The 120083-nt window shown below is 43.2% G+C and overlaps 3 protein-coding genes and 1 long non-coding RNA gene across 10 annotated transcripts in view; 2 read left to right on the top strand and 2 right to left on the bottom strand.

The window, feature by feature from the left end:
* Positions 1 to 9456: 9456 nt before the first annotated feature.
* On the top strand, positions 9457 to 82507 carry LOC112223155 (clathrin coat assembly protein AP180). 7 transcript variants are annotated; one of them, XM_042304438.1, is made up of 30 exons: positions 9457 to 9715; positions 10154 to 10384; positions 40586 to 40728; positions 45517 to 45592; positions 45829 to 45931; positions 49082 to 49175; positions 50033 to 50144; positions 50332 to 50438; positions 50551 to 50592; positions 63825 to 63886; positions 64351 to 64374; positions 65349 to 65361; positions 65525 to 65673; positions 65935 to 66011; positions 66593 to 66607; positions 67247 to 67435; positions 68324 to 68395; positions 69524 to 69757; positions 70813 to 70902; positions 71365 to 71445; positions 73983 to 74126; positions 76380 to 76454; positions 77388 to 77612; positions 78671 to 78868; positions 78968 to 78986; positions 79160 to 79253; positions 79841 to 79918; positions 80047 to 80160; positions 80532 to 80625; positions 80834 to 82507. In XM_042304438.1, the coding sequence occupies exons 2-29, from the start codon at positions 10255 to 10257 to the stop codon at positions 80610 to 80612; spliced, it is 2841 nt and encodes a 946-aa protein (XP_042160372.1). In that variant the 5' UTR covers positions 9457 to 9715; positions 10154 to 10254; the 3' UTR covers positions 80613 to 80625; positions 80834 to 82507. The 7 variants fall into 7 exon arrangements, with proteins under 7 accessions (XP_042160372.1, XP_042160373.1, XP_042160371.1 ...); XM_042304439.1 differs by having other exon boundaries at positions 9457 to 10384; positions 78686 to 78868; XM_042304437.1 differs by having other exon boundaries at positions 9457 to 10384.
* A 349-nt stretch (positions 82508 to 82856) lies between these two features.
* LOC112223156 (inactive serine protease 35) lies at positions 82857 to 88989 on the bottom strand. The gene is made up of 2 exons (XM_024386173.2): positions 88689 to 88989; positions 82857 to 85410 (listed from the first exon to the last, which is right to left on the bottom strand). Exon 2 carries the CDS (start codon positions 85389 to 85391, stop codon positions 84105 to 84107), a length of 1287 nt encoding a protein of 428 aa, XP_024241941.1. The 5' UTR covers positions 85392 to 85410; positions 88689 to 88989; the 3' UTR covers positions 82857 to 84104.
* Positions 88990 to 111460: 22471 nt separating this feature from the next.
* Positions 111461 to 113795, bottom strand: LOC121840572. Its single transcript, XR_006079697.1, has 3 exons — positions 113669 to 113795; positions 113006 to 113102; positions 111461 to 111647 (listed from the first exon to the last, which is right to left on the bottom strand). It is a non-coding gene; the product is annotated as an uncharacterized LOC121840572 (long non-coding RNA).
* LOC112223157 (NADP-dependent malic enzyme) overlaps positions 113058 to 120083 on the top strand; it is a 127701-nt gene continuing 120675 nt past the window's right edge. Inside the window, exon 1 of the mRNA XM_024386174.2 lies at positions 113058 to 113286. Coding sequence (XP_024241942.1) covers positions 113158 to 113286 — 129 coding nt within the window. The 5' untranslated portion in view covers positions 113058 to 113157. The remainder of the gene's footprint in view (positions 113287 to 120083) is intronic.

Raw genomic sequence — 120083 nt, 5'->3', positions numbered from 1 at the left:
ACATTTTCCTCCCAACTTTAAGATTTACTGTAATGACTGTCCATGTTGAGGCATTGGAAGTACATTAAAGGCCGAAACATTCTTGATTGGCAGAATATATTGTAAATATTTGTTTCATTTTATGTACACAGTTAAACATAACCATATACTAAAAGGGTCTTAATGTATGGACTCACAAATGCAATAGTCCTCCTCGTGGACAATCTTAGCCTGGTCCTGTGCTGCCTCTGAGGCCTGGCTGTTCTTTATATATATATATATATACAGTGCCTTTGAAAAGTATTCAGACCCCTTCACTTTTTCCACGTTTTGTTAGCTTACAGCCTTATTTTAAAATGGATTAAATAGGTTTTTTCCCTCATCAATCTACACACAATACCCCATAATGACAAGGCAAAAACTTTTTTATCTTTTTTTGTGCTAATTTATTAAAGATAACTGAAACATCACGTTTTCTTAACTATTCAGACCCTTTACTCAGTACTTTGTTAAATCACATTTGGCAGTGATTACAGGCTCGAGTCTTCTTGGGAATGACGCTACAAGCTTGGCACACCTGTATTCGGGGAGTTTCTCCCATTCTTCCTTCATGTCTGGGCTCTGGCTGGGCCACTCCAGGACATTCAGAGACTTGTCCTGAAGCCACTCCTGTGTTGTCTTGGCTGTGTGCTTAGGGTCATTGTCCTGTTGGAAGTTGAACCTTCACCCCAGTCTGAGTGCTCTGGAGGAGGTTTTCATCAAGGATCTCTGTACTTTGCTCTATTCATCTTTGCCTCGATCCTGACTAGTCTCCCAGTCCCTGCTGCTGAAAAACATCCCCGCAGCATGATGATACAACCACCATGCTTCAATCAATCAAGCAAATGTATTCATTAAGCCCTTTTTACTTCAGCCGATGTCACAAAGTGCTATACAGAAACCCAGCCTAAAACCCCAAACAGCAAGCAATGCAGATGTAGAAGCACTGTGGCAAGGAAAAACTCCCTAGAAAGGCAGTGTTGTGACGTTGGTACCATTAATGTGATTAACCATTTCTCAGCCGTGTAGTCACCGCTTCACGCTGTCTGGTCTGGTAGAGATGTTCTTTTTCTCTGTTTTGTACCTTTCAGCTCACGCTGTCATTCACGCTGGTCTAATATGTTAATTCTTCAGCAAGTCCTTTTAAGCACTCGCCTTGGAGGGCGGTTCCATCGCATTGCCACAATGTCTGTGCTCACGTTAGCGTGGTTACTGACTTGGCAAAAGTATTTTGATGTTACAGTATCAGCTCATTTAGAAGGCTAAAATCACATTTCATTTTCTCACAAATAGTTTCATATTTAATCATTTAAGTTCCACAGCATTTAGATGTAAATCTGATAACTGGGACGTATACATTTGTAGAGTTACCGTTATAATGATATCACAAAATAACAACTTATTTTACATGATTATTGTTTAGAGCCCCACAAACCATTTACCACATAATTTACGTTAGAAATATTATTTCTATGTCCAACCGTTTGATGTTACAGTACTGACATATCTCTGTTGTAACAAAGGGATTTTTAACTTCCATTTCTGCAGAGTGGGAGGGAGTTCCTGCAAGGTATTTATGACTGTCATAAAACTGGCCAACTCCCCCCTTCCTCTCTGGTGGGAGAGGGAACTCTCTCTGATCCTCACCCTGGAGGGAAAGTCATGACACCCCCCCCCCTCTGGTAGGTTCAATATTGTGATTGTCCTGCAAGTTGCAAACCAACATAAAAATGACCACTGGATGTCATGGTTGTGGATAATTGTTGCGGTCCCCCTCTGGTGGTTTACCCTGGTAGGCTTTCTGCCAACGGAGCAGTCCACCACCAGAATGAGCAGCGGATATCCGGATGGGGGTCGTCGTTCCGGACCCGTCGTCTGGTCGTTCAGGCTGGTAGATCTGGGCAGATGTTAACAATGCACACACACTCACAAAATATATAATCACATTTCTACAGAAATGAATGGCGTTGTGGCACTAACTGATAGTTGTATTGGGGACTTGTTTATGACTATCACTTCCTAAGTGTTACAGAAAATGAAGCGAAAAGGAATATAAGCACAAACAAAATATATACAAAATATAGTTATCATACCTTAATCATCAAATTGGACTGTATTCTATATACGTCCAAGGTCTTTGCAAAATGACCATGGCATTGTCTCTAATGTCATATCTCGGGTATTCCTAATTAGCGGTGTGTTGCTTCGGGCACTATCCTAAGTTGATAACTACATGATACATCTACAGCTGTAAGACACCAGCTTCGGGCAGTCTACAGGATGGACCTCTGTGGTGAAACTGGTGGGTACTGTAGCTGTAGAGTCAAAGGCCTCCGAGTAAATTTTCAACTTTACTGAGGCTGGTATTTTGCTCGAACCCTTAAGTTATCCGAGCATAAATCCTCATTAAATGTTCCGTTGTACGTGTGCGTTTATGCTTACATAAGCACGCATGCCAAGGGAAAGAAAACCAATTATCCTGACAGGCTGCAACCTGTTCAGAATGAGTCTGACGTCATCAGATCATTTTCATGTCAATGCCTGGAGGTCAGTAAGAATTGATGTCGACCTCAAGACATATGTTAAGGGGACCTGTAGTAGTTTTACTACATATTAATGTGTCTTACACCATTGTAGTGGTGATAGGTATGACGGCGTCTATTTCATATCTATGTTATCCACAGAGGAGCTACCCTCACGACGGAAGTATTCTATAAGCACTGAACAAGTCCTACGTGGTGTGATCATGGTTCATGACTTCTAATAACTTTCCTCCTGAATGGACAGTTGTATGTATTAGTGGCATGTGTGTTAACCATCAAAAGAGTGTTCTGGAGATTCCCTTACATGTGTTGCAATCTGAGTGACTACTAACTCCTCTGTCACTGTTATCAATAGCAATTTGACTTGTGAGGTCTCTAGCCTTCTTACTAATTGTGGCTGGACTGACTGTGCTGGCATTGGTACTGGTACTCAAGGGGACCAGTTATCCTACCGATTTATTCTGAAAAGTTATCCTACCGGAACACATGAGTAGAGCATTTTACTAGTTGCTGTGAAATCTCAGATTTGTTCTCACGTTATCCACATTGAGGGTTGTCCGCTCTCTGTTCTTATTGGGAAGTTTACAACCCCTCACCAGCCTGTTGAGGATCATCATGGATCTGGGCTAGTATTTCCCCCTTTGTGTCTCGGGACCCCCCACCAGCGGTTGGTGTTGGCACAAGCAAAAAGATCGAACCCTATGTACGTGTTGTCTGCGGCCGCATTGTTATTAGATTGGCTGTAACCTTTCAACCAAATCTCCTGGTGTGCTGTCGACAGATACCCCTTGTAGATGATTGCATTGCAGCTAGCTTTAGTGGAAGGCAGTGTGGTCAGTGGAGAAAGCACTGTGACCTGTGACCATACGTGAATGGTTATCCAATCCATTAGTGGGAGTAAGCGATACATCAAGTCTGCTCCGAGGAGCAGGGGTTCAGATTCGAGGCTGGCAACATACACAAGGTGAACAGGCGATACTTCCTGGAAGTGTAGTTTCAGCATGAGTCTCAATGTGAGAGGTGAGGTAGTCTGAGTGAAACCTCAAAGTGTAGTGTCGGATTGTTCCCTTTTTAACCAACATTTAGTTGGCTTCAAAGCCCTTTTGAGATCACTGAACATAGTTTGAGAGATGAGCGATATTGTTGAGCCCGAATCAATTAACACATGAGAGATTAAGCAGTCCTCCTGGACTGTTTCCAGGTATGGCCTGTTTGGAGTTGCGTTTAGTGGACATATTCCCCACAAAGTGGAGTGGTTGTTCGCAACGACGTGATGTGTCATTTCTGTTCAAGGTGAAAGCAGATTGACTTTTCGGGTTTGAGTTGACTTGGCTTTTGTGAAGCTTTTGACCTTTTTCTTCACAACCTTTGTATCAGAGTCTATAGACAAAGTTTATGGGCTTGTTTCTTGGTCGAGCGGACCCTCGATAGGTTCTCGAGTGAGAACGGGAGAAATTCGATTTTTAACGTCCTTGCTAAGGTTGTTAATTCCTGCAGACCTGGTGTCCGTCAATTCCACGTCTAGTCCTAGTGACTTAATTTTTTCCCTTTTCTCTATTTGTTCTCGCTTTAGTTATTCACGTAGTAGAACTTCTAGAGAACATTGGTCTACGTTTTGATCATCCTTGAACTCTTTGTTACTCTTGTGCTCTGACACTGTGTGAGTTGGGGTGCAGAAACATAGCGATCAGGTCGATTGTAGCTGTAGTCATTTCGATGACGACGTACTTTGCAGTTATTTCGAACTGTGGGTGTTGGTATCGTAGTTTTGTGGTAGATACTGTTGTTGTGGGTCATCTCTCAACGCTCCAATACCCGATAATGCACCCTCTAACTCGAGTGAGTGCCCCTGGTCAAACTTCAAAACCAAGATGTCAAGGCTCTTAGGGTCGCGTGCCTTTGATGATGCCTCAAAAGCTGTCCTGGCAAGCTGACTGAGTTGTAAGATAGGCATGCCAACGTGGACTGTAGGGCCCAAGTAGGTAATGAAGGTTGGAAACATGTTCGACAGAAACATTTGTTTGAATGGTAACAGCTCTTCCATTCCTGTTTCAGTGAGTAGGCCAAAGTAAGCTTGTGGGTGTTCATTCTGAGCTTGTTTGACAGTGTTGGCCAGTGAGCTGTCGTGTTTGCGAGGTGCGGAACCACCGAATTTCAATTTCAAAGCTGTGGCAAGTTTAGCATAGCTGTTTTGCACGTGTTGCTGTTGTAAACGACTGAACCTCGTCACGTGTCTATTCGACGTTGGCTTCAACAGATAATGCCTATCATCCTAGGCAAAGCCTCTCATCCAAATCGTCCTCTATGTCTGCTAGGAATGTCTCAGTGTCGTTTGGCTGACCTGGAATGGGTCAAAGTTGCAGAAGGTTTTGACGAGTTTGCAGGTAGAGGTCTTGAGTACGCAGCGAGAGATTCAGTGATGAGATCTCCTCCGCTTGCTTAAAAATCCATATTTCCATCTTCATCACCTGAGTTCTCTCATCATTCATTTGATCAGTGACTTCAATTAGTTCTGCTGATTTGTCATCCAACTTAGTCATTGTGTTCATTAACAGATCGTCTTAGGTTTGCAGCATTTGGACTAGAACATTATTGCTTCTGTCACGCCCTGGCCTTAGTATTCTGTGTTTTCTTTATTATGTTGGTTAGGCCAGGGTGTGACATGGGTGATTTATGTGTCTTGTTTTGTCTAGGGGTTTTGTAGTCTATGGGGTTGTGTTCAGTTGAGTTTTCTAGGTAAGTCTATGGTTGCCTGGAGTGGTTCTCAATCAGAGGCAGGTGTTTATCGTTATCTCTGATTGGGAACCATATTTAGGCAGCCATATTTTGGTGGGTGATTGTTCCTGTCTCTGTGTTTTGCACCAGTTAGGACTGTTTCAGTTTTTCCACGGTTTCTTATTTTGTAGAGTTTTCATCTTTCATTAAAGATGTTTATAAATAACCACGCTGCGTTTTGGTCCGCCGCTCCTTCCCAGGAAGAAAACCATTACAGCTTCGAGTAACGTTCATCAAAACTGCATGCATGTTATCAAATTGCGCGCTCCTGTTTATAGATAAGTTGACAGATTTATCTAGTTTAGCGTAGACGTCATCGCTTTTAGTTTTGTCTAAATCGAGCTGTTCCTGTAGAAAATGATTTTGTGGAAGAGTTTGTGCTCGTTCACCGTCATAAGTATTTGCAATTACTTTTAATTATTCAGTTTTCAAACGCAGTTCCTCAGCTAGCAGAACATTTTCACTTCCTGCTTTTGTCATTAGTTGCTTGGTTCTCTCCACCTGTCCCTTCATATCAGCCATTTCTTGCTCATGCTTCTGCTGAGCACTGCTGGATCGATGCCAATCTCTGATAGCGATACATAAGCGCTAAAGTGGAGAGAACCTTTACAATGCCTGCATCCGACGGTTGATTTTGCAAGCTTTTTTTGCCATTTCTGCTGTTATTCCACTAATGGCATAGTTAGGGTTTGTATCGTTGCTGACGATTAGGGCCTCCCCAGTGGCGCAGTGATCTGAGGCACTGCATCGCAGTGCTAGATGTGCCACTAGAGATTCTGTGTTTGAGTCCAGACTCTGTCGCAGCCGGCCGTGAACGGGAGGCCCATGGGGTGGCGCACAGCGTCGTCTGGGTTAGGGAGGGTTTGGCCGGCAGGGATATCCTTGTCTCATCGTGCACTAGCGACTCCTGTGGCGGGCCGGGTGCAGTGCACGCTGACACGGTTGCCAGGTGTACGTTATACCAATTATCCATTAATTATCATTATTACCTCATCAGTCTTATTCTTATTCACCTATGGAGAGTAGTTCATCAGAAGTCTCTGATTGTCCACCAGAGGTCACCATGTCCTTAGTAGTTGTAGTAGGTTGGTCTCGGAGTGTCTGTTAGAACGTATCTTCAAGAGGTGTACCACGCCATGTTCAGCGGGCCTTATTCGTCATACCCTAGAGATAACTATAGTGGTGAGAGGAAATTCTTCTTTGTCTCGTCTTCGGTCGAGTTTCCTAGGCTAACAGTGCATAAACAGCTGCAGACTGAATGTTCCTGTGTAGTTTTCTTATTCTTTGAGAGAGAGAGAGAGTTTCAGAGGGTCTTACAATTTTCTGGTATTGTAGTTTCAAACCATTTTGCCATATCCAGCTCATGCTGTACTTTGGCTGGTCTTTAGTTTGAAACCATTTCTCAGCTGTGTAGCCACCGCTTCACGCTGTCTGGTCTGGTAGAGATTTTCTTCTTCTCTGTTGAAAGTTTCAGAGTTTCTAATCACTTCGTACCTTTCAGCTCACGCTGTCGGTCATGCTGGTCTAATATGTTAATACTTCAGCAAGTCCTTTTAAGCACTCGCCTTTGAGGGCAGTTCCATACCATTGCCACAATGTCTGTGCTCATGTGGGTGTGGTTACTTTTGATGTTATAGTATTATCTCATTTAGAAGGCTAAAATCACATTTAATCTTCTCACAAAACGTTCCACAAAATTTGGATGTAAATCTGATAACTGGGACATATACATTTGTAGAGTTACCGTTATTTGGTTATACAATCCTCAATGATATCACAAAACAACAACTTATTTGACATGATTATTGTTTAGAGTCCCACGAACCATTTACCACATTATTTACGTTAGAAATATTGTTTCAATGTCCAACCTTTTGATGTTATAGTACTGCCAAATCTCTCTGTTGTAACAAAGGGATTTTTAACTTCCATTTCTGCAGAGTGGGAGAGAGTTCCTGCAAGGTATTTATGACCATCATAAAACTGGCCAACCCCCCTTCCTCTCTGGTGGGAGAGAGGGCTCTCTCTGATCCTCACCCAGTAGGGAAGGTCATGACAGCAGGATCCTAGGAAGAACATGCTTGACCGTTAGTATAAGGTTCTTACTGTGGAATGCACTGTTTTTTTTTATTTAGTTTTTTACCATTAATTTCTATTGGGCACAAAAATCTGAAACGCAAACCAAACAAACAGCAAATGCATCCAACAGGTTTGTTGAGTCACAAGCTTGATGTAATTATTCCGTGCTTGGAATATGGAACCAAATACTGAACTTTTGGCTACTTTAATCCACATATAAGTGAATTTTCCCAATACTTTTGGTCCTCTAAAATTGGGGGAATATGTTTAAAAAGGCCTGTAACTTCTTAATTGTTCCCCGATATGGATGAAAATACCCTCAAATTAAAGCTGACGGTCTGCACTTAAACCTAATAGTCTTTGTATCATTTAAAATCCAAAGTGCTGGAGTCCTTAGCAACAACAAAAACAACAAAAAATATTTCACTGTCCCAATACTTTGGAACTCATTGTATACTGTAGGTTTCATGCTTTACCTGCTTTCCACCTACTCCGGAAGCATGGAATGTACATTCTTTTCAAAATCTCGCTCCACTTGTTAAAACACATTCGTTCACAGTAGACTACAAACTTCTTATAAGCAAAATATGGACAAGTGAATCAATTCGACACCTGGTGGTGTCATAAAGATGATCTCATAATAGGCCTGCACCTGATCTTACAAGCAACCAGAGAAGACTAGGCCTAGACATTTAAGCTAAAAACAATTATAACTAGGCTATTATTAGTATTATTAGTCCTTATAGCCTACAATAAAATATATACACTACCGTTCAAAGGTTTGGGGTCACTTAGAAATATCTTTGTTTTTGAAAGAGAATGCTTTTTTTTGTCCATTAAAATAACATCAAATTGATCAGAAATACAGTGTAGACATTGTTAATGTTGTAAATGACTATTGTAGCTTCAAACGGCAGATTATTTATGGAATATCTACATAGGCGTACAGAGGCCCATTATCAGCAACCATCACTCCTGTGTTCCAATGGCACGTTGTGTTAGCTAATCCAAGTTTATCATTTTAAAAGGCTAATTGATCATTAGAAGAAAAAAAATGCAATTATGTTAGCACAGCTGAAAACTGTTGTTCTGATTAAAGAAGCAATAAAACTGGCCTTCTTTAGACTAGTTGATTATCTGGAGCTTGAGCATTTGTGGATTTGATTATAGGCTCAAAATGGCAAGAAATAAAGAACTTCTGAAACTCGTCAGTCTATTCTTGTTCTAAGAAATGACGGCTATACCATGCAAGAAATTGGCAAGAAACTGAAGATCTCGTGCAACACTGTGTACTACTCCCTTCACAGAACAGCGCAAACTGGCTCTAACCAGAATAGAAAGAGGAGTGAGAGGCCCCAGTGCACAACTGAACAAGAGGACAAGTACATTAGAGTGTCTAGTTTGAGAAACAGAAGCCTCACAAGTCCTCAACTGGCAGCTTCACTAAATAGTACCCGCAAAACACCAGTCTCAATGCCAACAGTGAAGATGCTGGTCTTCTTGGTGGAAGGTGTTTTTGGTGGAAACCAATTGAGGACAGCGCCATGATGCTGAAATGGTTAGAGATCCATAGACTGGGCAGCACTTGTGGACAGTGCCATGGTGCTAAAATGGTTCTAATATAAATATTTGAAGGTTTCTCTATCATCACCAATAGATGCCAAACATATAATTGTGAACAAGCCATTCTTCTCAGGGAATCCAGAGGAAAAGACAAACAGACTTCCAACGGGGATTACATATGAAAGCATAATAAGCAGCGTAATACAACACAATACAGTTGAGTCAGGGAGCTTTCCATACCCTTCTCCAGCACTGGATAGATCAGCTGTTAGTTACTCTGTATATCTGCCTATCAGTTGCATCGTTGGCTTCTGTAGTCCCCTTTAACCCTTTAAGAAATCGCCTCGCCATTGGGATGCAGCCCGCTGATGATATCGATGCTGCTACTAGCCTACTGGGTTCTTAAATGACGTGCCATCTGATTCAGACCAGGGGGAGGAGTGAGATAATAAATAAATAAATAAATAAATTAACAAACAAGGCAAATCCACCGAAACGCCACCATCCACCTCCTCAGTTTCAAGCATCGTTGGTGGTGAACGGTGGATCACTGGGAGGAAGAACGACACTGTTATTTAATGGCCCATAAATTGAGAGGCGAAATAGTTGGCTGAAAAACTGGGGTCCTTAGCGAGGAATATAGTCCTTCGCTGGAAGAGAGAAGGACGCGTTGTTGGTCGAGCATCATCCACAGCGAACCGTCATTTTATAAGGAGGAGACCATCCAAACCGTTACAGTAAGGACTTTAGAATAGAATAACCTACAAGTAATTGAACGGATATTTAATTGTAAAACATTTATTACTAATGTAGAATTATACAAATTAAACATTGCAAAAAATAAATACCCGTTTATAGACAATTACAACGAGAAGGTATCATAGAAAATAAATCGACCTCATCTCTCCCTTTGCCTTTTTGTATTGCATATTGAGGATAAATTGCACCTCTGTTAGCCTATTGGCCAATTTTATTTATCAAATCGAGTTCATATAGCATGGGCCAGGGCTGAGTAAGGCATAGGCTATCGGTAAATTGGACTCGAGAGGAAAGCACGACGCATTTGCCATTATCCATGTCAAGCATCCTTTTCAATTTGTCGTTTCATTCCCGATCTCAGAACATTTCCCCATATCTAGGCTGAGAGTATTTTTTTCCTATATCCACATCCCCAGTGGATTTTTAAGGGCAGTCTGGAATACCACGACTGGTTGTGCTTTGGGGGGGGGAACATTTTTGACGTTTGATTCGTGAGGTTTGACGCCACGGAGAGAAGATGTCGGGGCAGACGCTGACGGACCGCATTGCCGCGGCGCAATACAGCTTAACGGGATCGGAGGTTGCTCGAGCTGTTTGCAAAGCCACCACTCATGAGCAGACAGCACCCAAGAAAAAGCACCTGGAATGTAAGTATGGCCTCCCCTCCCCATTTCTACACACACCTAACAAGTACTGGTTCCCTGCCTGTGTTTGTGTGTGTGTGTGTGTGTTTCTGTGATTTAATAATATTATACCTATCAGTGGAGGCTGTTAAGGGGAGGACGCTCATAATGGAGCAAATGGAATGTCATCAAACTATGCGTTTCATGTATTTGATACTAGTCTACTCATTCCGCTCCAGCCATTACCACGAGCCCATCCTCCTCAATTAAGGTGCCATCAACCTATATTATATCAATATTATTACATCAATAGTAATGGTTCACCATCTTCATTTGCTTGTGTGAAATACATTTTTTCATCATGTAGACCTAAAACAAATGATGTTTTGCTTTAGCCAGACTATCCAGGCCCCTTGCCAGGCATCACCGATCAATAGTGATGCCTGCTGTGCTCATAAAAGGGGCAGTTAGACTGAAGTAGTCATCTCCGAGCCAGGACATTGAACAGAACAGAGCCATCAGCCGCCTACCTCCTGCATCCTTCCTTCCACCCTCATTTGAGAAATAAGTGATCTGATATGGTTGAAATGGTGGAAGCTATGGGATAGAACCATGAATTACACCTAGCCATTTTTGTTAGATCAGGGATTACCACAAAGAAGAAAGGAAGGAAGGAATGAAGGAAGGAAGGCAGGCTGTGTTTTTAAAGCATTGGATCAGGGCCTCTATCTGTCTGAATAATAGATTCCTGCACCAATGTTGCTAAATGCATAATGCAAAAGGTCAAAGGTCCTGTTGTCACTACTACTAACACAGGCTTGTACCTTAGGACCTGGCCAGTTTGAGGAGGTATAGGAGGTGGAGTGACACTGTCTGGCAGCTGTGTCTGGTATCAAATCCCCACTTTGTTAGATGGTGAGCAGATACAAGTTTTTTTTTCAGGTTTTGCCTTACAACGACAGGAAACCCGATGTGCTGAATTTACTTCTTAGTTTCAGAGTTGCATTTTACTAAATGTCTGAAACACCCAATATACAATGAGTGTACCAAACACTAGGAACATCTTCCTAATACTGAGTTGCACCTCCAACCTTTTGCCCTCAGAACAGCTTCAATTTGTCAGGGCATGGACTCTACAAAGCGTTGCACAGGGATACTGGCCCATGTTGACTCCAATTACTTCCCACAGTTGTGTCAAGTTGGCTGGATGTCCTTTGGGTGGTGGACCGTTCTTGATACACACAGGAAACTGTTGAGTGTGAAGCATCCGTCAGCATTGCAGTTTTTGACACAAACCGGTGCGCCCGGATCCTACTACCATATCCCGTTCAAAGGCGTTTAAATCTTTTGTCTTGCCCATTCACCCAATGGTGCACGATCCATGCTTCAATTGTCGCGAGGCTTATAAAATAATTATTTAACCTGTCTCCTCCCCTTCATCTACACTGATTGGGATCATATAGGGATCATATAGCTTTCACCTGGATTCATCTGGTCAGTCTATGTCATGGAACGAGCAGGTATTCTTAATGTTTTGTATACTAAGTGTATACCCCTGTATGCGATTATGTGTAAGCATTTGAAAGATTATACACTCCTACCTGAGAGAATCTTTGTCATGGGTGCCCATGTCAGGCACCAGATCAATTTAATCCAAAGGCCTCTGATTTGCATCAGGCCTACATTATCACTGATGGCAGGTGGCTTGTTTGCCTCACTTTCTCCCTAAGAACGATTGGTGATCATTCTGTGGCAATTAGGCCAAGAGAGTCTACTTGCCAGGGTGTTAGTCCAATACTGCGCCAGCTAGGTAACCTAAGGCTATAGTTTCTCCTTCTGTACATCATCAATATGAAAACCACGAGTGACCCTTGGCAAAACCTCACAGGGAAAAATCTATCTACCCAATCCACCCTCCTTGAGCCTGGGACTAAAGCATATTTATGTTCTCCCCTTAATCATGGGATTGGGGGATTGGAAAGCCCACCCCCGGCCAATCATGTGTCAGCAATCTTTTGACATCTTGGAAAGTGCAGACTCAGTGTCCTCTGCTCCTCATAGCCAGTCACTCTCGTTTAGTGCTCTGAGTATATGTAATGTCGCCCATTGACTAGCTCTAAGAGGCAATGCTCTCCACTCCAATACACAACAGGTTCACACACATATATATGCATGCACACACACACACACACACACACACACACACACACACACACACACACACACACACACACACACACACACACACACACACACACACACACACACACAAAATAGTACATATGGCAAATAGTCTCATAATTAAATCAAACATTGCTGTAGATATTACAAGTCTAATACAACTGCAATATAATCACAAGTATTCCCTTTTTAATGGGAGGGTAGGGGAGGGAAAGGGGGATGTTTATATGAGTTACAATCTGGGAGGGCTCTTGGAAAATGTCTTTTTTAAAAAAAAATTACGTTCTGTATTCTATGCCGATTATTGAATACTCATCTATTTACTTTGTATTTATTTTAAAATGGGATTGTACTCATTATTACTTTTGCAACAAAGTCTCTTCCAGATTTTTTAATGGTTAAGCTAACTGTGCTTTCTTGGAATTTACAGGGCATAAAAGAGAAAAAAAGCATACTAGTTGTTTTGATGTTATGAATAGGAAAGGAGTACATATTGCCATACTCCAGGAATCTCATATAATGAAGGATGATATAAGCACAATAGAAAACAACAACTTGAAGTTGGCTGCCTTTTCTTCTGTTAATAATAAAACAAAAGTGGTAATTGTTGTGTTTCGCCGTAATCTCAAGTTTCAATGATGAAGAAGGGAGGATTGCCTATGTGAAAGAAATATTTTCTGGCAAGTTTACAGTGCCAGTCAAAAGTTTGGACACACCTACTCATTCAAGGGTTTTTATTATTTTTTTTACTATTTTTACATTGTAGAATAATAGTGAAGACATCAACACTATGAAAAAACCCATATGGAATCATGTAGTAACCAAAAAAGTGATAAACAAACCTAAAAATATTTTAAATTTGAGATTCTTCAAAGTAGCACCCCTTTGCCTTGATGACAGCTTTGCATACTCTTGGCATACTCTCAACCAGCTTCATGAGGTAGTCACCTGGAATGCATTTCAATTAACAGGTGTGCCTTGTTAAAAGTTAATTTGTGGAATTTCTTTCCTTCGTAATGCGTTTGAACAAATCAGTTGTGTTGTGACAATGTAGGTATACAAAAGATATCCCTATTTGGTAAAAGACCAAGTCCATGTTATGGCAAGAACAGCTCAAAAAAGCAAAGAGAAATGACAGTCCTTCATTACTTTAAGACATGAAGGTCAGTCAATGTGGAATATTTCAAGAACTTTGAATGTTTCTTCAAGTGCTGTCGCAAAAACTATCAAGCACTCATGAGGATGGCCACAGGAAAGGAAGACCCACAGTTACCTCCACTGCGGCGGATAAGTTCATTAGAGTTAACTGCACCTCAGATTGCAGCCCAAATAAATGCTTCACAGAGTTCAAGCAACGGGCACATCTCAACATCAACTGTTCAGAGGAGGCTGTGTGAACCAGGCCTTCATGGTCGAATTGCTGCAAAGAAACTACTACTAAAGGACACAAATAAGAAGAAGTGACTTGTTTAGAGGGTGATGGAGTGCTGCATCAGATGACCTGGCCTCCACAATCACCCGACCTCAACCCAATTGAGATGGTTTGGGATGAGTTGGACCACAGAGTGACGGAAAAGCAGCCAAAAATTGCTCAGCATATGTGGGAACTCCTTCAAGACTGTTGGAAAAGCATTCCTCATGAAGCTGGTTGATAGAATGCCAAGAGTGTTCAAAGCTGTCATGAAGGCAAAGGGGTGCTACTTTGAAGAATGTAAAATATATTTTACATTTTTCAACACTTTTTTGGTTACAACATACGTGTTATTTCATAGTTTTGATGTCTTCACTATTATTCTTCCATGTAGAAAATAATAAAAATAAAGAAAATCCCTTGAATGAGTAGGTGTGTCCAAACTTTTGACTGGTACTGTATATATTTTTGTTTCTGCACATGCCCCCAATACTTACGATTATTAGTTTTTTTGTTTCTCTATCCAAAATTCTAACATCAGATTTCCATATGGTCTTAGGTGGTGACATGAATACAACCATAAACCCGACAATGTGTAAATCTTAACAAATCGGGTACTCAACCACTAGCCACTATAGCGTAGCAAAATATGGTTTCTGATGTTACACTGGTAGATATACAATATGGAGAGTGCATAATCCACACCTGAAAGAATATACTTTTTACTCTGCTAGGCACAGATCATTTTCAAGGATAGATTGATTCCATATTACTTTCATCACAGTTATTGCATCTAGTACAAAAGGTGGAAATTGTACACACTGTATGTCTATGTCTGATCATGACAGAAACTTATGCAAACCATAATTAGTGTTCCAAATTGTGCCACAAGTAATCTCACTCTCTTAAACAAATTGGATTTCTGTAGTCAATTCAGGTCTGATTTACATTAATTTATCCTCCTCAACAAAGAATTGGTGAATGATAATGAATTCCAGTGGGATGCCATTAAAGGGTTCATTAGAAACAATACAATAGCATTTGCTTCTGGTTTAAACAAGTCTCAACAGTCTCACTTTATCCTTGCTAACTCGTCCACAGCAGAATTTTTTTCCAGCCGAGAAGGAGAGAGAATTATTCATCATCAAATCGGAGTTAAATTCCTTACTCAGATTAAAGAGCAGAATTTCTCATTCATAAAGTCAGACAAACTGATTATGTGGCCGGTAATAGACCTAGCTTCCTCTTAGCTAGTAAATTACGCAATAATGATAGTCTTGATGACGTTGTTCCCATTCAGTCTGACGTGTTCTCTTTTTCACCATCAATCAATTTACAATTTAAAAATTGATATGAAAAAGATTACACTTCTGAAGTACAAAATACAGAAGAGAGCAAGAGACCCTTTTTCGAGGGCTTGAATCTAGCACAACTCTCCTCTGATGATTCACACTCTAAATGCACCTACAGTATAATGCTCATTGAACTGCATGATGCATTGAAAGACATGAACTGAGGTAAATCCCCTGGATGGGATGGCATCCCACCGGAATTCTATTTAACCTTTTGGTCTCAACTTGGCTTGATATGATTAGAAATGATACAAACATCTATTCAAATGTGCTTTTTAAATAGAGAGGTTAATAGTGCAATTATCTCTCTGTTACATAAAAAAGGTAAAGACCCAACTCTCTATTCAAGTCATAGGCCTCTCTCCCTCATTAACAGTGACGTGAAATTGTACGAAAAGGTTCTAGCCAAACGTCTTGAAACCATTTACCCAAACGAGTTAATCCTGATCAAACAGGTTTTTATCAAACATAGATTGTCTGACGCCAGTCTGAGACGTCTCATATGTATAATGCACATTACTCCTAATATACCATCCCCCTGTGCAGTCAGGCCTTTGTCCTTCTCTGGTATTCTATGTAAAGAATGGTATTTGGCTAAATATTTATAAATATGTATCGTAACCCCATTGCGATGGTCTTGTTGTGCAACCAATGCTCCTCACAGTTCGACATCAAACGGGGAACTCTTCAAGGCTGTCCAGCGTCTAGTCACCTATTTTCCCCATCACTGGAGCCTTTAGCTAAAACAATAGATCAATCCCAAGATTTAGAGCAAATATCATTTGAGGACACGGACCACCAAATCTTATTATATGCAGATGACATACAGTGCATTCGGAAAGTATTCAGACCCTTTGACTTTTTCGACACTTTGTTACATTACAGCCTTATTCTAAAATTGATTAAATTGTATTTTTTCCTCATCAATCTACACACAATACCCCATAATTGTAATGATGGGGCGGTGAGTCGGAAGCAGGTGCAGGTGAAACGTTTTAATAAAACAACAAAACCAAGTACATGACACTAACATACACAAGAACAATACCAACTGGTGAGTGAACCTGGGAGAGTGACATATAAAGGGGAGGAAATTATGAAGATAATGGAGTCCAGGTGTGAATCATAATGATTCACAGTTGCGCGTAATGATGAGTGCCAGCTGTGCATAATGATGAATCCCAGGACCAGTGGTTAGTACACTGGCGACGTCGTACACCGGAGGGGATGAGAGGAGCAGACGTGACAATAATGACAAAGCAAAAACAGGGTTTACATTTTTGGGTCAAAAAACTAAAAATATCACATTTACGTAAGCATTTAAACCCTTTACTCAGTACTTTGTTGAAGTCCCTTTGGATGTGATTACAGCCTTGAGTCTTCTTGCATATGACGCTACAAGCTTGGCACACCCGTATTTGGGGAGTTTCTCCCATTCTTCTCTGAAGATCCTCTCAAGCTCTGTCAGGTTGGATGGGGAGCTTCGCTGCACATCTATTTTCAGGTCTATCCAGAGATGTTAGATCGTGTTCAAGTCCGGGCTCTGGCTGGGCCACTCAATGACATTCAGAGACTTATCCGGAAGTCTTGGCTGTGTGCTTAGGGTCATTGTCCTGTTGGAAGGTGAACCCTTGCCCGAGTCTGAAGTCCTGAGCCCTCTGGAGCAGGTTTTCATCAAGGATCTCTCTGTACTTTGCTCTGTTCATCTTTCCCTCGATCCTGACTATTCTTCCAGTCCCTGCCACTGAAAAACATCCTCACAGCATGATGCTGCCACCACCATACTTCACCGTAGGGATGGTGCCAGGTTTCCTCCAGACGTGACGCTTGGCATTCAGGCCAAATAGTTCGATCTTGGTTTCATCAGACCAGAGAATCTTATTTCTCATGGTCTGAGAGTCCTTTAGGTGCCTTTTGGTAATCTCCAAGTGGGCTGTCATGTGCTCTTTTACTGAGGAGTGGCTTTTGTCTGGCCACTCTACCATAAATACCTGATTGGTGGAGTGCTGCAGAGATGGTTGTTTTTCTGGAAGGTTCTCTCATCTCTACAGAGTAACTACAATGGGGGAAAACAAGTATTTGACACACTGCCGATTTTGCAGGTTTTCCTACTTACAAAGCATGTAGAGGTCTGTAATTTTTATCATAGGTACACTTCAACTGTGAGAGACGGAATCTAAAACAAAAATCCAGAAAATCACATTGTATGATTTTTAAGTAATTCATTTGCATTTTATTGCATGACATAAGTATTTGATCACCTACCAACCAGTAAGAATTACGGCTCTCACAGACCTGTTAGTTTTTCTTTAAGAAACCCTCTTGACACATTTGATCAAGATAAATGTCTTTCTTGGTTGGAAATTGAGAAAAATATAGTGTCACCATTCACACTGAGAGATACTATTCTCTTCCTCATCTCCTAAATTGTGCCGTACTCAGTTAGGACCAATCATCTCCCACACAATATAGACCTGGCAACAAATCGAAGAACTGGGTAATTGGAAAGTCCAATGGCATACCCAAACACCAATATTTAGAAATAGCTCCCTACCTTTGGGAGGGAAAACTATTATTTTTAAACAACGGTCTGAACAAACAACTCATACATTTTCAGACATAATGAATGATGAAGGTGTATTATTCTTTCATGACCTAAAAAAAACATGTTTAATTTGGTGTGTCATTTTTTTTTTTACATTTGCATTTAAGAACTGCTATGTGCACTTATGAACACCATTCCATCCACTCACTGAGTTTTGGAACCTACATGCACATGATGTGGGACTGCCCCAGTATGAAGACCTTTTGGTCCCAGGTCGCCAAGTCTGTGTCGAGCATAGTTGGTGCTGCCTTTTCCCCATCTCTCCAGTATTTTATTGTTGAAGGTGACTCTTCACTGACTTTCACAGTACCCCAGAAACGAGTATGGTTGTCTGGACTGACTGCGGCAAAAATGACCAGATGTTAATGACCAGATGCAAGCCTCCACATAACCTCAGCATAACGCAATGGCTACAAAACTTCCTTGATGATTTTTCACTGCAGCTCTCCATAGCTCGTGTGAACAGCGCCAAGGAAACAACATTAGATAGTAGTCAAAAATGTAGAATTGTTTGAATTTATCATTTGTATTTTGAATGTCAGTATAGAATATTGATGGATACAGGCTGATTCTATTCATGTATGCCTTGGTCCCACAAACAATTTTTCAAACATAAGATGAGCTACCCATTATGTTTTGTTTTATGCATAGATATGTCCACAATATGAGCTCATGGGGAAGAGAGAGGGAGGGGGGTGAGGGGGAGGGAGCGAGGGGGAATAGAAAATGGTGACACCTACTAAGAAGGGGGAGGGGCGGGGGAGATGGGACAGACAGACTTTTAAAAATTATTTTTCATTTTTTTATATATGTACTTTTTTTTATATTATTGCAGGTCTGTGATCTGAACCCCTCACAAAAACATTATTAGATCTAACAACATTATGAATTTAATAACTTTTGCATCCAGCACATTTTCCTCTCAGACTTCAATAATTGAGAGAAAAAAAGGAAATATACAAGAAGTATGTTTTTGAGCAAAATGGGGATCCTACTGTTTTATTATTCATTTCTAACTAGTTGTGATGCTGTCCTTCCAAGTCTTGTTCATCAAGGCTTCCCCATCGGCTAGAGGAGGACTGGAAATTGTTATTCATTCAGAACATGTTCTTGCCTGATTGAGGTACACCGAAGCACACTTAATGTTGTTATCCATGTGTTATCTTGTGGTAAGGAATAGTTTGTCTGGATATAAGAGTGGTGCCATCTAAAAAGCTGAAAGGTCTCTCGTGTCTTTTTCATTTGAAGACTCTGTGTCCCCGGTATGTTTCTATGGTGATTTCGTGAGTGTGATATCGTCAAACACCAGGCCTGTAAGCTTTCCATGCTGACCCATAAGCGGGAATCATCCTTACCTCACCCACATTCATTCTCTCCCAGTAGAGAGTGAAATTATGCAGTGCTAGTAGTGTGCTGCAGTGAGGAGAGAGAGAGAGAGCCTCCAACCTCTCTCAGGTGTCCAACCCTCACTGGACAAGGGATTTCACTAGACATAATACAGCAGTAGTGTAATAGGACACCAGTGTAGTAGCTGAACTAGATCACTTGGGTCATGTTCAGTAGGGCACTCTGTAGCAAAACATTTTGTAAAGCAATATTTTGCATTTAAAATCTCCCTATTTCAAAAATGTTTCTCTCTTGAGAACATGACTCAGATCAGAAATGGGTCTTCCTCCTGCCAGACAACACAGTAGACTGTAATGGTCCGTTTATCAGTCAGGATTCCCCAGACCACACCTTCACACCTAGAAGATGGTGTAGCTTCACACCACAGCTTACATCGAAAGCCCTGAAAAGAGTAAGATGTCAGGTCAGCTCTCATCTTAGCAGGGGATTGGAGACACCTGTGTGAAAGATCCATGCGTTAATTATTTTAGAATTGTGATCATTACAGCTGAACAGCAAGGAGGTGCTTTAACATCTTTCAACACTCTTGATGGGGGCTCGACAGGGCCCGCTTGTGTCTTCAGTGCAGGCTCCAGCAATCTCAGAGCTGTTACACTGCTTATGTGTGAATGCTAAGTACGTTCTCCTGCCAAGTTCTCGTTGTGTGGAAGGGGATAGAGAACACAACTGTATAGGGACGCTATGGATTAAGAAGCCCAGCTTTGTGTGTCTATGCCACTCATGGCCCCCAGCTGCCTGGGCACAAGTCTTGGGAAACGTTTAACCTCTTCATGACTCTCACATCAACTTATTATTGTGGCCATGTTGGGATTCTGGCTTCTACCGTGCTTTTTGGTCCCTATGGTCAGAAAAACGGATTGTTTTCATACTGACTTCAAAGGTTAAGACCCCAGTAAGATGAGAAGAACAGCCTTAGCCTGAGCCCAGAGGGAGGTAGTGCACTGGCAGGATTTGGATAATAGCCAAATTAGATGGTTCAGAAGGAAGAGACCTGCTACCCTGCTGCTCATAAGGACCACCATCTTTATCCAATGCAATTTAAACAATATGGCTTCCATCCTCTTGCCCTGCTACAACAGCTGTTTGAGTGTAAATGAGTCATGATCAGGGCTGTGGACACACACGCATGCACGTACACACACACCAAAACACATACATAACAACACATATATATTCTATCATGACATCCGACAGGCATTTGCAGCAGAATACCCATCTCTCTCTGTGTGTGTGTGTGTGTGTGTGGTGTAAATTATCACCAGCACTGTTAATTATCACCTGCACTGCCTAAATCTAAATCAACTGTCATTCCAATTAACAGGTTTTATGTAGTAGTAGGGGTTGGAGGGCACAGGGGAGGAGGTGAGAGGTGGCAGCAGATATGTAACCCACCACCTGGATTTGGTCCCATTTTGCAAAATTGGAAATTGTGTTTTTTACATTGGATAAAATTAGTCAGAGATAGAAAATAGTATATCGTACACTGCAGTTGAGGAACAATGGGAAAGTTATTCTGCTTTGAAAGTTAATAAACTTGTAATGCCACTATTGAGAAAATGCCCTTAAATATTTTGGTACACCTACTGTTTTGGTACACCTACTGGAGAGTAGTGTACTAAGGTAGTGTACTAAACAACCAGATATTTGAAGACTAAAAGTAGTAGCAAAAAAGTAATAGTACAAATACATTTAATCTAGTCCTTGGCCTATATCCTAATCTAACTTTGGTGCAGGTCATCAAATCAAATCAAATTTATTTATATAGCCCTTCGTACATCAGCTGATATCTCAAAGTGCTGTACAGAAACCCAGCCTAAAACCCCAAACAGCAAGCAATGCAGGTGTAGAAGCACGGTGGCTAGGAAAAACTCCCTAGAAAGGGCAAAACCTAGGAAGAAACCTAGAGAGGAACCAGGCTATGTGGGGATGTTCAGTCCTCTTCTGGCTGTGCCGGGTGGAGATTATAACAGAACATGGCCAAGATGTTCAAATGTTCATAAATGACCAGTATGGTCAAATAATAATAATTACAGGCAGAACAGGCCAGGTGGACTGGGGACAGCAAGGAGTCATCATGCCAGGTAGTCCTGAGGCATGGTCCTAGGGCTCAGGTCCTCTGAGAGAGAGAAAGAAAGAGAGAAAGAGAGAATTAGAGGGAGCATACTTAAATTCACACAGGACACCGGATAGGACAGGAGAAGTACTCCAGATATAACAAACTGACCCTAGCCCCCCGACACAAACTACTGCAGCATAAATACTGGAGGCTGAGACAGGAGGGGTCAAGAAACACTGTGGCCCCATCCGATGATACCCCCGGACAGGGCCAAACAGGAAGGATATAACCCCACCCACTTTGCCAAAGCACAGCCCCCACACCACTAGAGGGATATCTTCAACCACCAACTTACCATCCTGAGACAAGGCCGAGTATAGCCCACAAACATCTCCGCCACGGCACAACCCAAGGGGGGGCGCCAACCCAGACAGGAAGATCACATCAGTGACTCAACCCACTCAAGTGACGCACCCCTCCTAGGCACGGCATGAAAGAGCACCAGTAAGCCATTGACTCAGCCTCTGTAATAGGGTTAGAGGCAGAGAATCCCAGTGGAAAGAGGGGAACTGGCCAGGCAGAGACAGCAAGGGCAGTTCGTTGCTCCAGAGCCTTTCCGTTCACCTTCACACTCCTGGGCCAGACTACACTCAATCATATGACCCACTGAAGAGATGAGTCTTCAGTAAAGACTTAAAGGTTGAGACCAAGTTTGCGTCTCTCACATGGGTAGGCAGACCATTCCATAAAAATGGAGCTCTATAGGAGAAAGCCCTGCCTCCAGCTGTTTGCTTAGAAATTCTAGGGACAATTAGGAGGCCTGCGTCTTGTGACTGTAGCGTACGTGTAGGTATGTACGGCAGGACCAAATCAGAGAGATAGGTAGGAGCAAGCCCATGTAATGCTTTGTAGGTTAGCAGTAAAACCTTGAAATCAGCCCTTGCCTTGACAGGAAGCCAGTGTAGGGAGGCTAGCACTGGAGTAATATGATCACATTTTTTGGTTCTATTCAGGATTCTAGCAGCCGTATTTAGACGACTGTACAACCATTAAGATTAATTGTCAGATTCAGCAGAAGATCTCTTTGTTTCTTGGGACCTAGAACAAGCATCTCTGTTTTGTCCGAGTTTAAAAGTAGAAAGTCCGCAGCCATCCACTTCCTTATGTCTGAAACACAGGCATCCAGAGAGGGCCATTTTGGGTCTTCACCATGTTTCATTTAAATGTACAGCTGTGTGTCATCCACATAGCAGTGAAAGTTAACATTATGTTTTGAATTACATCCCCAAGAGGTAAAATATATAGTGAAAACAATAGTGGTCCTAAAACAGAACCTTGAGGAACACCGAAATTTACAGTTCATTTGTCAGAGGACAACCCATTCACAGAGACAAACTGATATCTTTCCGACAGATAAGATCTAAACCAGGCCAGAACTTGTCCGTGTAGACCAATTTGGGTTTCCAATCTCTCCAAAAGAATGTGGTGATCGATGGTATCAAAAGCAGCACTAAGGTCTAGGAGCACAAGGACAGATGCAGAGCCTCGGTCTGATGCCATTAAAAGGTCATTTACCACCTTCATAAGTGCAGTCTCAGTGCTATGATGGGGTCTAAAACCAGACTGAGAAGCGTTTTGTATACATTGTTTGTCTTCAGGAAGGCAGTGAGTTGCTGTGCAACAGCTTTTTCTAACATTTTTGAGAGGAATGGGAGATTCGATATAGGCCGATAGTTTTAAAAATGTTTTATGGGTCAAGGTATGGCTTTTTCAAGAGATGCTTTATTACTGCCACTTTTAGTAAGTTTGGAACACACCCATCTGGTGGATAGGAGGGCCAAGCACAGGAAACATCTCTTTCAGTAGTTGGAATAGGTCCAGTATGCAGCTTGAAGGTTTAGAGGCCATGACTATTTTCATTAATGTGTCAAGAGATATAATATTTAAAAACTTCAGAGTCTCCCTTGATCCTAGGTCCTTGCAGCGTTGTGCAGTGTCAAGACAACTGAGCTTTGGATAAAAACGTTGTTCTTATTCTCCTCAATTAAGTTGGAAAAATAGGATGATCGAGCAGCAGTGAGGGCTCTTCGATACTGCATGGTACTGTCTTTCCAAACTAATCCTAAGACTTCCAGTTTGGTGTAGCACCATTTCCGTTCCAATTTCCGTTTCAGGGCTCAGGTATTTTCTGTATTCCAGGGAGCTAGTTTCTTATGACAAATGTTTTTCATTTTTAGGGGTGAGACTGCATCTAGGGTATTACGCAAGGTTAAATTCAGTTCCTCAGTTAGGTGGTTAACCGATTTTTGTACTCTTGACATTCTTGGGTAGCTTGGAGGGAGTCTGGAAGGGTATCTAGGAATATTTGGGGTGTCCGAGAATTTATAGCACAGCTTTTGATGATCCTTGGTTGGGGTCTGAGCAGATTATTTGTTTTTCGATTGCAGATGTAATAAAATGGTGGTTTGATAGTCCAGGATTATGAGGAAAAACATTAAGATCCACAATATTTATTCCATGGGACAAAACTAGATCCAGAGTATGACTGTGGCAGTGAGTAGGTCCGTAGACATGTTGGACAAAACCCACTGAGTCGATGATGGCTCCGAAAGCCTTTTGGAGTAGGTATGTGGACTTTTCCATGTGAATATTAAAGTCACCAACATGTTTTATATTATCTGCCATGACTACAAGGTCTGATAGGAATTCAGGGAACTCAGTGAGGAATGCTGTATACGGCCCAGGAGGCCAGTAAACAGTAGCTATAAAAAGTGATTGAGTAAGCTACATAGATTTCATGACTAGAAGCTCAAACGAAGAAAATAGTCGTTTTTTTTAATTGAAATTTGCTATTGTAAATGTTAGCAACACCACCTTTGCAGGATGCATGGGGGATATGGTCACCAGTGTAACCAAGAGGAGAGGCCTCATTTAACACAGTAAATTCATCAGGCTTAAGCCATGTTTCAGTCAGGCCAATCACATCAAGATTATGATCAGTGATTTGTTAATTGACTATAACTGCCTTGGAAGTGAGGGATCTAACATTAAGTAGCCCTATTTTGAGATGTGAGATATCACAATCTCTTTCAATAATGACAGGAATAGAGGAGGTCTTTATTCCAGTGAGATTGCTAGAGCGAACAGCTCCATGTTTAGCTCATTGTGGAGCTAGAGGAGTTAGAGCCCTGTCTATGTTCATAGATAAGATGAGAGATCCCTCCAGCTAAGATGGAGTCCATCACTCCTCAGCAGGCCAAGCTTGGTCCTGTTTGTGGGTGAGTCCTAGAAGAGGGCCAGTTATCTCCAAATTCTATCTTTTGGGAGGGGCAGAAAACAGTTTTCGACCAGCGATTGAGTTGTGAGACTCTGCTGTAGAGCTCATCACTCCCCCTAAGTGGGAGGGGGCCAGAGACAATTACTCAATGCCGACATATCTTTCTAGCTGATTTACAGGCTTACACTGTGTTGCACTTGGTGATCTCTGAATATTTCATCCTAACATCGTTGGTGCCGACGTGGATAACAATAACTCTGCAGTCTCTACACTCGCCAGTGTTAGCCTGAGCCAGCACCATCTTCAGATTAGTCTTAACGTCAGGGCAGCTATGTTGAAAGCAGTAGCAACACTTTAGCAGTTCTTCATGATATCTTTCAAATAAAGCCTTGATAAAAAGTGTTATCTACACATCCTGAGCAGCTCATGTTATAGACAGAAGCATGCTACATGGCAGACTAATCCGAACTCTCGGCATGTCCAGCCCATCCATTATCTCAGCCAATAATGTCTAGCTGGAAGGTTCCTTTATTTGTCCGTCTCTAAACCAACTAGGCTCGTTATTTAACTATTTTATTTGTATTTACAGATGGCATACAAGTTTGATATTAAGGCAATGTTCCATATTGATAAAAATGTTTTATCCTCAAATATCTCTCCTGTGAAATAATGACGTGCGACATACGCCTATCTTCTTGAAACGGGTCACATACCATATAAACAATGTGTTCCTCCCTGTCCCTTATTCAGTACAATCTAGGTCCTGTGTAGGGTCCTGAGTTTTTCCTGACCATGTGATCCAACCAGGACAAACTCCCTTGACTGTAGTTACAGTGTCAAGAAAAAAATATGTGAACCCTTTAGAATTACCTGTATTTCTGCATAAATTGGTCATAAAATGTGATTTGATCTTCTTCTAAGTTCCAACAATAGACAAACACAGTGTGCTTAACAAATAGCACACAAACAAATATATGCGTTATCATGTCTTTATTGAACACACCATTTAAACATTCACAGTGCAGGTTGGAGAAAGTATGTGAACCCTTCGATTTAATAACTGGTTGACCCTCCTTTGGCAGCAATAACCTCAACCAAACATTTTCTGTAGTTGCAGATCATACCTGCACAACGGTCAGGATATGTTTTGGACCATTCCTCAATACAAAGCTGTTTCAGCTCAGCAATATTCTTGGGATGTCTGGTGTGAACCGCTCTCTTGAGGTCATGCCACAGCATCTCAATCGGGTTGAGGTCAGGACTCTGACTGGGCCACTCCAGAAGGCGGATTTTCTTCTGTTGAAGCCATTCTGTTGTTGATTTACATCTGTGTTTTAGGTCGTCCTGTCCTGTTGCATTACCCAACTTCTGTTAAGCTTCAATAGATAGCCTTACATTCTCCTGCTAAATCTCTTGATAAACTTGGGAATTCATTATTTACGTCGATGATAGCATGCAGCAAAGCATCACCAAAACATAATGTTCCCTCCACCATACTTTACAGTTGGGATGAGGTTTTGATGTGTGCTGTGCCTCTTTTTCTCCACACATGGTGTTGTGTGTTACTTCCAAACAACTCAACTGTAGTTTAATCTGTCCACAGAATATTTTGCCAGTAGCGCTGTGGAACATCCAGGTGCTCAGGTGCTTCAGTGTTTTACGTATCGTAGACTTGTCAACAGAGATGTTATGTGTCAGAGATTTCTGTAAGTCTTTAGCTGACATTCTAGGATTCTTTTTAACCTCAATGGGCATTCTGCGCTGTGCTCTTGCAGTCATCTTTGCAAGACGGCCACTCCTAGGGAGAGTAGCAACAGTGCTGAACTTTCTCCATTGATAGACAATTTGTCTTACCGTGGACTGATGAACATCAAGGCTTTTAGAGATACTTTTGTAACCTTTTCCAGCTTTAGGCAAGTCAACAACTCTTAATCTTAGGTCTTCTGAGATCTCTTTTGTTCGAGGCATGGTTCACATCAGGCAATGCTTCTTGTAAATCGCAAACTCAAATTTTGTCTGTATTTTTTATAGGGCAGGGCAGTTCGAACCAACATCTCCAATCCCATCTCATTGATTCGACTCCAAGTTAGCTGACTCCTGACTCTAATGAGCTTTTGGAGAAATCAATAGCCTAGGGGTTCACATACTTTTTTCCAACCTACACTACAAATGTTTAAATGCTGTATTCCATATAGACAAGAAAAATACAATACTTTGTGTGAAATTAGTTTAAGCACACTGTGTTGGTCTATTGTTGTGACTTAGATGAAGATCAGATCCAATTGTATAACCAATTTATGCAGAAATCCAGGTAATTCCAAATGGTTCACGTACTTGTTCTTGCCTCTGTATGTGTAAGGAGCTGTATTTGTCACGGCTTTCTTCTGTTGAAGGAGAGGTGGACCAAAACGCAGCGTGGCTATTGTGATACATCTTTAATGAAGATGATAAATGAATAATATACAAAACAAGAAATGTGAAAAACTGAAAACAGCCCTATCTGGTGTAACAAACACAAAGACAGGAACAATCACCCACAAAACCCAACACCAAACAGGCTACCTAAATATGGTTCCCAATCAGAGACAATGACTAACACCTGCCTCTGATTGAGAACCATATCAGGCCAAACACAGAAACAGACAAACTAGACACACAACATAGAATGCCCACTCAGATCACACCCTGACCATACAAAACACAGAAACATACAAAGCAAACTATGGTCAGGGTGTGACAGTATTTATGTAGCACGTTGCTCCTGCATTGTAAGTCCTATCAATTCATTCATGGAGAGTGAAGATCTCTTTCAGAATAGATTGAGAGAAAACATGCATCTGTAGCGGCAGAGGGAGAGTTAAAAAGAGACAAGGTGGAGCAAGGAGAGACTAGATTGAGCAAGCTCACTTTGTGAGATGTATAGAGTGTTAGTATAGTGAGAAGAAATACGAGGGAGTGGTAGGGCTAAGTGGTGCAGCTACGCCCCCCAACTTCCTTGTGCTCTTTCCATTTTTCTCCATCTTCTCCTTGCTGCTTTGTTAGGCGCTCCCACCCCATCCTTACCCCACCCCTATTCATTCTCTCCCAGTAGAGAACCGGGAAATTAGTGTGCTGCAGTAAAAAGGGGATAGAAGAGGCATAGCGAGAGAAAGAGGAATATACAATTGAGATCTTCCTTTAATACTGTGATAAAATGACATGCCCCCTCTAGTCAAACTATTGTGCTATATCTACAGCTGCACCACTCGTGCTCCCGAGTGGCGCAACGGTCTAAGGCACTAGAGGTGTTGCTACAGACCCTGGTTTGATTCCAGGCGGCATCACAACAGGTCATGATTGGGAGTCCCATAGGGAAATGTACAATTGGCCCATTGTCGTTAGGGTTGGCTGGGGTAGGCCATCATTGTAAATAAGACTTAACTGACTTGCCTAGTCAAATAAAAAATACTAACACTGGTCACGCTATTGACCTGGTTTTATGGATATTAAGTCCTCTTATTGAAGGGGAACAGTGGGTTAACTGCCTTTTGCTCAGGGGGAGAACGACAGATTTTTACCTTGTCATTTCGGGGATTCGATCCAGCAACCTTTCGGTTATGTCTGGGGTGTAGCTCATAGCGATGCTCTAGGAGCTCTGTGGTTAGTTTATGCTCAGACTAGTCACATATTCAGTGCCTTGCAAAAGTATTCATCCCTGTCACGATCGTCGTCAAGGAAATGACCTGACCAAGGTGCAGCGTGGTAAGCGTACATTATTTTATTTGAAATGTCGCCAACAAAACAATAAACAACAAAGCGAACGTGAAGCTCTGTAAGGCTATACATGCCACTAACAAAGACAACCCACAAATAAGAAAAGGAAAAAAGGCTGCCTAAGTATGATTCCCAATCCGAGACAACGATAGACAGCTGTCCCTGATTGAGAATGATACCCGGCCAAAAACAAAGAACCAGAAAGCATAGACTTTCCCACCCGAGTCACACCTGGCCAAACAAACATACCCCCCCAAAGGTGCGGACTCCGGCCACAAACCTGACACTATAGGGGAGGGTCCGGGTGGGCATCTATCTTGGTGATGGCTCCGGTGCCCGACGCAGACCCCGCTCCACCTCTGGCTCCCCCCACTTTGGTGGCGCCTCTGGTGCGGGGACCCTCGTTGCTGACCCCGGACTGGGGACCCTCGCCGCAGGTCCTGGACTGGGTTCCCTCGCCACAGGCCCCAGACTGGGGACCCTCGCTGCAGGCCCCGGACTGGCCCGTGGAACAGGCCCCGGACTGGGCCGTGGAGCAAGCACAGGACTAGGGACCCTCGCTGCAGGCCCCGGACTGGGGACCCTCTCTGCAGGCCCCGGACTGGGGACCCTCGCTGCAGGCCCCGGACTGGCCCATGGAGCAGGCACAGGACTGGGGACCCTCGCTGCAGGCCCCGGACTGGGGACCTTCGCTGCAGGCCCCGGACTGGGGACCCTCGTTGCAGGCCCTGGACTGGGGACCCTCGCTGCAGGCCCCGGACTGGGAACCCTCGCTGCAGGCCCCGGACTGGGAACACTCGCTGCAGGCACCGGACTGGGGACCCTCTCTGCAGGCCCCGGACTGGGGACCTTCGCTGCAAGCCCCGGACTGGGGACCCTCGTTGCAGGCCCTGGACTGGGGACCCTCGCTGCAGGCCCCGGACTGGGAACCCTCGCTGCAGGCCCCGGACTGGGAACACTCGCTGCAGGCACCGGACTGGGGACCCTCTCTGCAGGCCCCGGACTGGAGACCCTTTCTGCAGGCCCCGGACTGGCCCGTGGAGCAGGCACAGGACTCACCAGGCTGGGGAGACATACTGGAGGCCTGGTTCTTGGAGCAGGCACATGACTCACCAGGCTGGGGAGACATACTGGAGGCCTGGTTCTTGGGGCAGGCACAGTACTTACCAGGCTGGGGATACATACTGGAGGCCTGGTCCGTGGAGCAGGCACAGGTCGAACCGGGCTGTGGGGGAGCACTGGAGATCTGGTGCTTAAAGCTGGCACCACTCATCCTGGCTGAATGCCCACTTTGGCCCGGCACGTGCGGAGCACAGGCACAGGACGCATTGGGCTGTGATAGTGCACCGGAGACACTGTGTGCAGAGCCGGCGCAGGATACCCTGGGCCGAAGAGGCGCACCGGAGACCAGGAGCAGCTGTGACCAGGATCTCCTCCCACATCCAGGATCCCTTTCCTTCCAGAATGTCTTCCTATGTCCACTCTGTCTGCTCCTCCTGGTCACGTCGCTTGGTCCGTTTGTGGTGGGTTGTTCTGTCACGATCAAGGAAGGTCAAGGAAATTACCTGACCAAGGTGCAGCGTGGTAAGTGTACATTCTTTTATTTTAAATGTCGCCAACAAAACAATAAACAACAAAACGAACGTGAAGCTCTGTAAGGCTATACATGCCACTAACAAAGACAACAACCCACAAATGAGAAAAGGAAAAAAGGCTAGCTGAATATGATTCCCAATCAGAGACAAAGATAGACAGCTGTCTCTGATTGAGATTCATACCCGGCCAAAAACAAAGAACCAGAAAGCATAGACTTTCCCACCCGAGTCACACCCTGATCAAACAAACATAGAGAATAAAAGGATCTCTACGGTCAGGGCGTGACAATCCCCATTGGTATTTTTCCTATTTTGTTGTATTCCAACCTGTAATTTAAATGGATTTCAATTTGGATTTCATGTAATGGACATACACAAAATAGTCCAAATTGGTGAAGTGAAATGAAAAAAAAAGACTTGTTTCAAAAAATTCCCCAAAATAATAAACGGAAAAGTGGTGCGTCCATATGTATTCACCCCCTTTGCTATGAAGACCCTAAATAAGATCTGGTGCAACCAATTATCTTCAGAAGTCACACAATTAGTTAAATAAAGTCCACTTGTTTGCAGTCTAAGTGTCACATGATCTCAGTATAAATACACCTGTTCCCGAAAGGCCCCAGAGTCTGCAACACCACTAAGCAAGGGGCACCGCCAGGCAAGTGGCACCATGAGGACCAAGGAGCTCTCCAAACAGGCCAGGGACAAAGTTGTGGAGAAGTACATATCAGGGTTGGGTTATAATAAAATATCTGGAACTTTGAACATCCAACGGAGCACCATTAAATCCATTATTAAAAAATTGAAAGAATATGGCACCACATCAAACCTGCCAAGAGAGAGCTGCCCACCAAAACTAATGAACTAGGCAAGGAGGGCATTAATCAGAGAGGCAACAAAGAGGCCAAAGATAACCCTGAATGAGCTGCATATGTTTTGGGAGACTCCCAAAACATATGGAAAAAGGTACTCTGGTCAGATGAGACTAAAATTGAGCTTTTTGGCCATCAAGGAAAACGCTATGTCTGGCGCAAACTCAATACCTCTCATCACCCCGAGAACACCATCCCCACAGTGAAACATGGTGGTGACAGCATCATGCTGTGGGGATGTTTTTCATCCGCAGGGACTGGGAAACAGGTCAGAATTGAAGGAATGATTAACTTCTTCGATATAGGGGGTGCTCTTTTAATTTTTGGATGATAAACATTCCCGTTTTAAACAAGATATTTTGTCACAAAAAGATGCTCGACTATGCATATAATTGACAGCATTGGAAAGAAAACACTCTGACGTTTCCAAAACGGCAAAGATATTGTCTGTGAGTGCCACAGAACTGATGTTACAGGCAAAACCCAGAACCCATAAAAAATCCAATCAGGAAGTGCCGCATTTTTTGAAACTGCCTCATTCCAATGACTCCTTATATGGCTGTGGAGGAGCTAGGAGTCAGCTTACGTTTTTCACGTTTTCCCCAAGGTGTCTGCAGCATTGTGACGTATTTGTAGGCATATCATTGGAAGATTGACCATAAGAGACTACATCTACCAGGTGGTCGCTTGGTGTCCTCCGTCGCAATTATTGCGTAATCTCCAGCTGCAGTATTTTTCCATTTGCCTTTGATGAGAAACCGACTGCCAGGAATGATTTTTCATCGAATAGAATTGTGAAAAACACCTTGAGGATTGATTCTAAACAACGTTTGCCATGTTTCTGTCGATATTATGGAGCTAATTTGGAAAAAAGTTTGGCGTTGTGTTGACTGCATTTTCGTTTTTTTTTCTTAGCCAAATGTGATGAACAAAACTGAGCTATTTCTCTTACACAAATAATATTTTGGGAAAAAATGAACATTTACTATCTAACTGAGAGTCTCGTCATTGAAAACATCCGAAGTTCTTCAAAGGTAAATGATTTTATTTGAATGCTTTTCTTGTTTTTGTGAAAATGTTGCCTGCTGTATGCTAGACTTAATGCTATGCTAGGCTATCAATACTCTTACACAAATGCTTGTGTAGCTTTGGTTAAAGCATATTTTGAAAATCTGAGATGACAGTGTTGTTAACAAAAGGCTAAGCTTGTGTTTCAATATATTTATTTCATTTAATTTGCGATTTTCATAAATAGGAAACGTTGCGTTATGGTAATGAGCTTGAGGCTATGATTACGCTCCCGGATACGGGATTGCTCGACGCTAGAGGTTAATGGCGCTAAATACTGGGAAATTCTTGAGGGAAGCCTGTTTCAGTCTTCCAGAGATTTGAGACTGGGACGGAGATTCACCTTCCAGCAGAACAATGACCATAATTATACTGCTAAAGCAACACTTGAGTGGTTTAAGGAGAAACATTTAAATATCTTGGAATGGCCTAGTCAAAGCCCAGACCTCAATCCAATTGAGAACCTGTGGTATTACTTAAAGATTGCTGTACATCAACGGAACACATCCATCTTGAAGGAGCTGGAGCAGTTTTGCCTTGAAAAATTGTCAAAAATCCCAGTGGCTAGATATGCCAAGCTTATTGAGACATACCCCAAGAGACTTGCAGCTGTAATTGCTGCAAAAGGTGGCTCGACAAAGTATTGAGTTAGGGTGGGTGAATAGTCATGCACGCTCAAGTTTTCAGTTTTTTGCATAATCAAAGTGGCAGGCATGTTGTGTAAATCAAATGATACAAACCCCCCCCCCCAAATAAATTTTAATTCCAGGATGTAAGGCAACAAAATAGGAAAAATTCCAACGGGGGTGAATACTTTCACAAGCCACTGTACGTATTCTCAGTCATTCTGAAATCCCATTGAAACATGATCTACTGCTCTACCACACATATAGACCAGTAGGCCTATGACAAATAGTTGTTTTGCTGCTTCTGTGACTGATCAGCGCTCAAACCCAGGATGTCTCCATGCCACAAGACTGTGTTAGCCTGCTGAGCTAAAAACTGTATTAGCCTGCTGAGCTAAAAACTGTATTAGCCTGCTGAGCTAAAAACTGTATTAGCCTGCTGAGCTAAAAACTGTATTAGTCTGCTGAGCTAAATACTATGTTTGCCCGCTGAGCTAAATACTATGTTTGCCCGCTGAGCTAAAGACTGTGTTAGCTTGCTCCGCTAAAAATTGTTAGGCCGCTGAGCTGAGCTAAAGACTGTGTCAGCCTGCTGAGCTAAAGACTGTGTTAGCCTGCTAAAGAACTGTGTTAGCCCGCTAAGCTAAAAGACGTTACAATTTTCTCTCCTGTATGAGGGCACAGCTCCTAGCCAACATCCAGGTGGGCCTCCCTTTCCTAACCTGCACACAGCAGTGATGGGTGGGCTGTGTCTCACTGTCTGTCTCGACACAAGCAGGGCTTCAATAATGCAGGGACGCTTGTGTTTCCTGTTTATTCACCCTGCAGCCTCACCACTTTGCTCCCTGGGGCACTGCTACAAGCACCCAGGAGGGAACCCGGGACAGGGCAGCCCCATGGGGATGGAGAAGGGGGAGGAAGAGACAGGACTGATTTAGACTCCCCCCGGGAGTGAAGGGATAGTAGGGCATGTAGGAAGTGGGAGTAGACAGAGTGTTGGGTGCTTAGGGAGAGAGAGTAGGCTGAGTGTAGGGTGCTTAGGGAGAGAGAGTAGACTGAGTGTAGGGTGCTTAGGGAGAGAGAGTAGACTGAGTGTAGGGTGCTTAGGGAGAGAGAGTAGACTGAGTGTAGGGTGCTTAGGGAGAGAGAGTAGACTGAGTGTAGGGTGCTTAGGGAGAGAGAGTAGACTGAGTGTAGGGTGCTTAGGGAGAGAGAGTAGGCTGAGTGTAGGGTGCTTAGGGAGAGAGAGTAGGCTGAGTGTAGGGTGCTTAGGGAGAGAGAGTAGACTGAGTGTAGGGTGCTTAGGGAGAGAGAGTAGACTGAGTGTAGGGTGCTTAGGGAGAGAGAGTAGACTGAGTGTAGGGTGCTTAGGGAGAGAGAGTAGACTGAGTGTAGGGTGCTTAGGGAGAGAGAGTAGGCTGAGTGTAGGGTGCTTAGGGAGAGAGAGTAGACTGAGTGTAGGGTGCTTAGGGAGAGAGAGTAGACTGAGTGTAGGGTGCTTAGGGAGAGAGAGTAGGCTGAGTGTAGGGTGCTTAGGGGAGAGAGAGTAGGCTGAGTGTAGGGTGCTTAGGGAGAGAGAGTAGACTGAGTGTAGGGTGCTTAGGGAGAGAGAGTAGGCTGAGTGTAGGGTGCTTAGGGAGAGAGAGTAGGCTGAGTGTAGGGTGCTTAGGGAGAGAGAGTAGACTGAGTGCAGGGTGCTTAGGGAGAGAGAGTAGGCTGAGTGCAGGGTGCTTAGGGAGAGAGAGTAGGCTGAGTGTAGGGTGCTTAGGGAGAGAGAGTAGGCTGAGTGTAGGGTGCTTAGGGAGAGAGAGTAGGCTGAGTGTAGGGTGCTTAGGGAGAGAGAGTTAGACTGAGTGTAGGGTGCTTGGGAGAGAGAGTAGACTGAGTGTAGGGTGCTTAGGGAGAGAGAGTAGACTGAGTGTAGGGTGCTTAGGGAGAGAGAGTAGACTGAGTGTAGGGTGCTTAGGGAGAGAGAGTAGGCTGAGTGTAGGGTGCTTAGGGAGAGAGAGTAGACTGAGTGCAGGGTGCTTAGGGAGTGAGAGTAGGCTGAGTGCAGGGTGCTTAGGGAAATGTAGACTGAGTGTAGGGTGCTTAGGGGATGAGAGTAGACTGAGTGTAGGGTGCTTAGGGAGAGAGAGTAGGCTGAGTGTAGGGTGCTTAGGGAGAGATCTAGACTGAGTGTAGGGTGCTTCTGGGAATTAGACTGTGTAGGGTGCTTAGGGAGAGAGAGTAGACTGAGTGTAGGGTGCTTAGGGGGAGAGAGAGTAGACTGAGTGTAGGGTGCTTAGGGAGAGAGAGTAGGCTGAGTGTAGGGTGCTTAGGAGAACAGTAGACTGAGTGCAGGGTGCTTAGGGAGAGAGAGTAGGCTGAGTGCAGGGTGCTTAGGGAGAACAGGACTGAGTGTAAAGGGTGCTTAGGGGTTTGATTAGACTGAGTGTAGGGTGCTTAGGGAGAGAGAGTAGGCTGAGTGTAGGGTGCTTAGGGAGAGGGAGTAGGCTGAGTGTAGGGTGCTTGAAATCCTTAGGCTGAGTGTAGGGTGCTTAGGGAGATTGATTGAGTTAGACTGAGTGCAGGGTGCTTAGGGAGAGAGAGTAGGCTGAGTGCAGGGTGCTTAGGGAGAGGTGTTAGGCTGAATGTATGGTCACTATGGTGCTTAGGGACTGAGGGTAGGGTAAGTGTCGGATAGTAGGATGTACAGGGAGCGAAAGAATGGAAATTGCGAATGAGATAAAGTATGTGATTCACAGTGGTACACACAAGGGATTAAAGTCAGAGTGCTCTGGAAGTGACAGTAACATTTATTCCTCAAATGTGTCTCTTTCCCCAATGTCCCTCTCCTCTCGCTGTCTGCTCTGGATTATGCTGGTTCTCTCTTGGCTGATATGCTTGCAATCATCTTGTCAGTGGGGTTTCTGGATAATTTGACCTGTTCTTGCTCGGGGATGAGGTCTATAAATAACATGGGCCTTTCATGGTCCGTTCATGTGCAGTGAAACATGATCTTAGGGTGCATGCCAGATACTAGAGCACTCACAGAAACAGGACCTTTTAAATGGTTTGCTTTAATGGTTTGATTTGCTGGTGTATCTGACACCAGTCAATATGGACATACTGAAGAGAGGGCACAGCATATATTGAAATCCTTATTTTCGAATCTATTTGTATCGCCCAATTGATTGCATGTTATACACTTGGTGATACACTTTGTCATGCACTGTATGTGGAATGGGGTAAATTGGGACGTGAGATATCAGGTAAACGTGTGATTCTGTGTAGTCTGGCACTACTATGTTATGTCTATAACTGTTGCAGTGAAAATATACCTGTAACATGTTCTGCAAAAGTATTTTACTGCAACCTTATGAGAGATTTCTAGTTGCCAAGGAAACAGTCTTGGCTCATCCCCATTTGCACTCTAAACCCGTTTATAAATAAAGACTCAATACATTTCCTGTGTGAGTTAGTGTGCACATGCATGTGTGGTATATTGGTGTGTGTGCATGTGCTTATGTGTGTGACTTTGTGTGTCCCTTTTGTGTCCTGTGGCACCAGTATCACTTTCAGCTATTGATGAATGAAATGGGCCTGTTCGATTCAGAGTTTGGCACAAGGACATATGGCAGGGTGTTGTGGTATCGTTTTCACTGGCAGTGACCCGACACGATATCGGTCAATAGAACACACACACATGCACGCACACCCACGCACACACACACACACACACACACATGCACAGTATGGCAGTGTGATGATGATGCTGTCAGTGTGAGCGGCAGTATGGCAGTGTGATGATGATGCTGTCAGTGTGAGCGGCAGTATGGCAGTGTGATGATGATGCTGTCAGTGTGAGCGGCAGTATGGCAGTGTGATGATGATGCTGTCAGTGTGAGCGGCAGTATGGCAGTGTGATGATGATGCTGTCAGTGTGGGCGTGGGTGTTCTCTGTCTTGTCATGCATAATAGCAGCAGAGTGTGTGTGTGATTGCAATTTTCCAGTCAGCATTGCGGCTATTCGACTGACACACTGAGCCCTGGTGTAAGCGATGGAGAATGGATGATGGAGGATGGATGATGGATGATGGATGCATTTGAGGTAGAGTAGTAGTATCTTTGACGCTGACAGGTTTCTCTGCCTACTCCTCCCCCTCATTGCCTTTGTTCACGTACAGCACGAGGATGAGATTATGTCAGACCCATGATGTTCCTCTTCTGCTCGCTCTACTGCACGATGACGCCTCAGGGGGTGGGGCTTTATGAATATGGCAGAAGGGCTGTGTGTAGTATGTGCACTGTGTTTGTGTATGTTTAGTAGTAGAGATGCATTTCCCTAAGCTTGTGTGAATGAATAACCTTGCCTAAATCCTGAAAGCGCATACATCTTAGCTCAGCGGGCTAACATTGCCTTACTGTGCAGACACCCTGTCTGCGCTAGTCAGCTAGTTACACATGTCTGTGTGTGTGATAATGTGTGTGCGTGTGTGGGGTGTGTATATCTTTGTGTGTGCGTGTATATTTGTGTGTGTGTGTGTGTGTGTGTGTGTGTGTGTGTGTGTGTGTGTGTGTGTGCGAGGTACATACTAACTGAACTAAATGTGTGTATCTGAGTATGTGTTGTCTCTCTGCTGCAGAATGACGGGGCCATTGAGTAGTGTCTGGTGCAGTGGGGAGATGGGGATGTGACTATTACCGTAATCACTGCCAAGGCTGCTGCTATTACTGCCACCACTTTCCCAACTGGCACTGCAATTACTGCTGCCACTGCTCTTCCTCTATGGCTCCCTTCGGATAACATACTGCTCTGGTTGCTTCTTCCAAGGCGAATAATCTCATTTGTGGCTTTTTATGATGTTATCTCGAGAGCTCAGTGCCCACCCAGTGAATAGATTATGTTTTAAATTTTAGGCAGTGAAATGGTCCCATCCCATAATGTGGCATTAGTAGGATTTCAAGAAAATACAAGATTCAAGTTTTCACTAACACCCTTGTCACATTGACTGCTCCTCCTAATTCCAATATGACTAGGCTTTTTCAAATAGTGGTACACACAAGGGATTAAAGCAATTATATTTGATCCATGACAGGAATCTTTATGATCCCTCCTCCTTCCTGTGTTGGCTCCAGTAGTGTCACAAGGTGGTGATTCACCCTGTCTGTCTCATGCAGGTACACTACATGGAAGTAGTCCCTAATAACTAGGGCAGTGTTACTGCTGCTATGACAACATTGTCTAAGTGAATGCATGACTGTGTGTGCATACTAATGTGTTTGTATTTGCATAGTTTGAGTAGCTACTGTACATCCCTTGTGGGTCTATGCAACACGTATGGGACTTTGTGAGTAGGGGATATTTGTGAAATTGCTGTGTGCATAATTACATACACACACACACTCACACACTCACACACACACACACACTCTCTCTCTCTCTCTCTCTCTCTCTCTCTCTCTCTCTCTCTCTCTCTCTCTCTCTCTCTCTCTCTATCTCTCTCTCTCTCCTCTCTATATCTCTCTCCCTCTCTATATCTCTCTCTCTCTCTCTCTCTCTCTCTCTCTCTCTCTCTCTCTCTCTCTCTCTCTCTCTATATCTCTCTCTCTCTCTCTATATCTCTCTCATCTCTCTCAGTATGAATTATTGAAAGAGCAGGAGGGAGAGCTGTGCTGAGACAGTGAGTCAGGGCTGCTGTTTGCCCGGCTGAGGTTCCTGCTGCTCAGCATCTCAATCAGAATAGCTCAGCCCTGAGTCACATTTCTCCTTTCTCTCTCTCTATGCTCTCTTCCTCCTCTTTCCTCCTCTCTTCATCTGCTCTCTCCATTCGCTCTCTATCTCTCTGCTTTCTCTCTCTGCTCCCTCTCTTTTGTTTCTCTCTCTCCCTTCTCTCTCTCTAAATTTAATTGAAATGATCTCTCTCTACCTTCCTCTCTCTCCTCTCATATCTGTAGATCTCTGGTAATGTATTATTGTGGCCACTCTGGCCGTTATGTGGATCCTGCTGACCATAGTTGATGTCTATGTGAGAAAAAAACAGACTTCGTCATAGTCTATCTCTGGACTTGTTGTGCTCTGATATGTTGCTCTGGGAACAGCACTTGTTACTTCCTGTGCCCAGATAATGCAGAGGAAGCAGCAGGATTGGTCTAACAAGGCAATGGGATTAGCCACAATGGGAGACCCTCTTTGTTTGTCATTCAACTTCATCCTATCCAACCTGCACAGTTGTGAGTCTTCATCTGTGGTGGTTTGGTGAATGCCAAGGCTCTCTTGCTCAGCGGGGAAACACAGATTTGAGGCACCCGGGTGACTCAGCTTTGAACCACAATCGGTCACTGGCTTGTTTTGGGTCTCTGTGAGGAATCGAGGTGAAGTCACCATTGGTTAGCCCCTAAGAATTGCCCCCGACGTTATGCGTAGCCTTTGGCCCAGAGGTATCCATGGGTTTCTGTTTGTGTGTATGTGTCTGTTTGTTGGTGTATAGATGATCTGAGTCGGTGTTTTAAGTTGGTCATTGTGTGTATGCCCATGTGTTTTCTATGTCTGTTTGTGTGCGGCTCAGTGTGTGTATGTTGAGAGAGAAGGAAAGAGTGAAAGAGAGAGGCATATAAAGAGAGAGAAACAGAGGAGGTGAGAAACAGGCTGCTGACTCATCAATCCCTCAGGGATGATCTTTCTCACTCTGTGTGTGTGTGTTTTATGTGTGTGTGTGTGTGTAGGTGTGTAGGTGTGTAGGTGCATGCGCGTGTGTGTGCCTGCGTGCTTCAGTATGTGTAATACCTACATATTCGTATGTGTGTGGGTTAACGTATGTTGGTATACACACGCAAGAGGCACCCTACCTCACAGGGAGGGGACGTCCACACCATTCATGATACCATGACGCTAAAAGGCTGAAGGGAGACATCACTGTAACATGTCTGTGACAGAACCCTGGCCTTCAGAGCATCCCTCTCCTCTGTATTCATCTCTCTATCACTGCCTCCCCCCTTCTCTCTACCACGCCTTCCGTCCCGCCGTCTCCCTGCCTCATTGTGCACTATATAAATATATCCAACCTTCCTGTCCATCTCAATTGTGCCTCTAAATCTTTATTGAGTGCAGGAAGATCTTGTTACAACAAATCAAAATGACAAAAGTGTTTTGGACGTGGGTGGGCAGTATTGGTAATTTCGGGTGTGTAAAGTCAGAAAGGGGAAATGCAGTACCAGTCTCTCAGCTTGCTCTGTCTGTTGGCAGAGTGACAGAGATATTTTGTACTGTGTGTGCCTCACTTCTTCTCCCATGCAGGACTTGATAGCTATGACCTATTTTCTGTTCTCAGAGCGAGTTCCTCCCTCTTTCTGAGCCGCAAACTCACCTGCAATATCTCATATATCAGGTGTTTATATCAGTCATTTACATGAGGAATGTAACCGAAAACTACCAAGCGCGACTGACGAATCCTTACTATCCTGCCACAGTAAATAGATTTTCTCTGAGCACATGTTGGCTGATTTGTGTTGGTGAGGGGGAGGCAGAACAGCTTGAAATTTCCCACCCTGTCTGTCTGCTCAGATGGCACCACCACTCTCTCTGGCTCTCTGTCTCTCTAGCTCTGCCCTGAGTGATGCCTTTCTCTCACACTTGTAGGGAAATTCCTCTCTCTTCTCCTCACTCTGTGCCTGTGTCAATGTGACCCGGGTGATTAAAGGAAACTATTGACAAAAGGATGCTCTGTCTGTCTGTCAGTTCAGGACCAATGTAAGTATTTCCAGGAAGCAGAAGATCTGGACTAAAGCAATACAGCCGGAGGGGAAATACATAGTCAAAATGACAGAGATTACACTCAATGTAAAGTACTTGGGAGAGTTTGTAACCTATTTGTAGCCTTTGTAACCTGTCTTGTAGTGTGTAACCTCTGATTGTTGCTGTTCGCTCAGACCGGATCGAGGTACGAATTGACCAAGCCTGATTATGTATGGGGATTGTACATTACATGTATGGGAAAAATGTAATTAAGCACTGTATTTCTCTTCATTATTCTCCCTCAGACCTGATTGAGGCCACCAAGGAGTCTAATGTGAACATCCCACAGATGGCGGACACGTTGTTTGAGAGGGCCACCAATGCCAGCTGGGTGGTGGTGTTCAAGGCCCTGATCACTACGCATCACATGATGGTCTCTGGCAATGAGGTGAGTGAAAGCCAGCATCACCACTACTGTTCCTATGGGAGGGACTGTATTTAAAAGGGCTGAGATGTGATTGTCTCTTTTTTTTAATATACTTTGGTTGTATTGGACATGCTGAGTTTTTAGTTGGCCAACCCTCCTCCTGGAGAGGTACTGGGTGTGTAGGCTTTAGCTCTTTCCCTGCTTTGACATGTCATATTCAAGTAATCAGCTACTCTTTAAGACTTTGATTAGCTGAATCGGGTGTGTTAAAGAAGGGCTGGAGCACAAACCTGCATACCCAGTAGCTTTCTCTGCTCTGGCGGGTTTAAGGTTAGATGATAAGCCTGTTTGTCTGGATACACTTCCTAATATTGAGTTGCTCCCATTTTGCCCTCAGAACAGCCTCAATTCATTGGGGGCATGGACTTTACAAGGTCTCTAAAGCATTCCACAGGGATGCTGGCCCATGTTGACTCCAATGATTCTCACAGTTGTGTCAAATTGGCTGATAGTCAATCTCTAGTCCAAATAGCTCATTCCATCTCATCTCACAGATGCTCAATTGGAATGAGATCTGGTGACGGGGGGCAGGCCAATGCAGTAAGCTGAATTCACTGTCTCAGTCGTGGAACCATTCCTGGATACTCCTAGCCTTGTGGCATTGGGCGTGAATTATCCCACTGAAAAATGTCATTTGCAGATCTCAAAAATCTCTAATTGAAGTGGATTTAACAGGTGACATCAATAAGGGATCATAGCTTTCACCTGGATTCACCTGGTCAGGCTATGTCATGGAAAGAGCAGGTGTTCAGTCAGCCTTTTAGATATTCAGTAATTCCATCCTTCATCCTGACTTCCATTGTTATGTCACTGGGGTCAATCAGGGGTAACACAGTCAGATAAGCAGATGTTCTGTTTACTGCCTGTTTAGCCTGTCTAGTCTGTCTATGGCCACACTGAGATAATGGATGGAGGGGAGAGAGAGAGAGAAAGAGAGAGAGAGAGTAGGAGAGAGAGAGAGAGTAGGAGAGAGAGAGTAGGAGAGAGAGAGAGAGAGAGAGAGAGAGAGACTAAACATCAGCTCCATAGCTAACTTCCACAAAGCTGTGAACGAAATTAAAATTCACACATAAAATTCAACATACCAATTAGGATCTGGCTAAAAAATACTTGAATCAGTCATAGAGCCCATTGCCCTTTATGGTTGAGAGGTCTGGGGTCCGCTCACCAACCAAGATTTCACAAAATGGGACACCAAATTGAGACTCTGCATGCAGAATTCTGCAAAAATATCCTCCAAGTACAACGTAGAATGCCAAATCATGTATGCAGAGCAGAATTAGGCCGATAGCCACTAATTATCCAAATCCAGAAAAGAGACGTTAAATTCTACAACCACCTAAAATGAAGCGATTCCCAAACCTTCCATAACAAAGCCATCACCTACAGAGAGATGAACCTGGAGAAGAGTCCCCTAAGCAAGCTGGTCCTGGGCCTCTGTTCACAAACACAAACACACCCCACAGAACCATTTCTACATTGTTACAACACTGTATATATACACTGCTCAAAAAAATAAAGGGAACACTTAAACAACACAATGTAACTCCAAGTCAATCACACTTCTGTGAAATCAAACTGTCCACTTAGGAAGTAACGCTGATTGACAATAAATTTCACATGCTGTTGTGCAAATGGAATAGACAACAGGTGGAAATTATAGGCATTTAGCAAGACACCCCCAATAAAGGAGTGGTTCTGCAGGTGGGGACCACAGACCACTTCTCAAGTTCCTATGCTTCCTGGCTGATGTTTTGGTCACTTTTGAATGCTGGCGGTGCTTTCACTCTAGTGGTAGCATGAGACGGAGTCTACAACCCACACAAGTGGCTCAGGTAGTCCAGCTCATCCAGGATGGCACATCAATGCGAGATGTGGCAAGAAGGTTTGCTGTTTCTGTCAGCGTAGTGTCCAGAGCATGGAGGCACTACCAGGAGACAGGCCAGTACATCAGAAGACGTGGAGGAGGCCGTAGGAGGGCAACAACCCAGCAGCAGGACCGCTACCTCCTCCTTTGTGCAAGGAGGAGCAGGAGGAGCACTGCCAGAGCCTTGCAAAATGACCTCCAGCAGGCCACAAATGTGCATGTCTGCTCAAACGGTCAGAAACAGACTCCATGAGGGTGGTATGAGGGCCCGACGTCCACAGGTGGGGGTTGTGCTTACAGCCCAACACCGTGCAGGACGTTTGGCATTTGCCAGAGAACACCAAGATTGGCAAATTCGCCACTGGCGCCCTGTGCTCTTCACAGATGAAAGCAGGTTCACACATGTGACAGACGTGACAGTCTGGAGATGCCGTGAAGAACGTTCTGCTGCCTGCAACATCCTCCAGCATGACCGGTTTGGCAGTGGGTCAGTCATGGTGTGGGGTGGCATTTCTTTGGGGGGCCGCACAGCCCTCCATGTGCTCGCCAGAGGTAGCCTGACTGCCATTAGGTACTGAGATGAGATCCTCAGACCCCTTGTGAGACCATATGCTGGTGCGGTTGGCCCTGGGTTCCTCCTAATGCAAGACAATGCTAGACCTCATGTCTGGAGTGTGTCAGCAGTTCCTGCAAGAGGAAGGCATTGATGCTATGGACTGGCCCGCCCGTTCCCCAGACCTGAATCCAATTGAGCACATCTGGGACATCATGTCTCGCTCCATCCACCAACGCCACGTTGCACCACAGACTGTCCAGGAGTTGGCGGATGCTTTAGTCCAGGTCTGGGAGGAGATCCCTCAGGAGACCATCCGCCACCTCATCAGGAGCATGCCCAGGCGTTGTAGGGAGGTCATACAGGCACGTGGAGGCCACACACACTACTGAGCCTCATTTTGACTTGTTTAAAAGGACATTACATCAATGTTGGAACAGCCTGTAGTGTGGTTTTCCACTTTAATTTTGAGTGTGACTCCAAATCCAGACCACCATGGGTTGATAAATTTGATTTCCATTGATCATTTTTGTGTGATTTTGTTGTCAGCACATTCAACTATGTAAAGAAAAAAGTATTTTTCTTTAATAAGAATATTTCGTTAATTCAGATCTAGGATGTGTTATTTTAGTCTTCCCTTTATTTTTTTGAGCAGTGTACATAATATGACATTTGTAATGTCTTTATTCTTTTGAAACTTCTGTATGTGTAATGTTTACTGTTAATTTTTATTGTTAATTTCACTTTTGTATATTATCTACCTCACTTGCTTTGGCAATGTTAACACGATTCCATACCAATAAAGCCCCTTGAATTGAATTGAATTGAATTGAGAGAGAGTGAGAGAGAGAGAGGCAGATGCAGGGAGATCACAAAGAGCTGTATCATGTCGAGCAGACACACTGTGATAATGAAATTAAACTCAGTGTCTGTGGATCAGAAATCAATGAGGAAGAGGACATGTGCACTTCTGTTGCCATTGGTGACACAGGGTTACTGGCTTTTTGAACAGGTCTCTTCATTCATATACCCTTCCCCCCACCATTATTAATCTCATCACAGTGTGTGTGTGTGTGTGTGTGTGTGTATATATGTATGTGCGTGCATCTGTGTGCATGTTTGTGTGTGTGGGTGTGTATTTGACTGGCCAGTGAATTTACAGACCCTTAGCATACATTTTCCCAGAGCTGTATGTGTAGAGACAGATGTGTGGGGTTTAGCTCAACGTCTGCAGTGTGCCTGTTGGTATGAGACTGTACACTGTCTGAAAGAGGGAGGAGGAGAAGGCGTGTACTACAGTATGTTTTACACCAGATAGGTGCAGTGAAATGTGTTGCTTTATAGGGTCAGACATAGTAGTACAGCACCCCCAGAGCAAATGAGGGTTAAGTGCCTTGATCAAGGGCACCTCAGCCGATTTTTCACATAGTCAGCTTGGGTATTTGAACCAGCAACCTTTCAGTTACTGGTCCAATGCTCTAATCGCTAGGCTACCTGCCGGTCCCAGAGAGGACCTCTCATTTATTTCACCTCATTAAATTGGGCTTAAGAGTGTAAATTAAGAGTGTAAATGAAAACCCAGGTGTGTGAAACGTGCACATATCATGTGTATAGGTGTGTGTGTCTGTGTGTGCAGAGTATGATTTTCTTGTCATGTTTCACAATTCCTCCATAGAAGCCTATTTCCCATTAATGTATTATTGTTTAGTGGGTGATACATCGTGTATTTGAGCTGAAGCATTCTCATTCTCACCCTCCCACTCAGGCGCTGTTTTCTCTGATGTTGGCTCTCTGTAATCAATTAAGCTGCAGCACGATCATATCAAGCTTTTCACATGAGTTCCAGTTCCTCCTCAACACAATTATGTGTTTATAATATGAAACAGCTCCTCTGAAATTTACATCGAATCCATTTCCTTTTGTGACTCATTCAATCCTTTGAAGGTAATTATCTTTTGAAGGCAGTTGTGTGTTTGTGTGCGAGTGTTTGTGTGTGTTTTAATATGTGTATGTGTTTTAATACCTGCCAAAATGTCTGGTTCTTTAGCATAACAGACTCAATCATTTGTATTGATCATGTCTCCTCTGACTGGTGAGTATTGTGTCTCTCTCTCTCTCTCTCTCTCTCTCCTCTCTCTCTCTCTCTCTCTCTCTCCCTCTCTCTCTCTCTCTCTCTCTCTCTCTCCCCATCTCTCTCTCTCTCTCTCCCCTTCTCTCTCTCTCTCTCTCTCTCTCTCTCTCTCTCTCTCCATCTCTCTCTCTCTCTCTCCATCTCTCTCTCTCTCTCTCTCTCTCTCTCTCTCTCTCTCTCTCTCTCTCTCTTCCTCAGAGGTTCCTCCAGTTCCTTGCCTCCAGGAACACCCTCTTCAACCTCAGTAACTTTCTGGACAAAACTGGCTCCCATGGTGAGTTAACACTTGCTCCGGCAGCCCCTTCCCTCAATGGGTTTACCAAACAACCAGCTCTGATGTCGAGTCAAGCTGTCACCCAGTGTGATCAGTGTAAAAACTGTGTCCATGGTAATTAATATGGGCTCCCATGGCCATGTAAACTGGTTTCTCGGGTGATGGAAATGGTACTCTGTGAGGTGTTGTTTCTATGGAGACGTGGAGGTGACATTGGCCTGTTGTTCCTCCCCCAGGCTACGACATGTCCACGTTTATCAGACGCTACAGCCGGTACCTCAACGAGAAGGCGTTCGCCTACAGACAGATGTCCTTCGACTTTGGCAGAGTGAAGAAGGGGTGTGTTGTCTCTCAATAACTCTGTCTATCCTCTCCATCAGTGCTGCTCTTCTCTTTATGGCTTTTTTAAAAGGACAATCAAGCTTCAAATAGAGCAAAACACACAGTCTAGCTGCAATATACAAGATATATTTTGACCCCTCACCCTCCCACCCCCTCAGAATCATATATACCGAACAAAAATTTAAAAACGCAAGATGTAAAGTGTTGGTCCCCTGTTTCATGAGGTGAAATAAAATATTCCAAGGAATGTTCCATATGCATAAAAAACATATTTCTCTCAAATTTTGTTCACAAATTTGTTTACATGCCTGTTAGTCAGCATTTCTCCTTTGCCAAATAATACATCCACCTGACAGTTGTGGCATATCAAGAAGCTGATTAAACAGGATGATCCTTACACAGGTGCACCATGTGCTGGGGACAATAAAAGGCCACTCTAAAATGTGCAGTTTTGTCACACAACACAATGCCACATATGTCTCAAGTTTTGAGGGAGTGTGCAATTGGCATGCTGACTGCAGGAATGTCCAACAGAGCTATCGCCAGAACTGAATGTTAATTCCTCTACCATAAGCCGCCTCCAACGTCGTTTTAGAGAATTCGACAGTACGTCAAACCCGCCTCACAACCACAAACCACGTGTAACCTGGCCAGTCCAGGACCCCCACATCCGGCTTCTTCACTTGCAGGATTGTCTGAGACCAGCCACCCAGACAGGATGAAACTGAGGAGTAGTTCTGTCTGTAATAAAACCCTTTTTGGGGGGAAAACTCATTCTGATTGGCTGGGCCTGGCTCCACAGTGGGTGGGCCTTGCTCCAAAGTGCCCTCCTAGGCCCACCCATGGCTGCGCTCCTGCCCAGTCACATGAAATCCATAGATTAGGGCCTAATGAATTTATTTCAATTGAGTGATTTCCTTAAATCAAATCAAATCAAATTTTATTGGTCACATACACATGAATAGCAGATGTTAATGCGAGTGTAGCGAAATGCTTGTGCTTCTTTCTAGTTCCGACCATGCAGTAAAATCTAACAAGTAATCTTACAAATTCACAACAACTACATTATACACACAAATACACACAAATGTAAAGGGATGAAAAATAATATGTACATGTAAATATATGGATGAGCAAAGTTTTCTTTTTGTAATCCGTGATTGACTGTAGACCCTGCCACATATGCCTCGTGTTTGAGCCGTTGAATTGCGACTCTACTTTGTCTCTGTACTGATGCTTTGCTTGTTTGATTGCCTTGCGGAGGGAATAGCTGCACTGTTTCTATTCGGTCGTGTTTCCAGTTGCCTTGTCATGACTAAAAGCGTTGGTTCGCGCTTTCAGATTCGCGCAAATGCTGCCATCAATCCACAGTTTCTGGTTAGGGAAGGTTTTAATGGTCACAGAGGGAACGACATCTCCAATGCACTTGCTAATAAACTCGCTCACCGAGTCAGCGTATACGTCAATGTTATTGTCTGAGGCTATCCGGAACATATCCCAGTCCACATGATCGAAGCAATCTTGAAGGGTGGAATCCGATTGGTCAGACTAATGTTGTATTGACCTGAGCACGGGCGTTTCCTGTTTTAGTTTCTACACGGCTGTGGCTATAATCAAAGAGAATTCTCTTGGAAGATAATGCGTTAGCATTTCATTGTAAGGAATTTTAGGTTGGGTGAACTGTAACTCAGTAAAATAGTTGCAAATGTTGCGTTTATATTTTTGTTCAGTATAAAAACATAGAAATAGATTTATATTCTATTTCTCATAGACAACACTTGGCAGAATCACAGCCACCTGACCTGTCTGTCAGTCTCAGGGGTCAGTAGGTGGGAGTGATTCATCTTAAAGCCAGTCTGTTTGGTCTGTTTCACAAGCGTTCCCAGAAGTATCGCGATGCTGTGCCTCTGGGTTTAGAAACTCTGTGATTGCACTGTGGGTGAGGGCAGAGTGAGTGGGCTGTCCATGCCTGTGCCTGTACAGAAACAGACAGATGAATATAGACTACACAGTCTGAATACAGACAGTGAGCTATTACTTAGGCTCCTGTCCAGACTGTTGCGTTTTGCTGGCAGAAACAAGGTCCCACAGCACAGTCTGTGCCAGCAATGCGACAAACAGACAGAACAGTCAGGTGTGCAGATAGAGCTCTGACCTAGTGTCTCATGTCATGTGTCTTACCTAAAGGAGCTAAGAAGCTGGATCCGTCTAAAGCTGTTGCTGTCTTAGTGTTGCATCACAAGGCCTTGGCAGATCTCTAGTGATAATATAATTACAAATGCCACTTATCAGAAGCCTTCAAAGCCACTAACAATACAGGGAGTGAGTCTTTAGTATGTGCATGTGATCCCTGCAAGAATTGAATAATATATGCCATTTAGCCAAGGCAATTTACGGTATATTCATGCATCCATCCATATGGGTGGTCCTGGGAATCAAACCCATAATCCTGGCGTTGCACGCACCATGCTCTACCAACTGAGCCATACAGGACCACAGGACACTCCCTTTGTTTTGCTAGCGCCTGTCTACAGTACTTGCTTATAGATTCAATGTCCCAGAGGTCTATATGTTATTTATCCCAATGTAGAGAGTATTAAGTTGTTTCCTCTCATCTCATATTGCTGGGAAAAGAAATGGCGGCACATTATTGTATGGATCTTACACCTATGTGTTCGTCAATAAACCTTCATTAGGGTTTAACTCATCATACTGTATCAAGAAAGATGTTTTGTATTGATCTGCTAATGGGAAATTTGACTACACCAGATAATACAAACAAGTACCAATACACCCAGCACAGAAACAACAATGAAAATATAGACAACGTTAAAAAAAAATCACATCATCAACACAAACAACTGGATTAAAAACTCTCCACAATATTTTTTTAATGGACCTCAAACCAACATTCAGGCTTTTCTCATACTCATACTGTACCATGTCGTTGCTCCTGTGTCCTCTGTCTGTCTGTCTGTCTGTCTGTCTGTCTGTCTGTCTGTCTGTCTGTCTGTCTGTCTGTCTGTCTGTCTGTCTGTCTGTCTGTCTGTCTGTCTGTCTGTCTGTCTGTCTGTCTGTCTGTCTGTCTGTCTGTCTGTCTGTCTGTCTGTCTGTCTGTCTGTCTGTCTGTCTGTCTGTCTGTCTCAGAGCTGAGGGGGTGATGAGGACGATGCCCGTAGAGAAGCTGTTGAAAGGAATGCCCACTCTGCAGAGCCAGATAGACGCCCTGCTGGAGTTTGATGTGAGTATGATGATGAGAAAGATTTTTGTATCTGTTAGTAAGGGCATTTTTGTTTTTGCCTTTTTTTTGTCACATTATATTTATTGTGATTGTTAGGCCACCTTCTGTTATGTCCCATGCCTAAACATTATCCTAAACCAGAGCTCTCCAACCCTGTTCCTGGAGAGCTGCCCTCCTGTAGGTTTTGGCTCCGACCCCAGTTGTAACTAACCTTGTTTCAGCTTATCAACCAGCTAATTATTAGAGTCAGGTGTGCTAGATTAGGGTTTGAGCGAAAACCTACAGAACGATAGCTCTCCAGGAACAGGGTTGGGGAGCGCTGACCTAAACTACCTGGCAACTCAACCCAGATAGTAGTGGTGTAAAGTACTTAAATAAAAATACTTCTAAATACTACTTTAGTAGTACTTTTACATTTACTCTTCTTATTTCCTAAAGAAAATAATATACTTTTTACTCCATACGTTTTCCCTGACACTCAAAAGTACATTTGGAATGCTTAGCAGCACAGGAAAATGGTCCAATTCATGCACTTATCAGGAGAACATCCCTGCTCATCCCTACTGTCTCTGATCTGGCAGACTCATTAAACACACATGCTTACTTTTTAAATTATGTTGGAGTGTAGTCCTGGCTATCCATACATTTAAAAAACAAGACAATGGTATATTTAAAACCAAATACTTTAAAACTATTACTCAAATATTTTTTACTGGGGGACTTTCACTTTTACTAGAGTCATTTCCTATTAAGGTTTCTTTGCTTTTACGCAAGTTTGACAATTGGGTACTTTATCCGCATATTAACTCAAATCTCCCATCCTCAGTGTGATCTAATCTCACCTTGTTTATCTATAGGTCCATCCCAATGAACTGACCAATGGGGTGATCAATGCGTGCTTCCTCCTGATGTTCAAAGACCTGATCAAGTTATATGCCTGCTACAATGACGGGATCATCAATGTATTAGGCAAGGCTCGACCGTTTTCTTCTACTTCCTGGGACAATAATCATGTCTTTTTATATTTGATGAATATTACAGGTTTAATTTTATTCAAGACATGGAAATAGATGTGGTCCTGTTCATTTGATGTAATAGTAATGTCTCAATGGTTCTTGTGTAACAATAAACATGTTCATCCCCTTTTTCCTCACAGAGAAATTTTTCCAGATGAAGAGAGGACAGTGCAAAGACGGGCTGGAGATCTACAAGAGATTCTTGACACGGATGACCAGGGTTTCTGAGGTCTTCAAAATTGCTGAGGTAAAAGACAAACCCAACAATACACTTTACTGTTTAAAAGTTCAATCCACAGCCAGTATGACAAGCATGGTATATGGAGGCTCAGCTGAAATGTCGACATCTTTTTTTACAGACCATAGGAATTGACAAAAATGATATCCCGGAGCTCACTCAGGTAAGTCCTGTTTGACCTTTTAAGCCTAATTTCCCAAATTTTCACTGGGATGATACACTTTCTCCTAATCTACTAACATTGTATTCACATTGTACTTACATTGTACCAGCATTGCATCTCAGTGTTATGGTTTTCTTTAACCTGGGGTAGCATGCGTTTTGGACATAGCCCACAACTTAGAAATCTCTTCTCTATCAGCATTGACCAATCAGAATATTGGTCCTTTTTTTGGACAAGCAGCCCTGACCAATCACAGTCATGTACAGAGTTGACAGGTCATTGTCTACCTGACCAATGGTGAGCTTTTCATAGAATTGGGGCGTATCCCTTTGATCCGTTCTGTCCTCCATGAGCTGTGCTTCCCCTGGGATTGACAGCCACTCTGCCCCCTCTCTTCTTACTTCCAGAGGTACAGCTTGATCTTACAGGCTGAGAGTGTGAGTAGTGTGTCGTACATACAGCTTGCCTTTGGGTCATGGCTAGAAGGGATGCAGCTTTTGTCAAATTGACGTCAAAAGTAGATTTTTGTTGTTGTTGCTAAACCTAACCCTAACCCTTTTCCTAACCTTAACCTAATTATCCTAGCCTGCTGCGTAAGTTCTCCTAACCTTCTACAAAAAGTCAAATCTGACAAAAGCTGAATGCCGTCTAGTCAAAACCTCGCTTTTGGGGAGCAAAGCAGCCTATAGGAAATTGAATAACAACACTGAACTCTCTTGAATCCATTGTACTGCAAATACAGCAGATACTCTTGGATGAAGTTGGATGTCAACAGCCTGATCTCATAGACTAGACATAACATAGTAAATGTAAATCCAGGACACCCAAAATATGTATCATATGTTACGTTTCGTATGATTAAATAAGGCAAAAATGAAAATACAGTGGTTGGTCGGTCGGGTACGTCGGTCAGGTGGGTGGGTGGATGTATAATGTGAATGTGTAGCAACCCAAAGGTTGCGCATTTGAATCTCATCACGGACAACTTTATAATGTTAGCTAATTAGCAACTTTGCAACTCATTACTACGTTTGAGCTACTTTGCAACTACATAGCATGTTAGCTAACCCTTCCGCTTTAACATAACTTTTAACCCTAACCCCTAACTTCTAGCCTAACTAACATTAGTAACCTAGCTAAAGTTAGCATTAGCCACTAGCCACCTAGCTAACATTAGCCACAACTAATTGGAGTTCGTAACATATCATCCATTTTGCAAATTTGTGACATATTGTACGAATTGCAATTCGTAACATATTCTACACATTTAAATTCGTATCATATACAAAATGTAATTTGTAACATATCATATATGAAATGGATGACAGACATCCATACATACCATATGAAACGTAACATACCATACTAATTGGAGTGTCCCGGATTTACATTTACTATGTTACGTCTAACTATGAGTCCAGGTTGATGTGATTGAGGAAACAGATTGGAGAGGTCGCAATACTTAGCTATTTCGCTAATAGCTGAAATCTGAGCAAACATTGGTTTTAGCTCAACAATTGTATCGTAATTCACCAGAATGTCACTATAGAGTTTCCATAATGTCAAAATGACCTGAGATGGTATTTGAAATCCCATGGGCAGTATAAATCCCTCAAGTAAGGAGAAGATGGCGCCGACGGAGATGGCAGCATCGCGACTAGCTCTTAGAAAACTTTGCAGTATTTTGTTTTTTGATGTACTATTTTTTACATTATTAGCACAGGAAATGTTTTGTGCCATGACATACAGCCGGGAACAACTATTGGATATTAGAGCGGGAGTACCTCACCAGAACTACCAGCATTACAACAAGGAATATGACTTCTCCGGAGCAGATCTTTTGTTCACTCTTCCCAGAGCAATTGAACTTATTCCAGAGGCCGAACCAAAACATCACCGGCGGAGGAGAGGCACTCGAGGCGGCCTGCTGGTTCGACATAGGAGGCTCGCACACCACCCACCGCTTTTGAGTATATTACTCGATAATTTTCCGTCTTTGGATAGCAAAGTTGATGAGCTTAGAGCAAGGATTTCTTTCCAGAGAGACGTCAGGGCCTGTAACATACTTTGTTTCACGGAAACATGGCTCACTCGGGATACTCTGTCAGAGTCGGTAAAGCCAGCAGGATTCTCAGTACATCGCGCAGACAGAAATAAATATCTCTCCTGAAAGCAGAAGGGCAGAGGGGTTTGTTTCATGATTAACAACTCATGGTGTAATTCTAGAAACATACAGGAACTCAAGTCATTTTGTTCACCCGACCTAGAATACCTTATATCTCCCAAGGGAATTCTCCTCCGCCATCGCCACAGCCGTTTACATCCCACATCAAGCCGAAATCTCGACAGCCCTCAAAAAACTTCACTGGACTTTAGGCAAACTGGAAGCCACATATCCTGAGGCTGCATTTATTGTAGCTGGGGATTTTAACAAAGCAAATCTGAGGAGTAGGCTGCCAAAGTTCTATCAACATATTGACTGTCCTGCTCGTGCTACTAAGACTCTCGACCATTGCTATTCAAACTTCCGGAATGCTTACAAGGCCCACCCCCGCTGCCCTTTTGGCAAATCTGACCACGACTCTATCTTGCTCCTCCCATCCTATAGGCAGAAACTCAAACAGGAAGTGCCCATGCTTCGTACTATTCAACGCTGGTCTGACTAATCGGAACCCCTGCCTTTTGATAATGTGGACTGGGATATGTTCCAGGTAGTTTGCAAAAATAATCTAGATGCATACACAGACACGGTGACTGAGTTCATAAGGAAGTGTATAGGAGATGTAGTACCCACTGTGACTATTAAAACTTACCCTAACAAGAAACCATGGATAGATGGTAGCATTCACGTGAAACTGAAACCATGGAAACCATGGAAAGACGACTGGTAATATGTCAGAATATAAACGGTGTAGTTATTTACTCCCCAAGACAATCAAACAAGCTAAACGTCAGTATAGAAATAAAGTGGAGTCAAAATTCAACAGCTCAGACACGAGCCGTATGTGGCAGGGACTACAGACAATCACGGACTACAAAAGGAAAACCAGCCACGTCGCTGAGAGCGACGTCTTGCTTCCTGACAGGCTAAACACATTCTTCACACGCTTTGAGGATAACACAGTGCCACCGACGCGGCCCACTACCAAGGACTGTGGGCTCTCCTTCTCCGTGGCCGACATGAGTAAAGCGTTTAAACGTGTTAACCCTCGCAAGGCTGAAGGCCCAGACGGCATCCCTAGCTGTGTTCTCAGAGCGTGCACAGACCAGCTGACTGGTGTGTTTACGGGCATATTCAATGTCTCCCTATCTCCCTATCTGTGCACACATGCTTCAAGATGGCCACCATTGTTCCTGTACCCAAGAAGGCAAAGGTAACTGAACTTAATGACTATCGCCCCGTAGCACTCACCTCTGTCATCATGAAGTGCTTTGAGAGACTAGTCAAGGATCATATCACCTCTACCTTACCTGCCACCGTAGACCCACTTCAATCTGCTTACCGCCCCAATAGATCCACAGATGATGCAATCGCCATCACTCTGCACACTGCCCTATCCCATTTGGACAAGAGGAATACCTATTGAAGAATACTGTTTATTGACTATAGCTCAGCATTCATCACCATAGTACCCTCCAAGCTTATCATTAAGCTCGAGGCCCTCTGTCTGAACCCCGCCCCGTGCAACTTTGTCCTGGACTTCCTGACGAGCCGCCCCCAGGTGGTGAAGATAGGAAACATCGCCTCCACTCTGCTGATCCTCAACACTGGGTCCCCACAAGGGTGCATGCTCAGCCCCCTCCTGTACTCCCTGTTCACCCATGACTATGTGCCCAAGCACACCTCCAACTCAATCATCAAGTTTGCAGACGACACAACAGTAGTAGGCTTGATTACCAGTGATGACGAGACAGCCTACGGGGAGGAGGTGAAGGCTCTGGGAGTGTGGTGGCTAGAAAACAACCTCTCACTCAATGTCAACAAAACAAAGGAGATGATCGTAGACGTCAGGCAACAGCAGAGGGTGCACCCCCCTATCTACATCAACGGGACTGCAGTGGAGAAGGTGGAAAGCTTAAAAGTTCCTTGGGGTACACATCACTGACAAGCTAAAATGGACCACCCAAACAGACAGTGTGGTGATGAAGGCGCAACGGAGCATCTTCAATCTCAGGCGGCTAAAGAAATTTGGCTTGACACCTAAAACCCTCACACATTTTTACAGATGCACAATTTAAAGCATCCTGTCGGGCTGTATCACCGCCTGGTGCGGCAACTGCACCGCCCGCAACCGCAAGGCTCTCCAGAGGGTAGTTCAGTCTGTCCAATGCATTACCGGGGGCAAACTACCCATCCTCCAGGACACCTACAGCACCTGATGTCACAGGAAGACCAAAAAGATAATCAAAAACATCAACCACCCAAGCCACTGCCTGTTCACCCTGCTATCATCCAGAAGGCGTGGTCAGTACAGGTGCATCAAAGCTGGGACCGAGAGACTGAAAAACAGCTTCTATCTCAAGGCCATCAGACTGTTAAACAGCCATCACTAGCACATTAGAGGCTGCTGCCTATATGCATAGACTAGGAATCACTGGCCACTTTAAGGAATGGACGCTTGTCACTTTAATAATATTTACATATCTGGCATTACTCATCTCATATGTATATACTGTTTTCTATACTATTCTACAGTATCTTAGTCACTTAATGTTTACATATCTGGCATTTCTCATCTCATATGTATATATTGTTTTCTATACTATTCTACGGTATCTCATTCACTTATTAATGTTTACATATCTTGCATTACTCATCTCATATGTATGTACTGTTTTCTATGCTATTCTACTGTATCTTAGTCCGTTCCGCTCTGACATCACTGGTCCATATGTATATAGTCTTAATTCATTCCTACTTAGATTTGTGTGTATTGGTATATGTTGCGTAATTTGATTGATATTTCTTGTTAGATATTACTGCACTGTCGGAGCTAGAAGAACAAGCATTTCGCTACACCCGCAATAACATCTGCTAATCACGTTTATGTGACCAATCAAATTTGATTTGATTCGTAGCTCACTATGTGTCCCAACCACTCCCTAACCCTTCCTTTTGGCCCTATAAAGCTTTAATGTTTGCATATCTGAAGCTCAACCCCCACACTGCTTTTACCTTTTCAGACCCGTCAGCTCTCCAAACATCGAAGGGGTTGAGGCCAAGGGGAAGGGGTACATTCTCCCTCATCAACATTATGTAAAAAAAATCACAGCCTTGGGCAGATGCAGATCTGCAGGGGGTTTGACCACACTAACATGCATGATTGGTTGGACTACTAGCCAACCCGAGAGGGTGGTGGGATTTGAAATGGGGGGTTGGGCTTACTGTCATGTCATGGTATTACTCTAAAGAGGAGCTGGTTAAAGCATGGTAATGATACATTGAATCATGACTGTGAGTTTGGGGGAGTTGTTGAGCATGGATTAGGGTTGAAAGAGCTGTGTGTGTGGTTGGATTAGCAGATTAACTAGCAGATTGACTGGTTAGCCTTATGTCACAGTTTGGACATTCTGGTTGCTCCTTATTGTGTAGAGAGATACCTGTCATATTCCTTGCACTATTACTATTACTAGTTGTTTATAAACTGTCAAATGAAATGACTGGCTCATAGAACAATCTATGTGTCTCCATGTATGTTTGTATGCATGTGGTGGAGAGGCAAACTAGAAAGCCTACATAGACTGTGTCTAGACTTGGCTCCTTCTTAGGCAGTAACCTTTAAGGCTCTTTCTTATGCAGTATCGTTTTAGGGATGCTGTCCTGGCCTAGAGGTGTGACCGATTAGACTCCAAGTGCCAGTGCTTAGGCAGCTGAGACAAGGGACGCTCCACAATAAGTTCTACTGAATTCTCTGTCCCATGAGTCACCATTTGGGCAGCTAAGCGACCTGGTGATTTAGCGGTAGCTATTCGAGATCGAATAAGAAAGCCATAGAATTAGTTGAGCGAAATGAAAACAAATCATGTCGTTTCACCGGATGTTATATATTTCTCTTATTACTTGGATTTACCTGAAATCCATAAGCGTGTGTATTGTATTATTCTCTGTTGTAAGGAAACAGCAGGCTCTTATCTATGACAGATAGACCGATATGTCAATTCCAGGTGGATCTTGATGATCCCACAGTGCTGTAGGGAATACAAAAGCATTGGAACGGCGTGAAGCAGGGAAATAACATATTTGCACCCGTCTACGATGTTTGTGGCTGTGCATTGTCTGTAATAGCATCTAAACAGATTTTGTTAGCGTCTAATCATCAGATCTCTTAACCCCTCTTTGGAGTGCATCATGACATATATACATGCACATTATACGCGTACTGTAGGCTGAACAGAATCTAGGAGATTCTAGGAGAAAACTGTTCCAATTCATATAGTCGTTATTTTCCTTTGATTGCTCAGTGAAGATGCTTAGAAAGTCATTACAGCGATATCACTGCCAACAGTGTAGAGCAGACCCTCCCTAAATGTACCTAAATGTTCCCTGAACAGCTTGAGACACCTGTTTAATACAAGGACCCCTGTGGGTCCGTACGTGGCCTGATTGGCCTCTGGAAGTGATGGAACTGTTACCCCTCTTCTGGAAGCTCTGTGACAGTCAATCACACACCTGGGTTGTTTTCAATAGGCACGAAATGAAAAAAAAACTGTCCAAAACTAAGTTAAATTGGGAGGTGTTATCTGAATGTGTCTGATGAGAAACGCTGGTTTTTCGTTGTTTTGCTACGGTGTGACCTAATAAAAATAGAGAGGTCAGAGTAGACACACTACTACTGGTACTTAGTTCTGAAATGGGCCGTTCCTCTTTCATATTGAAAAGGCCTCCGAGGCCTCTTTACATTTCAGGCACAATTACCTAGAATACCAAGACATTTATTGGGTTATCAGAGGAAGTAGACCAAGGTAAATGGGCAGGAAAACAATAGTGATTTACGAGGGAAGTGTGTGACATTTGGCTGGCCCATTTAGCTGTGACAGCGTACACGTGGCTTGCTAGATGCTAACTGCTTAGCCTATCAGGTGTACTGCCATCTGTGGCTGTGCAGCATGTTTTGCTATGATGTGTTTACAGTCTGTCTGTAAGTTTGAGAATGCAGTATAACTGCATTGATGGAAGCGTTGTTCTTTAACATACTCATGACTAGTTTACTACATTTAAGTTATGAATGGACTGAACTGCTTTGTGAAAGACATTTTGAAGTGGCACACAATTAGCATTGTTTTCCGATTGTAGGAATTGGAATTGCCCCATTGCCCCAATGTGATCATTGTATATGTCCCGTTAGTCCCGATGTGATAATTCTGTGTCCACTGTTAGGCCCAGTGTACCCTGTTAGCTCCAATGTGATAATTCTGTGTCCACTGTTAGGCCCAGTGTACCCTGTTAGCTCCAATGTGATAATTCTGTGTCCACTGTTAGGCCCAGTGTACCCTGTTAGCTCCAATGTGATAATTCTTTGTATATCCCCTGATAGCTCCAATGTGATAATTCCGTGTCCACTGTTAGGCCCAGTGTACCCTGTTAGCTCCAATGTAATAATTCTGTGTCCACTGTTAGACCCAGTGTACCCTGTTAGCTCCAATATGATAATTTTTTGTATATCCCCTGATAGCCCCAATGTGATAATTCTTTGTGTGTACCCTGTTAGCCCCAATGTGACCATTCTCTGTGTTCCCTGTTAGCCCTGGTGTGACCAATCTCTGTGTTCCCCTGTATCCCCAATGTGACTACTCTCTATGTTTCCTGTTAGCCCCAATGTGACCATTCTCTGTCTTCCCTATTAGCCCCAATGTGACCATTCTCTTTATTTCCTGTTAGCCCCAATGTGACCATTCTCTTTGTTCCCTGTTAGCCCCAATGTGACCATTCTCTTTATTCCCTGTTAGCCCCAATGTGACCATTCTCTTTGTTCCCTGTTAGCCCCAATGTGACCATTCTCTTTATTCCCTGTTAGCCCCAATGTGACCATTCTCTTTATTCCCTGTTAGCTCCAATGTGACCATTCTCTTTATTCCCTGTTAGCCCCAATGTGACCATTCTCTTTATTCCCTGTTAGCCCCAATGTGACCATTCTCTTTATTCCCTGTTAGCTCCAATGTGACCATTCTCTTTATTCCCTGTTAGCCCCAATGTGACCATTCTCTTTATTCCCTGTTAGCCCCAATGTGACCATTCTCTTTATTCCCTGTTAGCCCCAATGTGACCATTCTCTTTGTTCCCTGTTAGCCCCAATGTGACCATTCTCTTTATTCCCTATTAGATCTAATGTGACCATTCTCTTTATTCCCTGTTAGCCCCAATGTGACCATTCTCTTTATTCCCTGTTAGCCCCAATGTGACCATTCTCTTTAATCCCTGTTAGCCCCAATGTGACCATTCTCTTTATTCCCTATTAGCCCCAATGTGACCATTCTCTTTATTCCCTATTAGATCTAATGTGACCATTCTCTTTATTCCCTATTAGCCCCAATGTGACCATTCTCTTTATTCCCTATTAGATCTAATGTGACCATTCTCTTTATTCCCTATTAGCCCCAATGTGACCATTCTCTTTATTCCCTATTAGCCCCAATGTGACCATTCTCTTTAATCCCTGTTAGCCCCAATGTGACCATTCTCTTTATTCCCTGTTAGCCCCAATGTGACCATTCTCTTTATTCCCTGTTAGCCCCAATGTGACCATTCTCTTTATTCCCTGTTAGCCCCAATGTGACCATTCTCTTTGTTCCCTGTTAGCTCCAATGTGACCATTCTCTTTATTCCCTGTTAGCTCCAATGTGACCATTCTCTTTGTTCCCTGTTAGCCCCAGTGTGACCATTCTCTTTATTCCCTATTAGATCTAATGTGACCATTCTCTTTATTCCCTGTTAGCCCCAATGTGACCATTCCCTTTATTCCCTGTTAGCTCCAATGTGACCATTCTCTTTGTTCCCTGTTAGCCCCAGTGTGACCATTCTCTTTATTCCCTATTAGATCTAATGTGACCATTCTCTTTATTCCCTGTTAGCCCCAATGTGACCATTCCCTTTATTCCCTGTTAGCTCCAATGTGACCATTCTCTTTATTCCCTATTAGATCTAATGTGACCATTCTCTTTATTCCCTGTTAGCCCCAATGTGACCATTCTCTTTATTCCCTGTTAGCCCCAATGTGACCATTCTCTTTGTTCCCTGTTAGCCCCAATGTGACCATTCTCTTTATTCCCTATTAGATCTATGTGACCATTCTCTTTATTCCCTGTTAGCCCCAATGTGACCATTCTCTTTGTTCCCTGTTAGCCCCAATGTGACCATTCTCTTTAATCCCTGTTAGCCCCAATGTGACCATTCTCTTTGTTCCCTGTTAGCCCCAATGTGACCATTCTCTTTAATCCCTGTTAGCCCCAATGTGACCATTCTCTTTGTTCCCTGTTAGCCCCAATGTGACCATTCTCTTTATTCCCTATTAGATCTAATGTGACCATTCTCTTTATTCCCTGTTAGCCCCAATGTGACCATTCTCTTTATTCCCTGTTAGCCCCAATGTGACCATTCTCTTTATTCCCTGTTAGCTCCAATGTGACCATTCTCTTTATTCCCTGTTAGCCCCAATGTGACCATTCTCTTTATTCCCTGTTAGCCCCAATGTGACCATTCTCTTTGTTCCCTGTTAGCCCCAATGTGACCATTCTCTTTATTCCCTATTAGATCTATGTGACCATTCTCTTTATTCCCTATTAGCCCCAATGTGACCATTCTCTTTATTCCCTATTAGCCCCAATGTGACCATTCTCTTCATTCCATATTAGATCTAATGTGACCATTCTCTTTATTCCCTGTTAGCCCCAATGTGACCATTCTCTGTGTTCCCTATTAGATCTAATGTGACCATTCTCTTTATTCCCTGTTAGCTCCAGTGTGACCATTCTCTTTATTTCCTGTTAGCCCCAATGTGACCATTCTCTTTGTTCCTGTTAGCCCCAATGTGACCATTCTCTTTGTTCCCTGTTAGCCCCAATGTGACCATTCTCTTTGTTCCCTGTTAGCCCCAATGTGACCATTCTCTTTATTCCCTGTTAGCCCCAATGTGACCATTCTCTTTGTTCCCTGTTAGCCCCAATGTGACCATTCTCTTTATTCCCTGTTAGCTCCAATGTGACCATTCTCTTTATTCCCTGTTAGCTCAGTGTGACCATTCTCTTTATTTCCTGTTAGCTCCAATGTGACCATTCTCTTTATTCCCTGTTAGCTCCAATGTGACCATTCTCTTTATTCCCTGTTAGCTCCAATGTGACCATTCTCTTTATTCCCTGTTAGCTCCAGTGTGACCATTCTCTTTATTTCCTGTTAGCTCCAATGTGACCATTCTCTTTATTCCCTGTTAGCTCCAATGTGACCATTCTCTTTATTCCCTTTCCAGTGTGACCATTCTCTTTGTTCCCTGTTAGCCCCAATGTGACCATTCTCTTTATTCCTGTTAGCTCCAATGTGACCATTCTCTTTATTCCCTGTTAGCTCCAGTGTGACCATTTTTATTTCCTGTTAGCTCCAATGTGACCATTCTCTTTATTCCCTGTTAGCTCCAATGTGACCATTCTCTTTATTCCCTGTTAGCTCCAGTGTGACCATTCTCTTTATTCCCTGTTAGCTCCAATGTGACCATTCTCTTTATTCCCTGTTAGCTCAATGTGACCATTCTCTTTATTCCCTGTTAGCTCCAGTGTGACCATTCTCTTTATTTCCTGTTAGCTCCAATGTGACCATTCTCTTTATTCCCTGTTAGCTCCAATGTGACCATTCTCTTTATTCCCTGTTAGCTCCAGTGTGACCATTCTCTTTATTTCCTGTTAGCTCCAATGTGACCATTCTCTTTATTCCCTGTTAGCTCCAGTGTGACCATTCTCTTTATTTCCTGTTAGCTCCAGTGTGACCATTCTCTTTATTTCCTGTTAGCTCCAATGTGACCATTCTCTTTATTCCCTATTAGATCTAATGTGACCATTCTCTTTATTCCCTGTTAGCCCCAATGTGACCATTCTCTTTATTCCCTGTTAGCCCCAATGTGACCATTCTCTTTGTTTGTTAGCTCCAATGTGACCATTCTCTTTATTCCCTGTTAGCCCCAATGTGACCATTCTCTTTATTCCCTGTTAGCCCCAATGTGACCATTCTCTTTATTCCCTATTAGATCTAATGTGACCATTCTCTTTATTCCCTGTTAGCCCCAATGTGACCATTCTCTTTAATCCCTGTTAGCCCCAATGTGACCATTCTCTTTGTTCCCTGTTAGCCCCAATGTGACCATTCTCTTTATTCCCTATTAGATCTACTGTGACCATTCTCTTTATTCCCTGTTAGCCCCAATGTGACCATTCTCTTTGTTCCCTGTTAGCCCCAATGTGACCATTCTCTTTATTCCCTGTTAGCCCCAATGTGACCATTCTCTTTATTCCCTGTTAGCCCCAATGTGACCATTCTCTTTGTTCCCTGTTAGCCCCAATGTGACCATTCTCTTTATTCCATATTAGATCTAATGTGACCATTCTCTTTATTCCCTGTTAGCCCCAATGTGACCATTCTCTTTATTCCCTGTTAGCCCCAATGTGACCATTCTCTTTATCCCTGTTAGCTCCAATGTGACCATTCTCTTTATTCCCTGTTAGCCCCAATGTGACCATTCTCTTTATTCCCTGTTAGCCCCAATGTGACCATTCTCTTTATTTCCTGTTAGCTCCAATGTGACCATTCTCTTTATTCCCTATTAGATCTAATGTGACCTTTCTCTTTATTCCCTGTTAGCCCCAATGTGACCATTCTCTTTATTCCCTGTTAGCCCCAATGTGACCATTCTCTTTGTTCCCTGTTAGCCCCAGTGTGACTATTCTCTTTATACCCTATTAGATCTATGTGACCATTCTCTTTATTCCCTGTTAGCCCCAATGTGACCATTCTCTTTGTTCCCTGTTAGCCCCAATGTGACCATTCTCTTTATTCCCTGTTAGCCCCAATGTGACCATTCTCTTTATTCCCTATTAGATCTAATGTGGCCATTCTCTTTATTCCCTGTTAGCCCCAATGTGACCATTCTCTTTGTTCCCTGTTAGCCCCAATGTGACCATTCTCTTTATTCCCTATTAGATCTAATGTGACCATTCTCTTTATACCCTATTAGATCTATGTGACCATTCTCTTTATTCCCTGTTAGCCCCAATGTGACCATTCTCTTTGTTCCCTGTTAGCTCCAATGTGACCATTCTCTTTATTCCCTGTTAGCCCCAATGTGACCATTCTCTTTATTCCCTGTTAGCCCCAATGTGACCATTCTCTTTATTCCCTGTTAGCCCCAATGTGACCATTCTCTTTATTCCCTATTAGATCTATGTGACCATTCTCTGTGTTCCCTATTAGATCTAATGTGACCATTCTCTTTATTCCCTATTAGCCCCAATGTGACCATTCTCTGTGTTCCCTATTAGATCTAATGTGACCATTCTCTGTATTCCCTATTAGATCTAATGTGATCATTCTCTATATTCCCTGTTAGCCCCAATGTGACCATTCTCTGTCCCCTGTTGGGCCCAATGTGACCATTCTCTGTCCCCTGTTGGGCCCAATGTGACCATTCTCTGTCCCCTGTTGGGCCCAATGTGACCATTCTCTGTCCCCTTTTGGGCCCAATGTGACCATTCTCTGTCCCCTGTTGGGCCCAATGTGACCATTCTCTGTCAACCTGTTGGGCCCAATGTGAGCATTCTTTGTGTCAGACCTCCTCTGGCTCTTCTTCTCATCCCTCTATGTTTCCCTCCAGACCCTTTATCAAGTCAAGTGTCATCACCTGTCAAGAGCTCCCCTGATACTCTGTGTGCCCTGACATAAATCTTCCCTTGTGTCTTCATGTTTTACCGTTGAACATTTCCCCAGGGTCCTCCAGAGACCTGGAAAGTTACTGGGTGTGCAGGCTTTTGTTCCAGCCCAGCACCATCACACCAGTAGTACAAATAATCAACTAATCATGGTATTTTCCAATCTAAGCCTACTGGACTGGAATAAAAGCCGGCACCGCCAGTAGCTCTCTTGGTTCAAAGTTGGAGACTCCTGCTCATAACCTATGTGTCTATCCATGTACTGTACGGTATACCATAGCCCTGTGGCGCCTGTAGTAATATGTTGCCCATCTCTTCTCGTTCTCCAGGCCCCTGAGAGTCTCCTGCAGTCCCTGGAGACTCACCTAAACACTCTGGAGGGGAAGAAGCCGTAAGTACCAACCACACTCTCCATCAACCACCAGGGCTACTTGGGAGTGGGACTACTTTACTTCCTATTTACTTCACATTTGAGAATTCAGCAATCTCAGTACAGTACATATGCATGCACGGACATAGTTTGGGTTTAAAAAAGTCTGTGGAGTAAATAAATAAAGAACACACACCCTAAAGGTGAAACAGAAAATCATACTGGGGGTGGCAGGTAGCCTAACGGTTAAGAGCGGTTAAGAGCATTGAGCCAGTAACCGAAAGGTCTCTGGTTCAAATCCCTGAGCTGACTAGGTGTGAAATCTTAACCCTAATTGCTCCTGTAAGTCGCTCTGGATGAGTGCATATGTTAAATGCCTGAAATGGAAATGGTGGGTGGGGGGGCATCATCAGATCGGATGTATGGAAAGAAACTTAGCAGATGAAATCTTAGCAAATGCCAGTGATTGTCAATGTGTGTTACAGAGAGGATGTTCACAGAGACGATGTGTGAGTATTCTGCTGGATCTCCTACAGAATGAGTTGACGTGGAGGGCCGGGTCATTATTTGCTGTTGTCTTGTATTGAAGTGAATGAAAAAAATCCCTAATTGTTTCGTGACATTCACATGAGGATTCTATGGAATTGACATTTGAACCTCCAGTTTAAAGTCATGTTTCGCAGTGTTGTGAAGTTCAAATGGGATTCTATAGAATTTATGTGAATTTGGCATATTTGTGATTTTTCAGTGTCTCTCCTGAGTTTTTGCCTCTCTCTCAATATTAATATGAACTTTGACAGCTGACTCGGGACTTACCCAAGATTCACTTTTTTTTAAATATGACGTGAATCTGGTGTCTTAGCTCTTCATTGTTCATATTAACTTCATTGTCATGTTATTGGGATCCACTCAACTCCTCAACCCTTTTGATGCATGTCATTGCTAAACATGGGTTTTGTTATGTCTGGAAAATAAGAATGAAAAGCTTTGTGCAAGGAAGTGACTTAATTTTCTTTTATTCAGTGTTGCAAATCTAAACTCTACAGATGCAGGACACTCTTAGAAAAAAAGGCTTCCATAAGTGTACTTCGGCTGTCCCCATAGGAGAACCCTTTTTGGTTCCAGGTAGAACCCTTTTTGGGTTCCATTTAGAACACTCTGTGATAAGGGTTCTACATGGAACCCAAAAGGCTTCTACCTGGATCCAAAAGGGTTCTACCTGGAAGCAAAAAGGGTTCTTCAAAGGGTTCTCCGATGGGGACAGCCAAAGAACCGTTATTGATTCTAGATAGCTATTTCTTTCTAAGTGTGTATGTTTTCACAATGGAATTGCCTGGAAATGCCTGCTCTCTGCCACCCAAACAACAGCGCTGATTTAGCTGTCACTTTGACACAGCTCAATAACAGCCCTTGTGCTTCACCATGCATATCATCTGGTGATGCTATGATGGCTTTAACTCGTTCTTATTGTATCATTTTGCAGGTCACCAACCAAGGTGAGTCAGCTACCCCTTATTTGACTCTGTCTCTGCACCTCAACAAATCCTTTTGACAACTGCCGACAATTTGACAATCATTTGAAGTGTGTTCATTCTGTCTCTGTAACTGTGGTGCGTCGCCATGGTAACTGACTAACGAGGCTAACCGTCCATCTGACAGGAGTGTGAAGCAAATGGCTCCCCGGCCGCAGCCGCCACGCCTACAAAAGCTCAAGCGGCCCCTGCAGCTGCTGCTGCTCCTGTTGCTCCTGCCCGCCCTGGACCACCTGCCAGACCCACGGCGGCACCCACCTTCAAGGGCTCCAACAAGTAGGTGCTCATCTGCTGTGGGCTCTTAGATTGGCCACTTCAGGTTCCACTCTAGCTTTAACAATGTGCTATGTTGTACAATCTACAGTCTCCAATCTCCAGTTTGCATTAAACCTTTTTGTCGTTCTGTTTTTCCTTCTTCCTGTCTCTCCTTCGCCTCTCCCTTCATCTTCATTTTGTCTCTTGTCTCTTCCTCACTCTCTCTCTCTCTCTGTTACTCTCTTTCCATCTCCCCCTCTCTTTCTCGCACTCTATCTGCAGTGCTCTGCTAGACTTGGATCCATTGTCAGCCTCCCCATCAGCAGGTGGAGCAGCAGCCTCTATCTCGTCATGGGGAGGTAAGTCCTTTAATACATTTAATATCTGGTTTGCGTCCTTTATGGCACACAATATATATGTATATGTATGTGTACATGTATGTGTACATGTACTTGAGCGTTTCTCATTGCAGGCCCAGGACTTCCCTCCCTGTTTCAGTTAGTTTTCTTCCGTTTGGTGCCTAATCAATTTCACCCTGCTCTCTTTCATGCTTTCTACCTACATCCTCCTCTCCACCCTTTCTCAAGGGAAGGACTAATATTAGCAGATATTCAAACCTGGCCCCTCTGCAGATTGAAATCGCTTTAGGGGCCTCTTACTCATATAACATTTTTTCCTTGGAGTGTTTTCTTGGCAGTTGGAAAATCAGAAGTACAGTGTTCACGTGGTATGGTAGTCAGTTATTGACCCTGATTGGCATTTCTGTTTATATTCTCTGTATGTAATCCCTCACTCACGTCTCTCCTCTTTGCTCTCTCTCTCTCTCTCTCTCTCGCTCTCTCTCTCTCTCTCTCTCTCTCTCTCTCTCTCTCGCTCTCGCTCTCGCTCTCGCTCTCGCTCTCGCTCGATCCCTCGCTCTCTCTCTCATTGTCTTGTACAGATCTGCTTGGTGGCGGTGAGTACTGAGGAACATACTGTTCTTTACATTCTTTACACAGCTCCCATCCACCGCAGAGCATGAGAACTGCTAGGATTTACACCTGAAGTTATGATTAACATCTATCTGGAGGCTTTAGCCACATTCCAGGCTGACTGCATTGCCGACGCCTACTAGATCTCACAACATCTGGATAGGTGTTTAACATATCAACTAACCACATCATCAGCTAACCATATCATACGATTTAGCAATCTGATACCGACTGCGCAGTCAATGACGTTTGACACAACCATAAGTTGATGCAATGATGTACTGCAATGTAGTCGGCCTGGAACGTGACCATTGTACCTGTGGCTCACTGGGCTTTCAGTGCATGACTCCAGCTGTAGACCTAGGATCTGAGAGGATTAGCATATATAGGTAGCAGCCTTCTTCGTATTCTTGCTCTGTGATCTCTAACAATGCCTCTCAAGGTGTAACACACTCCTCTCCAAACACTTCTCTATTACCACTGTTCTCTTTGACATATCTTACACTTATCGTCTTTTTCTCAACACAATCTCTCTACTTATCTCTCCCTGTTATATTCCCCTGTTCCTCTATCCTGTCGTGATTGTGGATGGGCTTGGGTGGGGATGGATGGGGGGGTTGTAGGTTTAGATACCCCCCCTGATCCCACTAGCACCTCTGAGCCAGCCGCTGTTGCTGCTGCTGATGCTGCAGCTGGTCCAGCTTCCACGCCCACGGTGGCCCATATGGATGGCCCCGCCGCGCCCTCTGTGGCCCCCGTGGTGGTGCTGCCCGTGCCCGCCACTACCGCCTCAGACATGGATCTGTTCGGAGGTCAGTGGGGGTCAGCCTCATGGGAGGAATCATCATGGCAGACTACACAGCAGCTGTCTGCTTGTTTGGAGCAATCTCTGACATGTTCACATGTAGTTACACCACCTGGTTTTCACACTCTCACATTTACGAGTTTCAGTATACACTCTACATACACCTTAACAAAAATACTCTGTTCATGAAATTCTGTATTTGTGAAAAATTCTAGTTATTGACATCTAATAAGGACACTAATTTCCAAATGTTCCATCTCGCTAAATAATGATTAGCTTGACAGATTATTCATTATTTGGGCACTACATCAATCAATCAATTATTTATCTAAGACAGCAAGCAGGTGAGGAAGTTTTTGCTCTGCACTGTATGGAGAACAGTAGAAATTGTAGCCCATACTCGGCATATCTCCTCTTTTCGCTCACATATCTAATAGTAGATATACAGAATTAAATCCCCTATAAAAATTGTATAGCAAAGTGTGGCCCTCTTTTCCATGGAAAACAGCCTCTGTCAAAGAGAGATGTTGCTTTGCCCATCGCTGAGCATGGCATTTCCTGTCACACAGCACAAGCTTATGATAGCATCATGTTATCTCTTCACTTTCCCAGCGTGTACAAACATTGTGCACACTGAATGCAGCTTTATGCAGCTGGGAAAGTACAGGCCCCATTCATATGATACTAATAAGATCAGCAATTTCAGCAATACATCTTGTATTCTCTGTTTTCTTCTAATGCTGATCGCTCATCTTTCTGTTTCTCTCATTCTCTCTATTCTCCTGCTCTTTATTTACCTCCTCATCTCTGTTTCTCCTGCCTCCCCCTGTTTTTCTCTGGGTGTTGCATTGTGGTTTGTGTCCACTGTCCCCTCCTCTCATGTCCGGTACCCCAGACGCGTTTGCACCCTCCCCAGGTGACGGCCCACCCAGCAGGGCGCCTGCTGCTGATGCATGTGCCGGATCTGGTGGGTGATAACACTGCTCAGTGTGTGTGTGTGTGTGTGTGTGTGTGTGTGTGTGTGTGTGTGTGTGTGTGTGTGTGTGTGTGTGTGTGTGTGTGTGTGTGTGTGTGTGTGCACTCTTCCAACACACGTGTGTGTGTTTGTGCAAGAGTGTGTGTGTGTGTGTGTGTGTGTGAGATCCTGAAGCTTGGGTAACTCCAAGCTGCTTCCGCTACCATATGGGACAGTAGTAAATCATCTGAAACATTGCATTGGGGCCTACCGTCCTGACCCTAACCCCACTATTGGGGGCTCAAGCCTCGGCCCCCCTCTCTACCCCTCCGCCACTCAGCCCTGCTTCTCTCAGCTCGTAATATTCACCTGGTGATGAATACTCGAGTAAAACACAGTATAATTTTTGCCCAAATCCTACAATTGTTTATATTTCATATAAATGATGCCACTTAATAATCATACTAACTGACCATCTTTATTTACCCTGTTTTGTTTCTCTCTTTGGCCTGAATGTGTAAGTATTAATCGACTGCTGTGACTGTAGAAGTCCAAAAGTACAGTGTGTGTAATTCACACGGCTCCATTACCGTGTGTGTAGGGAGCTTTGGGCTTATGGCAACGAATAGTAGGACAGTTTTATGTTGAATTATGCACATTTTTCTACATTAACTTTATTCTGCGCCTTTATCATGTATTTGGAATCTATCTAGACAGAGCTTATCAGTGTGGAAGCAGATTCATGCCAAAACTGTATTAATTGTGTTTGTTTTGGTGTGATTCTGCTTCCATGTGTATGTACTAGTTCTAATATAACCACGAGACATCGTCCTCTGTGGCCTGTCTATGTAACTACAGTATTTACCAAAACCAGCTGTAGCCCATTCCCTTTAATGAGTCTGAGTGTGAGACAGTGAGTATTCGAACCTGGGGCTGTAGTATAAAGTTAATGGTGTCTTTTCTTTACTTCCCACTAACCCTCATTATGGAAGCTCCTCTAGACTCACAATAATATGTATTTTACAGTGTTTGTTGTTTTAACAAACTCTCAACTCCCCCTACTCTCTTCCCATCCTCCCTTTTCTGGTCATATCCCTTAAACCCCCTAACCCCCATCCTCCTTTCTCCCCCCTCCTGAAGACCCCTTCGCTCCATCGGAGGGGAGTGCGAACTTGGCTCCAGAGATGGACCTCTTTGCTATGAAGTTCGATAACACGCTGGCTGCCCCAGAAGCAGCCAGCCCCACCTCTAGCGCAGTGCCGATCATTGTCGCCCCCATCGAGCCCCCTGCTGCCGCCCCCGCTCCCTCCACTACCACCACTGAGTCTGCAGCCGCCCCCGCCCCTGCCGTCCCCACTCTCGACCTCTTTGGTGGTAAAGGGCACATTCTACTTTGCACACTGCATTGCTCTGCACTATGACAATGAGGATGATGGTGATGATAATGACGATGACACAGTAACTTCCCTACATTTTTGGAATTATGGCTATGTTTTTTTGTTGTCTGTTATTATTCGTTTGATTCGTTTGATTTAAGTCACAGGCATTGAGTGAATCACACATTTTGACCACCCCTGCAAATGAGAAAAGAAATGGATATGATGATGGGTACATTATATGGATCTATCAAATGATGGTTATTCTCTGCATCATTCCTGTGCAGACTAGGAGTAAATACACAGATCTCAAAACTGGATGCCTTCTAATGGTATACTACAACTATTGAAACTAACTGCACCACTTTACGATGTAAGATGTCATGAGCATGTATGACTATGAGCCCCTCATAATGTCTTCATTTCATAATGAGCAGTCAGTTTGAGTCACTTGAAATATGAGACAAAACATAGCTTGACATAGGGCTTATTATTACACATTATAAAGCCTCAGACATGCTTATAACAGGTTTTGAAGCATTATACTTGCAGGCTGTTACAAAACAAACATTTTCAGTTGTCAGTAAATCTCTGTTGTATTGGCTTCCAGAGGCATTGATTAAGTAACCTGTCAGCACCAGATATTGGCCTGTCAACTGTTTGCATTCATAGGGGTGGCTCAACGTTGTGATTTCAACCCAGTCACTCTAACTGCAGTGTGCCTGCATGACAACCTTTGCTTTCTTCACCTCCAACTTCTGACCAAGGTTGTAGATATCAACACCCTTCATTTGAGCCAATCTTCATTTTTATCTTTCACCTGATTTTAGTTCATATTTTCCTTTGTTTACAAATAAAGAGTTTGCCATTATTTTTTAAATAAAGAGTAATCAGTAACACTTTGTAACAACTTTCATGAATAAGCACTTATAAAGTGTTACGCTACTTTAATCCTTTAAAAATTGTTTTGTTGTTGTTGCTTTTCTCCCTTTCCCTCTTAACTCATGCTGCATAGATTGTAAACTGAATGTAACTGTGTGTCCTTGTTTATAGATTCTATGTTTGATTCTATTCCTGAGAAAAGCCCTACCGCAGAAAAAGCTGATGCTGCTGTTACTCCTAGCGTAGACCTATTTGGGGCAGGTACAGGATGTGGATTGCTTTCTTTTTTTGGAACCTCTTCTTCATCTCTTCTGTCCTTCCTCCTCAGCCATCTGTTTTACCACACGTCTTGGTTTGTCCCCATAGTGGTATGCGACTTGTGCATGCACCCAATCCAGGGTTGGGTCAATTTGAATTTGTACTCAGTCAATTCAGGAAGTGATTTGAATTTAACATTCAAAATTGGTCAATTGTTTGAAACAAGTAGCTTCTTCTTTTCTGTTTATTGAGAAGTAATAAAATGTATTTTCAATTAAATCGTAATTTCATTTTACTTCCTGTATTGACTGACTTCGAATTGATCCCAACCCTGGACCCACTGGCTTAATAACAGTAACTCCTACCACTGCTTTCACTCTCTCTGTTATGCTAATGCTCCTCTGTGCTCTTCTACTTCACTCTTCCTACTTCCTCAACCTTCTTCCTCGGGTGTTTCCCTGGAAGATCTCCCTACTATCTCTCGCGGGCCCTCTCCTTTGCCTCCCGAGGCCAATGCTGATGAAGACCTCTTGTCTGGTGTGACTGGTGAGTTACACTATCTGCTCACTCTTAGCTGACCTCAATTCATGATCACCTATGGGTGTACTTCCTGTATCTCCAACTCTGCCTGCATGACTACAGCATACAGTGGTACAAGTTATTTTCTGAAGTACAAGCACTTCCCTGTCAGCCTGTCAATCAATGTATCTCTTCAGGAAGTGACCGGAACTTTGTCTTTTTTGTGATCAGACGAAACAGAATAAATAAAATTGGCAAGTACATTTACTTGTACCAGGAATTTGACGTGGTGAAATGGTGCTGCCACAATAAACAGAATATACAGACAGAATATATAGACAAAGAATTTACACAAATCCACATACCATTATGTACAGTGTAAACGGCAAAAACCAAACAATTATGCGTAGTAAGGATGCATAAACATATTTACTGTAGATGTTGAAGTTGGAAGTTTACATACATTTTATCCAAAAATATTGAATCTCAGTTTTTCACTATTCCTGACATTTAATCCTAGTAAAAATTGCCAGTCTTAGTTCAGTTAGGATCACCACTTTATTTAAAAAATGTGATATGTCAGAATAATAGTAGAGAGAATGATTTATTTCAGCTTTTATTTCTTTCATCACATTCCCAGTGGGTCAGAAGTTTACATACACTCAATTAGAATTTGGTAGCATTGCCTTTAAATTGTTTAACTCGGGTCAAAAGTTTCAGGTAGCCTTCCACAAGCTTCCCACAATAAGTTGGGTGAATTTTGGCCCATTCCTCCAGACAGAGCTGGTATAACTGAGTCAGGTTTGTATGCCTCCTTGCTCGCACAAGCTTTTTCAGTTCTGCCCACACATTTTCTGAAAGACGAGGTCAGGTCTTTGTGATGGCCACTCCAATACCTTGATTTTGTTGTCCTTAAGCCATTTTGCCACAACTTTGGAAGTTTGCTTGGGGTGATTGTCCATTTGGAAGACCCATTTGCGGCCAAGCTTCAATATATCCACATCATTTTCCTACCTCATGATGCCATCTATTTTGTGAAGTAGCAAAGCACCCCCACAACATGATGCTGCCACCTCTGTGCTTCACAGTTAGGATGGTGTTCTTCAGCTTGCAATCCTCCCCCTTTTTCCTCCAAACATAATGATGGTCATTATGGCCAAACAGTTCTATTTTTGTTTCATCAGACCAGAGGACATTTCTTCAAAAATTACCACCTTTGTCCCCATGTGCAGTTGCAAACCGTAGTCTGGCTTTTTTATGGCGGTTTTGGAGCTGTGGCTTCTTCTTTGCTAAGCGGCCTTTCAGGTTATGTCGATATAGGACTCGTTTTGTTGTGGATATCAACACTTTTGTACCTGTTTCCTCCAGCATCTTCACAAGGTCCTTTGCTGTTGTTCTGGGATTGATTTGCACTTTTCACACCAAAGTACGTTCATCTCTAGGAGACAGAACGCGTCTCCTTCCTGAGCGGTATGACGGCTGCTTGGTCCCATGGTGTTTATACTTGCCTACTATTGTTTGTACAGATGAACGTGGTACGTTAAGGCGTTTGGAAATTGCTCCCAAGGATGAACCAGACTTGTGGACGTCTACAATTATTTTTCTGAGGTCTTGGCTGATTTCTTTTGATTTTCCCATGATGTCAAGCAAAGAGGCACTGAGTTTGAAGGTAGGCCTTGAAATACATCCACAGGTCCACCTCCAATTGATTCAAATGATGTCAATTAGCCTATCAGAAGCTTCTAAAGCCAGGACATCATTTTTTTGAATTTTCCAATCTGTTTAAAGGCACAACTTAGTGTATGTAAACTTCTGACCCACTGGAATTGTGATACAGTGAATTATAAGTGAAATAATCTGTCTGTAAACAATTGTTGGAAAAATTACTTGTGTCATGCACAAAGTAGATGTCCTAACTGACTTGCCAAAACTATAGTTTGTTCACAAGACATTTGTGGAGCGGTTGAAAAACAAGTTTTAATGACTCCAACCTAAGTGTATGTAAACTTCCAACTTCAACTGTATATATAGTACCACTCAAAAGTATGGACACACCTACTCATTCAAGTTTTATTTTTATTTTTACTATTTTCAACATTGTAGAATAATAGTGAAGACATTAAACTATGAAATAACACATATGGAATCATGTAGTAACCAAAAAAGTGTTTTATATATATATTTAAGATTCTTCAAAGTAGCCACCCTTTGCCTTGATGACAGCTTTGTACATTCTTGGCAAAGCATGCCATTCCATGAGCACAGCATTTATTTTTTAACTCAGAGCCCATTCAGTCCTCGGTGACAACAAAATCTATAATCAAAAGTCCATATTATTTCAATAATAGCTCAAATAAGCAAAGAGAAACGACAGTCCATCATGATTCCATATGTGTTATTTCCTAGTTTTGATGTCTTCACTATTATTCTACAATGTAGAAAATAGTAAAAAAAATAATTTAAAAAAACTTGAATGAGTAGGTGTGTCCATACTTTTGACTGCTACTCTACATAATGCAGTTTTTTCAAATTGTGGTGCAATACTCTCCTCTCTCATTCTGTAGATGCATTCTCTGCTATGGCTCCAGCACCAGCAGTGGCTCCAACTCCAGCTCAAGCCCCGGCACCAGCTCCAGCTCCTGCCCCTGCAACGGTCTCTCCTCCCAAACCTGAGCCCTCTGCACCTGCACCTGTCATTGATCTGCTGGGTGCGTACTGTACCACGAAATCCACCACTTCCTGTACACATTCATGGGTTGATTTGACTCATGCTGAGTAACCTCTGACCTTTTCCATACTCTGTTCATCTATTCGTCTTGTGTACTTTGTTTACAGTGATTTTTTATTGCCATTTCTCCATTGTTAAATATAGCTATTAGGTGTGAAGGATATTTGTATGTGGAGAGCTGTTCACGTGTAAGTATCTTCGTAGCCAGGATATTAGACCCCTGATAAGTCTTGATCTAGGAGAGAGGTAGTGTCAAATGTTTGGTGTAGCAGTATATCCCAGAAGTTTTCTTCTGCAACTGCTTTTGGATTATGTAGCCAACGTAGCATTGCTTGTTAGTTAGCTGTGAATGCGTTAGTAGCAGCCATCGTGTAGAGACGTCACCCGCCCTGAAACCTACAAATACTGTCGCCCGCACCAAGAAACACCTTTGGATTTTCTGGGTCAGTGGTATTATGGTTTCTTGAGTTGCGATGTTTTGATGTGCAGAGTGTTTTGAGTTCATACACAGGTTGGGATGGAAATTCTACCCTCTTGCAATTGCATGGTACTGTGTGTGTGTGTGTGTGCTTGCGCACATTACCAGCTACGTTACGTTACGTTACCAGCTAAAATATTGTAATCAGATTATCAATACTTTTGAAAAACTAAATGATTACTTCGAGGATGACTTTTAAATTCAGAAAGGATGTTTGCGGAAAAAAAATCTTTGACACTTCTCTGTTTGCTCAATGACATTCAAATCAGCATTGAAAAAAAGGCTCAAATTTAAATTTGTTCCACCTGAGTCTGACCACAAATCAGAGACCACTATGATGACATAGAAAATGTGTTGGATGGATTGCGGGAAAAGAGCAGGAACAGGTTTATGTAGGCTACAGTCCAAGCTGTCTTCAAGTGGTACGACTGCTGTCGGCATCCAAAGATTATCCAACTTGAATCAACGCTTGGAGGTAAGGATGACAGCAGTGGTGTAGTCTATGGGGATACGGATATCACTTATTATTGATGTCTACATAACGTTGTGAATCACACTGCTGCTCTCTCTTTTAGCTATTTGCGCGTTACAGATTGTGGTTGTTGTGGATGGCTGTTCCTAAATCTAAAGGTGTATTTGAACCCAATAACGGTTGAATTCAAGAAGTTTAAGCTGCCTATCAATCATTGTGTTTGAAACCAGTGGACATCCAGTGAAAAAATGCGATCTTCAACTAGCTGCATAGTGCGGATCCCAGCCTAGTGAATAAAAGTGGGGCTTTTATAGCTCAATCTCATTCATGCTGATGAAAAAAAATCCATAGGTCTAATGGACACATGCTCAAACTCACACACTTTTGAATAGACTTAAAGGGGTGATCTGTAGTTTCTACATCTATTTTTGGACATGAAATTATATAAACAGTACCAGTCAAGAGTTTGGACACACCTACTCATTCAAGGGTTTTTCTTTATTTGTACTATTTTCTACATTGTAGAATAATAGTGAAGACATCAAAACTATGAAATAACACATGTGGAATCATGTAGTAACCAAAAAGAAGGAGCCACCCTTTGCCTTGATGACAGCTTTGTACATTCTTGGCAAAGCATGCCATTCCATGAGCGCAGCATTTATATTTAACTCGAATCAATGAACCCAATCAGTCCTCCATGACAACAAAATCATAAAGAAAAGAATAGGGCTGGCTAATAAGTCCTTAGTTTTGAGGTTATGCTCTGGTAAAACAATTCATCTATACTTCCATATTTCCAAGTCCTATTCTTGAAGATCAAGGGGTATAACATTTATTGGAATGACTGGAATTCTGATAGACTTTGGTTTTTAATGTAAAGATATAATTTAATTGTATTATTATATGTAGTAGAATGCAATGGGTAAGAAGAAGCCCACATAACCAAACCATAAAGTAAAACATCCATATATTGTAACATCCCATATATGGCCAGCTATGTAATGCCTCTTAAGGGGAAAGTAATCTAAAAGTAACGGAATGTAATCAGATTACATTACTGAGTTTGGGTAATCCAAAAGTTGCGTTACTCATTACAATTTTGGACAGATAACTAGAAACAGATTACATTTAGAAAGTAACCTACCCAACCCTGGTTTACTGTACAGTGAGACTTGTCTCACTGCCTGTTTGTATCCTCCCCACTTCCTGGCTCATGGCTAACTAACTGTTCTTTACCCTCATGCTGCGTTCCCGATGGCTGGCTGGCTGTCACTCTATAGACACATTCAGTTGTCCTGCTCTGTTGGACGCTACGCCCGCTGCCCCCGGGGGACCAGGAGAGGATCTGTTGGGTGGTACGCACACACACACACACTTTAGCTTTAACCCAGTTGTAACACACCATAATCAATGTCCCGGTGAGCAGCTAATTAGTCAAATAAAGTGAGCTGGATTAGGGTTGTAGTAAAAGCTTGCAGGACTGTGGTTCTCCAGGAGAAGGGTTGTTATTAAAAGCTTGCAGGACTGTGGTTCTCCAGGAGAAGGGTTGTAGTAAAAGCTTGCAGGACTGTGGTTCTCCAGGAGAAGGGTTGTAGTAAAAGCTTGCAGGACTGTGGTTCTCCAGGAGAAGGGTTGTAGTAAAAGCTTGCAGGACTGTGGTTCTCCAGGAGAAGGGTTGTAGTAAAAGCTTGCAGGACTGTGGTTCTCCAGGAGAAGGGTTGTAGTAAAAGCTTGCAGGACTGTGGTTCTCCAGGAGAAGGGTTGTAGTAAAAGCTTGCAGGACTGTGGTTCTCCAGGAGAAGGGTTGTGCAGGACTGTGGTTCTCCAGGAGAAAAGCTTGCAGGACTGTGGTTCTCCAGGAGAAGGGTTGTAAGTAAAAGCTTGCAGGACTGTGGTTCTCCAGGAGAAGGGTTGTAGTAAAAGCTTGCAGGAGTGTGGTTCTCCAGGAGAAGGGTTGTAGTACAAGCTTGCAGGACTGTGGTTCTCCAGGAGAAGGGTTGTAGTAAAAGCTTGCAGGACTGTGGTTCTCCAGGAGAAGGGTTGTAGTAAAAGCTTGCAGGAGTGTGGTTCTCCAGGAGAAGGGTTGTAGTAAAAGCTTGCAGGAGTGTGGTTCTCCAGGAGAAGGGTTGGGAGCCCCTGCTCTAAGACATCTATCTGCCGTTTGTGATTCATACTGCATGTACAGTATGTTAATATTGAATACCATGACACAATGTAACTTAAATCAATGGAAACGAAAATCATTATCACCGTCTATAATACTCATTCAAATGGTTCCCCACTTCCAGGACTGATGTCTCCTAGCCTGGCTCCCACGGCAGCCCCTGCTCCTTTGGCCCCCGCTTTGGCCCCGGCCCTCGCCCCTACGCTGGCTCCTGTCTCAGCCCAGAATGACTTGCTGGAGTGTGGCTTCGACACCCTCGGCTCCCTACCCCCACTAATGCCCGCCACACCAGCAGCTGCAGACACAGTGCCGGCCGCAGCAGCACCCTCTGGTGGCTTTGATGCATCAGGTAGGGGACACAGTCTGCTCCATGAATATATCCTGAGGGAAGTGTGTGTGTGTGTGTTCTGCATGCATGACTGACGCTGCCACGCTCCACCGCCGCTGTCCTTATTATGTAACGCTGAGGGCTCAACGGTCACCACTGCTGACGGTTTAATTCCTTAACAGTGCCTCTCACTCTCACTCTCTCTTGTCTCACATGCGCACATGCCAATGCTTACTACTGTGCTCCCCATCCTATTTCAACTCCTTCTTTCACTATATGTTGGTCTCCCTCTACCTCCCTCCGTCCTCGCGTTCTCTGTGTTGTCTCTCCCTGTCACATACTGCCTTTCCACATTTCTCTCCTCACATCCTTTCTTTGTCCACCGCTTCAATCCCCTCCTCTTGCCCACTCTGCCCTTGTCTCTTTCTGCCACCCCCCCCCCTCTTTCTCTCTCTCTCTGTCACTGCTGGGTCATTGCTTGCTGCTACTGCGTAATTGGTGAGTTCACAAGACTTTCTCCCGCTAGTACTTTGCAGTATGTGCTGTTTTGAGACGTTCCCCATTTTAAAAAACTATTCCCTTTTTGCATGTTTCAATATGTTTGTCTCACATATGAGACAATGTCATGTATGTATTACTCCCATTTGTAACATTTGCCAGATTCTACCCTCAATTCAACATAGTGCTCTTTGAAGCTGCGCTGCTGGCACTGTGGTGGTCTAAAACCACATTGAAACACAGTTATAGACTTGAATGTTCAGATTCTGTGGTAGTGAAGGCCTTACAGTGGGTATATATTGATCTCTCGTGGACAGACTACGTAGACATAAAAGGTACCAAATTCCGCAAGATTTTTGTTCTGCATTAACCGAGATTAGGTGTATATTGTTTCTGCCCTGCTCGGTACATGCATTGCACACCAGAGTACTGCACTGAATGGCTATTGTTGTGGTGATGAATTGTATGGTGATGATTTCACATCTGCCCCTCTTTGTGAAGATTAGGGATTATATGGGTTTTCATCCATGCTGCATGTGACTAACATCTTACTCCCCTTATTTCTACCCTTTCCCTCTAAGTGTTTGGCGGATTAGGGGACATACTGATGCCAGCCATAACACCCCAGTCCACTGGGGGTAGTGTGGGCAGCACTGTCAGTGGTGGGGTCAGTACCAAGTTTACACCTGCGGTCGGGGTTGGCATGACAGGCGCCACAGCTATTAAACGGCCATCCATCGGGGGCGACTTGGACTCCTCCCTGGCAAACCTGGTTGGAGGCATGTATTGATCACACCTGGACAGTCTTGACGGTTCTGATTACTGTTTTTTTGTCAGTTTAATAATGAGTTCTGAAATGATGTTTTCTTCTCTTGCAGATCTGGGGATTCAGAAAAAGTATGTATGGAGTTTCTTTGTGTTCGTGCTTGCGCGTGTGTGTGCGTGTGCGTGTTCTCCTTTTCTTTGTGTGCTTCCTAAATAACAATCAAAGTCATGCGGTATCTGGTGTTTATTCCCAAACCTTCCAGCAAGGTTGATGACAACTTTGGTGTCATGTGTGTCTCATATAGGGACCACCAGTGGAATGAGAAGAAGCTGACAGGAGGATCTAACTGGACCCCCCAGGTAGCCCCTCCCAGCTGGGGCGCTCCTGGACCTATGATGGTAAAAGCCTCCAGAAGCATCCCAATATTAGCAAAGAACCGTTATTGGGACATTTATTATTGAAATCAAATCAACGTTTATTGGTCATGTGCACAGGATACAGGTTGTAAATTGTACAGTGAAATGTTTACTTGCAAACTCTCCTCAACAGTACAATACACATTTATATTTTAAAAAAGTTATAAAAATAGTAATGTTTGGAAATATACACAATAAGAATATACAGTGTAGACTATGAAATGTGCTAGAGTGAGTAGTGATATGGTTGAGCAGCTTAGATAAATGGTATATGGGTTTGTGCGTGTGTGTGCGTGCGTATGAGGTGTATGTGTGCGTGCGTACGTACGTGCGAGGTGTGTGTGTAAGGGTGGGTGAGTGAGTGAAAGTTTCTTAGGTGCAGCTGTGAAGAGAGTCAGTCTCCAGTGATGGACTGGGCAGTCTTCACCACACTCTGTAGAGCCTGGAGAGTGTAGCATTTTTGTATATTGGAAAAGGATTGGAAATTGGAAAAGGATTGTTCAGGAATGGAAATTATGTTCTATGTCATAGAGCTGTGAACTGTTTATGTCTTGACTTCCTGTTTCTAGGGTGGCCCCGCCCCTGGAGCCCCTGGTGCCCCTGGAGCCATCCCTCCGCCCATGGGAGCACATCCTGGCTTTGGCATGGTGAGATACTGGACTGGATGCCCAGAAACCAACATGGACAGCTAAACGTATAAATGAGCTCAGTGTTCTTATTCAAGACAGGACGTAGTTATTGGTCAATTCCATTAACCCCTTACATCTCTGTCCAGGCCTCAGCAGCTGGATCTGGAGTTCCCATGATGCCTCCCATGATGATGGGACAGCCAATGATGGGTCAACCCATGAGACCACCCCTGCCAGGAGCTGCAGCACCAGGGGCACTGGTAAACACACATGCATGCACACACACACACACACACAGACACACACACACACACAGTAGAGTGCACATAAGTATACAGAATCACCTGTTACTCCTTCAGTAATAAACGTATTTAAGGGGGAAATATACTCATATATTCTTCATTAGTCCACTTTTGATACAGTCCCATAAAATGATGCATGTCAACATTCATGTTTTCATGTGGTCTCCTGATGGCCAAAATCAAAGTGTGAAACATCATCATAAGACCTTTCCACAAAGTAAACACAGGCTTGCTATTAGGAAAGCTATCAGGCTTATATGAGCAAAATAAATATATTTTAAAGGCAATGTTTTTGAAGTGGTACTCAATTAGTTTTTTCTGTTTTCCAGCTGTCTTCAGGACCTGCTGCCACCCAGAGCAAAAAGCCCAAGGACCCACTGGCAGACCTCAACCTCAAGGACTTAATGTAATCCCCCAGCCCAGGTGTGTGTTCAGGACATTAAACTGTCATCCTGGTGTGATGCTTGTCTTGCCTGGTCTCAGATGTGTGGTTTTGACAACTTATGATCCTTGTCATGCCAATGACTATAGGAGTTGGTTATACAGCACAAAGAGATCTGGGACCAGGCTAATGCTAGCCATATGTCAGTGGTCAAACTTAGGGTATGTTTTTCTCCTTATTGTCTTCCAGCTCTTGTTTTTCTGGAGCTGGGCCCTCTGGCCGCCTGTCTTATTTCGGCGTTCTCTACAACCTGGGACACCAGAGACCCTCCTCAGCTACTCACCCATAGGAGACCCCCTTCCTCCACCCCATCCCAGCCCCCTGTGTAATGTTGTAGCACAAACTGTGAAAGTGACACCTTAGTGAGGAAAAAACAAGTGTGTGCTTAACTAGATGTAACCTTTTGTCTAAACAAAACCACACAAAACATATAAAAATTTAAAAAAGTCAATCAAAGCAAGCCAGAAACCCGAGCGGAAGCTGAAGGCGTATGTGCTGTATGTATTTAGATCCTTTTTTCCAGTAGTGTTGCCGTGTTGAGTTGAATGATGGATGCGTGTTTGTTCGATGCCCTCAACTCCACCTTCGGCCCTGCACTGGCCTTCTGATCACTCAAGAGGGGAGGGGTTTCCACCCTACCTCACCCTGATTGGATAAGAGGGGTAAGCAAAGCAGCCCTGTCATTTTTGGATGAAACGTGCAATGTGTCGTTTGCAGAAGTTCTTCTTCGGTGGTGTATATACATTACACTGGCAAATCTTTAAGGATTCTGTCTCTTCTCTGTATGTCTGTGGAAGAGCATATTGATGTGAATCTGATATCAAATTGTAAGAAGTCATGTGACCATTATCTTATTTCCCGTCATCTTTTGAACGTATTTAGAAACAAATATGAATATATGATTAATATGAATAAGCAACATGTACGGGCTCCTGAATCCTAAATGACCATCCAGTGATTTTTTTTATGATGTTCAGTATATTTATTCGTTTTTTTGTCAGCGCTTATTTTTCTATTTATTTATTTTTTAGATTTTGCGCATCGTGTCCAGCTTTATTTGTATTTTCTCTCTCTGTTGACATTGTTTGCGAATCTGCTATAGAACATTGTCGGATATTTTTTACCAACAGATCGTATCTTATTGCTTATTTACAGAGAAAATGTGTTTTCCTAATCCTATTCAAGATAAAGGTCAAAGAGTGCATATCAGGAGCCAGATGTTGCCAGTACCTCATATCTCAATATAGTTAGTCTACTTCCTGGTATCAGCGGCACTCTCCCTATGGACCTATCACTGTCCTCCTCATCAGTGGTCTGTTGTTTGATTTTCATAATTGCTCATACTTTATTATTATCATTATTACTATAACTAGACCACGGTTAGGTACTGGATATGTAGTGTTATTTTTGTATTTGAGAAGAAACAAACATCCTTGTCTCCCTATTCCCCCACCCCAGAATTTGTTACCTATTTCTGTTCCGTTTCCTCCCCCATTGTTAATGAATCAGTAATATTGTACATGGTAGCATGGGCAGAGAGGAGAGCCTGTGTCTACCCAGTCAAAAGAGGACACTGTTGAACAGTGTGGCTTCCATGTATATCTAGGCAGCTGTTTAGAACCAGTGAAACCAGTCCTGTGCTGTACAGCCCCAGATATAACAGATCATTTGTTGTGTCATTGCAAGACTGTTTCGACAATTGTTGTGGGAAAAAATATGGATTGAAAAATGGGAAAACATGCTTTTTTTCATTATTGAGTTACATTTTTTTTTAAATATCTTATTATTATTATTTACTATGCCCCTCCCCAGTGCATGTAAGCCCTTTGAGATGCAATAAACTCAATGATGGAAAGAATCGCCCATTAATGATCGCCAATCCTTTTCTCATGTTGATAGACCAGATCATGGACGCATTGCATTTTTAATCTGGTGCACTAATTGTCATGACATTGTAATGACATCAATAGGCCTAACTTGGGTTGTGTTCATTAGGGCGCACAACTGAAAACATTTTAAAATGTAAATGACTGTTTCTTATTGGACAGGTCCAAGTAGTCCCTCCATGTTTCAGTCTGTTTTCTTCCATTTGGTGCCTAATGATCATGACCCTGGCTACAGGCATAGATGTGTCATAGATACATACATATATACATACATACATACATACATACATACATCACTTCTCCTCGCGGTAAAGTAAACACACATACAAGTTGTAATCTTGGTTTAATTGTTGTTTTTTCAATCATGGTGAAATGTTATTCATTTAATGTATTTTGTCATCAATGGCAAACTCGTATAAATTGTGGCACATAATAAACAAGATTCATCAACATGAACCCTTTAGAATGATGATTGTTTTCATCAAATAACGTTATGGCATTTGTTATGGCATCACCACTACCCTTCAAATTACATGAATCTAATGGGAATATTGAAATAATGTTTTTAATCTGAAAGCTCTGTTCCATCAAACCCACTGTGTAGCCTCATATTAAATACATAGTTACAGTACTAGGCTATCAAAAATATTTTCCGATAGGTCTCCCCAAAGTGTACAATTTCATATGAATTAAATTAGCACCAAGTCTCTGAATAAGCACCATCATTTTTATGTGCATGGCAATGAAACCACATTTGAATGCACTGCTAGAGTAAAAAAAGAACGAACGGTAGGACTGAAAACAATCGTGTTTTATCCAGGATCCCTCTGGAACCTTTCACTATTTGGTCATAGAAACATACTCGTATAAGAAAAGGTCGTTTTACAAAAAGGGACAGTACAGAAAACTCAAAGAGCTAGATATACACTCTTTTAAACACCAGTATGTTGATTTAGAAAATATTTAGGAAAAAAGACAGTTATAACCTCTTTAATATACTCAAATGTTAATTTCTCCGAAAAAATGTAGCTTTTTTCTGGGTCGTTCACCAAAGCCAATGCAAACGTTCTTGTTCCTTTTGCTAGAAAAGGCAACACATTTGAAAATGTTAACGTCTCCGCGTTCATTAACCTGCCTGGAATATATGAAATAACAAGCATCGCTCCCCTGAAACAGCTGAATATACAACATTTTATCGAAATTGGTCAAACCTAAAAATCTGTCAAAATATTCCCATTAGCATAAACACAGACCTAGTAGGACCTGTCAATATATAATCATGATATTCATACATTTCTAGAAATTTTGCTTTTTAATAATTAAATAAATTAGACAAGGCAGAACAGCCATAGTTCTCTTTGATCTGTTGACGAGTTCCTGTAATCAACAACAGTGAGTCTGTATGGCCGCTTGTGTGTGATGAATGCTGTGATGAGGCAATCTGTGCCAGTTGCCAGTGGGAAGCACAGGAGGTAATATAGAAGAAGAACGAGGAGTGGCAGTCGGGAAGGTCCCTGGTTCGTTGGTGATGGAGGGAGGAGGGTGGAGGGGTGTTGTGGCATGTTGCGTGTCCCTCAGGCGTCCCGGCACTCGCTGGAGTCCCCATGGACCCAGTAACAGATCTGGGCATACTTGAGGGGCGTAATCCTCACCGCCACATTGTAATCCTGCTGCGCCCCATTGCCGTTGACATCCACCCACTGGTGGCCCGAGAACACCCCGATGATCTTCCTCTTCCATTTCTTCTTGCCGGGCTCTTTGAGGCGGATGTAGACCCCGGAGCCGCTGGAGCCGGGCTTGGCATCACAGTACTGATACAGCAGGTCTTTGGACTCCTCCGACACCGAGCAGAAGCGGTACACCAAGTTGCCGGGCCGGTCGTCGTCAAAGCCTGAGAAGTGGATTCTGCCGGCGGGCAGCTTCTTGACCGAAGGGATGACGCCCAGGTCCATGTGCTTGACCTTCTGGGCCTTCTTCAGCTCCAGCACGGCATAGTCGTAGTCAGCCGCCACACCGTCCGATGCCCCGCCTTTGAACCAGCCTTTAGGGACCTGGGTCTGCTTCACTCTGGTCCACCGGAAGGATGGCTTCTCGACCTCTACGCTGCGACCACTGCGGCTCTTTCTGTCTTTCCCTTTCCTTCCTTTCCTCTCATTCCCTCCATCTTTCTCTTCTTTCTCTTTTTCTTCCTTGTCTTCCTCTTTCCCCCTCTTGCCTTTACCCCGTCCTCTCTTCCCCTTCCCTCCTTTCCCACGCCGGGATTTCTCCTTGAGGACGCCCACGCGTAGCTTCTGTGCGCCGCTCACGTAGTCCTGTCCGTCGTGGATGCAGTGGGCGGCCGTTAGGACATGTTTGGGGGATAACAGGACACCAGAGCAGCCCGTGGAGATCTTGACGGAGGTGGAGAAGGGGTACTTAGTGGAGAACTGCTTGTCAGCGATGCTGAAGCGGGTGTCTGTGCCGTAGACCTCCCGTCTGCGGCGTGACTTGGAGGAAGAGGAGGAGTTCCCAGCAGGCCAAGCGTTGACCTCGTTGAGGCCCTGCACAGACACAGAGGTCAGGGTGCGCGTTCCGTTCTCGTACACCGTCTCATAGGACAGGAACTCCTCCAGGTCAGCCAGAGAGGGTTCGGGGAGGCGACGCTGGCACTCAATCCCACAGGTTCCATTCAGCTCTCCCTGAGGTTTGGCTGTGAAGCCGGGGCTGCTAAGGGCCACCGTCCTCCTGTTCCTCACCAGTGGCACCTTCCACTGCGGCCAGGTATACTCATCATCTCCTCCTGTGGCCTCATGGGCTTCCACAGCCACCACCACGGCCAGCAACGTCACTGAGAGCAAGAGACACAGGGGTACGGGGACCATTTCACAGATGGGCCTGGCTCTGGAGGGGAGAGGAGAGAAAGACACATTATTATAAGCGATGGTAGAGAACGCTGTGGTGCAAATACAGTGTGCTGTCAATGCTTTGTCAACATGCATGAAGGGCTTTTTAAATAGCTTCATATGTCTCTATTGAATAGAATAGACGGAAAGAGATCAACATTTGCTTGCTTACTCTACTCCCACATACAGACACAAGCAGTATAGGCAACCAAATCTGTGGGTTAGTAAAAACGTTCTACTAAAACACATTTTCATGTGGTTGTTACAGAAACCCCTGTTAGCAATTTACAGTTTGAGGCATCCATCTGTTGTTGGTCAAACTTTTCAGCTGGGATGGGATGGAATTTCATTTGGAGGGTATTTTTTTACAAGTCTAACTCTGAATAGAAACATAATCAGACAAAGATAAATTACTTCAAATCCCCCCCTTCCCCAAAATACATCCAGCACCAGCGTGCCACATCCACAGGAGGGCAATGTAACCCAGAAAATGAAAGTCTCACAGTTGCCAAATTCAGAGCACTGAGAAAAATAGCTGTCAAAAAAGTGGGCTGTGTCTGTGGCTAACAAAAGACACAAGAGCACTCCTTGTTTACGAGCACAGTTTTTTTTTCACAGACACAACCATCTTTAAAATGCTCATATCAACAAAAAGAAGGGGTAGCAGCATCTTAATATGGAAACGATTAAAATATAACCAACAGAATAACCAACGGTCTCTCAAGAAATCATAGCATTTCATTGAGTTAACATAGAAGCTGTGTGGTTGAGAGGAGATTTGAGAGCCTGAGGCTGAGTGGAGGCTGTGGCCAGTGAGGAAGAGAGGAGGAGGAGAGGACCATCCTGGGGGCTCTGACTGTACTGAGATGGTGGCTTGGAGCTTAGCCACATGGTTAGCTTTTAGCTGTCAGTAATGACCATATCTGGTTTCTCTCTGAGTCTATGCTGCTCTCTGCTTCATTCCACCCACAGTTTGAAGACGTAGGCCAACATGACATCACACAAGATGAGAGTTAGACTGTGGCCAAACTGGGCTGATAGCTGTGGAGGAAATTTTAATTCAGAGAATTTTATTCATTCAACAGACCATCACTTCACAACTGAGCAGAGAAATAGCCCTTTGTCAGCAGTTGCGTAGACGTAGCTCAACCGCAATTCTATACAGAGAATAGAACAGGGGAAGTGATTTGAGCTACCGTGCATTTCATAAAGGGGCCTAAGCAGTAGTGCTGTAGTGAAGTAGTGCAGTAGTACAAATCCAACAACCATTTCAAGCAATGTTGGGGTGGGATAGAGGTAAAGTGAGAAAAAAACTAACTGATTGGAGTACATTTTTTAATTTTACCTTTAATTAACTAGGCAAGTCAGTTAAGAACAAATTCTTATTTTCAATGACGGCCTAGGAACAGTGAGTTAACTTTCTTGTTCAGGGGCAGAACGACAGATTTGTACCTTGTCAGCTCGGGGATTTGAACTTGCAACCTTTCGGTTACAAGTCCAACACTCTGACCACTAGGCTACTCTGCCGCCCCGCCCCACATTCATCATTGCCTTAATAGACACCTGGCCTTAATAGCCTTTGGCATACTGGCTAACATCTGACCTTCCAGCTGGAGGCCGAGCCTGTGAGGGAGGGGCGAGCGTTGGTGGCCAGGTGTCTTCCTTGCATTCCCATTCAATCCCATTCAATCAGACGCTTAGGCAGTGTGAAAGTGTGAAAGTGAAAAGCCGCCAGGCGTTACACGGTGGATGGATGAAGAAGGCGGATGGTAGGAAATAATCCCATCAAAGGATGTGCTGTTGCATCACCAACCATAGGTTACAGGGGACCAGGCCAGTTTGGCATTATCCAACCACACCTCTCACAGGGGAGTTATCCTTCTTCCACCTCATGTGGCAAACCATATGCTCTGCCTGTTTCAGACAAGTGGTATGACTACTGTAAGGGCAAAGGTCACACATGACCTATCCCAGAATAGCATGTATAATGCCATGTTATATAATCTTAATGCAGTTCTGTCAATGGTAGGTCTTGACACCTGAGTATTCTGATTTATTGGCCTCAGTTTTTGTCTACAAATCAAATCGGTCAACTGTGGATGGGATAGCCATGTACACAACACCATACATCTTCAAACCAACCTTATCCCGAAATAAAACAAAGTAGAATATAAAACATGACATTAGAATGACTCAATGCATTAGAAATGGGATGTCAGGAATTTGACCCAGGTTTCTGGCCAACAAGACACGTTTTCCCAGACCAAGAAATAAGACAAATTCAACAGAAAAGTGAAATTACTGAGGATAGAGTGGAAACTGATACGTTGCCAGTATAATTTTCTGTTAAAGAAGGCCTGCATTTAACTGAGTGATTTTCCATTACAGTATAATCTCTAAAACTCCATCCCATACACCATTTTCCACTCCAGCCCGTGGTCGAAAGAATCCCGCGCACGGCCACCAAAAGATGGTGCTAGAATGCAATCTCTCTCGCGCGCTAATTTCATTTTTTTGTTCATAATTCGGATTTTTATGGGAAAATATAATCTAAAATGAAAGTGGAAAAATGTCGATACAAATAAAAATCACTGCAAGCAAGGGTGTCCTCTGGGTTCTAAAGTAGCACTAACTTCAGTAATTGTGATGCAAATATGTTTTTGCTAATAACTTTAGACTCGCACAACCTATCTTGCAAAGGGAACATGAGATCAACTATTGGTTTTCAATAAAGCCATGAGTTGTCGAATAATATAAAAATCCATAATAACCTCGCAAAATAGGTTTCTAATCTCAAGGTTAAATAAATGATGTGCATTATAAATAATTGTTTTATGTTACTATATATAAATATTTTATTTTTAAGAACTCTATGGGAAAAAAAATATATATATAAGATTGTAGCCTAAAAACGAAACAAGAATCAAATTAAATTAGTTAATTCATTAACCTAACACATTTTCATGTAAAAAACACAAACTGTCACGTATTCCATCCATATTGTTGTCTCAATGACTAATTAGATAGTAAAAAATACTTTAACGAATGACAAACAGATACAAATCGTCATCCAAAACAATATCAGCCTTGCCATGAATAGAATAAAATGAAAATTCCCATCAATATATCATTTTGCAAATATCACCATTACCAAACCAGACCACCAGAAATCAAGAAAATAGATCAAAAAAGGTATTATGAAAAGAATGAAGTGAGAGCCCCATTGTCCAAGAGGCTCCATCAACAAAATAAACAAACGGCTCTGGAACTCCATACCTGCTTTCATTCGATTGATTGATATGACAATTCCGCAAATCAGTTTTTTATTTCCAGAAAGAAACTGCTATAGCATCTAAGACGTCTTCTTATCAGTGGACGAAAGTCCCCTTCTCCTCATCGCATTTGCACCAAAGAGGCTGAGAGAAAGTCGCAGCAGCCAGAGCCCTCCGTGCGGGCTGCGCTTGATGCTGAGAGAGGGAGGAGGGAAGAAAGGTCTGAAAAATATTTTTTCACTTGCGACAAATCTGTTTACATAGGCCTACATGGGAGTGACCAGCCGGTTCGGCTAAAAAGGCTGGAATGATTGAATGAGTGAGTATTTGTCAGTCTATGCAACCCAACAGTCCTATGTGGTCGTCAATGGGATGGTGCGCTCATGAGATGCTGTTGCGCCCTATGAAATACATATTACATTTCAGTGTCATTTTGTACACTTTATTCAATGGAGCTTTCATTCGACGGGGGACTGGAATTAGTTCCAGGGAGCCCAGAATGGCCCTCGCAGACTGTTTTCATTGTCGCCCGTCTGAACTCACACATCTGCTGCACTTGTCTCTGTGCTCGATGAAGTGATAAACACACTGGCAGGGGGTCTCTGCCCTGTATGCACCCATGCGGTGACAGCGAGCACTATTCAGGAAAACATGCCTAGAATAGTGAAGCTAACTGTCAAACGGGATGTAAGAGCAAATTAATCGGTGCTCATTTCCAGTTTTATAGGGAGGATGTGCTTCACTTGGATCTGCCTGTCCACACATGCATCATGTGTAAAGATAAAGGGAACTACCCACACTAATCAGAGGAGGCTGGTTGGAGGAGCTATGTGAAGATAGGCTCATTGTAAAGACTGGAATGGAATAAATGGAAACATCAAACATATGGAAACCACATGTTTGACTCCATTCCATTCATTCCATTCCAGTCACTACAATGAGCCGTCCTCCTCTAACTCCTCCCACCAGCCTCCTCTGCCACAATTGACTGTCCATGTACTGTAAAAAAAAAAAAAAAAAAAAAAAAAGCCAACTTAACCAATTGCTTAATCAGCGTTATTCTGTGAGTTGGGTGGACTTCAAGGAGGACAAGAAATTGAGCTAAAGTGTGAACATTTGTTCACTCAACAAACTTTGCTCACAGTAATCTGAATGTATAAAAACTTGTTGAGTGGAATTACAAATTAATGTTTGGAAGAGAACACTGTAGGGGAGAGTGGGGTAAGCTGAGCCAAAGTGTTAGTTCAGCCACCCCTCGTTTCCAGGAAACAATATACAAAATGAATCATATGACCAAATATGGAGTCTGTGAAGGAAGAAAACACATGGAATAAGTGGCATGCAAGTTAGCTCCAAAAAAATACAGATTTTCACAAAGTCACAAACCTTTGCCCACGACTGCCTTGTGAAATACAAACTCGACACTATGTTTTAATGTTTAGAAACGTCAATAATCATCGCTTGTGATACGGCTTTCAAAACGTATGTCCCTTATCTTTTCATCAGCGATAAAGAAAAAAGATACACTTACTGTGGCAGTTTTGCACAGATCCACAAGGCTATGGGTGCCTCCATCTGACGAAACTACACTTCCGCTACACTTCCTGAGTTATGCTTACACACAGGTGTTCAGAGCATGTTAGATAGTTAATTAGCACAGCCTCTTGTCTTCAGTCGGTAACAAGCGATGTAACAGAGATATTGCCATGCGGTAACACTAACCCTATCAAGTTGTGTATCAATTTAACCTTTTGTTTTTTGAAAATGACTTCACGCTGATATCAAAGATAGGGTTCTTATGCTTCCAAAACTGTACTGCAAGCGATGCATGTTAATGTTCAGACCGAGCATCAGGATCCTAACAATTCTTCCCCTACAGAAAACACCTTCATCCAATTACTCTTATGTATAATGTAATGGAACTAAGAGTCATGATCAAGGGCTAGATGCTATCTGGAGGCATGGCTACTGAGCATGCAAGAGCAAGCTGGATAGGGCTGGAAAGTTCCAGAAACTATGCAATGGCAGCCTGCTAATAACAGTAGAATATAATGCTACATAAGTCATTGCTCTAGAATCTGATAGATTCAAATAATGCGGGTTGTTATTTCATGTGTATAACACAAAGGACTGCATGCTGTGTCCAGAGGTAGCAGAGGAAGTTCAGAGACTGTTCAGGGAATGCTCCTAACCACTGACAAGATGTGGTGGCTTTTCATGCACTTTTCAGCAGCCATGGCATCACCCAGGTAGGTGATATAATCTTGGCTATAGAGGACCAGTACCCGAGGAGGGGCTCCAATGAAGTGACTGACCATTCAGAAAGCAGGTGTGGTACATTGTTGAAGAGCTCCGGGCCCGTCTATTTTTAGACTGTCTTTGTTTCTCCTCGGCTGTCTCATCGATGCCCCCTCCACTGAAACTCCACTGAACCTCTACTACCTTTCCAGCTCAAACTGTTTCAACTTCATCCTGAAGCCGACTGAGACATTCAATCTCCATAATTTAAAATGGGCTCCCTTAGTGGTCTCAGTGCAAGGGGTGTCACATCCAGCCGTGATTGGGAGTCCCATAGGGTGGTGCATAATTGACCCAGCGTTGTCCAAGTTTGGCCGTGGTAGGCCGCCCTTGTAAGTAAGAATTTGTTCTTAACTGACTTGCCTCGTTAAATAAAAAATGTTTTTTCGTTGTTTTACATTTTAGGCATTTTGAGATTCTTTGAAAAGCACAATATAAGTTTAAAAATGGAGTAATTATTATTATATCTGTAACCCAATTATGCCTAGTATGTTAAGTCTATTACAGTATGTAGCCTAGGCCTACTATTTTATGTTGGTACATTTTAAGCAATTTATTTACATAGGACCACAACGGAAATATGTTTTCAAACTTTCTTGTGTCGTCCTCAATGATTTTAAATGTATTATCCATGTGTGGTAGTATTGCTTATTAAATGATCAAATAAACCCTAAAAGAAATGTCCTCTCACTGTCAACTTCATTTATTTTCAGCAAACTTAACATCTGTAAATATTTGTATGAACATAACAAGATTCAACAACTGAGACATAAACTGAACAAGTTCCACAGACATGTGACTAACAGAAATGGAACAATGTATCCCTGAACAAAGGAGGGGTCAAAATCAAAAGTAACAGGTAGTATCTGGTGTGGCCACCAGCTGCATTAAGTACTGCAGTGCATCTCCTCCTCATGGACTGCACCAGATTTGCCAATTCTTGCTGTGAGATATTACCCCACTCTTCCAACAGGGCACCTGCAAGTTCCCAGACATTTCTGGGGGGAATGGCCCTAGCCCTCACCCTCTGATCCAACAGGTTCCAGACGTGCTCAATGGGATTGAGATCCAGGCTCTTCGCTGGTCATGGCAGAACACTGACATTCCTGTCTTGCAGGAAATCATGCACAGAACGAGCAGTATGGCTGGTGGCATGGTCCACATGGGTACCACATGGGTACCACATGAGGGAGGAGGATGTCTTCCCTGTAACGCACAGCGTTGAGATCGACTGCAAAGACAACTAGCTCATTCCAATGATGCTGTAACACACCGCCCCAGACCATGACGGACCCTCCACCTCCAAATCGGTCCCGCTCCAGAGTATAAGCCTCAGTGTAACGCTCATTCCTTCGACGATAAACGCGAATCCGACCATCACCCCTGGTGAGACAAAACCGCGAATCGTCAGTGAAGAGCACTTTTGCCAGTCCTGTCTGGTCCAGCGACGGTGGGTGTAGGCAATGTTGTTGCTGGTGATGTCTAACTTACAACAGGCTTACAAGCCCTCAGTCCAGCCTCTCTCAGCCTATTGTGGACAGTTTGAGCACAGATGGAGGGATTGTGCATTCCTGGTGTAACCCGGGCAGTTGTTGTTGCCATCCTGTACCTTTTCCGCAGGTGTGATGTTCAGATGTACCGATCCTGTGCAGGTATGGTTACTCGTGGTCTGCCACTGCGAGGATAATCGACTGTATGGCCAGTCTCCCTGTAGCGCTGTCTTAGGCATCTCATAGTACGGACATTGCAATCTATTGCCCTGGCCACATCTGCAGTCCTCATGCCTCCTTGCAGCATGCCTAAGGCACATTCACGCAGATGAGCAGGGACCCTGGCATCTTTCTTTTGGTGTTTTTCAGAGTTAAGCTGAAAGGCCTCTTTAGTGTCCTAAGTTTTCATAACTGTGACTTTAATTGCCTACCATCTGTAAGCTGTTAGTATCTTAACGATCGTTCCACAGGTGCATGTTCATTAATTGTTTGTGGTTCATTGAACAAGCATGGGAAACAGTGTTTAAACTCTTTACAATGAAGATCTGTGAAGTTATTTTCATTTTTACGAATGATCTTTGACCAACAGGGTCCTGAAAAAGGGACGTTTCTTTTTTTGCTGACTTTATAAGCCATCACAATGTGACTTGCAAGCTTGATGTGGCCAGTAAATCAGGAGTTTCAGACCACTGCGTTAGGGTGTAACTGGGCCCTCAAAGAAAGGCCTTGTGATATATGTACTGTATTGTCATAAAGAGTAATCTTACACTGGGAAATATGCAAATAAGGTAGAATACATTCTCAAGTTGAATTGTATGTTCACTCAAGCAAATTCAAAGTGAACATACAATTCAACTTGAGAATGTTGATGGTTCAGCTACAGTTGAAGTTGGAAGTTTACATACACTTAGGTTGGAGTCATTAAAACTCATTTTTCAACCACTCCACAAATTTCTTGTTAACAAACTATAGTTTTGGCAAGTCGGTTAGGACATCTACTTTGTGCATGACACAAGTAATTTTTCCAACAATTGTTTACAGACAAATTAGTTCACTTATAATTCACTGTATCACAATTCCAGTGGGTCAGAAGTTTACATACACAAAGTTGACTGTGCCTTTAAACAGCGTGGAAAATTCCAGAAAACTATGTCATGGCTTAGAAGCTTCTGATTAATTGACATAATTAATTGACATAATTTGACATAATTTGAGTCAATTGGAGGTGTACCTGTGGATGTATTTCAAGGCCTACCTTCAAACTCAGTGCCTCTTTGCTTGACATCATGGAAAAATCTAAAGAAATCAGGCGAGACCTCAGAAAAATAACTGTAGACCTCCACAAGTCTAGTTCATCCTTGGGAGAAATTTCCAAATGCCTTAAGGTAACAAGTTCATCTGTACAAAAAATTGTGCGCAAGTATAAACACCTTGGGACCACGCAGCTGTCATACTGCTCAGGAAGGAGATGCGTTCTGTCTCCTATAGATGAACGTACTTTGATGCGAAAAGTACAAATCAATCTCAGAACAACAGCAAAGGACCTTGTGAAGATGCTGGAGGAAACATGTACAAAAATATCTATATCCACAGTAAAATGAGTCCTATATCGACATAACCTGAAAGACCGCTCAGCAAGGAAGAAGCCACAGCTCCAAAACCGCCATAAAAAAGCCAGACTACAGTTTGCAACTGCACATGGGGACAAAGATCGTGCTTTTTAAAATGTTTGTTTTTCTCCCCAATTTCGTGGTATCCAATTGTTTTGTACAGCGTCCTTAACCACTGCGCCACCCGGGCGTGCTTTTTGAAGAAATGTCCTCTGGTCTGATGAAACAAAAATAGAACTGTTTGGCCATAATGACCATCATTATGTTTGGAGGAAAAAGGGGGAGGATTGCAAGCTGAAGAACACCATCCTAACCGTATAAGCACGGGGGTGGCAGCATCATGTCGTGGGGGTGCTTTGCTGCAGGAGGGACTGGTACACTTCACAAAATAGATGGCATCATGAGGTAGGAAAATGATCTGGATATATTGAAGCAACATCTCAAGACATTAGTCAGGAAGTTAAAGCTTCGTCACAAATGGGTCTTCCAAATGGACAATGACCTCAAGCATACTTCCAAAGTTGTGGCAAAACGGCTTAAAGACAAAAAGTCAAGGTATTGGAGTGGCCATCACAAAGCCCTGACCTCAATCCTATAGAACATTTGTGGGCAGAACTGAAAGAGCGTGTGCGAGCAAGGAGGCATACAAACCTGACTCAGTTTCACCAGTTCTGTCAGGGGGAACTTATTGTGGGAAGCTTGTGGAAGGCTACCTGAAACGTTTGACCCAAGTTAAACAATTTAAAGGCAATGCTACCAAAATGTTGAGCAAACTCATAATCCTATTGCATCTGGTTGCCTCATAATTATACATTTAATCAACATGATTCGTTTTAGCAGTATTTCCAGTATAGTTCAATAGCCTTACAATAGTATTCCCTAAACCAATAGTTCAATAGCCTTTGGAAGAAAATGTGTTGATGGAAATAAATGTCCTGTATTTTCTTTTCAAGAATGTGTGTATCATAGTGGACTTGGACATTGTGATGATGAGCTAGCAACTAATTCCAGATTGAGAGAGTATGTGTTCAAAGTTGAGTGTTGGAATAGCTAAGCATGTCAGCACTTTGTCTATGGACCTGTGAGGTCAGGCCAGGGCCAGAGGCCGATGGGAACGCAGTGGCGATTGGCAAAGCCCCAAGGAGCCAAGAAAAGAGAAATGGAAAGAATATGTTCAATGGAGAGAAAAGGGAGGTACAATGATACATATTCGGACCATGCTGACTGAGTGGATAACAGGATGTCACTTGGAAACTGATCCACATGTAGTCACATTGTCACTTACCTTGAGTAGGCTTACACTCACTGATGCTCTGACAAACATTGTAGAGCACGTCAGCCCCTCCTCTGTGTGTGTGTGTGTGTGTGTGTGTGTGTGTGTGTGTGTGTGTGTGAGAGAGAGAGAGAGAGAGAGAGAGAGGTTGATAGGTGACAATGTTGCGAGAGAGTGCAATAGAGAGGGAGAGAGCGAGAGAGAAAGATTGCGCGACCGAGAGGCTGGAAGAGTTATATGGAGAAAGCGATAGCGAGAGAGGTTCAACTTTAGAGGCCCTGCTGATCAATGGCAGTCTGTGTTCGGTGTGAATTGTCGAGAGTGGCTAAATGGCCAAATAAAGCGTGTGGCAGCGAAGGCTGGGTCATTTCTGCCTACTGAGATGGTTTATTGGTGTGGTCTGCCTATGTAATAGACCGAAGTCATAGTTGGTGAGGATATTATTGTTTGAATCAAAGCAGTAAATCAGTACGCCGTACTTCACCTCTAAACTGAAAACAAATAAATATGCCTCCATGTCCCCTGCAGTTCATCTCTATACCCCCTGTACAGAAAGAGGACAGTTGGATGTTAGTGTCTTAGGTCTTAGTGATTTCTTATGTTGAAATGGACACTGGCTCCTTCGTCTAAAACATACACCATCAGATGTCAGAAGATCAGAAACGTTGTGCTGTCTAAACTCCCTAGAACGCCCTGGATCTTCTGAATGCAGAAGGAGGACTTCCTGCAAGGGTGTTCCGAGGCACAAAAGCTTGTCTATGCACCCTGCAGATCCTAAACATAACCAGAAATATCACTCACTCTTTTTCCATTTAGAGCCTCTCTCACACCACATTCTTGACCTTGGACTTTGGACTGAAAACAGAAAAGTTACTATGTTTCTTTATCTCACATTGAAATGGTTGCCATGACAGTCATAGGTTGTTATAGTGTATGGGTGGGGTAATATTCGGACTTCTTGTTACACATTCAGTCCTATAGGGACACCTATGGCCCTGACCAGTGAACCGGAGAACCTGAAAAGCAGACCCATTCCATCCACCTGATCTGTTTAGTATGGTTACACTCATTTGGATTACCTATGTGCTTGTATACATGAACATATGTCATGAGTGCTCACAGACACACACATACACACACACACACGCACGCACGCACACTTATGGGACAAAGGTCTCAAAGGTGAAAGGTCCCACTTAGATCAAACCAGAATTCAATTTTTCAAAACAAATAACCCGCAGCCCCAAACTGAAACATGTTGGCCAAAATGTACAAAATGCATTAAGACTCTAAACCTAACATGGTTAACAGTCTGTGTGTCTGTGCCATTTGTTGATACTATAATTATAGTATGCACCATAAAAGGCAAGTAAACATATTATCACAGCATGGGCTGTCCTCTTTTGTCCTAAAATGATTTTTTACCAAAGATGACCAATGCAGAAACAATTTCACTGAATATGAAAATCCAGAAACAAAGGCTTTATTTGACCTTTTTCCATTTGAACTCAGAGATGAACTATCCTTCCCATTCCTCTATGGGCCCCTCTGCCTCTGCCTCTGCCTCTCCTTTGTCCTTGTCCTTGTCCTTGCCCTTGTCCTTGCCCTCGGCCTCGGCCTCTCCTTTGTCCTTGCCCTCGGCCTCTTACTCGGTCCATTCTTACAAACAGCAACTCAGAGGTGACCTCTTTTATGCATGAATAAGGACTGATTGCTGATTGAACAATACGTTTTGTACATGTGCAGAAGAGGTTCACGTTCATGAGAGTAATTTATATCAGCTGTGACCAAATGTTTTCATTTTACTCAACTGTTTTGCATCTTTTGTAGAGAGTTGTGTTTGCTGTTTTGTAAAAATGTGCTTAGCATTTGCATTGTGTGTGAAAGATAACAGCGTTGTGCTGATTAGGTTATGATGGAGTGGACCCCAGTTTCATTAAAAGTGTCTTAGCAATCGAGAAAAAAACTGTAATTGTAAATATTTGAGTAAAAGTTTAGTATGCCAAGTTTTAAAGTAGAAACTGTAGCCATGTTGATGAAAGGCTGACAGAACACAGATTCACACGTGCTTATGAACTTATGCACGCACGGACCATAGGACTGATCTTGAACTCAATGTTACCTCTCTACCGAACACCCTATGAGACACCTTAAATGGTGCAAAAAACCACAGCCACTGGAAAGCAATTCAAATAATAGTTAATTATCATTCTAGACCTGAGAGCTGAAGAAATTAGATCCTGTCCAACTACCGTCCTTTTGAGAAACTGTTGACCACTGGGGCTGCATAGGTCATCCCCTGATATACAGTGCCTTGCGAAAGTATTCGGCCCCCTTGAACTTTGCGACCTTTTGCCACATTTCAGGCTTCAAACATAAAGATATAAAACTGTAGTTTTTTGTGAAGAATCAACAACAAGTGGGACACAATCATGAAGTGGAACGACATTTATTGGATATTTCAAACTTTAACAAATCAAAAACTGAAAAATTGGGCGTGCAAAATTATTCAGCCCCCTTAAGTTAATACTTTGTAGCGCCACCTTTTTCTGCGATTACAGCTGTAAGTCGCTTGGGGTATGTCTCTATCAGTTTTGCACATCGAGAGACTGACATTTTTCCCATTCCTCCTTGCAAAACAGCTCGAGCTCAGTGAGGTTGGATGGAGAGCATTTGTGAACAGCAGTTTTCAGTTCTTTCCACAGATTCTCGATTGGATTCAGGTCTGGACTTTGACTTGGCCATTCTAACACCTGGATATGTTTATGCAGTTCATCCAGAGTGATCATGGGCCTCTTGGCTGCATCTCTGATCAGTCTTCTCCTTGTATGAGCTGAAAGTTTAGAGGGACGGCCAGGTCTTGGTAGATTTGCAGTGGTCTGATACTCCTTCCATTTCAATATTATCGCTTGCACAGTGCTCCTTGGGATGTTTAAAGCTTGGGAAATCTTTTTGTATCCAAATCCGGCTTTAAACTTCTTCACAACAGTATCTCGGACCTGCCTGGTGTGTTCCTTGTTCTTCATGATGCTCTCTGCGCTTTTAACGGACCTCTGAGACTATCACAGTGCAGGTGCATTTATACGGAGACTTGATTACACACAGGTGGATTGTATTTATCATCATTAGTCATTTAGGTCAACATTGGATCATTCAGAGATCCTTACTGAACTTCTGGAGAGTGTTTGCTGCACTGAAAGTAAAGGGGCTGAATAATTTTGCACGCCCAATTTTTCAGTTTTTGATTTGTTAAAAAGGTTTGAAATATCCAATAAATGTCGTTCCACTTCATGATTGTGTCCCACTTGTTGTTGATTCTTCACAAAAAAATACAGTTTTATATCTTTATGTTTGAAGCCTGAAATGTGGCAAAAGGTCGCAAAGTTCAAGGGGGCCGAATACTTTTGCAAGGCACTGTAGTCTTTCATATCAAATGTTACTTGTCACATGCGCCGAATACAACAGGTGCTTAACCAACAATTCATCTTTAAGAAAATGCCCACAGAAAAGTAAGAGATAAGAATAACAAATAATCAAAGAGCAGCAGTAAATAACAATAGCGGAGCTATATACAGTGTGTAACGGGGTACAGAGTCCATTTGCGGGGGCACCGTTGTTGAGGTAATTGAGGTAATATGTACATGTAGGTAGAGTTCTTAAAGTGACTCTGCATAGATAATAACAGACAGTAGCAGCAGCATAGAAGTGTTATGGCTTGGGGGTAGAAGCTGTTTAGAAGACTCTTGTACCTAGACTTGGCGCTCCGGTACCGCTTGCCGTGTGGTAACAGAGAGAACAGTCTATGACTTGGATGGCTGGAGTCTTTTTAGTGGCCTTACAACGAACCGGGTTGTGACAAAAACTCACACTCATTCTTATGTTTGATAAATGTATCGTATAGTGTGTGTGTGGCAGGCTTACAATGATGGCATAAAACAACAGTTGAGAGTGCGCTGACCCTGGTGCTTGAGGGGGTTAGCAACTGGAGGTTGAATGTTTGAAGGGGTACGGGACTATAAAAAGTTTGGGAATCATCGATCTAGTGTATATATAAATAATTGTTTGTGCTTCACTTCAAACCTCAAATGAAATAAAATGTCATTGGTCGCATACAAATATTTAGCAGATGTTATTGCGGGTGTAGTGAAATGCTTGTGTTCCTAGCTCCAACAGTGCAGTAATATCTAACAATACACAACAATACACACAAATCTAAAACCTAAAATAATGGAATTAAGAAATATATAAATATTAGGACGAGCAATGTCGGAGTCCGGAGTATAAATATAAATATATTTATGATGGGATATTAGGGACAGTATATGGATAGAATAGTATACTGTATGTACAGCAATAGTTGAATAGGATAGGCCTTGCCTAGAATACAGTATATACATATGAAGTGTATATGTATATGAAGTGGGTAAAACAGTATGCAAACATTATCAAAGTGTCCAGAGTTCCATTATTAAAGTTACCAGTGTTCCATGTCTATGTATATAGGCAGCAGTCTCTAAGGTTCAGGGTTGATTGAGTAACTGGACGGTAGCTGGCTAGTGACAGTGACTAAAGTTCAGGGCAGTGTACTGGGCAGAGGCCAGCTAGCGGTAGCGGAGTGAACAGGCTGTAGCTCAGGAGGCTGAGGTCCCTGATGATCTTCTTGGACTTCCGGTGACATCGGGTGCTGTAGATGTCCTGGAGGGCAGGCAGTATGCTGGTGAATGAGACCACCCCTGATATTTCAACAAGTCATGAAGTTTACTGTAATTCACTCAAGTGTGAGTGTCAGTGGTGTGTTTGTGTCTGTTTGTGAATTTGTGAGTTTGTGTGTTTGTACAGTGCATTCGGAAAGTATTCTAACCCCTTCCCTTTTTCCACATTTTGTTACGTTACAGCCTTATTATAAAATGGATTCAATAAAAAATGTTCCTCATCAATCTATACCCAATATCCCATAATGTGAAAGCAAAAACAGGTTTTTTAGACATTTTTGCAAATTTCTTACAAATAAAAAACTGAATACCATATTTACATAAGTACACTTTATTATGAGACTTGAAATTGATTGGAGTCCACCTGTGGTAAATTCAATTGATTGGACTTCATTTGGAAAGGCCAGTCTATATAAAGGTCCCACAGTTGACAGCGCATGTCAGCGCATGTCAGAGAAAAAAAAACAACTATGAGGTCGAAGGAATTTTTAGTATAGCTCCGAGACAGGATTGTGTCGAGACAGATCTGGGGAAGCGTACCAAATCATTTCTGCAGTATTGAAGGTCCCCAAGAACACAGTGACCTCCATCATTCTTAAATGGAAGAAGTTTGGAACCACCAAGACACTTTCTAGAGCTAGCCACCCAGCCAATCTGAGTAATCGGGGGAGAAGGGCCTTGGTCAGGGAGGTGACCCACTTGGAGTTTTCCAAAAGACACCTAAAGGACTCTCAGACCATGATAAACAAGATTTTCTGTTTTCTTTGGCCTGAATGCCAAGTGTCAGGAGGAAACCTGGCACCATTCATACAGTGTAGCCTGGTGGTAGCAGCATCATGCTGTGGGGATGTTTTTTCAGCAGCAGGGACTGGGAGACTAGTTAGGATCGAGGGAAAGATGAATGGAGCAAAGTACAGAGAGATCCTTGATATAAACCTGCTCCAGAGCGCTTGGGACGAAGGTTCAGCGGGGTCGAAGGTTCACCTTCCGACAGGACAACGACCCTAAGCACACAGCCAAGACAACGCAGGAGTGGCTTCGGGACAAGTCTCTGAATGTCCTGATGTGGCCTAGCCAGAGCCCGGACTAGAACCCGATCGAATATCTCTGGAGAGACCTGAAAATAGCTGTGCAGCGACGCTCCCCATCCATGCTGAGAGCTTGAAAGGATCTTCAGTGTCACACCCTGATCTGTTTCACCTGTCCTCGTTATTGTCTCCACCCCCTCCAGGTGTCGCTTGTTTTCTCCAGTGTATTCATCCCTGTGATTCCTGTCTCTCTGTGCCAGTTCGTCTTGTATATTTCCAAGTCAACCAGCGGTTTTCCCATTCTGCTGCTTCTCCTGCTTTTTGCTATTCTCCTTTTTCTAGTCCTCCCGGTTTTGACCCTTGCCTGTTTCTGTACCCACCTGCCTGACTATTCTGCCTGCCTTGACCACGAGCCTGTCTGTCACTCTGTACCTCCTGGACTCTGTACCCACCTGCCTGACTATTCTGCCTGCCTTGACCACGAGCCTGTCTGTCACTCTGTACCTCCTGGACTCTGTACCCACCTTCCTGACCATTCTGCCTGCCTTGACCACGAGCCTGTCTGTCACTCTGTACCTCCTGGACTCTGTACCCACCTGCCTGACTATTCTGCCTGCCTTGACCACGAGCCTGTCTGTCACTGTGTACCCACCTGCCTGACCATTCTGCCTGCCTTGACCACGAGCCTGTCTGTCACTCTGTACCCACCTGCCTGACCATTCTGCCTGCCTTGACCACGAGCCTGTCTGTCACTCTGTACCCACCTGCTTTACCATTCTGCCTGCCTTGACCACGAGCCTGTCTGTCACTCTGTACCTCCTTGACTCTGTACCCACCTGCCTGACCATTCTGCCTGCCTTGACCACGAGCCTGTCTGCCACTCTGTACCTCCTGGACTCTGTACCCACCTGCCTGACTATTCTGCCTGCCTTGACCACGAGCCTGTCTGTCACTCTGTACCCACCTGCCTGACCATTCTGCCTGCCTTGACCACGAGCCTGTCTGTCACTCTGTACCCACCTGCCTGACCATTCTGCCTGCCTTGACCACGAGCCCGTCTGTCACTCTGTACCCACCTGCCTGACCATTCTGCCTGCCTTGACCACGAGCCTGTCTGTCACTCTGTACCTCCTGTACTCTGATCTGGTTTTGACCTTTTTGCCTGTCCACAACCATTCTCTTGCCTACCCCTTTGGATTAATAAACATTGTAAGACTCCAAACATCTGCCTCCTGTGTCTGCATTTGGGTCTCGCCTTGTGCCTTGATACAGAGAAGACTGGGAGACATTTCTCAAATACAGGTGTGCCAAGCTTGTAGCGTCATACCCAAGAAGAATTGAGGCTGTAATCGCTGCCAAAGGTGCTTCAACAAAGTACTGAGTAAAGGGTCTGAATACTTATGTAAATGTCATATCTCAGTTTTTTGCTACAAAAAAAAAAATCGAAACCTGTTTTTGTTTGGTCATTATGGGTTATTGTGTGTAGATTGATGAGGAAAAAACACATTCATTCATTTTAGAATAAGCCTGTAACAAAATGTGGAAAAAGTCAAGGAGTCTGGATGCTTTCCCAAATGCGCTGTATGTCCCTACTTTTACATGCACATGTACAGCGAGCTCCAAAAGTACTGGGACAGTGACACAGGTTTTGTTGTTTTGGCTCAGTACTCCATCACTTTGGATTTGAAATGATACAATGACTGAGGTGAAAGTGAAGACTGTCAGCTTTAATTTGAGGGTATTTTCATCCATATTGGGTGAACCGTTTAGTAATTATGTGTACATAATCCCCCCCATTTTAGGGGACCAAAAGTATTGGGACAAATTCACTATTAAAAAGTTAAGTATTTGGTCCCATACTCATAGCACGATTTACATCAAGGATTTAAATATCATATCCCCAAGACCTGCTAACCTATCTTGAATGCCATTACAATAACAGTTAGGGGAGTTTAGGGAGTTTAGGGGGGTCATGATATTTGTGTGTCTGCACTTTAACCTCATAGTCGTTGTATCATTTCAAATCCAAAGTGCTGGAGTACAGAGCTAAAACAAAAAAAAAATGTCACTGTCCCAATACTTTTTTGGAGCTCACTGTAAATTGATCACTCAAATCTCTCACACCACACATGCACATTCCACATCCCATATCTCCACCTGAAACAACCTGGCTACAACCAAGGTCATCCCTAATGAATATCACCATTGAGAGAAAAAAGAGTAAGGAGGAGAGCAAATTCCCCTGCTCATGAGTAAGACACTGTTCTAAACTTTGGACGTCTAAAGTATAAAGCCTCCTTGATTGAGATTGTAACTTGTGTACAGTAATCATAACTTCTGACGTTTCACAGGAAAAGCAGCTAAGAGTTTCAGCCCACAGAAATGGGCGGCCTAGAAACAGGATGTCTTTGGTCCTCTGCTGCTGAGCCATTTAAGGGCCCTGACTTTGTTGTTTCAATGATTTCTCACACAGAAGCCTCATTATACTGCATACAGAACATGCTTTGGCTGTGTCCTACTGAGCAAGGCACTGAAATCGCTCTCGCCATCAAAGTGGTTTGGTGCAATCAGCCCTGTTACAGTGAAGAAATGTCCTCCCCCATCATCTCTGGTCCCAGTGCCAACATACACAGTGCAGTTGAACGGTTCAAGCGTGAAAAGAGGCAACACGAACAAACATGATCTCGGTGCGTGCTGCACACAAACCCCCCAAATCCAATGCAGCATATACAAAACCTTATGTCTTATCATGGCAAGCCAATAAGATTCACACGCAACAAGGTACACACACACACACACACACACACACACACACACACACACTAGTTTAGTCAAATACTGTAACTTCCGTATATTGTTATTCTACAATCAAGCCTTATCACACACTCAAGGACTGTGCAAACAACAATCCATGAATCAATTTATACACGCTGAGACAAACAAGCTGACGTGGGACATCTAGTCAGGCTGACAGGCCTCTTGTTTATAGTGAAGACTTGGACAGAGGAGGTGTTTTCTTTAGAGATTAGTGCAGCCAGCCAGCACTCGAAACAGTTGAAGGGAGAAGAGGGGAGTCGGTGGATTAAGTTATTTGATGAGAGGGGCCTCCCGGGTGGCACAGTGGTCTAAGGCACTGCATCGCATCTGGGTTCTGTTGCGACCGGAAGGCCCACGGGGCGGTGCACAATTGGCCCAGCGTTGTCCAGGTTAGGGAGGGTTTGGCCAGCAGGGATATCCTTTTTTCATCGCGCACAAGCGACTCCTGTGTCGGGCCGGGCGCAGTGCACGCTAACCAGGTCGCCAGGTGTACGGTGTTTCCTCCGACACATTGGTGCGGCTGGCTTCCAGGTTGGATGTGCATTGTGTCAAGAAGCAGTGCGGCTAGGTTGGGTTGTGTTTCGGAGGACGCATGGCTCTCAACCTTCGCCTCTCCCGAGTCTGTGCGGGAGTTGCAGCGATGAGACAAGACTATAACTACTACCAATTGGATACCATGAAATTGGGGAGAAAAAAGGGCTACAAAAAAAGGGCTACAAAATTTTAAAAAGTTATTTGATGAGCTCAGAAGTTGTGCATAGTTGCTCTCTGAAGCCCGGACATTATTTACACGCTTAGTGAGAGTATCCAACTCAATAACAAGCAGCCCTGTCACGCACATTTTATATTTACATTTCAGTAAATTAAGCAGACAAGTGTGTGCACACACACTCACACATACAGTACATGAACACACTCACACATGCACTCACACTCAAAAACACACACAGACACACACACATTAACATACCTATTCCTTGAGGTCAAAAAGGTTATACAAACACCACCCCACTATGTAAATCAATGTCCTTTGCCCTGTAGAAGAAAGGTTTTTTTGTTGAAGCAAACACGCACGCACGCACACACACACACACACACACACACACACACACACACACACACACACACACACACACACACACACACACACACACACACACACACACACACACACACACACACACACACACACAGAGACACACATAAACACACAGAGACACACACACACAAACTGCTAAAAGAAAGAAACCAGTTGATAGACCTGTTCAAATAGTTCATTAAATCATAGGCTCGGGAATGCTTTTCTGTGGAAATGTTGAACCGGACCTTAAATCAAACTAGCCTTTATATGATCAGACTCCTCTTTGCTCTATACCTACATTGCAACCCAACTCATTGCAAGAAAGCAAGAAAGTAACTCTGCAGTTTCAAGATTTCTTATAGTTATGTTATTCTTAGTTTCAACATCCCTCAAATATCCCTGGGCTCAAACACTGGGTCATTAATTCCCATGATCAGTGAAAGGCCCCATTGAATAGGAGGCTGGTGGTGTTAAGTGGGCCCATAGGCCACACAGGGCTAGTTGTATATCTTAGCCAGAGCCAAAGTGCTGGTGGTAAGAGCTGCATGGCTACAGAACCGGAAGGGTACTGTCCCACAGGACACTCTCAAAAACATCCACCCATTTCCTCCATAGGGAGGCTCTCAACCTACCAAACCCAGAAGTGCCGTTGTGTGTGTTCGGATCTGGAAGCAAACAACAATTAGGTTTTAATACACACACCCAGATGGCAGAAATGTGTTTGTTATTCTGGCATCGATCAGAATTTTGGGGTAAAAGTTCAGATTGCTGGAAGTACATTATAGATCTCAGGTATTTTTAGGGATGGATGGCTTTAACTAAGAGAAGGAAGTTATGTTACGTAGTATGTGCGTATCTGTGGGCCCATTCCAGGATACTGAACAGGTGTAGTACATGGAGCTAGGCATATGAGGCAGAATACACACACATAAACTGACATTACTATATGTCCTACAGCTGTGGTCAATGAGAAAGGGGGGGGGGAGTGCTACACCTTAGAGGACTAAAGCCGGTTAACACACCTGAGAGAGTTAGTCTATAGCTATTGCTCATCCTACTCCCTGACCTTGGGAATTTTCACTGAACTTTTGAAGCCCTTTTGACATCCAACACCATACCCCAACAGCCATATTTCCCCTATCCAAATCTCTCCAACAGTCACTCCCGGTCCAGACACACCCACAGCCCACTCAGCCCTCATCCTACACCCCAAACCACCAGAGCTGTTTTCATATTTCTCCTCCTTTGTACCTTTCTCACTCACACCAGTGAACTACACAATGTGGATGTCAGCCTGTTAAAACGGACCAAAGTAATTTCCGCCAGGGGATCTGGCGGATCTGAAACCGAGCCAATCCATGCATTTCTGGTGGTCTTTTTTTTTTCATGCTATGAACTCTTACTGTATGCATTGTTTGCATTGGCAGGTGTAAATCCAGGCCTGGTAGGTTTCCTCATTCCTGACAGTCTGGCTGTAATCATACATAATCAGCGTGTCTGTGAATAAATCCTTTAGCATCAGCCCCAGCTATGGAAGTGTGACCAGATGTTGCTGTTGTGATACAGTGTGTGGAGGAAGTGCGGTAATCCTGTTTGAGCAGACATTCTGATCCTCTGTAATTTCACTTGTCTCGGTTCATCCTTCCCCTCCCTCTCCTGTTAGTAGTGCCCTAAAGGGTTAAACACATCACACAGAAGAATCTGAGCTACTTGTTGTATGTGAATGGAGTTCATATTTTTCACTCAAATACAGGCTACGTATGGCAAGTGTATTTAAATCAGAGAGTCTGTCATTATAACGCCATGATGGGACAAACAGACCGTTATCAAAAACCTGACAACTTAAGTTTAAACTACTTTTTTGTTATTGCAGGAAATGATCTGTCAACAAAGGCTTAAGGCGTGGATTAATCTAAACCAGGATTGTGGCCATTAGATATTAGATCATTATTCACAGGTAATTTTTATGGAAAGCTTGAACCGGTTTCGAGACAGATACACAGTATTTACCTCTCAATTCAACTCAGTTTTCCTGGAAAATACAAATGAGTGAGGAAAAACAATTAAAGTTATTGATAGGTGAATGTACTAGCTTTTACAAGGTTATTTACTCAGGTATGAGGCCTGTGCAGTGTAATGTAGAGTGAGTGACCATGTCATGTACAGTATGTTATTCGACCAGGAACATCCATTTACCCGAAGATCACAAGGTCAGAGAGCCTGATAACATATTGATGATTAAAAGGTGACCTTTGGCCTTAGCTTGGTTGTTGTTTTTTGTTTATTTTTATATCGGTACACACCAACCCAGCCTCTGCCCGGCCCCATGCCCCCAAGACCTATGCTGTACATGCACCACCCCTCTAAAACTCCAAGTTTTCCTCTATTTTTTAGCTCCCTCTCTCTCTTTCTTCAAACCACACACAACAAGGGATCCCTGCCACCAGTGCTTTATCACCAGATGTGTACAACTTCCTGTAGGTCATATCCAGCACTGTGATCAGCTCCTTCCCCCCCTCTCTAACCAACATGTTGATTTGGTCGGTGGAAGTGGTTCCTGAAAATTGAAAATTCTCGTGAAAGTATAGGACTGAAAACCCACAGGATGGTAGATCTCCAGGAAGAGTGTTGGGCAGCCCTGGTCTATGACTTGGGTGACTGAAGTCTTTGAAAAATGCTTTGGCCTTCCTCTGACACCGCCTAGTATATAGGTCCTAGATGGCAGGAAGCTTGGCCTCAGTGATGTACTGGGATGTACGCACTACCATCTGTAGCGCCTTACGGTCGGAGGCCGAGCAGTTGCCATACCAGGCGGTGAAGCAACCGGTCAGGATGCTCCCGATGGTGCAGCTGTAGAACTTATTGAGGACCTGGGGACCCATGACTGTGATAATGTTGCGTTTAGGAGGTTGGTGAAGGAGTCAGGCGCAGGAGAGCAGAGATGTTTGAGAAGCGTAATTTAATTGGCAAGTCCACCAACACAGGTATGGCACAATCAAAAAAGTACAACGCCCTCGACAACGCCCTCAACAACAGAGAACCCGTACAAACGCACGGAGGAACAAACAAAGTTCCGACAATAGGGTAGCCTAGTGGTTAGAGCGTTGGACTAGTAACTGGAAGGTTGCAAGTTCAAATCCCCGAGCTGACAAGGTACAAATCTGTCGTTCTGCCCCTGAACAGGCAGTTAACCCACTGTTCCTAGGCCGTCATTGAAAATAAGAATTTGTTCTTAACTGACTTGCCTAGTAAAATAAAGGTAAAATAAAAAAATAAAATAAAAATAACACTCTTATGAATCCGTGAAAACAAAGAATGGCATAACCTCACCGAGCACATCACAATGAAAGAAAAATCCCACACAAACCTAGGCAGGCAACAGGGTAAATATATACACATAGAAATGAACAAAAATGAAACCAGGTGTGAAAAAGAACCTAAGACAAAACAAACAGAAAAGGAAAAAGGGATCAGCGATGGCTAGTAGACCGGCGACGCCGAGTGCCGAGTGCCGCCCGAACGGGGAGAGGAACTACCTTCGGTAGAAGTCATGACAAATCTTTTCAGTCTCTTGAGGGGGAAAAGGCATTGTCGTGCCCTCTTCACGACTTTCTTGGTGTGTTTGGCTCCATGATAGTTTGTTGGTGATGTGGACACCAAGGAACCCTGTCGATGTGAATGGGGGCGTGTTCGGCCCTCCTCTTCCAGTAGGCAGGCTGCATAGCTCTGTAGCGCTGACTCAGGGCCAAGGAGGACAAACTGCCAGCCAGGCCTGCAGTCAGTCACAGTGAATCAGCAACAGACTCTACCTGACTGTTTGATCTGTGAGTCAGCACAAAGTTAAGTGCCAGCCGCACTGTTGTTCAGCTGGCCTTCAATTACTCTAGCTGACCTCTCTCTCACTTCTCTCTCTCACTCTGTCAGTATGTCTCTGTGTCTCTCCATGTCTTCATACACACAAGCATGCACCAGCACGGTCAAGGTCCAGATAGAACAGCTTCACATGCACATCCACAGCCCACATAATCTTTCCTTATCTCAATTTTATGGACAGCAATATGTTACAGTTGAACAGGCACAAGCAAGTAGAAACAGAAAGACGACAGCCTGTCATCATTGCAGAGACAATATGAGTGCTGACACAAAGGACTTATCTGGTTTCATTCTTGCACATTTTGAACCTCTCTTGATGTCTTCTTAAATGTGATTGTAAAACTAATTGGACTAATAGGGGAGAGTAAAGACTTACTCTAGAGGCAAGCACTATGAACATAAAAAGATGTACAGTATGGAATAGGGCTATGCTATTAAATCAGATGATAAAGCTATGAAATTATTTAGGAACATGTAAATGGTGCAGGAGTGATTCAGTGTGCAAAGTGGAACTGACCACTTCCCTAATCCTGCAACACTAGTCTCTCTAGACAGACGGGTTGCCTCGATCGACTACGATCTACCATTGTTCCAGTTTCAGGTGTGGGTTTCCGAGACTACTGCAACACCACAGTTAGTTAACGGGTAATGGCCATTAACACCACATGTAGCCTATGTGCCACATTGCCTAATCCTGTATAACACTGTGAATGCAGTTTTTAGTTTTTTAATAACCTTGGTTTCTTACCAGGGTTAGGGTTAATTCCATTTAAATTCCAGTCAATTCAGGAAGTATTTTTTTTAAAGAAGCAGGGTTGGTATGAATTCCATTTAAATTCCAGTATTTCCTAAATTGACTGGAATTGTCACGCCTGCTCCCGCTCCCCCTCTCTGGTGCTCGAGGGCGCCAGGCTGCCCTTCATTACGCACAACTGTCACCATCATTATACGCATCAGTGTTCATTGGACTCACCTGGACTCCTTCACGTTGTTGATTGCCCCCTCTATATATGTCTGTTCCTCAATTGGCGAGTATACTACTCGCCAATGTCCAGTCTCTTGACAACAAGGTAGATGAAATTCAAGCAAGGGTTGCCTTCCAGACAGACAGAAAAGATTGTAAAATTCTCTGTTTCACAGAAACATGGCTCTCTCGGGATATGCTGTCGTAATCGGTTCAGCCACCGGGCTTCTCCATACATGGTGCCGACAGAGATAAACACCTCTCTGGGAAGAGGAAGGACTGAGGTGTACGCTTCATGATTAATTACTCATGGTGTAATCATAACAACATACAGGAATTCAAGTCCTTCTGCTCACCTGACCTAGAATTCCTAACAATCAAATTCCGGCCATATTACCTACCAAGAGAACTCTATTCAGTTATCATCACAGCTGTGTACATTCACCTTCAAGCAGACACCAAGACGGCCCTTCACCTTCAAGCAGACACCTCCCCCGCCCTCCCTTCGGCAAATCCGACCACGACGCCATCTTGCTCCTACCGTCTTATAGGCAGAAACTCAAACAGGATGTACCAGTGACTAGAACCATTCAACGCTGGTCTGACAAATCAGAATCCTTGCTTTCAAGATTGTTTTGATCTGGCGGACTGGCATATGTTCCGGTCAGCCTCCGATAACAATATCAATCTATATGCTGACTCGGTGAATGAGTTTATAAAGAAGTGCATTGGAGATGTTTTACCCACTGTGACTATTAAAACCTACCCTAACCAGTGGTTTCTGAAAGCGCGAACCACCGCATTTAACCATGGAAAGAGGTCTGGGAATGTGGCTGAAAATAAACAGTGTTTCATGCTCCCACTCCCCCTATCTGGTGCTCGAGGGTGCCAGGCTGCCCTTCATTACGCACACCTGTCACCATCATTACATTCATCAGCGCTCATTGGACTCACCTGGACTCCTGCACGTTGTTGATTGCCCCCTCTATATCGGTCTGTTCCTCAGATTTGTTCACCGTGTCAGCATTATTGTCATAATGTTGTGTTGTTTCCCTGTCCAGATGCATGTTCTTGTTTTGTTTGATATCCATTTTCCATTCATTGTTTACTCCCTGTACTTGCTTCTTGTCTCCAGGTCTTTACAGGGCTTTAACTGGAATTAACCCTAACCCTGGTAAGAAACCAAGGAAAAAAAATCTCTAAACTGCATTCAAAGTGTACATACAGTACCATTCAAAATTTGGACACACCTACTCATTCAAGGGTTTTTCTTTATTTTTGACTATTTTCTACATTGTAGAATATAATGTACACAACACTATGAAATAACACATGGAATCATGTAGTAACCAAAAAAGTGTTAAACAAATACAAATATATTTTGAGATTCTTCAAAGTAGCTACCCATTGCTTTGATGACAGCTTTGCACACTCTTGGCATTCTCTCAACCAGCTCCAGGTAGTCACCTGGAATGCATTTCAATTAACAGGTGTGCCTTGTTAAAAGTTAACTTATGGAATTTCTTTCCTTCTTAAGGGGTTTAAGCCAATCAGTTGTGTTATGAAAAGACAGGGGTGATAAACAGAAGATAACCCTATTTGGTAAAAGACAAAGTCCATATTATGGCAAGAACAGATCAAAAAACAAGAGAAACGACAGTCCATCAATTACTTTAAGACATGAAGGTCAGTCAATGCGGACAATTTCAAGACCTTTACAGTATCGTCATGTGCAGTTGCAAAAACCATCAAGCGCTATGACGAAACTGGCTCTCATGACGACCGCGACAGGAAAGGAAGACCCGGAGTTACCTCAGCTGCAGAGGATAAGTTCATTAGAGTTACCAGCCTCAGAAATTAAAGCCCAAATAATTGCTTCACAGAGTTCAAGTAACAGACACATCTCAACATCAAATGTTCAAAGGAGACTGTGTGAATCAGGTCGAATTGCTGCAAAGAAACCACTACTAAAAGGACAACGATAATAAGAATAGACTTTCTTGAGCCAAGAAACACAAGCAATAGACATTAGATCGGTGGAACTTTGTCCTTTTGACTGGTACTGTATATATATGAATATAAATGTTTGAACAGTAGTGTGTATATATGTGTATATATATATACACACACACTACTGTTCAAACGTTTGGGGTCACTTAGAAATGTTCTTGTTTTTGAAAAGCACATTTTCCAAGTTTATTGGCAATTTCTCGCATGGAATAGCCTTAATTTCAAAGAATAAGAATAGACTGATGAGTTTCAGAGGAAAGGCCTTTGTTTCTGGCCATTTTGAGCCTGTAATCGAACCCACAAATGCTGATGCTCCAGATACTCAACTAGTCTAAAGAAGGCCAGTGTGATTGCTTCTTTAATCAGCACAACAGTTTTCAGCTATGCTAACATAATTGCAAAAGGGTTTTCTAATGATCAATTAGCCTTTTAAAATCATAAACTTGGATTAGCTAACACAATGTGCCATTGGAACACAGGAGTGATGGTTACTGATAATGGGCCTCTGTTCGCCTATGCAGATATTCCATTTTTTTTTTTAAATCAGCCATTTCCAGCTACAATAGTAATTTACAACATCTACACTGTATTTCTGATCAATTTGATGTTATTGTAACATTTTTTCTTTAAAAAAATCAAGGACATTTCTAAGTGACCAAATATATATTTTAAAATATATATTTCCTTTGTTATTTTCCCCTAACCCTATTACTCCTCCCTAATTGGAGGAAACGAATGGACAATAACACAATAACACTTATTTTCCACCATAATTTGAAAATAAATTCATAAAAAATCCTACAATGTGATTTTCTGGATTTTTTCCCCTCATTTTGTCTGTCATAGTTGAAGTGTATCTATGATGAAAATTACAGGCCTCTCATCTTTATAAGTGGGAGAACTTGCACAATTAGTGGCTGACTAAATATTTTTTTGCCCCACTGTAAGTGCTCCTACTGTAAGGGATAAAAACCAATATTCACTCAAATTGAATTACTAATAACATAGCCCCTAGCTCTTTTCTGGATGGAATAGAACATGAATTAATCATAAATTATCACATGCATTTGAAATGTATTAAATACAAGTAAATAGTTGCATTAAGGTAAGAAGGAGTCTTATCCTAGCAATAAAATACTATTGTTGTTTATGAATGTAGACTAACTTCATTCCTCACGGTAGGTAGACTGATCCGTTGCGCTCGTGCTCATCGTTCTGGGTTGTCACTGGGAGAGCATTCACCGGCGCATCCACTTGTTGACCTGTGTTCACAACAGAGTTCAGGGTTACTGTACGCTATTTAAAGAGGGAGGCAACATGGCACACGGTTTAGTCAAACGGGAATCAGTCGAGAGTGAGATGCATAAACCCGAAGACCAAAGTAAGATCTTTGTTTATACGAAGAAGAGGGGGTATGACGTTACACGTAACCCCTACCTGAACAAGGTAACCAAAAACAAGTGCTTTTTGTGTTTACTTTGTACGTTTATTTTCTAAACGAAGTGTTAGCTTTAGCCTACATGTTTAGGAGTATCAGCTTCAAAGCAGGCTATATTTAGATTTAAAGGAGCACAATGCCCCTCGAAGCGGTTTATATGGAGTTGTTCCACTCTCGCCTTTGCGTTTTTTTTTCTAGTAGCTCCTAGATACAAGAAATGACGCGAAAGCCCATCCTCCCCGCGTAATACCCATTACACAAGTTCAGCTTTTCAAATATTAAATGACAGCCAGCCCACTGTGGATGATTGAGACGTGTGCATTTAAGATTAACGAGCTAACAATATATTTTCATTTGGCGAGAGGAAGAACTAAGTCGAAAAACTCTTACAGTTTTTGTCAACGGCTGCCACTTTAGGAATATGTTTTCAAAATAGCTCAGAGAGTCTGTCACAACGGTTAACGAAATTAGCCAAAATATCAGGAAATAGCTTTGCTAGGCTGCAACGCATAGCCATTGTGTCAGAGTTTGATTGTGGTAACCGAGGGAGCTTCCTAGTGTTTTTGTTGGTCGAACGAGCCACGCCTCCCCTACAGATTTGCGGTCACGGGCTGGTGAGGCTACATGTTGTTCGTCAACGTGTGGGAGAGTGACAGCTTACTATCCCTGTCCATGGTTCTGATCAGATCATCACGATGAGTGCAAATTGTGGGTCATCTGTTAACAGAAAAAACAAAACTGTTTAATTAGACATTTGTAGTGTACTAAAGTCAGAAAGACGAATTGCATGTTGAACTCTCCATTATTGTTGAATTGCCGTTGTCCATTAATTGGGACCGATTGGGGCAACCTGCTCTCAGCATTTCATAATATTCTGTGGGTAAACCCGAGACACTCCATTTATTATATGTTACATTTCGTATGGTATATATTCATTTGTGGATGTCCATAACCCATTTCATATGATATGTTATGAATTACAATTTGTATTATATATTACACATTGCAAAACTTACAAATTCTAGCTGGCTAACGTTAACGGGTTAGGTTTAGTAGTTAGGTTAAAGGGTTAGGGGAAGGGTTAGCTCAAAGGGTTAAGGTTAGGGGAAGGGTTAGCTAACATGCTAAGTAGCTAAAAAGTACTATGCAGTTGAACAGTTCTAATTAGCTAAAATACTAAAGCTGTCCGTGATGGGATTCAAACTCGCAACCTTTGGGTTGCTAGACGTTGGCGTTATATCGCTGACCAACCACCCTACTTTATTTTTTGCCTTAAGTAACCATGCCAAACGTATCATACTAAATTGAGTGTCCCGAATTTACATTTACTATGTTACTTCTAGTCTATGAGACCAGGCTGACTGGGGCTTGTGTCATACAGTATTTTGCCTTTGATGCTGTAAAAGAGAAGAACAAGGACTTGTAGGCCACTTGTTGGCTTTAGTTGAGTACTTGCCTTTCAACTGCTAATTAGGATACTTATCTTGTATTTAAGATAACACAATGCATTTTAATATTAGAGTTCTATTTCATTTCAATAGATTACATTTTAGGAATTAGGTAAGAAAAAAATGGAATGATCCCTGCTATATTCCCCACCTTTGGTTTCAAAGGCCCCACTGCTTACACAGAGCCCAGTCTGTCAGGAAGGTTAATGAGTCCACTCCTCTAAGACCAGCTCTCACACACAGGTGTTTGTGTGCGTGCATACATGTGTGTGTGCAATATGATAAAATTAGGTCACTATTTTTTTTATTAATGTGTAATATGCCCTACCGCATGATGGTTTTGAGTGGAGTCTTTACACAGTGAATGTGGCTAGCTGCATGGTGGAGTATGATTAGACTTTGCTTTGTGTTGTACCGTTCCATACCTACATGTATTGTTAATCCAATAAGAAAGGTTTTTTTTCAAGGGTAGCCTATGTGATATTGGTCACTGGGAGCACTGAATCTGCCTTGAATCTGATTCTAATCCCCAATCATTGATAGACTAAAAGCTTGACCCAGGTTCTTGCTTCTGCTGTTTTAACTCAAGTTGGTCATATCAGCTCTGAACTCTGTCTAAATTGTTTGTTTACATCTAGTAAACTGGTTGTTTATATTAAATAAATAAAAATGTCAGACAACAGACACTCTTAACCAGAGTGACTTACAGGAGCAATTAGGGGTTAAGTGCCTTGCTCAAGGGCACATCGATAGATCTTTCATCTAGTCGGCTCAGAGATTCGAGCCAGCAACCTTTCAGTTACTGGCCCAATGCTCTTACCAGCTAGGCTACCTGCCGCACATCCCAGTTTGCACCCAAGTGGTTTGAATGGACCGTCTGTACAAGAGAGCTATTAGCCCTTCAGTGCAAGCTTGAATTTGAAATTGCAATTGGACAGTGAATTTGACAAGTTGATTGGTCAGACAAACACAGTGAATTTGATTCTGGAATGGCATTGAATGTTGAAATTCCAGAAGGAATGGCTAGGATATTTAAGTTGCACAACTTCTCAGGCATGCTTCACTAGGTGCAAACCACAAAGACACGTGTCAGCACAACAATATTTTATTTGGGTGGCCATATTGGATTTGGTCACATGAACTAGGCTATGAGTTATAGACCTAGAGACTGGTATAGACCTATAGACCTAGAGACTGGCTGGTCTATCCATTATTTCCTTGCTCATCCCTCTCAGTGTCTTGAGTTTTTCATGTTACTTCTATGTCTCATGTCGTAATGAGCTAGCTAGAGCATGTGTTATTGCTTTGTTTTGGAGAAGACTGGGGGTTTAATGAGATTAAGAGAAACTGCTTTCAAACTGCTTTAAATTAGGAGTCATTGGAGATGGAGTGCAGCAACCTATTTATTTAACTCTCCTTCTATAGTAAACGTGCTTCATCTGGAAAACGTTAAGTTAGGCCTAATACACCATAAGACTGTGAGGACCAAAGTACAGGCTTAATAGTCAGTGTGAGTAAAAAAATATACCAGGTCTATTTGCATCAGTCAAAGAAGGGGCAAAGAAGGCTACAATGGGTTTCTCTCTTTGTCAATTGATAATAACTGAGATTGTCCTTTACAAGAGATAGGCTATTCTTTTAAAGAACGTTTCTTTTTATATAAGTAGGGCTAAACCACAATTATTTTTGACTGCCAGCAGTCAATGAAGTATAAGCACTAAGTGCAAAGTCACTGAGATTGCCTTCTTGAATGCTCCAGCTTTGGTTTGGTATGATCTACCTGATACCCTCATAAGTCAATTCGAAACTGACGTTGGCACACACTTAAACACACAAGTGCACAGGTAAGACTGATCAGAGGAGAACAAAGGCTTTTTATGCAGCGGGGTGAACCATCACTCTCAACTTTGTCCATGAACCAGCAGGAGGAAATTAGAGGAGAAAGTAGGAAATGCCTGCTAAAGCATGTTCTGCTTCTCAACAACAGGCAGCCTTCTGTGGGCCCAGCAGTGGGACATTGTTGCCCTCTCCTGGGTTCAGCACACCCTGGGGATATGCGTTTACCTCCCTCACCTGATCCACTTCAGCCTCTGACAGGGGCCAGTGAGAAGGACAACACACTAATTGATGCTGAGGAACGGAGGTTGCTAAAAGCGATGTGTCCTCACATCTGCAAGAGTCCATTTTGTTTTCATCCCCCTCCACTCACTCTCCATTCACCTTGTACCCCTCCTTTCTCGCTCAACACTCACTCCGCCCCTTTGAAAAGGTGGAACAGGATATTATAGGTGTGTTTTCTGTGTGCACACCACGCAATAAAGAACTAAAGTGGGAGCGAGGCAAAGAAAGGGGTCTCTGTGGGGAGGAAGAGCGAGCTGGCCAGACTCCACAGACGTCCTCTGTCTCTCTGGGTTGATCAGGTATTAATGAGCAGCCTGTGTGAATCCCAGGCTTCCAGGCCACACTGCAGCCCTTTGATGCTTGCTGGACTGCCACGAAACGCTGGCATGAAGAACAACAAGGAGTGAAACTCTCGCTGAGCGCCCTATCAGGGATTGTGTTTCACCTCAAACACCGAGGTAGTGGAGCGCAGGTGATCCAACAGATGCCCACTCAGTCGGTCTTTGTGTGCTAACTAGGCAAACCCGGTGCTGAGTTTGGTCACGGTATGGATGGACACTTTGCCTTTAGCTCATTAGAGGGTCAGGGTGGCATCAATGAAGACCTAGAACTGGGACAGTCCTCTAACATCTCTGGATGTTAAGGAAGATGGCTCTCTTCAGAAGACCCCTATGATGCACAGAAGATTTTCAGCTGTTCATCATGGATTGGTATTCAATTTCACCAAAATAGTGTGGAATGGTGCAGAGTTCAATCTGGCATCAACTTTCAACTCTCCAGAAAATGGAGATCCTTTGATTAAGCAGTAATAAGCAGTTTATTAAGGTTTAAATAGCTGGTGTTATGTAACATTTCAGCCCAAAATCAAACTGTGTTGAAGATCCAGAACAGCAATTGGATGCCCCATTTGTAACCACAGGCTCCACATTTGTATTTATGGATCCCCATTAGCTGCTTGCCAAGGCAGCAGATACTCTTCCTGGGGTCCAGCAAAATGAAGACAGTTTTATGTTTTTAAAATTGTATAAACTGTGTGCCTCTCATAGTCTGTTCTGGACTTGGGGGCTGTGAAGAGACCTCTTGTGACATGTCTTGTGGGGTATGCATAGGTGTCTGAGCTGTGTGCCAGTAGTTTAGACAGACAGCTCGGTGCATTCAACATGATATTACCTCTCTTAAATACAGATAGTGATGAAGTCAATCTCTCCTCCACTTTGAGCCAGGAGAGATTGACATGCATATTATTAATATTAGCTCTCTGTGTACATCCAAGGGCCAGCCATGCTATCTTGTTCTGAGCCAATTGCAATTTTCCTAAGTTCTTTTTTGTGTCACCTGACCACACGACTGAACAGTCGGACCGAGCATGCCCCCATTCTCATCGATGTGGCTGTAGTGGAACAGATTAAGAGCTCAAGTTTGTTGGTGTCCACATCACCAACAATCTATCATGGGCCAAACATACTAAGACAGTCGTGAAGAGGGCTTGACAAAGCCTATTGCCCTTCAGGATACTGAAAAGATTTGGCATGAGTCCTCAGATCCTAAAAAGGTTCTACAGCTGCACCATCGAGAGCATCCTGACTGGTTGCATCACTGCCTGGTATGGCAACTGCTCGGCCTCTGACCGCAAGGCACTACAGGGGGTAGTGCGTACGGCCCAGTACATCACTGGGGCCAAGCTTCCTGCCACCCAGGACCTCTATACCAGGCGGTGTCAGAGGAAGTCCCTAAAAATTGTCAAAGACTCCAGCCACCCTAGTCATAGACTATTCTCTCTGCTACCGCACGGCAAGCGGTACCGGAGCGTCAAGTCTAGCTCCAAAAGGTTTCTTTACAGCTTCTACCCCCAAGACACAAGACTCCTGAACAGCTAATCAAAGGGCTACCCAGACCCCTCTTTTACGCTGCTGCTACTCTCTGTTTATAATCTATGCATAGTCACTTTTACTCTACCTACGTGTACATATTACCTTGACTAACCGGTGCCCCCACACATTGACTCTGGACCGGTACCCCCTGTATATAGCCTCGCTTGTTATTTTACTGCTGCTGTTTTAATTATTTGTTACTTTTATTTTATTTTTATTTTTTTACTTAACACTTATTTTTATTTTAACTTTTTAATGCATTGTTGGTTAAGGGCTTGTAAGTAGGCATTTCACTGTAAGGTCTACACCTGTTGTATTCGGCACATGTGACAAACTAAATTTGATTTGATTTAGTCAAGGTGTGACAACTAGGGCCTGTAGTACCTTCCTTTTTGATAGTGTTATTAAAAAGGCAGAGCAGTGCTTTATTATGGACATACTTCTCCCCATCTTAGCTACCATTATATCAATATGTTTTGACCATGACAGTTTACAATCCAGGATTACTCCAAGCAGTTTAGTCATCTCAACTTGCTCAATTTCCATATGATTTATTACAAGATTTAGTTGAGGTTTAGGGTTTAATGAATGTTTTGTACCAAATACAATACTTTTTTAGTTTTAGAAATATTTAGAGCTAACTTATTCATTGCCACCCACTCTGAAACTAACTGCAGCTCTTTGTTAAGTGTTGCAGTCATTTCAGTTGCTGTAGTAGCTGACGTGTATAGTTTTGAGTCATCCGTATACATAGACCCTCTGGCTTTACTCAAAGTCAGTGGCATGTCATTAGTAAAAAAAAAGAAAAGCAAGGGGCCTAAACAGCTACCCTGGGGAATTCCTTCTACCTGGATTATGTATGAGAGGCTTCCAGTAAAGAATACCATGTTCTGAACACCCATTAAAGAACACCCCTGTTCTGTTAGACAAGTAACTCTTTGTCCACATTGACATCGCAATGGCCCATCCGACAACAGACGTCCATTAATCTGTGTTCATGGTGTAGTGAAAATTCTGTGGAACAACACTGTATCTGATTGGACAACGAGGATGTGCTGGAATGCCAACTGGCTGACCCTAGGAATGGAGCTGGGTTATCATAATCCTCTGTCTTTAACAAATAGAAGTAATCATTAGCCAGCACTCTTTATGGGTTGGTTGGTTGGTTGGTTGGTTGGTTGGTTGGTTGGTTGGTTGGTTGGAAGAGCAGCCAGTGATTGAGAGGGACTGGTTTTGTGTGAATCCTATTGTTCTTCAGTCTGGGCTGTAATACTTGGACCAAGGTATGACCCAATGCTGTCCTAATTGGGAAAAGGTGCCATTGGATGCTTGTGAGAGTGTGGGGCCTAGCCCTGACTTGTTCAC

The sequence above is a fragment of the Oncorhynchus tshawytscha genome, linkage group LG23 (assembly GCF_018296145.1).
Source record: "Oncorhynchus tshawytscha isolate Ot180627B linkage group LG23, Otsh_v2.0, whole genome shotgun sequence".
Taxonomy (NCBI): Eukaryota; Metazoa; Chordata; class Actinopteri; order Salmoniformes; family Salmonidae; genus Oncorhynchus; species Oncorhynchus tshawytscha.
The sequence above is the reverse complement of the archived record's forward strand: the minus strand, read 5'-3'. Positions and strand labels throughout refer to the sequence as shown.

What these genes read in the sequence shown, in the direction of transcription:
- LOC112223155 (XM_042304438.1), top strand. Translation starts at nt 10,255, where the DNA reads ATGTCGGGGCAGACGCTGACGGACCGCATTGCCGCGGCGCAATACAGC. An exon ending in AGGTCTTCAAAATTGCTGAG is followed by an intron (nt 50,439 to 50,550) that starts GTAAAAGACAAA and finishes CTTTTTTTACAG; the next exon opens with ACCATAGGAATTGACAAAAA. An exon ending in ACCTTCAAGGGCTCCAACAA is followed by an intron (nt 65,674 to 65,934) that starts GTAGGTGCTCAT and finishes CTCTATCTGCAG; the next exon opens with TGCTCTGCTAGACTTGGATC.
- LOC112223156 (XM_024386173.2), bottom strand. Translation starts at nt 85,391, where the DNA reads ATGGTCCCCGTACCCCTGTGTCTCTTGCTCTCAGTGACGTTGCTGGCC.